The sequence below is a fragment of the Prionailurus bengalensis genome, chromosome E2 (genome assembly GCF_016509475.1).
Source record: "Prionailurus bengalensis isolate Pbe53 chromosome E2, Fcat_Pben_1.1_paternal_pri, whole genome shotgun sequence".
Lineage (NCBI taxonomy): Eukaryota > Metazoa > Chordata > Mammalia > Carnivora > Felidae > Prionailurus > Prionailurus bengalensis.
Genome location: NC_057352.1, coordinates 3,653,020 through 3,791,733, shown reverse-complemented (window position 1 = coordinate 3,791,733; position 138,714 = coordinate 3,653,020). Strand labels below are relative to the sequence as shown.

The window sequence follows — 138,714 nt, the reverse complement described above, 5'->3', positions numbered from 1 at the left end:
TGGAAAAAGTAAAAATCAAATAAAGCTGCAGTTTAGTTAACAGTAACGTGCCAATGTTGGTTTCTTGGTTTCGCAAATATACTACAATAATGCGAGATAACAGCATTAAGGGAAAACGGGTGTAGGATACACAGAACTCTGAATTATCTTTGCAACTTTTTGTACACCCCAAATTAACCTAAAACAAAGTTTTCCTTTTAAAGAGAGAAGACAGAAAAAGATCAACTGTGCTAATTAAAATGATACGCAGTCATCAACAGAAAAGTTTCTAATAGTAAAACACGGGAAGGAAACGGCTTCTGAAATAATTATTCTATTGCCTACTATGCGTACATTGAGCGGCCCCTGAGCCGGACTGGATCGTGCCACCGGTCAGGATCCAGGATGGAAACAAAGGGCACCCTGCTACCTGCCAGGTCCACATTTCCCAGCGTGGCACCACTGCCCTTCCAGGGTGTGCCACCTGCCCGCCTGTACAGACCCATCAGCTTAGTCCAGGACCCCGCACGCGTTTACTCCGCCGCGGCCACCTGCTCCCCCCGTGCTCCCGCGGTGGTCCCCAGGCCTTTCCCGTCGCCCGCCTCCGTGCGTTTGCACGGCGTTCTCGGCCGGGGGCGCCTGGCAGTTTCATGCAGTAGGGAAGCTCCCTTTCCCGGAGGCTGTTCTCACCCCCTTTCTTCGACTTCACCATTCTCTGCCCCGGGCTTCCACAGCTGTACGGCAGGTAGTCTCACATCCCTCCTCACGCTACTCTGTGTCTGGAAACAACGGCGGCTACCACTCACTGAGCCAAGACCCGGTTGCGTGTGCCGGCACAACGCCGGCCGACCCCGCCGGGCGTGTCCCCTCGGGGCCACCGTCCCCACCCTAGTCTTCCGGCTTGCCTTAAACGCCCACGCGTCCTTGCGCAAGCGGGGGGCGGGCTCAAGTCAAGCTCGAGGCGCCCATTGGCTGTGCTGTGTCGAGGGAGGTGGGGCGAGGCCTCCGTGTGACGTCAGGACGCTGCGGTCAGAACGTCGAAGCCCAAGGAAGACAAGAACCAGCCGGGTCGCGAGCAGTTCTGCGGCCGTGTCGCTGTCGCCTTGGGCCGCTGCTGACGATTCTGGGGGACAAACTGCTGAGGTGGGTGTGGGGAGCGGTGGGCGGTCGGGCGGGGACGGCGTTTCCTTCCGGCCCTCCACCCAGCGGGTCCTGAGGCCTAGGTCGGCCGTCGCACCAACGGACGCCGCGCGCGAGCGACGACAGGGTGTGGCGGGCCCGGGAGGCCACTGCGCTTGCGCACCCTGGCGCTTGCGCGGTCGGCCTCGGCTCCCCGCCCCCGCCCTCGGAATTTCTGGGCCCCGAGCGCCCCCCTCCCTCAATCCCCATTGACCGGGCGGTTCCACCGGGAGGATGGCGTTGCCCCGGGCGACGCGCGGTCCCGGCACCTTCTCCCCCCCCCCCCCCCCCGGAGACGCGGTGCGCACGCGCGGCACGGCCGGGGCAGTGGCTCTGGAGCCGGTCGCCGGGATCTGGACGGGCTCTTTCTTCACCTGACGCCTTAGCCCCCTCCGGGCCTGCGGGATGGCCAGGTGCCCCTCGTGGCCGGTGCCGCTCAGACCAGCCCAGGACCCTCCGAGCCTCCCTCCCCAACCCCAGGGCTTAGTTCCACCCTCCTTTCTGTCTCGGGCCCCCCTCATTCGCTGTGCCCGCTCACTGTCCCCACTCATCACCTCCTGCCACTCCCCCCGCCGCCCAATCTCTTTCCTCTTTCAGATTTTTCTTAGGGCTTCTTCCAACTCCCGATTGCTGTTCCTGTCCCCTCCCTTCTTGTGGGACTGTGGGGTTCTCCAGCGGAGACTCGCCTTTGAGCCCCCTATACTCCTCAGCCCCTCGAGTTTTGCCCCCAAGGCACCCCCTTCACTTTCTTGCAGTCTTTTCTACTCCAGTCTTAGTTTCCTGAAGACGTTCTGGACGTTTTCAGGCATCTCCAAAGCTTTCTCTCCAGACCGCAACAGGGGATCGCCTCTTCTGGCCGCTGTTAGGAACAGCTTATATAGGCTTGTCCTCTGACCTTGGGGACTTCTCTGACTTCAGGCTCCCTGAAAGCCTTCTGAGAACACGTTCCTTCGTTTTAGCGCCCCCTCCCCACCCCCCACCATCGTGGGCATCCTCCACTTCTCCCTGTTTCTTGGAGTAACCTACAGAAGCCCCCTTTCTCTCAGATATTTTTCTTCCATCTGTTCTCTGGAGTTCTCTCTAGGTTCCCATAGATGCTTCCCTGTTTGCAGCCTGCAGAGTTATGTAGACTTTGTTTTTCCAAGCATCCTTTTTCTTCTACTGCTTCTCAGAAGCTGTCTTCCTCTCTGGATTTCTTTTCAGCCTTTACCCGAGGCCCCCCACCCCGCCCGCTGGACCTTTCTTCCGTCTCACGGTTTCCCTCGAATCTTCCCTTTTCCCATGTGGGTTTCAGCCACTCCTCTTTCCCTTTGGGAAATTTCTTCAGACTTCCCTGTTTTCAAATCCTTCATTTTCCAGCCAGAACACTGCAGGGTGGTGGAGATCTTCCCCTCACACAGAAGCCCTTTGATTCCACACCCAGAATTCTCTCCTAACTTCTCAGACACTCCTTTTGTGCCGGGCTCCTTGTGAGCCCGGCTCCTCCAGTCCCCCACTTTGTGACTTGTTTCTTGCGTCTTCGCAAGTCTCTCTAACTCCTCTTTTTCTCATAGACGGTGAAAAAGCAGTCTGGCTCCTGAGGTCCACCCCTTATGCCCCAAGGTCCAGATGGCGGCCAACGTGGGTGATCAACGTAGCACGGATTGGTTAGTGTGGCTGGAGGGGCGGAGACCAGAGGGGAGGGCGAGAGGAAGCAAGAGCCAGTGTTGTCCTCAGGGACGGCAGCGCACACAGTGTGGTGGAGTGGGGATGAGGGCCTCTTCTGGCCACCAGGGTCAGGGAAGCATTGGGTTGCAGGGTGGAGAGGGTCGGGTCTTCACCTCTCTGAGCACTGTTTTAAATTCACAGTACGGTGCTTATTTCATAAAACTGCAAGAATTCATTCAGTGAGCTGTGATTAAGGGGCAGACTCCAACGCCTCAAATACTTGTGTGTTTCCGCTAATACCTGGTCTTTTCCAAAACAGCATGATCATGACTTGCTGGCTGGGGAGGTGTCAGCCAGAACTGACCAATGAAACATTTATGCCTACTAGGCACCAGATGCTATGTTAACTTTTGTGGGTACTGGTAATCTTTTTGTTTGATTTGTAAGAACTGTTGTGTGGTAGGCACCTGTAGCGCCTCGGGTCTCTAATCTATCTCTCACAGAAAGGTGTGACGCAGAAACTAGGTGTTGGCGTATTACGATGAAAGTATATTCTGGATTAAAAAAAACCTTGGCTCCAGTAGGTGGTGCGAGGGAGATCTAGGACTCAAGCCCGGGTATGTGCCTGCCTCCACCTTGCCCACCGTGCACAGGGAAAAGAGAGACGACCAGTGTCCCTTCTCTTGCAGGTCCTCTCAGTACAGCATGGTGGCCGGGGCAGGCAGAGAGAATGGCATGGAGACTCCTATGCATGAGAACCCGGAGTGGGAGAAGGCCCGCCAGGCTCTGGCCAGCATCAGCAAAGCAGGAGCTGCCGGCAGCTCCACCAAGGCCAGCAGCAACGGGCCCGTGGCCAGCGCACAAGTGAGGAGGCACACAGTGCCTGGGTAGCCTGTGGGGGGGTTGCTAGGGGAGGGACACGCTTGGTATTCTCTGGTATCACGAGGACAGGGTGCCCCGAAGATGTCCTGGGAGCCTTCAGGTGAGGGGGGCAAAGTGTGTTCTGCTTGGAGAGCTTAGGGCACCTCACGGTCCTCGTCCCAGGGGATCCAGCCTGAAGAGGGGAATGTGTCCGGGGTCTCCGAGGTGACCCACGATCATTGGCAGGGGCCGTGGCTCTCTGGAGAGAGGCGGACCCGGTGTCGCTCCTTCGCTCTTAACCGCTGTCGTCCGGGCTCCTTTTGGGGGGCCGCAGGGCCTGTGGGCCCTTGCTGCCGATGCTCACGGCGTGTGTCCCTCTCCCCAGTACGTGTCACAGGCAGAAGCCTCGGCTCTGCAGCAGCAGCAGTACTACCAGTGGTACCAGCAGTATAACTACGCCTACCCTTACAGCTACTACTACCCCATGGTGAGTGCCCGGCCCGGCAGGGCAGGTGCCGCGCTGGGGTGCGGGAGAGGTGTCGGGACGGGGGCCGGGGCCAGCCGGCGGCCCGAAGCCAGCAACGACAAATTCTGGAAAATCTTCCGCTGGCGCGTTGCCCACAAGATCAAGTTCAGGGTGCCTCCTGGGACCTGGCTCCCCTGCTCCTGGCCGCTTCCGTCCCACGCTCATTCCACCGCTGCGCAGAGACCTCCTAGGTCTTTCACGCTCGACGTGCACCTGTGCTCTGTTTTCGCTCTCTTCCCCCGTTCCCGTGCCTGTCTGCGTCCTCGCCTTGCCGAGGGCTGCCCAGGTCGTGCCTCGCAGAGCCCCGTCCTCTGGCAGACTTGAGTAGTTAGAGCAGTTCCACCCACCCCTGCCCCACATCTTCCCTGGGCCTTTTTTTCTTTCATGGTGCTTCCTGCTGGACACGCTACGTATTTGCCTATGATGACTGCACCTGTTTTGAGCGCGGGCTTCGTTAGAGCATGGTTATTTATTTATTTACTCTTTTGAGGGGGCTCTGTTGTGCTTAGAAAAGTTGGTGCTCAGTAAATATTTTCTATAATGGAATGGGATCGATCGAGGCTCCCATTTTATTTTAGTTTTCTTTAAGAGAATTGGGTGCATTTATGCAGCGGAAAGGAAGAAATAGAAAGGGGGAGTGGGGCATCACAGATTGCGTGTGGCTCCCCAGCGGGCAGGATGACAGGGACGGCACCGCGCCTGTGCTGACCCTTCTTTCCGTGCCTTTGCAGAGCATGTACCAGAGCTACGGCTCCCCCTCCCAGTACGGCGTGGCCAGCTCCTATGGCTCCGCCACCCCCCAGCAGCCATCGGCACCCCAGCACCAGGGGACTCTGAACCAGGTAATGCCCGTACCCGGCTCCTCGGAATGTTGAGGAAGGGGAGTACAGTTTTTCTGAGCGGGCGAGCAGTGGGCACACCTGCATCATTTAAGCCACCCGCCCCCTGCCTTCTCTCCTGCCGGGCAACTCCTCATCTGATAACGAGGAGGGCAGAGTGTAGCTTTTGAAAGGGAGGGTCTAGGGCTTGGGCACGGCCTGGGGCCTGGGGCCGGGTGCTGGGGCGGTGGCGGGAGCAGTGTGCAGCGTGGCGGCCCGTCTTCCCGATTTCCGCCCAGCGCGTGCACACATACCTGCACAGCCACATCCGCAGTCTGGCCTTGGCGTTTAGCGTGCGGTGGGGAGTGTGGAGCTGGTGCCGGGGAGGTGCGTGGGCCTGGCCCAGAACCCCAGCTCCCCCTCCGGTGGTGTCGTCACGAGCCACATGATACCTCTGCATCTCTGCCAGGCCTGTCATTTCCTCACAGAGCTCCCATGAGTGTGTGTAATCACTTCTGTGCTTTGACTGGCATGCGGGATATGCTCAGACAGGAACCACCGGGTGATGCGCTGTTGGGCCAGTGCTCACGTGGCGGTGGGCTGCAGGGTGTAATGCCTACTGCTGCCGTTCAATAGCTGGGGGCCGGAGGAGAGCAGCTCCGGGTCTGAGCCTGAGCCTTGTCAGCTGTCTGCGGGCTCGGGACAGCGAGGTGCGGGAGGGTCGTGGCACAGGGTTGAGGGCTGAGTGGTGCTGTGATCGTGCAGGGCAGTGTGAGGGCCGGCACAGAGGCCTCTGCTCCCGCCCTCAGTGCCTGCTTCCTCCGCCAGCCCCCAGTCCCCGGCATGGAAGAAAGCATGTCCTACCAGGCACCCCCTCAGCAGCTGCCGGCAGCCCAGCCCCCTCAGCCCTCCAACACCCCGCACGGGGCTCATACTCTGAACAGCGGCCCCCAGCCTGGAACAGCCCCTGCCACACAGCACAACCAGGCAGGGCCCGCCTCCGGCCAGGCCTATGGGCCACACACCTACTCTGAGCCTGCCAAGCCCAAGAAGGGCCAACAGCTGTGGAACCGGATGAAGCGTAAGTCGGCGGTAGACTTAGGAGAGCCCGCGGGGTCCAGAAGTAGGCGTGGGGTGCATGGTGTGCTGGTCCGTCCTGGGCTGTTGGGCACCCCTAGGCTTTGGGTGCAGGTGACCCGGAGCTGGGCGCCTCCCGTTCCGGGGGCTGGGGCGGTCTGAGGTGGGCCGGGGTGAGGCCTAACTCCGCTTTTGCGGTCCCCACAGCAGCCCCTGGGACTGGCGGTCTCAAATTCAACATTCAGAAACGGCCCTTTGCGGTCACCAGCCAGAGCTTCAGCTCCACCTCAGAGGGTCAGCACGGCAGCTTCGGCCCCCAGCCGAACCCGGAAAAAGCCCAGAACCACCGGTGAGGGCCGCCTCCTCGCTGCTGTCCCCGCTCCCTCGCCTCTGGTCCGCCGGTGCGCTCTGCACCCAGACTCCGTCAGCCCCTCCAGAAATGGGGTGGGGTCCTCCTTCCCTCTTGGCTGCTGCGAGCGGGAAATGAGAGGGGAGAGAAGGCACTCGAACCGTGTCTGGCACGTGTCAGCTCTGCAAGCGGCGGCGATGACGGAGTCTGTCGCGCTGTGGGGTGCTGCCTGGCTGAGCCCCACGTGTGCCCCTTCCCAGGGGGAGCCTGTCCGGGAAGCCTGACGATTGGCCGCAGGACATGAAGGAGTATGTGGAGCGCTGCTTCACTGCCTGCGAGTCGGAGGAGGACAAGGACCGGACCGAGAAGCTGCTCAAGGAGCTGCTGCAGGCCCGGCTGCAGGACGGCTCCGCCTACACCATCGACTGGAGCCGGGAGCCCCTGCCCGGGTCAGTCCGGGCAGGGGGTGCGGCTAAGGGCGGTTCTGGGTGCTGGAGCGGAGACCCGCAGACCTGGGTCCCCGGAGCCCTGAGAATGAGCCGGGAGGTCGGACCCCGGGGTGGAAGTCCAGGAGGGGAGAGCTGAGGCGCAGGCGCTGCTGGGGATGAGATCCTGGGCGGGAGGGAGGTCCTGCGGGCTCCCGGGCGCCTGGTACTCAGCAGCGGAGAGCACTCTCTAGACAGAGGAAGCCTGGGGTTTGCCTCCTGGTTTTGCAGTGTGTTAGCTGAGTCGCCTGGGTAAGTTCCTTTCCCGCCTGAGCTGGTGTGTCCCTGGGGTGGCCGGCAGATGCTGGGGACGGTGGGGGCACTGGGTTGGTGATGCCCTGCCCTGCTATATCCTCAGGCTGACCCGGGAGCCTGTGGCTGAGAGTCCCAAGAAGAAGCGGTGGGAGGCCCCTAGCAGCCTACATCCTCCCAGGGGGGCAGGCTCAGCGACAAGGGGCGGGGGTGCCCAGTCCCAGCGAGGGACACCGGGGGCTGGGGGTGCTGGCCGAGCCCGGGGCAGCAGCTTCGCCAAGTTTGGCAACCGCAATGTCTTCATGAAGGACAACAGCTCCTCCTCCAGCACGGACTCGCGCTCCCGTTCCTCCTCCCGGTCCCCCACCCGCCACTTCCGCAGAAGGTGCGAGGACTTGGGGATGGGGGGCGGGGCTCGGGGCTTGGGGGGAAGCAGCCGTTTCAGGCCTCACCTTCTTGCTGCTTCTGTGCAGTGACTCCCACTCGGATTCAGACAGTTCTTACTCAGGGAATGAGTGTCACCCTGTGGGTCGCCGGAACCCGCCCCCTAAGGGCCGAGGAGGTCGGGGGGCCCACATGGATCGAGGCCGAGGCAGGGCGCAGCGTGGGAAGAGGTGAGACTTGGGTCAGGTGGCGGGCGGGGGGGGCGGGGGTGCGGCGCCAAGATCCGGGTTCCTGGGAGGAAGAGGGCTGTGTTCTTGGGGAGTATCGGGCGAGGCAGCCGGTGACCTCGGCCGCATTCACTCGTGACCTCTCTCCCAGGCATGACCTGGCTCCCACCAAGCGCAGCCGGAAAAAGATGGCTGCGCTGGAGTGCGAGGACCCTGAGCGTGAGCTGAAGAAGCAGAAGCGGGCTGCCCGCTTCCAGCACGGACACTCCCGCCGCCTGCGCCTCGAGCCCCTGGTGCTGCACATGGGCAGCCTGGAGAGCAGCGGCGCGGACCCCGACTGGCAGGAGCTACAGATCGTGGGCACCTGCCCTGACATCACCAAGCACTACCTGCGCCTCACCTGTGCTCCTGACCCGTCCACTGTGCGCCCTGTGGCGGTAAGTGCCTGGGAAGGGGCCTGTGGGTGGCGGCAGGAGCCTGTGGCTGCGCAGGGACGTGCTCTGGAGCCTGGGTCCTGGTCACGTGGCCTCCTCGGGAGACTTCCTCGGCTCTGAGCAGCCGTCTCCTGTTGAGGAGGCAGGGGGAGGGAAGCCGCCTCCCCAGGCCAGCGCTTTGGGAGACGGGTGATCGTGCCACTGTGCTCTCTGCTGGGCAGCGGCAGCGTGGCTGACCCTGTGCCCAGGGTACACGCTGATGTGGGCGGCTGGGGCTCGCGAGCTGGCACTCTTGCCGAGTGTTTTGGGTTCCTTATGAAGTTGGTAGCAAGATGCTAAGTGGCTTTGATGTTGCACTTTTTTTCTTATACACGGAGTTTAAGAAATTGTAATGGGTGGGGCGCCTGGGTGGCCCAGTCGGTTGAGCGTCTGAATTTGGCTTGGGTCACGATCTCGCGGTTTGTGAGTTCAAGCCCCGCATCGGGCTCTGGTGCTGACAGCCTGGAGCCTGCTCTGGGTTCTGTGTCCCCCTTTCTCTCCACCCCACCCCTGCTTGTGCTTTGCCTCTCTCTGTCTTTCAAAAATGAATAAACTTTAAAAAAAAAAAAAAGAAGTAACGGGTGTTAGTTATAGCCTTGCTCACCTTGCTAAAAGCACACTGAGCCTTAATTTGGATCCCTTCCCAGGTTTTGAAAAAGTCACTGTGCATGGTCAAGTCCCACTGGAAAGAGAAACAGGACTACGCCTTTGCCTGCGAGCAGATGAAGTCGATTCGGCAGGACCTGACGGTGAGGGGGGTGCTGGGAGGGCCTTGCCGTGGTGAGTCCTGGCCTGCCCTGGCCTCACCGCTCCCCGCTGCTGTTCTAGGTGCAAGGCGTGCGGACAGAGTTCACGGTGGAGGTGTATGAGACGCACGCCCGCATCGCCTTGGAGAAGGTGAGTGGGGTGCCGGGGCCCTCTCGGGCTCTTTGGGGCTCCCTGTCCTGGCCTCACTCTCTTTCTCGTTCTCCGCGCACGGGGCTCCAGGGCGATCACGAGGAGTTCAACCAGTGCCAGACGCAGCTCAAGTCGCTGTACGCCGAGAACCTACCTGGCAACGTGGGCGAGTTCACTGCCTACCGGGTCCTCTACTACATCTTCACCAAGAACTCAGGAGGTGGGAGGCGCCGCCTGCAGGTCGGGCTGGCCCCAGGCCCCCAGGGTTGGGTGCTGCTGACCCCGTTTGTCTCGGGCCCCAGACATCACCACGGAGCTGGCGTACCTGACTCGGGAACTGAAGGCAGACCCTTGCGTGGCCCACGCCTTGGCACTGAGGGCAGCCTGGGCTCTGGGCAACTACCACCGCTTCTTCCGGCTCTACTCTCACGCACCCTGCATGTCCGGGTACCTGGTGGACAAGTTTGCAGACCGGGAGCGCAGAGCTGCCCTCAAGGCGATGATCAAAACGTATGTGAAGCTGGGTTCCCTCCCTGCCCCCTCTTCTCTGCCGGCCCCGCCGCCGCCCACCCCTTCTCCCCTCTGCCCTCCGCACCCTCCTGGGCTCCCATCCCCGGGCCTGTGGTCCTCTCTGCCCGTCTCTTCTTTCCACATACGCTCTGCTCCCCAGTCCCTCCTGCTTCCCTTCACTCAGTTCGCCCTCTGCGTCTCCTGTGTCCCCACTCTGTCTCACTGCTCCAGGGCGCCCTCTGCACCCCTCTGAGTCTCTGTTTCTCCTGCTCACGTCACCCCGGACCCTGGTTTGTCTTCTTGCTCTGGGCTCTTGGTTTCTTTCCTCCGAGGTCTCTGTTCACCTTTGAAGGCTCTCCGGTCACTGAGCTCCCACTCGGTAGAGACAGACTAGGAAGGACGGCCCTGCTCTTGGTAGCCTCTGATCTAATGGGACGAGACCCCGTTTGTTTCTGAGCTCCTTAAAGAGTGCAGAGCGTTTAGGGAGACCCGTGTGATTCGGGGGCAAGCCAGGTCAGGGCGGTTCTCTGTTCAATAGATGTCACTGGTGCCGTGTGTGTGCGCGTGCGTGCTCGTGCTGGGGAACCTGTGGTCAGGGCGCGGAGATGCCTCTGGGCGACATGGGGCCAGATCAGGAGACACTTGTTGTTGTCACAACTAGGGGGTGCTACTGGTGTCTAGTGGGTAGAGCCTCTTGTAGTGCCCAGGATGCCCCATGACGGAGAATTACCCGGCCCCAGTGTCAGTCTTGCCAGGGTTGAAAACCCTTGGTCAGAGGTTGGTAGGTCCAAGGGGCCACATCCATTAGCGTAGCCACAGGGATGGTGTGGAGATGAGGAGACACAGTCACCCTGAAATTAGGAGATGCACACATTCCGGGATCCAGTTCGGGTCCAGAAGATTTGAGGCAGAGCGGAGCCAGGGCAGAGGCCACAGAAGGAGAGACAAGGACGTGGGGCAGAGACACGGAGGCGGCAGGAAACACAGGACACGGTTGCGTACCCAGGGGTGATGGGGAGGTGGTACGTCTGGAGGCCCCGGGGGCTGTCCCTCCGTCTGCTCTCTGCAGCGGGACAGCCGTTCCCAGGGTGTCATGCGGGCAGGCTGGGCCTGGGAGCAGGGGTCCTGGCCTCTCACTGGCCAGACGCTCTCTCTCACCCCTTCCTTACTCCCTGGCAGACACGTCCCTCCCTCCCAGAGCCTCCAGAACCAAGTCCTGGCAGGGCGTGCGGGAGGCCAGCTCAGATGTGGGGAGAAATAGGCCGTCTCATGCCCCCCGTGGCTATCAAGGGCCACCATGCGGCATGGGCGTGAGGCATCTGTCCTCTCTGCCGCTTGCTCCCTGTGCGATTTGGAGCTCCGGGTTCGTTCGTGTGTGTTTGTAAAGGGTAGGGGTGACACGGTTTCTGGGAGCGAGCACAGCCAGTTCACAGCCGTTTTCTGGAACGTGCCAAGTCTCTTGTGCGCAACTGCAAGTGACTGTTGCCAGTGTGCAAGGGTGTAGTGGGGCTGACCCTGTGCCCAGGGTTCCCGAGGCACTTAGACCCAGGCAGGGCGGGTTCCCCAGAATAGCTGTCAGACCTCCCACCCGTGCCCATGCCCGTGCCCTCGGGTCACTCCCTCTGCCTGGCCCCTGCCCTTGGGCCAAAGTGGGCCCTCTTCTGAGGGCCTGCTCAGGCCCTTGAGCAGCGGAGGAGCCAGCTGGGCCCTTCCCTCCCATCCCCTCTCCTGGGTCCCCCCATACAGGTAAGTGAGGGTGAAGGGGGGCACAACTGGGGCTGGGGCCACCACCCCTGCCCCGGGCCCCCCCAAGCCCCTGGAGGTGGGGAGGTCGGGCGGGGGTGGTGATGAGAGGTCAGCAGCTAATGTGCCGAGGAAGCCCTTTGGGTGCCCGAAGGGGGGGCGCCCACTCCCTGCTCGTGGGGCCCTCCCCTGCCCGCCGCCCGCCTCATCACATTCTCCTCTTGTCTCCGTAGCTTCCGCCCTGCGCTGCCAGTCTCCTACCTGCAGGCCGAGCTGGCCTTCGAGGGCGAGGCCGCCTGCCGGGCCTTCCTAGAGCCCCTGGGCCTGGCCTACACGGGCCCGGACAACGCCAGCATCGACTGCCGCCTCAGCCTGGCGCAGCTATCAGCCTTCTGAGCACCAGCGCGGATGGGGGCGGGGTGGGGGCAGGGCTGTGGCTCCCCAGCGCCGCCTTTGCCGTTTTGTTTTTGAGCCATGGACTTGGGTTGTAAATTAATTCACGGGGAGCGGGCTCCAGGAAGAGCCGTCATCCCTGTCCCCGTTTTCCCACCGGGGAGTCTGTACAGAGATTTTTTTCTACATTTTTATTTTTTGTCTCAGAGGGACGGGACTGGGGGAGGAGGGGGTGGGACAGCGGAGGGCTGGGGGCATGGTCTGTAGGCTGCTCTGTGTCCACCTGCACCTCTACTAATGCTGTCTCAGTGTTTTCTCTCTCTCTCTCTCGAGCTTGTACTCCGGTACCGACCTGGCACCCTGGCCCATCCCATGCCGGGGGGGCCGGAAGAAGACAGGCCGCTCCGCCCGTGCCCGCCTGTGGCGGGGGCACCAGCACACCAGCCCGCCTCCTGCCCCCCGCCCGCCTCACCACAGACTCTTGTTGCCCAGCCCTCCGGGGCCTCAGTGTTTGGGGCTAGGGGAGCCGCGTAGAGACTGTGCCCCACCCTCAGCCCCCCACGCCAGAAATGCCGCCGCCAAGCCGCCGCCACGTCCACGCCGCCACTGCACACTGAGGACTCCGGAGGCCATCATCGCGGGACCTCGGCCGGGCCGCCTCGTCTGCAGTTGTATTAAGTTGTCTCCGTGTCCCTCCTCCCTCCACCCCAGTGTTTCTTCTGGTTTTTTTTTCCTTCCCTCCCTCCTCCTCCTGCTCCCCACCCTTCTTTGGTTCAGCACAGGTAAAACGGTTACCCTCCCTCCCTCCCTCCCTGCCTTCATGGATCACCAGCTCACGTCATGTTTCCTTCTCTTTTCTTTTTGTGTGTGTTTATTTAAGTTATTTTTCTTCCTCCCCTTTTTCTTTTTGGCCCTCCCCCCTCTTCTGCCATGTAACTGGAGGATGTGCAATGAGTTTGCAAACAGCTGGACTGTCAGGCTGCTTTTTTTTCCAGATGTTCCTCCTCTGCCTCCCCTCCCTTCCCTCTCCCCTCCCTTCTCCTTCCTTCATTCTTTTCCTTGGATCACTGAGCACCATTTGGAAGCTTGAGAGAAACCAAAATTAAAGAGAGAGAGAGAGAGAGAGAGCACTTTGTCCCTTCCTGCGTGGACTGGGTCTTCTGTTCTTTAGGGTGGAGATCTGCCTCCCCCAGAGGTCTGAGCAGGGGCGGTCACCCCAGGGGCATCTCAGCCAGAGGCTGGTAGGTATCTCCTGCCCTGCCCACACGGCACAACCAGAGCTTCCCCAGGGGCTGGCTCCCTAGCTCCTGTCCAGGGATGAACTTGGGCTCGGGGAGGCAGACTTGAGAACCTTGGGGCACCTTGGCCAAGGTGAGGTGGGGGTGTAGCCCGCCTAGGGGCTGAACTACTCTGAGCCCCTCTGCCTCTAGCCTCTGTCTCAGCACTTGGGCCATATTTTCCAGGGAGGGGTAGGGAGGGGCACAGAGTACATGGTGCCTCAGGAGAAGCAGGCGCCTAAACCTCACCTGCGGGGGTGCCTGAAGCCCTGGAGCCGAGAGCGCACGTCTCAGTGCACCGAGGGCCGCGGCTACCTCCCCAGGGCCTGCTAGCCTCAGGAGGGCCATTGTCAGGTGCAGCGCGCCCGCGGGTACCATGAACGCGGCGCACGAGGGCGTGGCTCGGACCAGCTCCTCTTGGGCCCTGGCTACGCTCGCCTGCAGCCCAGGGTCAGTCACCATGAGAGCCACAAAATGCGTGGGGCGGGGCTGGCGAGGCCCCGCAGCCCTGGCCCCAGCGGCCTCTCCGCAGTCCGAGGGCCAGGCGCCAGGACCCCACTCTGCTTCGGTTTCCAGGAAATCTCCCGCGGGCCTTCCCGGGGCAGCCTGGGCCTGCTCCTTCCCGCCCCGTGGCTCCGTGGTCCTGGCTGCGGTGGCTGGCCTCCGCCCCACTTCTAGTTCTGTCCAGTGGGGTGCTCTGTGCTCTTCCACTCGGATGTTGGCAGGGGCGGCACCTACGCCGCCGAGCGCATCCTTTTCGCTGTGTGCGTCCTGGGCCCCGTGGGTGTCTTCGCCGACGTGGGCATCCTCGCTGTCACGCGCGTCCTCGCCATCATACGCGTCCTGGGGCCCGTGGGCATCCTCGCTGTCACTCGCGTCTCGGGCCCCGTGGGCATCTTCGCAGACATGGGCATCCTCACCTTCATGCGCGTCCTGGGGCCCATGGGCGTTGTCTTCGGCGACATGGGCATCCTCGCTGTCACGCGTATCCCCAGCCTCAGGGGCGTCTTCGCGGGCACGGGCGTCTTCGCGGGCACGCGCGTCCTCGCCATCGTGCACGTCCTGGGGCCCGTGGGCGTCTTCGCCGACATGGGCATCCTCACCGTCGTGCGCGCCCCCGCTGTCGAGCGCGTCCAGGATGGTGGGCCCGCGACCGGCCGCCAAGCCCGAGCCGAAGACGTGGTCGGTACGCGAGGCGCGGTCCCACACGAGGCGGCCCCGGAAGCGGAAGTAGCGCACCCGGTGCTGCGGCACAGCCAGCACGCCGGGTCCCAGCGCCGCCAGCGGCTCGTCCCAGCAGAAGGCGCAGAAGGGCTCCTCGCGCACGCCCAGGAAGCGGTCGGCGTAGCCCACAGAGAAGTCGGCCGGATCGAGGCGCGGGTCCCAGCGGATGCGCTGGATGACGGCCGCGGCCGTGCGCAGTGGCGGTTTTTTGGCCCCGGCCTCGGCCTCGCGGCTAGGCTGTGCCGAGGCCGGCGCCCCGGGGTGGGGCTGGCGGCAGCGGGCACCGAAGCGGCAGCGGCCCTCCAGGAAGAAGCGGCAGGCTGACGGCGGCGACTCGGGCTCGGCCGCCATGGGAGCGGAGTGCGCCGAGAGCGTCTGCGGGCCGCCGCAGGCCCGGCCGTGACGTCACCCGCCCCCGCCGCCCCGGGAACGGCGCACGCTCGCTCGCGGAGCCTCCGATCCCGGGCCTGGCGGACAGTTCTCCACGGAGGTGCCCTCAGGCAGTCTGGCCCCCGCCTCCTCCGCGGACCAGCGATTCACGTGTGTGGCCCGCTCCCCGCTCCAAAGGGTTTCACGCTCGGCACCGCCTCCTGGGTGCCGGCCTCCGTCAGTGCCCTCAAGGAATCCGATCCTCCTCCCTCTGCGGTCTCAGCCCAAAAGATTTACCGGTGCGACCCCGCCCCCTCTGGGGCCCCAGGGTGCCCGGCTTCGCCCTCCGCAGCGTCTGCGTGTACAGCCCCGCCTCTTCTAAGTTCTTAGAGAGTCTGGCTCCGCCCCCGCCTGGTGATTTGTATGCAGGTCCCGCCCCCTCAGGGGCCCTCGGGGAGGAGGGGGGTTGCCTAGGTTCCACCCTTCGCCTAAGAGTTTCAGGTGTTGCCCCGACCAGCTCTGGCCACTCCCGCCTGCAGCGGGACAACTGGACCCCGGCAGGCTCAAACTAGGTAGCTGTGACATGGGACGCCGCTGTCGCCCTCGAACCGACGCATCTGGGGCTGGGAGGGTCTCTCCTCCACCAGGACCCAGCCTCTTCCCGGACACTTACCTGTGCGGTCACTCACAGGATAAAGGGCAGCTTCCCCAGGGGGTTCACTGGAGACGCGGGACTGCACTTGGTCCTCTGGAGCGAGTCAGGTGGCCCCCCGGGAGCGACTCAGCAGCCTCCCGGGCAGCGAGTCACGCCGGCCCGGCCGCAAGTCAGGTGCCCCATCCCCCCTCCGGGAGCGAGTCAGCGGCCCCCTCCTGGAGTGAATCAGGTTGCTCCCCGGAGCAAGTCAGGCCAGGCCCTCCGTCAAAATTGATGAATGAATGAGGCTGTGAAAGCCCACACGTGGGGACACCGCCCCTAAAAGGGGCACCGTCTAACCACGCCTCTCCTCTGTTAAAGGGGCCACATCTCACCAGGGCAATCATCCGACCTCGACTTCGGCCCAGTCTTTGCGGGAATAGAGGTCGAGGTGACACACTTGGCCTTTAAAGGCGCCGGGACCCCATCGCGGACACCCCTGCTTCCCCGCCATGTTCCCTTCCTACGTGCAAAATAAACAGGCAGAACCCGGGGCAGAGACCTTAGCCATTTATGTATAAAGAAGTGGGGTGCCAGATGGTAAAAGCATCAGGAACAGGGGTGCCTACAGGCCGATGACGTCGTCCCTCTCGAGGTCCGCGTTGGGGTGGCAGCGGGCCCTGGGGTGCTGTGCCCCGGAGCTGGGGTCCAAGTCGGGCTTGGCGGCAGCGGCCCCCGGGCGCTCCGCGTCCATGACGCCCAGCACCGCGTCCAGCATGGAGGGGCCTAAATCCAGGTGGAAGGACAGCAGCGGGTCGGCGGGCGCGGGCGTGCGGAGGACCGGCGGCGGGGGCTGCGGCACCGCGGGCGGCGGCGCGGAGCGCGGGGCCCCGGCGGGCGGCGCCCGGGGCTCGGGCGGCGGCCCGCCGCCGTGACGGCTCAGGAACGAAGTGTCCCCGAAGGCGTCGCCACCGCGCCCCACGTGCAGCGTGTGCCGGAAGTCGCCGAGCGGCGCGGAGATGGAGAGGGCGCCGCGCTCCGGCCGCTTCTTGGGCTGCGCGGGGCCCAGCTGCTTCAGCACCGGCATCTGCGGGGTAGGGCCGGGTCAGCGCTGCCTCCTCCGGGAGCGAGTGAGCGAGCGAGGCCGCGTTCCCACCCTGGGCCTAAGGCAGCGAGCGGTTCAAAGGAGGGATTACTTCCGTTTGACAGGTGGGGAAACAGCGGCTCCCGGAGGCCCGAGGTCGCAGACCCCAATGGAGGTTGGCCCGCGACCACCACGCCATGCTAATTCCACTAATTACTAATATTCGAGTCTCCCTACAGGCCAGGCAACGGTGCTTCACCGACTCTTCCGAGTGTTTCCTAAACTTGACGGAGAAACTCCGGCTTCTGCCCGACAGAGATTCCCAGGCCCCTTCCCTGAAGGCGGGATGACTTTGTCCATGGAGGGGAGGGACGCAGGCACAGTGCCTGGGACCCACCACACTTGGAGAGGCCTAAGAGAATGTTAAAATGTTTTAATATATTTTAAAACGTGTGGGAAAGATTTGCCTTTACACCAACACAGCTATAAAATATAAATTAATATATGCCCACGAGACCTTTGCCTAGGGCACAAGCAAGTCCCAATGCAGGCCTGCCTGGAAACTCAAATTTAGGTCTAAGGTGGGCCTGGGAATCTGTATACTTGCACAGCATTTTATCATGAGTATTTGATTCCGAAAGAGACAATACAATGTCTTACTTTTTGCAAATTTCTCTAAAAATGAGCAAGAACAGCGCAAATCTGAAGCTGGCTGCTTGTGCACTACAGGAATAGCTGTGTTACTACCTCGTGGCTCCCCTGGGCTCTATGGTACCTGGAAATGCCTGCCAACCTTTGCCCACATCCTGGAACCTGGCTGTTTTTATGGAACTTTTGGGAGGGGCTTTGATGACCTTGTACTTTTGTTTTAACAGTCACTGTTATCATCATCATAAAAAATCGCCTTTCTGTTTGAATTGAAGCACCACCCTTTGCCAGCTGTATGAGTGGGATAAATTATGTGATTTCTCTATGTCTGTTTCCTCTCTATGAAATGGATAAGGGGTGCCTGGGTGGCTCAGTCAGTTAAGCGTCCGACTTCAGCTCAGGTCATGATCTCACAGTTCGTGAGTTTGAGCCCCGCATCAGGCTCTGTGCTGACAGCTCAGAGCCTGGAGCCTGCTTCAAATTCTATGTCTCCCTCTGTCTCTGCTCCTCCCCCGCTCATGCTCTGTCTGTCTCTCCTTCAAAAATAAATAAAAAACACTAAAAAAATGGATAAAATAACACCACCTTCCTTGAAGGCCATGTAGAAAAACCTCAATTAAAGAAAACTGTACTTGTAATAGTGCCAGCCAATTGGTGGTGCCAGTTGTTGGGGGGGGTGGGGTGGGGTGGGGAGGAGGATGTGTCCCCCCAAGTAACTAGAACACAATTTAGATTTGATAAAAACCCTATGAAGAAGGTAAAGCAGTCAGCACTATTCTTTCAGTAACTAGCACTCTGGGAAACATCAGTGAAAATGCAGAGAAAATTAAAGCTAAAAGGATTTAAAATAACCATGGCTGGATGTGTTCTGAGGATTGTCCTTTACCCCACCCGAACACACGCACGTGCGCGCGCACGCACACACACACACACACACACACTTTACGTTTATTTCCCTGGAAAAACCAGTCTTGATTTTATCACCTCTGCAGTGTTTCTCAAACTCCTCTGACCTCACCTAGATGAGTAAATATATTCTAATTATAACGCAGCACGTAATGGCCTTTCCTCCCCACCACTCCCCCAATAAAAGGGAACAAACATTGGATGAAACAAGACTTACAAGCTAAGGCACTCAGATGTTTTCAATCCTAATCTATTTTATTTGTTTTAAACGCTGACTTTTTCTCATTAATGAATTTCAACCCACAGTGTAAAATTAAAAAAATCTGCTCCCAGAGCTAGTAGGTGCCCATCATTACTGTGGAGTGAGCTGCAGGTGAAAAGAACACCGAATGGGGGCGCCTGGGTGGCTCCGTCAGTTGAGCGTCCGACTTCGGCTGGGGTCATGATCTCGTGGTTGGTGGGTTCAAGCCCTGTGTCGGGCTCTGAGCTGACAGTTCGGAGCCTGGGGCCTGCTTCAGATTCTCTGTCTCCCTCTCTTTCTGCCTCTCTCCCACTCAGGCTCTCTGTCTCTGTCTCTGTCTCAAAAATTAAAAAAAAAAAAAAAAAAAAAAAAGATCACAGCTCAGCCAACCGCCCAGGTTTCGGTCTGGGTGTGTGGTGTGTGTGGCCTTGGGCAGGTTACTTAACCTTTCTGACCTCATTTCCTCCTGGAAAAAAAAAAAAAGGAACCTAGGGACATAGGGTGATCCCATAACACGTCACAGTCCCTTTGCAAGAACTGGTGAGATGTTGCCAATAAAGTCTGGGCACAGGACCCAGCACACACAGCCAAAGCAGAAGTTCAACAAATGTTCAGTGGCCACCTTAGATCATTCTCCCAAGTCCCAGAGAAGGACACACTTGCCCAAGGTCACAAAACCAGCTCTGTGGGACTCCGGAGCCCAGACTTACCACTTCCACTGCCTGCTGCCTCTTGAACTGACCCCTCCCTGGGCAGCTCTCAGCCGCTGGCTCTTCGCCCTGCCCACGCCCTAGCTTGTCCCTCATGCCACCCTTCTGTGGCTCTCCCAGGCCACGTTACCACCATTTTCCCAGTGCCTGGCCAAACACACCTTTCCGTGGGACCCTGAACTACCTTCCTCAACCTTAAATCTCAGTTTACTCCACTGAAAAATGGGAGTCAGAAAGCCTGTTTGCTAGGCGTACTTGAAAAGTATATTCATGATGCTGATATTGTATTTCCTAAGTCCTTATTCTGGGCCAGGTGGGGGCCTAAATGGTTTACTCAAATAAACAAACTCATTCAATCCTCAGAACAACCCAGTGGGGGGGGGGGGGACCCTTATTTTACAGATGTGGTGGCTGAGGCACAGAGAGAGGGAGTAACTTGCCCGGAGTCACAGGGCAACAAATGTGGGGGGCTCGGTTTGGACACCAGGCAGAGTCTAAACTTGAGAGTCTAAAGCTGGCCACCCTGTTGCCCACAGACCCCTTTGGATGGGGCGGGTGGGTGTGTTATCCCCATGGAAAAAACAACGTCCGGAGATGCTCCAAAGTCCCGGGATTTCCTGCACCCTTGACCATATCTGTTTGCTTTGCTTTTTTTTTTTTTTTTTTTTTTTTTTTTCCATTCCAGACTGAGCGCAATGAATTAGAAACCGTTTTCGAGCGCGGCCTCTTGGTGCTAGCTCTGAGGGCCTCGGGTAAGTGGCTCCAGCCTCGGTGTCCTCTTAAATAGAAGGCTCTAGTCTCCTTCTAGCAGAGCTGAGTGCTCGACACAATGAGATCATGCTCGGAAAAACTCCGTCAGCCGGCCAAGGCTCGTACAGAGCGCTGTTGTTTGGCGGAGTGCTGGCGCAAGGGTGGGAGCCCGGGGGCCCTGGCCCCGCGACTCGGCCGGGCCGCCCTCCTCCCGCCTCCCTGCGCCCCTGCAGGCCCGCAGCTGCAGCTGCAGGAGAGGAGGGCACAGCTGGTTCACCTCCGTCCCCTCCAGCCCCAGCCCCGCCAAGACGGAAATAACCGCCCGCTCCAGACCCGGCCCGACCGGTTCTCGGCTCTGGGGGAGAGGTGGCCAGGCGGGTGGGGCCGAGGCGGGGCCGGGTCCGCGGGTGGGAGACCCCCCCCCCCCCCCCCCCCCCCCCCGCCTTGGCTCGCCGCGCTTGCTGGGGCCACGTGGCTGCCGCCTGCGGTCCCTTCGCGCGTCTCGTCCCGCGTGCCCCCCGGACCTGAGCCGGGGCCCCGGGACCCCGGCTCCCCGCTGCCCCTTACCTCGTGGCCCTCGCGGAGTGGGGCAGGCGCGCTCTCGGGCTCCGACTGGGACGCCCCTCTCCTTGGTTCGGAGCCCGCCTCTGCCTCCGAGTCCCAAGTCCGCTCCTTCTTCCTTTTTCCTCCGGGCGGATCACACCTGGCAAAGTGTCATGCAGGACCTGGAGGGGGGGTCCAGGACCCAGGCGTCCTCCTCCTCAGGACCCCTCCCCTCTCAGGTTCCAGGGGTCCTGCCTCCTACCTCTCACACTCCTCAGACCCAGGAGTCCCAGGTGCCCCCCCCCCCCCCCCCCCCCCCCGCTCGGACCCTGGGGTCCAGGCCGCCGACCCTCCCTGCCTCAGACCCAAGGAGTCCGGGCCCCCACCCCTGGCAGGCCCTGGCCTCGGGTCCCTTCTTACCTGCACCGGGGACCGAAGTGTCAGCCCCTCTCGGGGGGCCATGGTAGGAGCCCAAACGGGCCGCGAAGTCACTGCCCAGTCCAGCCCAGTCCCTCCGGGGCAGAGAGGGTTAAGGCCCAGGCCCCTCCCCGCCTTCCTTATCCCCCGAAAGTTTTGCCTCTAGGATTTAAAGGACTGGAAAGCGGTGGTGGAAGAGCAGAAGCCTCCGGGCTGAGTGTGGGGGCGGGCCTGGGCCGGACCGGGTGCGCACAGAGGACACGCAGAAGGGGTGGGGGGATGGACAGGGCGCGCCCCCCTCCCAGCCCAGCCCCTCCTCCTGCCCAGCTTGGAATTTCCTGAAACTGGGGAAGTCTGGCTGTTTAGAAGAGTAATTTCTTCCAGATTGCAGCTGTTGGAGGAGTGTCTGTGGTGTGTGTGTGTGTGTGTGTGTGTGTGTGTGTGTGTGTAGAGGGAGGACAGGAGAGAGGGAGGGAGAGGGAGGGAGAGGGAAAGAGAATGTGAGAGAATGAAACAGACAAGGTCCCTGAGGCCGCAGGAGCAGCTCTGACCCTGCTTTGGAGAGTTTCCTGGGCGAATGTCCCTGCCTGACACTGCTCATGGAAAGATCATTCCATGACTCTGAGCATTTGCACCTTTTGGTGACAAGAGGAGACTCAGATTTGAATGTTGGGAAGATCCCCCCCAGGAGGCACACGAGTGAGGGCCTTCCCAGGAGAGTGGAGTCCCCAGAGAGGAGGCTGGTTGGGAGGAGGCCCAGGGAGGAGGCTGTCTTAGTTGTGAGCTGGGGCTGGCGAGGAGAGTCAATCTCACAGGTAACAAGGAAGTGAAGCTTGAACAAAGCCTCCAAGGAGGGGCCGGTTGTAGAGCCGAGGAGAAGAGGAAGAACACTCAGAGCAGGCTGGGAGCCCCAGGTGAGCAGAGGAGGACCACAGGCAAAAAGCACTCTCTAAAATGCAGAGATCAGCTCAAAAGCCACTGGGATCTTAGATTTTTGTCCTGGAGCCTGGGGTACTGAAGGGGTACCCCAGGATAGGATAGCAGGGTCGGATCCAGGGATTAGAAAGTTCCTGGAGGGGGGTGCCTGGGTGGCTCAGTTGGTTAAGCGGCCGACTTCGGTTCAGGTCATGATCTCGCGGTCCGTGAGTTCGAGCCCCGCGTCGGGCTCTGTGCTGACAGCTCAGAGCCTGGAGCCTGTTTCAGATTCTGTGTCTCCCTCTCTCTGACCCTCCCCTGTTCATGCTTTGTCTCTCTCTGTCTCAAAAAAAAATAAATAAACGTTAAAAAAATTAAAAAAAAAAAAAAAGAAAGTTCCTGGAGGGTGGGCGCCGGGTGGCTCAGTCCGTTAAGCATCCCTCTTTGGCTCAGGTCATGATCTCACAGTTTGTGAGTTTGAGCCCGGCGGCGTGTGGCTCTGTGCTGACAGCTCAGAGCCTGCTTGGGATTCTCTCTCCCTCTCTCTCTGTCTTTCCCAATTTTTATGCTCTCTCTCTCAAAAGAAATAAACTTAAAAATAAATAAAATAAAATTGCAGTCCTTAAAGCTCCCCGTCCCTTTGCCCTGCTTAAAAAAAATGAATGAAAGAAAGAAAGAAAGAAAGAAAGAAGAAAGTTCCCTCTGGGATTCACAAGAGGAATGCTGCATTTCAAATCCAGCATTTTAGGGTGGATTTAGGGTGGATGGGGGGGGGGGGGTTTACACAAAACTCAGTAACCAAGATAAATAATATAATTAAATATAGATTTTTAGCAAACACTTTTATTGGCGTTAAATCCACACCACATTAAAGGAACTATTTAAAAGTGATGTCTGGTACATCCCCAGTGTTACACAACCACCACCTCTGTCCAGCTCCAAACCATTTTCATCACCCTCTAAAGGAAGCCCCTTGTCCCTAAGCCAGTCCCTCCCTATTTCCCCACCTGCAGCTCCTACAGCCACCAGTGTGCTTTCTGTCTCTCTGGATTTGCTTGTTCAGGACGTCTCACAGACACTGAATCCTATGCTATGTGGCCTTCTGTGTTCCACTTCTCTCACTGAGCATAGTGTCCTCAAGGTTCATCCACGCTGTAGCATGTGTTGGTGCTTAATTCATTTTATGGCTGAATGATATTCCATGGCACAGATAGACCACATTTTGTCTAACATAAAAGAACATTTTAATGCCCTATTTTGAAAATGGATGTATAAAATGAACAAAAAAAAAAGTCAAAACTTCAAGGAAAGACAGGATCAGGCTGGTGGAAAGCTTTTTGGGGTCCCGGGACAAAAGGAAAAAAATCAGTCACTCTGATCCCATCTTCATTTAAGTTTTTGATATTTTGTTCATCACGGATGTGTTATTGATCCTTTTTGTCGCATTTATTCGTTTGTTGTGTTACAGCGTTGTCAACCTTGGTTACTGAATCTTTGATGTTTCCTTAATTTTTTTTTTTTTTTGGCAGTGTCCTTTTCCCGGCCCTGGCCAGGAAGCTGTGAGGCTGGGTGCAGGGACCCTGGAGAGGGACCTGAGTTGGAGCCAGGGCCACAAGAATGGAGAGGAAATTACAACGCAAAGGGATTCAGGCAGGTTCACTTGGACTTGAGAACCAAAAGGGATTTGCAGGAGAGAGAGAAGCAAGGATGAGAGTATTGTTTTTCCATTGATGGTGGAAAGAATCTCCACAACCTATATGGTTGACAACCACCGCATTTTTTAAATTTTTTTAATTTTTCCAATATATGAAATTTATTGTCAAATTGGTTTCCATACAACACCCAGTGCTCATCCCAAAAGGTGCCCTCCTCAATACCCATCCCCCACCCTCCCCTCCCTCCCACCCCCCATCAACCCTCAGTTTGTTCTCAGTTTTTAAGAGTCTCTTATGCTTTGGCTCTCTCCCACTCTAACCTTTTTTTTTTTTTCCTTCCCCTCCCCCATGGGTTTCTGTTAAGTTTCTCAGGATCCACGTTAGAGTGAAAACATATGGTGTCTGTCTTTCTCTGTATGGCTTATTTCACTTAGCATCACACTCTCCAGTTCCATCCACGTTGCTACAAAGGGCCATATTTCATTCTTTCTCATTGCCACGTAGTACTCCATTGTGTATATAAACCACAATTTCTTTTTTTTTTTTTTTCTGAAATTTATTGACAAATTGGTTTCCATACAACACCCAGTGCTCATCCCAAAAGGTGCCCTCCTCAATACCCATCACCCACCCTCTCCTCCCTCCCACCCCCCATCAACCCTCAGTTTGTTCTCAGTTTTTAACAGTCTCTTATGCTTTGGCTCTCTCCCATTCTAACCTCTTTTTTTTTTTTTTCCTTCCCCTCCCCCATGGGTTCCTGTTAAGTTTCTCAGGATCCACATAAGAGTGAGACCATATGGTATCTGTCTTTCTCTGTATGGCTTATTTCACTTAGCATCACACTCTCCAGTTCCATCCACGTTGCTACAAAAGGCCATATTTCATTTTTTCTCATTGCCACGTAATATTCCATTGTGTATATAAACCACAATTTCTTTATCCATTCATCAGTTGATGGACATTTAGGCTCTTTCCACAATTTGGCTATTGTTGAGAGTGCTGCTATAAACATTGGGGTACAAGTGCCCCTATGCATCAGTACTCCTGTATCCTTTGGGTAAATTCCTAGCAGTGCTATTGCTGGGTCATAGGGTAGGTCTATTTTTAATTTTTTGAGGAACCTCCACACTGTTTTCCAGAGCGGCTGCACCGGTTTGCATTCCCACCAACAGTGCAAGAGGGTTCCCGTTTCTCCACATCCTCTCCAGCATCTATAGTCTCCTGATTTGTTCATTTTGGCCACTCTGACTGGCGTGAGGTGATACCTGAGTGTGGTTTTGATTTGTATTTCCCTGATAAGGAGCGACGTTGAGCATCTTTTCATGTGCCTGTTGGCCATCCGGATGTCTTCTTTAGAGAAGTGTCTATTCATGTTTTCTGCCCATTTCTTCACTGGGTTATTTGTTTTTCGGGTGTGGAGTTTGGTGAGCTCTTTATAGATTTTGGATACTAGCCCTTTGTCCGATATGTCATTTGCAAATATCTTTTCCCATTCCGTTGGTTGCCTTTTAGTTTTGTTGGTTGTTTCCTTTGCTGTGCAGAAGCTTTTTATCTTCATAAGGTCCCAGTAATTCATTTTTGCTTTTAATTCCCTTGCCTTTGGGGATGTGTCGAGTAAGAGATTGCTACGGCTGAGGTCAGAGAGGTCTTTTCCTGCTTTCTCCTCTAGGGTTTTGATGGTTTCCTGTCTCACATTCAGGTCCTTTATCCATTTTGAGTTTATTTTTGTGAATGGTGTGAGAAAGTGGTCTAGTTTCAACCTTCTGCATGTTGCTGTCCAGTTCTCCCAGCACCATTTGTTAAAGAGACTGTCTTTTTTCCTTTGGATGTTCTTTCCTGCTTTGTCAAAGATGAGTTGGCCATACGTTTGTGGGTCTAGTTCTGGGGTTTCTATTCTATTCCATTGGTCTATGTGTCTGTTTTTGTGCCAACCACCACATTTTTTTTATTCCACGGTGTCTGTAGGTCAGAGTCCGGGTGGGTCCTTAGGCCTCTCAGGGCTGAAATCAAGATGTCGATATGGCGATCTTCTTCCAAGCTCTTTCAAGGTATTGGCTGAATTCAGTTTCTTGTGGCCATAGGACTGAGGTTCCTGGCTCTGACTAGCTGTCAGCTGGGGCCTGGTCTGCTCCTAGAAGCTGTCTGCCTCCTCATGCTTTCCATGAAGCTCCCCTCTAGCGGCAGTGAGTTGAATCCCTCTTAGGCTTCAAATCTCTTGGATTCCCCATTCTCTTCATCTCTCTCCTGCCTCTGGCCACAGAAAGTTCTCTGCTTCTAAGGGCTCATGTGATTAGATGGGCCTACCTGGGTAACACAGGTGTATCAGTCAGGGTTCTCCAGGGAACCAGGACATAACCTACGTGTATGTACATACACACACGTACTAAGATATACAGGGATACGTGAGATGGAGATTGGATTGGAGAAGGTCATCAAAACCTTACTAGTCAAAGTTTACTTCTCTCTCTACAAATAGGATGTGTTCATGTATTGTTGTGTAACTAAAAATTACATTGAAAACAAAATAGTAGCAAATGTATCCAAACCAAACAAAGAAGATATATAATTAAGATACCTACATAGTTAAGATATATATAAAATATTAATTTCTACTGATTACTAGGGAATACGGTTAACAAATCATATATATATGATTAGTTGCTATATATATATATATATATATTAGTTGCATATATATATATGATTAGTTGCAATATATATATGATTAGTTTCAATATATATATATATTAGTTGCATATATATATGATTAGTTACAATATATATATGATTATTTACTATATATATATATATATATATACACCATATATATATGATTTGTTGCAAGGAATTGGGTTTTGTGCTTGTAGGGCTGGCAGGACACAAATCCACAGGACTGACTGGAAGCTCTGTCGGTCAGGAGAAGATGGAGCAGAATTCCTTTTCCCTCAGAGAAACCTTTATTTTGCTCAACTGATTGGAAGAGACCCCTCCCCCCGCCATGTTCTCTCCTTTACTTAGAGTAAAGTGACTGTAGACATTTAACCACATCTACAAAATGTTTCCATAGCAACACCTGGGTTAGTGCTTGACTAAATAACCAGGTGCTGTGGACTGGCCAAGTGGACACAAGATTCACCATCACACCAGGATAATCTATTTTAAGGTCTGTAAGTTACTTTTATCGTATCTGCAAAGTCCCTTTGCTCTGTGATCAACATATTCGTGAGTTTCGGGCATTCATGCCTGGACATCTTGAGAAGTGCATTTTGTCTACCTCAACAATCCTCAGAAAGCAGGTCCTGGGGGATGATGAGGCCATCATCAAGGTGGAGAAAAGGGGGTGGGAGTGAGACAGGCTGGGGGTTGTACCCAGGAAAGCAGGAAGCAAGGTGAGTTTATGGGCCACTGACCTGCACACTCGCTTGGGGCCCTGTGCTCAGAAGTGCTGTGCACTTGGTTTAATAATCTCCTGTGACTATCTTGAAATTATTAACAATTTTGAACAAGGGACCCCACATTTTCATTTGCAATGCACACCCCACCCCGATTGTGTAGCTGGTTCTGGGGTGAAGTGCAGGAAGAGCAGAGGCTTGGGACAAAGCATCCGAGAAGTGTGACATTGGAGGGCTAGCAAGAAGGAAAGAAACTTGCTTGGACAAGGTCCTGGCAGCAGCCAGAGGAAGAGGGGGAGAGAGATGGGATCCAGAAGCTCAGGGAAGTCAGACAGTCTCTCACCGCAGTCTCAAAAGCAGGCCAACGTGATAAGAAGATTCACTGGATTCAGTAACAACCCAGAGACCTGATAATGGCCTGGGTGAGCAGCTGGGGGGCTGGCAATGGAAGCCAGATTGCCCTGGGTGGGGGAGGAGGCAGAGAGGAGGTGCAGACCCCAGGAGTCTGGCAGTGACAGGAACGGAGGAGAGATAAGAGTCAGATAGGGGTCAGAAAAAGAGTATTGTTTCTTTGGTTGCTTTGGATACATTTGCTACTATTTTGTTTTGTTGTTAATGTAATTTTTAGTTACATGAACAATACATGAACACATCTTGTTTGTAAAGATCGAGAAATAGACCTCAACTAATAAGGTTTCGATGGCATTCTCCAATCCAGTCTCCATCTTGTGTATCCCCTGAAATTAATTTGGGGTGTACACTTCCCAAATGGTCTGGGTTCTTGCAAACACATAGACCACCATTTTCCACCTTCGTCCTATGCCATTTGGAGCCAGATCATTCTTTGTCACGGGTGGGCTGTCCTGTGCATGTGGGATGTGCAGCCCCATCCTCTGGCCCCCACCCACTAGATACCAGTAACACCCCTGCCTCCCCTCAAATGTCCCCTGTAGGGGGGATATTGTCTCTTGTTGAGTACTGCTGATCGAGATGGTGCTCAAAGAAAACACTGAAAAGAATTTTTTTGACGTTTATTTATTTTTGAGAGACAGAGGATGAGCAGGGGAGGGGGAGAGAGAGAGAGACAGACAGACAGACAGAATATGAAGCAGGCTCCAGGTTCTGAGCTGTCAGTACAGAGCCTGACGTGGGGCTCGAACTCATGAACTGCAAGATCATGACCTGAGCTGAAATCATGAGTCAGAGGCTTAACCGGCTGAACAACCAGGCGCCTCTATTTTACTTTGTTTTTAAAAGTAATCTCTATGCCCAATGTGGGGCTTGAACTCATGACCTGGAGATTAAGCATCTCATGCTTTACTGACTGAGCCAGGCAAGTGCCCCTACATACATATTTCAAAAGGAGGCTTGAGCTTATTTCTGCATTTTGAAAATGATGTACAACAACAACAACGATAATAATAATAACAGCAGCTAACATCTATCGAGTGCTTAGAATCTTCTGGAAACTGCTCTAAGCCCTCTCTGTATGTAACCTCATTTAATTCTTGCAATAGCATTGTGTGTTTGGTGGGTGGTGGAGGTTGATATTATTATCCTCATATTACAAATAAGGAAATTGAGGCACACAACAGAAAGGTGTTTTAAAATTCATTTTAAAATTAATTTTAATTTTTAGGTAACTTAGCTAATGTAGCTGTTAAGGTGTGCAGGTGGGATTTTAATTCAGGCAGGCTGACCCTGACAGGGAAGGAGTGATGGAAAATACAAGAGAGGGTATGTTCTACGATGGAGAGGACCCCCAGGAGCAAGGAAGACAGGGATCTGTCCAACAGAACTTTCTGGAATGATGGGAATGTCCTATTATCTGCATTATACAATATGGTAGCCATGTGTGGCTGCTGAGCTCTTGAAATGTGGCTAGTGGAACTGAAGAACTGAAATTTAAAATTTACTTAATTTTACTTAATGAAAAAAAAATTTAATGTCTATTTTTGAGAGGGGGGAGGGGCAGAGAGAGAGGGAGATGCAGAATTTGAAAGCAGGCTCCAGGCTCTGAGCAGCACATGAGGAAATGGAGGCCAGGGGAGTCAGAGGCCATAAGGGTGCAGTGGCCAATGCACGAGCTATGGGGGTTTCTCCACCGGCTCAGGGATGTGAACAGGGGAGGTTGAGGTGCAGGGTAGCCCAAGGTCGGGTTTTGCCACCAGAAGGGATTTCCAGCACCCAAAAGGACTTTGAAACACCCCTATCTAGGTTCAGAGGGAGAGGAGAGAGGCCCAGAGAGGAGAGACAGAGAGAGAATGAGAGAGAGACAGAGACAGAGACAGAAAGACAGAAACACACATAAAGAGAAAGAGAGAAATCTATATCAGAGAGAAGAGGCCCCAGAAAGATGGAGACAGAAAGGGAGGCAGAAGAGACGGGGTGAGGACCATGCCAGCAGAGGGAGCCCCAGGAGAAACCATGGCACCAGGAGTGGTCTGCAACCAGTCTGCCTGCTTCCCAGGACAGCCTTGTTCTGTCTCTGGAGTGCCCTGTCATGAGTCTCAGCTCCTTCCTCCTTCCCACTGAGCCATCTCCCAGTGCCTGTATCTCCCATGCAGCTAAGACCATGTACAATTCCTTACTCCTCTGCCCCACCCAGGGAAAGGTCCTGGGATTCCACTGCAGGAGCAACTCTTCTGGTACCAGTGGAACATCTGAGGCAGGAGGGAAGGGCCAAACTCCTGGCCAAGTACTCTGAGCCTCTGGAGTGGTAGAGGGGATTCCTCAGATCCTTCCTGCCTTGGTGAGCAGGTGGGATTGTGGTAAAAGCCCATTCACTGGCATCATACAGGCTTGGCTTCGGGCCCCATTTCCACCAACTCTTGCCCATGTGACCCCAGGCTGGTCACTTTCAGCTCTTGGCCTCAGTGTCTTTACCTGTATCAGTTGTCAGCGGTTCTAACAGTAATCTATCAAAGAGCATCCGTCATTCCTGAACACAGGCAGTTTATCAGGCTGTGTCTTGGCACATAATGACTAGGGTGATGATGATGATGATGATGATGCTGATGATAACAACTCTCATTCCTGCATGAGAGCTAACTCTATGTCAGGCACCTTACTCCACACACCACATATAAAACTGTTTAGTTTCTTACCAAAACCCTGTGAAATAGATCCTAGCATTATCCTCATTGTATACATGACAACACAGAGGCATGGGGGTGACCCTCCCTAAGTCATGTAGTTAATGAGACAGACCTACGGTCAAATCCCAGGCTACCCGGCTCCAGATCTTTCCCACTTAGCTGAACTTCTTGTCTCCTGTGAAAGGCAGAGTATAACAATCTCTGACCATCAATCAATCTTCTGAACATTCCTGCGAAGCAGGCACCCATCTTACAGAAAAGCAGAGGGAGCCTCAGAGAGGTGAAATGATATTCCCAAGGACACAGCTAGCAAGAGGCAGCTCTACGTTTTGAAACCAGTTTGCCGTACCCCCAAGTCTGTTATCCTTTGGCCATGCTCAAAAGTCGGTACCCTGAACTTGGTCTGGTAAGGGATCTTATGCGGTAATGAGCTTGAGGTAACATTAATGCTGAGTGTGGGGCTAACATTCTGAGCTTCTGAATTCTGTCTCTGTTCAGGATGCACGGATTGCCAAGGGGGTCTGAGTTAATGTCAAATACTGACATCCCCCTGTATTTTTGCAACTTACTCTTAAGTTATGACTGAATATTTTTATTTGACTCCTTCGTGGAGACTATATAGGAGGACCAAAGATAAGGGCTCAGTAAGCCAAGCTTGCCAACCGAGGTATCAGAATATGGCAAATTTGTGCACCGCCCCCCCATAGATTCTGGCCATGGTGCTGAAACGTACCGAATAGGGAAGTCCCGATCAGCACCATGGACAGCAAAGACAGAACCCACCCACGGGAGGTTGGGTCCTGATGGGTGAAATAGGGAGGGTGCTTATACACAGGTCCAGGGTGCTGGGGACACCCAAAGAAGGAGACAGAATTTTGCAGGAGAGAGGAAAGCTCAACATGTAGATGCGGATCACATTGACCACAGAATGCTGTCGTCTGGGGAACATAATTTCTAGTCTACACTGGGGCAGGCAGAGAGACAGCAATAAAGAAAGTACTCTGGACTTTGGTCGCAATGTTGTCTTTTCTGGATACGTGTACAATCTGAGTACACGCACCCATAAAGTGTCAAGGCTGTTCTGCCTGCTTTACAAACAAACATTAATTACATCATAGCTGTTTCTTCCTGTTGCAAGAAAGTTCATATAGTATAGAATTGACCATTAACCATTTAAAAGTGTACAGTTCGGTGGCATTTGGTACATTCACAATCTTGTGCAGCCGTCACTTCTAATTAGTTTCAGGGTGTTTTCATCATCTCAAAAGGAAGCCCTGTTCCCACTGTTATCAGTCAGAGTTTGTCCCAGAAACAGAACCAAATAAGATGTGTGTATATATATAAACAGCTTTATTATAAGGAATTGGCTTATGCCATTATGGAGGCTAGTAAGTCCACAATGTGAAGGGTGGGCTGGTGGGCTGGAGACTCAGGAAGGCTGATGTTCAGGTCCAAAGGCTGTCCACTGGCAAAATTCCTTCTTGCTCAGAGGAGATCAGTTTTTGTTCTATTAACTGATTGGATGAGACCCACTCACATTATGGAGAGCAACCTGCTTTACTCAAAGTTCATCAAATAAAATTTTTTTTAATTTTAAGTTTTTATTTAAATTTTAGTTAGATAACATATATGGTAAAATTGGTTTCAGGAGTGGAATTCAGTGACTCATCACTTCCATACAACACCCAGAGCTCATCAAAAGTACCCTCCTTAATCCCCATCACTCATCCAGCCCATCTCCCACCCACCTCCATCTATTAACCCTCAGTTTCTTCTCTACTGTTAAGAGTCTCTTATGGTCTGCTTCCCTCTCTCATTGCCCCCCTTCCCCTATGTTCATCTGTTTTGTTTCTTGAATTCCACATATGAGTGAAATCATATGGTATTTGTCTCTTTCTCACTGACATATTTTACTTAGCATAATGCTTTCTAGCTCCACCCATGTTGTTGCAAATGGCAAGATTTCATTCTTTTTTTTTTTTTTAAAAATTTTTTTTTCAAGGTTTATTTATTTTTGGGACAGAGAGAGACAGAGCATGAATGGGGGAGGGGCAGAGAGAGAGGGAGACACAGAATCAGAAACAGGCTCCAGGCTCCGAGCCATCAGTCCAGAGCCTGACGCGGGGCTCGAACTCACAGACCGCGAGATCATGACCTGGCTGAAGTCGGACGCTTAACCGACTGCGCCACCCAGGCGCCCCAAGATTTCATTCTTTTTGATGGCTGAGTAATATTCCATTGGGTATATACACCACATTTTCTTTATCCATTCATCATTCGATGGAAACTTACCAAATAAATGTTAAAGCATCCAAAAACACCCTCACAGAAACATCCAGAATAATGTTTTACTACACATCCGACCATGGGCCCAGCTAAGTTGACACACAAAATTAACTATCACAAAGCCCTTTGTCAACTTGCCACCCATATGCATCTCAAACTATAATTAATCTCCAGATAAACATGATGATGAGGTCATACTTACACCCGATATGATGCAACCACCCTTCATACAGCTGGAAACACACCAATCCTTTCCTCAGAATAGGATCAAAGTCCTTGGGTGATATTCACTCTTTTCCTTGTATCTCATAGCTCATTAGTATGGCGTAAAGTTGATAGTACTTAAATAAATACAATGATATAAACTAATACATTTTATGTTAGATGCTAAGAGACAGGAGAGGGAAGAAAACAGAAAACAAAGATACGTATAAAGATATAATATAATATAATAATATAATTTAAAATAAAATTAGGAGGAAATGCTAATGACAATTGCAGGCTTCATGTCTGTAACTGGTCACGTGGTCATAGCTGGTATCTATAACTACCTTTTCCACCACCCATTCCATATTTTCTTTGTCCTGGGTAAACACTTCAGCTGGTTGTGGTTCTTTGCCTGGTATGATGATTCAAATCTACCCTGCTGAAGGGACTGGGCTGTTTAGTAGTCCTGTCTGGATTAAATTGTTGTGATTTCTCATTGATCTTATTCACAGGGCAGGTGGTACTAAGAGACACCCTAAGGATCTGCTGTGTTCTAGACATACTCTTTCTCACCTCTGTCACAACAGAGCAGCAATCCAGTCTCCGTTGGTAATCAATAAGTCCTTTCTGTGCCTGTGGATTCAGAGGCAGGAGGAGCCCAAAGTGGCCTGGAGGCATTCTTCGCTTCCAGGTCAATAGAATCATGGTTGCATCTCCTAGTGGACGCATTTGGAATAAGAGCTCTAGGCCAGCAAAGCGTAAGGTCACAGGAAGGAAAGCATAAGGCAGGAAGGAACAGTTTAGCTAGTGTGTCACTAAGAATAATAGTGTCATTCCCATTTGTAGCCCTCGATTGCTGGAGTCTTGAATCCTGGCTACTGGAGAAACAGAACCATACATTAGACACTGATTCAGAGCATGTACAGCGTCCTGGAAAACAATGTCTCAGCCCTGTGATGTATTGCCATTTAGCTGATGCCGTAGCTGAATCTTCAAAGGCCTTTCCAGCATTCTATCAAGCCAGGTGCTTCAGGATGGTGGGGAACATGGTAAGACCAGTGAATTCCTTTTTTTCGTCCTTATTGCACAGCTTTTTACTATTGCTGGAGTTAATAGTCTTTTTTTTTTTTTTTTTTTTAGTAATTTATTGTCATGTTAGCTAACATACAGTGTACACAATGTAGTCTTGGCTTTGGGAGTAGATTCCCGTGATTCATCACATACATACAACACCCACTGCTCATCCCAACAAGCGCCCTCCTCAATGCCCATCTCCCATTTTCTCCACCCCAAGCCCCCACCCTCATAAACCCTCAGTTTGTTCTCTGTACTTAAGAGTCTCTTATGGTTTCCCTCCCTCTCTGTTTTTATCTTATTTTTCCTTCCCTTCTCCTATGGTCCTCGAGCATGAGGCCATTGCCACACCTCTTTGACTGTGAAGTGAGTTCCTTGGTCAGATGCAAGGATAGCATGATAGCAGTCAAGACATTCTGTAAGCCCACCAATGGTAGTTTCGACAGAAGCATTGTGTGCATTGAAGGTAAATTTGAATCCAGAGTAAGGGTCTACTGAAGTAAGGACAAAATACAGCCCCTTCCATGATGGGAGAGTCTCAGTGCAATCATCTTGCCACCAGGTGGCTGGCTGATCACCCTGAGGAATGATTCCCTATCAGTGTTGGTCTCTGCTGCTGGCAGATTGGGCACTCAGCAATGACCAAAACCAGGTCAGCTTTATTGAGTGTCAGTCCCTGTTCCTGAGCCCATGCACAACCCTCATTCCTGCCACTGTGGCCACTTTGTTCATGCACCCAATGACAGGGGTGGCTGGGGAAAGAGGCTGACTGGTATCCACAGAACGGGGCATCCCATCCACGTGATTATCAAAATTCTCCTCCACTGAGGTCACTCTTTTGTGAGCATTCAGATGGGACACAATTATCTTCATGGTCTTTTTTCTTTGCCCCTACTTCTTCCCTAGGCTTCTTTGTCACCAATTTCCTAATTGTGTTGCTTCCAAGTGCCCGACCATCCAGCCAAACCATTGGCCACAGCCCACGAATTGGTATATAATCCTATTTCTGGTCATTTCCCTTTCCAAGCACAGTGGACAACCACATGCACTGCTCAAAATTCTGTCCACTGGGAGGATTTCCTTCACCATGTCCTTCAGGGGTGTCCCAGGGAGGGGCTACAGTGGCGCAACATCCACTTTCAGGTGCTGCACGCATATTGTGCAAGACCATCGTTAAACATGTCCAAGCTTTCCCGTCCTCTGTAAGCTGATCATACGGAGCACCCCACGAGCATAAGTGCAGGCTGTGAGACAGATAGTGTAGCAGGAGTGGAGACCGTGTGCATCTGGGCCACTTCTTCATGTAACTTGCTCTGCCTGTGGGGCCGCTGGACCTCTCTCTCTCTTCATCTTTCTCTCAATTGATCCATCACTGCCAATAGCTATGAATAGCCTTCAGTAATCTGAACATCCCACACATGTTTTTCTGAGATCATGTCGAACCCCCATGCAGACACTGTCTCTGTATTTACAGTTGAAATGATAATCACTTCCCAGCAAGGAGGTGACCTTGCTAAGTGTCCCAAGCTTAAAAAAATTTTCTTTTAAATGTTTATTTATTTTTGAAAGAGAGAGAGAGACAGAGTGTGACTGGGAGAGGGGCAGAGAGAGAGAGACATACACAGAATCCAAATTGGGCTCCAGGCTTTCAGCTGTCAACACAGACCCCAATGGGGGGCTCAAACTTGTGAACTGTGAGATCATGACCTGAGCCGAAGTTGGATGCTTAACCAACTGAGCCACCCAGGCACCCCTCTCGTTGTGGTTTGATTTGTATTTCCCGGATGATGAGTGATGTTGAGCATTTTTTTCATATGTTGGTTGGTCATCTGGATGTCTTCTTTGGAGAAGTGTCTATTCATGTCTTTTGCCCATTTCTTCAGTGGACTATTTGTTTTTTGGGTGTTGAGTTTGGTAAGTTCTCTATAGATTTTGGATACTAACCCTTTATCTGATATGTCATTTGCAAATATCTCCTCCCATTCTGTCGGTTGCCTTTCAGTTTTGCTGATTGTTTCCTTTGCTCTGCAGAAGCTTTATTTTGACGAGGTCCCAGTAGTTCCTTTTTGCTTTTGTTTCCCTTGCCTCTGGAGACGTGTTGAGTAAGAAGTTGCTGCGGCCAAGATCAAAGGCCATTTGAGTTTATTTTTGTGTATGGTGTAAGAAAGTGGTCCAGGTTCATTCTTCTGCATGTCGCTGTCCAGTTTTCCCAGCACTACTTGCTGAAGAGACTGTCTTTTTCCATTGGATATTCTTTCCTGCTTTGTCAAAATTAGTTGGCCATATACTTGTGGGTCCATTTCTGGGCTCTCCATTCCATTCCATTGATCTATGTGTCTGTTTTTTGTGCCAGTACCATACTGTCTTTGATGATTACAGCTTTGTAATACATCTTGAAGTCCAGAATTGTGATGCCTCCAGGTTTGGTTTTCTTTTTCAACATTCCTTTGGCCATTCAGAGTCTTTTCTAGTTCCATACAAATTTTAGGATTGTTTGTTCTAGCTCTGTGAAGAATGATGGTGTTATTTTGATAGGGATTGCATTGAATATGTAGATTGCTTGGGATAGTATTGGCATTTTAACAATATTTGTTCTTCCTATCCAGGAGCATGGAAACTTTTTCCATTTTTTTGTGTCTTCTTCAATTTCTTTCATTACCTTTCTATAGTTTTCAGTGTATAGATTTTTCACTCTTTGGTTGGATTTATTCCTAGGTATCTTATGGTTTTTGGTGCAATTGTAAATGGTATCGATGCCTTGATTTCTCTTTCTGTTAATTCATTACTGGTGTATAGGAATGCAACCAATTTCTGTGCATTGATTTTATATCCTGCAACATTGCTGAATTCATGGATCCATTCTAGCAGGGTTTTGTGTGTGTGTGTGTGTGTGTGTGTGTGTAATCTTTTGGCTTTTCCATAAAGAGTATCATGTCATCTGCAAAGAGTGAAAGTTTGACTTCCTCCTGGTTGATTTGGATGCCCTTTATTTCTTTGTGTTGTCTGATTGCAGAGGCTAAGATTTCCAATACTATGCTGAATAACAGTGGTGAGAGCGGACATCCCTGTCTTGTTCCTGATCCCAGGGGGGAAAGCTCTCAGTTTTTCCCCATTGAGGAAGATATTAGCAGTGGGTCTTTCCTATATGGCTTTTATGATCTTGAGGTATGATCCTTCTTTCTTGAGGGTTTTTTTTTTTTTTTTATCAAGAAAGGATGCTGTATTTTGTCAAATGCTTTCTCTGCATCTATTGAGAGGATCATATGGTTCTTGTCCTTTCTTTTATTGATGTGATGAATCACATTGATTGTTTTGCGGATATTGAACCAGTCCTGCATCTGACATATAAATCCCACTTGGTTGTGGTGAATAATTTTTTTAATGTATTGTTGGACCCAGTTGGCTAATATCTTGTTGAGGATTTTTGCATCCATGTTTATCAGGGAAACTGGTCTATAGTTCTCCTTTTTAGTGGGGTCTCTGTCTGGTTTTGGAATCAAGATAATTCTGGCTTCATAGAAAGACTTTGGAAGTTTTCCTTCCATTTCTATTTTTTTGAACAGCTTCTAGAGAATAGGTGTTAACTCTTCCTTAAATGTTTGGTAGAATTACCCTGGAAAGCCATCTGGCTCTGGACTCTTGTGTTTTGGGAGATTTTTGATTACTAATTCAATTTCTTTCCTGGTTATGGGTCTGTTCAAATTTTCTGTTTCTTCCTGTTTCAGTTTTGGTAGTTTATATGTTTCTAGGAATTTGTCCATTTTTTTCCAGATTGCCCATTTTATTGGCATATAATTGCTCATAATATTCTCTCATTACTGTTTTTATTTCTGCTGTGTTGGTTGTGATCTCTCCTCTTTCATTCTTGATTTTATTTATTTGGGTCCTTCCTTTTTTCTTTTTGATCAAACTAGCTAGGGATTTATCAATTTTCTTAATTCTTTCAAAGAACTAGCTTCTGGTTTCATTGATCTGTTCTACTGTTGTTGATTTTTTTAATAGCATTGATCTCTGCTCTGATCTTTATTATTTCCTGTCTTCTGCCTGTGTTGGGCTTTATTTTCTGTTCTTTCTCCAGCTCTTTAAGGTGTAAGGTTAGGTTGTGTACCTGAGACCTTTCTTCCTTCTTTAGGAAGGCCTGGATTGCTATATATTTCACTCATGACTGCCTTTGCTGCATCTCAGAGGTTTTGGGCTGCAGTGTTATCATTTTCATTGGCGTCTATGTGCTTTTTAATTTCCTCTTTAACTTCTTGGTTATCCCATTCATTCTTTAGTAAGATGGTCATTAGTCTCCAAGTATTTGTTATCTTTCCACATTTTTTCTTGTGGTTGATTTCGAGTTTCATAGCGTTGTGGTCTGAAAATATGCATGGTATAATCTCGATCTTTTTGTACTTGTTGAGGGCTTATTTGTATATGATCAATTTGGAGACTGTTCCATATGCACTGGAGAAGAATGTGTATTCCGTTGCTTTAGGATGAAATGTTCTGAATATATCTGTTAAGTCCATCCAGTCCAGTGTGTCTTTCAAAGCCATTGTTTCCTTGTTGATTTTCTGTTTAGATGATCTGTCCATTTCTGTAAGTGGGATATTGAAGCCCCCTACCATTATGGTATTATTATCAATGAGTTTCTTTACGTTTGTGATCAATTGATTTATATATTTGGGTGCTGTCACATTTGGAGCATAAATGTTTAAAATTGATAGATCTTCTTGGTGGACAGACCCCTGAATTATAATATAAAAAATATAATTTTTTGTCAAATTGGTTTCCAGTGCTTACCCAACAGGTGCTCTCCTCAATGCCCATCACCCACTTTCCCCTCTCCCTCACCCCGCATCAACCCTCAGTTTTTTCTCAGTATTTTTTTAATGTTTATTTTTGAGAGAGAGAGAGAGAGAGAGAGAGAGAGAGAGAGAGAGAGACCATGAGCAGGGGAGGAACAGAGAGAGAGGGAGACACAGAATCTGAAGCAGGCTCCAGGCTCTGAGCTGTTAGCACAGAGCCCTATGCGGGGCTCAAACTCACAGACCGCGAGATCATGGCCTGAGCTTAAGTTGGATGCTTAACCGACTGAGCCACCCAGGTGCCCCTGTTCCCAGTATTTAAGAGTCTCTTATGGTTTGCGTCCCTCCCTGTCTGTAACTTTTTTCCCCTACCCCCTTCCCCTTCCCCATGGTCTTCTGTTAAGTTTCTCAGGATCCACACATGAGTGAAAACATATGGTATCTGTCTTTCTCTGCCTGACTTATTTCACTTAGCATAATACCCCCCAGTTCCATCCACGTTGCTGCAAATGGCCAGATTTCATTCTTTCTCATTGCAAAGTAGTATTCCACTGTATATATAAACCACATCTTCTTTATCCATTTGTCAGTTGATGGGCATTTAGGTTCTTTCCATAATTTGGCTATTGTTGAAAGTGCTGCTATAAACATTGGGGTACAGTGGAGGTTCTTCAAAACAAATTTTTTCTTGGCAACGAGAAAGAATGAAATCTGGCCATTTGCAGCAACGTGGATGGAACTGGGGGGTATTATGCTAAGTGAAATAAGTCAGGCAGAGGAAGGCAGATACCATATGTTTTCACTCATATGTGGATCCTGAGAAAGGAAGATCCTTAAAGGAAGACCATGGTGGAGGGGAAGAGGAAAAAAAAGTTACAGGGAGGGAGGGAGGCATAAGAGACTCTTAAGTACTGAGGACAAACTGAGGGTTGATGGGGGGTGAGGGAGAGGGGAAAGTGGGTGATGGGCACTGAGGAGGGCACCTATTGGGATGAGCACTGGGTGTTGTATGGAAACCAATTTGACAATAAATTATATTTAATATTAAAAAAGGAAAAGAAAAAAGGAAAATGTTTGAAAATTTAAAAAAATGAATACAATGAAAGAGAATAAAATGAAATGATGGAAGTAAAAAAATAGAATTTGAAAAATTTACAAAAGAGTAAAAAACATAGTAGAAAAAAATTAAAGAAAAATATTTTTAGTAGAAGTGGAAAATAAAAATAAATTTTTTCTCTTTCTGTATTGAAGAATAAGAAAAGAAAAAAATTGAATAGATGGACCAGCAAACAGACTGAAATACGATTGAAATTACATCAGTTTCCCCTAGACGTTGAACTATGAAGCACTTTGTAGTCCATAAACTAAGCAGATGGAAAGACTCGTGTTGTTCCTGAAGAGCACGGTTGGCAGTTGGGCGGGGCTTCGTGTAACGGCTCGGTTCTCCACTAGATGGCGCTGCTTAGCTTACTGGGGGTAGATGTTGCGGCGCACCTAGGCGTGTGTGCGCATGGGCGGAGGGGCAAAAATGGCGTCACCCAGGTAGCGGGTCTCTTGTATCAGAACTCTGTTCTCTCCGGCCAGCCATCGCGCACTCATCCTCTGTGTCCGGCTTCCCTCCACTCCCTGCTTCCACACTGTCCGTGAGCAAGCTGTCAGGTTGCCAGGCAGCTCCTCCCTCCTGAATTTTATCTCAGACGCGGCTGTTTCCCGCCGGTCACTTCTGAGGGACTGCGGCTTTGTCCCCGCTCAGACCTTCTGCGGGAGGGTCTCACCTGCCGGCCGCCCCGGGAACGTTCTCGAGACTGTGCTGCTGCCAACGCCCAGAGACCGCAGCCCGGTGCCAGCCCGCCCCAGAAAAAGTTCATGCGGGCGTGTAGCAGCAGCATTTCGGGGATTCTGGAAAATCACAACTCACATCTGGCGCCAGGCTTCACCCCCCAACGCCTTGTTCCAGCACCAGCGAATGTGGTTGTTTTCCAGGATCCGCTGGGACCTTAGCCCCTGGGGATTCCTCCCAGAAGGGGAACGGCCTCCCATGTGGCCTGAGGACCTCGCTCTCTGCTCCTGGGGATTCACCCCTCCCACCAGAGCTCCACCAGGTATGCAGCTACGAGCTTTGGACTCTGCGCTCCCCCTGTTTACAGAGTTTAATGGAATTTAAACCCTCTCCTTCTCCTTTCTCCCTTTTTTGTTCAGTCCCTTGCATACACTTTCTTTTCTCTCCAGCCGCTTTCGGGCGTTGGGGGTGGGGGGAAGCGTCCTGTACTCTCCCCCGACTCCGTCCTCTCTCCGGAAGCACAAACAGCTCCCTGCCCTCGGTGACTTTCTCCCCCAGTTCAGCTCTCCGTGCCATGTACCTGCTGAATTCTGTGATTCAGGCTGTGCAGATGGTTGTGTTAATCCTCAGATCAGTTTTCTAGGTGTGCAGGATGGTTCAGCGTTGATCTGGCTGTATTTCAGGGTTGCACAAAAACCTTCCATGCTGTTCCGCCATCTTGCCGTCCTCCCCCCCCCCCCCCCCTCCAACTTCACAAGAGACACTTCAGGATAGAGAACAAACAGAGTTGATGGAGGGAAGTGGGTGGGGGATGGGCTAGGTGGGTAATGGGTACTGAGGAGGGCACTTGTGATGAGCTTTCTTCTTCCTCTTAACGTCACTTAATTCCTATAATATCAATTCATGCTTGGCATTTAGCTGTAACTTAAATAATTTTCCCTCGTCACCTTCAATCTGGAATCCATAAAACAGGTTATCTCTTTACCTTATGTTGTCCTGTTGCTTTAAAACTTTCCACCATGGGACTAATCCTGGTTCCTACATTAGACTTATTTGTGTAATTGTTTTATTAATTGGGCTTTCTCAGTGACGCCAGATCTTCCATGAGGGCAGAGAATATGTCCATTTTGCTCAACATTATCTCTTCATTTGGTGGCTGTGGGTTGACATGTTTCGCTATTTCTTTTTTTTTTTTAATTTTTTTTTTTTACGTTTATTTATTTTTGAGACAGAGAGAGACAGAACATGAATGGGGGAGGGTTAGAGAGAGAGGGAGACACAGAATCGGAAACAGGCTCCAGGCTCTGAGCCATCAGCCCTGAGCCTGACGCGGGGCTCGAACTCACGGACCGCGAGATCGTGACCTGGCTGAAGTCGGACGCTTAACCGACTGCACCACCCAGGCACCCCATGTTTCGCTATTTCTGAAATGAACAGGAGTAAGACTTACTGAATGGAGAATGGGTGAATAAATCAGTAAGAAGACGTCTTGGGCTAGTTATGGTGAGGAATCTTGAGCAATTAGAGAAGCAGTCATGTCACTGGGGGGAGAAACCTCATGGAATTTTCTAGTTCTTGAATTAGTGTTAGTGATTCTAAAAGCAGCGCCTAAGGCAAATACGTTAGTGCAGGTAGTTTCTTTGGCATCAAGGATGATGGGGCACCTGAATGGCTTAGTCAGTTAAACGTACAACTTCAGCTCAGGTCATGATCTCATGGTTCGTGGGTTCGAGCCCCATGTCAGGCCCTGTGCTGATAGCTCAGAGCCTGGAACCTGCTTCAGGTTCTGTGTCTCCCTCTCACACACACTCTCTTTCTCTCTCTCAAAAAAATAAACAAACATTTAAAAATAAGTAAATAAGAAAGAAAGAAAGAATGAGATGGGGAGAGGGGTTCCTGAATTAGGGATTCTTTCCTAAGGTGGCTACAGTAGGTCATGTGGACCAGACTTTATCAGCATCTCCAAGAGAGAACAGAATACCATCCAGAGTTTTCCTTCCAAATGATGAGACACTGGGAATATATTTATGGGCTCCCAGCCCCTATTGCTTTAAGGTTCTCCCCAGCTAGGGATTGGGGTTGACATTGCTTCAGAGGAAGTCCCCACACCAAATGTGAAGATTCATGAGTATCCTTGGGATGGGGTACCCATGGACATGCTTCTAAAACCTGCAGATCTAATATGAAGTCAGCAGTCAAGCAGAGGGAAATGAAATAGGGCTGCTTTAACATGTAAATTCAGGGGATTTCATGCAGTGTCTGCTCATTGGACTCCTGGACCTTCTACAAATTTCCTTTTTTTATTGATACATTTGTATCTTATTATTATTGTATAAATAGTTCGTTCATCACAGAACACTCAGGAATCACAGAAAAGTAGGAAGAAGAAATAAAAACCTGATAATCCTACAATTCAAACCGACCTGTGTTAATCCTGGTATTTGTTGCTAGTCTTTTCTCTCCATGGGAGTAATGCAAAATTGAGACGACCCATAGATATACATCCCTTTCTGTTCCCTCACTTCTTTGCTCAGTATGGTGTGTTTCTTCCCAGATGCTTAAATGTCCTTAATTCTGGTTTTAACTGGCTGGAGGTTGTCTCTAACCAGAGCTGTCTTGACCATATCTTCACTGAAAGATGAGTATTGAGGGCATTTCCACTTTTCGGGGTTCATAAACAGTCACCTCAGGCTGCACTGAGCTCACTGGTCAATTGTTCCCTTTACTTTGAATGTCTTCAGAGACCCAGTCATTTCACCAAAGACGTTGGAATTTGCTCCCATAATCCTAGAAAGCCAAACCCTCGATTTCCACAGCCTTCTGAACCCAAAGATAGAATTTATTTCATTTTTGTTTTGAGCTCTGCTTCCTCTTTCCCCTCCAACTTCTGTTTCGGTTCTGAAATGGGAAATTCCCATCATCCTTTAGGGAGAATAGAGCTGAACGGTAGCCTGGAACAGACCACAATACCACATCATTTGAGGCTATCCCCGTTGGAACCCATGTTCATCTGGCTAAGAATTTTCTGGAAGGCCAAGGTAAAGAAAGGGTCATACCCAAAGGGCCTCCTGCCTCAGCATGTTATTGGGTTCTGTCAGCTCTTAAAGAAACTTTCACAGGGCACCTGGCTGGCTCAGGTGGAGGAGCATGTGACTCTCAATCTTGAGGTCATAAGTTTGAGCCCCACGTTGGGTGTAGAGATTACTTAAAAAAAAAGAAAGAGAGAGAAAGAAAGCACATATTCCTATCATTTCTTACTATTTTGTACTTTTGGATTCCTATTTTGCAACATCACTGTCCAGATTAGACATATATTTACGATTCTTGCATTTCCACAAATTTTTCATTGCATTCTATGAGCCTGGAAACCAGGCTGGTTGCCAACAAAAACCAAGGGGGTGGGTATTAAAACACTTAGAATGGACTCTAGCCATTTTTTCTTGTTTTTTGTTTTTTTTTTTTTTTTACTGAAATTTTTTGCATTGCAAGACCTTGCCCTCACATGAATTATGGTGGTTCTACTCTGGTGGGGATATCAGGTGGAAAACAGAGTTGGAAAGGTGGGATGAGCCAGTTCTTTGAAGAATTTGAGGAGCAGGGAGAATTTGAGTGCGTAATTCTCAGGGAATTGGACAGCAAGGATGTGGGTGAGGAGGGCAAGATATTGAGCGAGAGTGCACAGCTAGAAGTGAAGTGACCTGGAAAGCCCTAGAGACCCAATGGTGAAAGTCACCCAGCAGTAAAAAATATCAAATGTGTTAGCTGTTATGAAATTAATTTGTAGGAACCAACAGCTTTCATACACACAAATAAATCCCAACTTTACCCTAAAGACCAATGACAGCAAGATAAGAAAATTCTAAGGAATGGATGTTTTACGCCATGTGCATAACTTGAAGCACACACAAATATGTACCTTTCAGACATTTCTGAATGGTACCAAAAATTGACTTGCACAAAAAGAGAGACGTGTCTTTATCACTGGATGGAATGACTGGGCGTGGTAAGGGTGTGAGTTCTCTGTAAGCGAATTTATAAATGTGACTGAGTCCCCAAAATATACCCAGGAGCTCTCCTCAAACAAAGCAAGTTGATACGAAAGTTCACACAGATAAACGAAAACGGAAGAAGAGCTAGGAAAAAAAGCAAAGTGCAGGTATGGACGTAGGAGTGGGCTGGCTCAACCAAAGTGACCACGTGATTAAAACAAGTTGCTGTCGACACAGTAATAGACAGAAAAAAGCAACGTGATATAAAGTTCAGATGTAGACTCCAGGGCATATGGAAATTTAGTATGTGATAGATACTAACGAGATGGTATATCAACTCACTGGGGCAAAGATGGGATTGGGCAGAAAGGAATGAAATTAGACCCATAGGTCTGCACGGTACACAGATTAAACTCCAGATAAAACAGAGATCTAAATGCAAACTAGGGGGCGCCTGGGTGTCTCAGTCGATGAAGCATCAGACTCTTGATTTCTGTTCCGGTCATGATTCCAGGGTCGTGTGGGCTGCACGCTGACAGCACAGAGCCTGCTTGGGATTCTCTCTCTCCCTCTCTGCCTCTCCCGTGCTCACGTACTTTCTCTCACTCTCTTTCTCTTTTTTTTTTTTTTTTTAATTTTTTTTTTTTAATTTTTTTTTCAACGTTTATTTATTTTTGGGACAGAGAGAGACAGAGCATGAACGGGGGAGGGGCAGAGAGAGAGAGGGAGACACAGAATCGGAAACAGGCTCCAGGCTCTGAGCCATCAGCCCAGAGCCCGAGGCGGGGCTCGAACTCACGGACCGCGAGATCGTGACCTGGCTGAAGTCAGACGCTCAACCGACTGCGCCACCCAGGCAACCCCTCTTTCTCTCTTTCAAAATAAATAACAAACATAAAAAAAAACCCTAAACATAAAATAGGTGAACAAATGACCCACAAAGGCATGTGAAGTAAACATGACTTTCGAGATGTAATTCAGTTATATGCCAATTCTCAATAAAGCTGAGAAAAATAAAAAAGAAATATTAAAAAAAATATATAACTCAAAATGCAGATGTAGTGCCAAGAAAATAATGGAAATACAGCTACATAAAAATGAACATATCTTAGGGCGCCTGGGTGGCTCAGTCGGTTAAGCGTCTGACTTCGGCTCAGGTCATGATCTCACGGCTTGTGGGTTCGAGCCCCGCATCGGGCTGTGTGCTGACAGCTCGGAGCCTGGAGCCTGCTTCCGATTCTGTGTCTCCCTCTCTCTCTTCCCCTCCCCTGCTTGTGCTCCGTCTCTGTCTCTCTCAAAAATAAATAAACATTAAAAAAACTTTTAAATTAAAATAAACTTCTTTTCATGACACAAAAAATAAGAAAAAGTCAAAACATAGGTGGAAAATCAAATATCTGTAACATATATCAAAGATGCTGCATATATTTATATGTATATGCATACACATGTATATGAACATTATAGATATAGATGTCAATTATTGAAGAAAAATAGACACATGGCAAACTATGTGAATAGGAAATTAATAAAAAAGATTAAAATGACACTTACTATGATGAGCACTGGGTAATGTATAGTAGTGTTGAATCACTATATTGTATACCTGAGACTAGTATAACACTGTATGTTAACTATTATGGAATTTTTAAAAATACCAGAATAAAAATAAAAATAACTTAAAAATAATAAATAATAAAAATAAATATTCAGAATATTTCACAACAACAAAAGGAATAATCCAATGCCTGTGCTCTATTCTTTTCCAAATTAATTTTAATATTTTCCATGAAAATGAACACTCTTTTACAGCACAAAAATTAAAAAAAAAGAAAATGGCACTTTAACACAAAAGTCTGTTCAGATTTACTTCTATAAAAAATGCAAATTTAAACTAAGCCGAAATGTTATTTTTTTCTATTTGGCAAAAAATAGAAACTTGCCAACTTGGTTTTACAAATCTGAGAATGAACAGAAATGCTTTCATATTGTTGGTAGGAATGCAAAATTGAACCCAGATTCTATAGGTTCATATCTTTGGGAAAAGTTCTATATCTTTGGGAAATACCAATTTCCTTAAAATAAAGGGATTGCCTTTTTGTGGAAAAAGAAATTGGACAGTTCACATTTAGGGGAAATTGTCATTATTTACCAAAACACCATATGCAAATTACGCTTTTGCCCAGGAAATGCCCTCCAAAATATGAGAAGATATATCCCAAGGTTACTAATTAAAGCATTATTTGTACTGGTGAACTAGTGGGAAATCGAGCTAGATAAACTGAAAAGGTAAAAGACAACAGAAAATTATCTTCTTTTTTTTTTTTAGAGTATAGTTGACCCAGAACGTTACATTAGTGTCAGGTGCACAGGAGAGTGATTCAACTCCTCTGTATGACAGGCTGTGTTCATCACAAGTGTAGCTGCCCTCTGTCACCACATGATGCCATCACAACATCATTGACCAGATTCCCTACGTGGTACCTTTTATTCTATGACTTACTCGTTCCACAGCTGGAAGCCTGTGCCTCCCTCTCCCCTTCACCCCTTTTACCCACCCCCCACCCCCATTCCCTTCCCCTCTGGCAACCACCAGTTTGTTTTCTGTATTTATAGATCTGATTCTGCTTTTTGTCTGTTTGCTTATTCATTTCTTTTGGGTTTTTTTTTTTTTGATTCTGCATATACGTGAAAGCATATGGCATTTGGCTTTCTCTATTTTACTTTGCACAATACACTCTAGGTCCAACCATGTTGTGGCAAATGGTAAGATTTCATCCTTTTCATGGCTAACATCCCATTGTGTGTATCTGTCTATGTACACATCACAGCTTCCTTATCCATGATTGGGTTGTTTCCATATCTTGGCCTTTGTAGATAATGCTGCAGTAAACATAAGGATGAATATGTCTTTTCAAATTAGTGTTTTTATTTTCTTTGGGCAGGTACCCAGGAGCGGAATCACTGGATCATATGGTAATTGTATTTTAACTTTTTGAGGAACCTCCATACTGTTTTTCACGTGACTGCACGAGTTTGCCTTCCCACCAACAGTGCGTGAGGATTCCTTTTTCTCTGCATCGTCGCCAACGTTTGTTGTTTCTTGTGTTGTTGATTTTAGCCGTGTGAGGTGGTATCTCATTGTGGTTTGGATCTGTGTTTCCCTGATGATGAGTGACGTGGAGCATTTTCATGTGTCGGTTGGCCATCTGGATGTCGTCTTTGGAAAAGTGTCTACCCATGTCTTCTGCCCATTTTAATCAGATTATTTGTGTTTTTGGTGTTGAATTGTGTAAATTCTTTTTTTTTCCCAATATATGAAATTTATTGTCAAATTGGTTTCCATACAACACCCAGTGCTCATCCCAAAAGGTGCCCTCCTCAATACCTAACCCCCCCCCTCCCACCCCCCATCAGCCCTCAGTTTGTTTATATAGCTTGGATATTAACCCTTTATCAGATACATTATTTGCAAATATCTTTTCCCATTCAGTAGGTTGCCTTTTTATTTTGTTGATGGTTTCTTTTGCTATGAGAGCTTGTTACTGTGATGTGGTCCCAATGATTTAATTTTCCTCTTGCCTGAGGAGACATAGCTAGAAAAATGTTGTTATGGCCAATTTTAGAGAAATGACTGCTTGCATTCTCTTCTAGGATTTTTATGGTTTCAGGTCTCACAATGAGGTCTTTAATCCATTTTGAGTGTATTTTTGTGCATGGTGTTAAGAAAGTGGTCCAATTTCACCCTTTTGCAAGAAAGTTATCTTTACATAAAGCGGATTTTAGGGTGAACTGTTAAATGAAAAGAACATACTAGTAAAGAGAAGAAAAAATGGTGCTGTAAGAACATCAGATATCAATATGAAGATATGGGGGAATCAGAAAGCCCAGATGCCGCTGCTTATTGTGGAATATTAGGAGCGGCCCCTGGGTGGCTCAGTCCATTAAGTGGCCGACTCTTGATTTTGACTCAGGTCATGATCTCATGCATGGTTCATGAGTTCAAGCCCCACATCAGGCTCTGTGCTGACAGTGTAGAACCTGCTTGGGTTCCCCTCTCTCCCTCTCTCTCTCTCTCTCTCTCACTGCCCCTACCCTGCTTGGGGTCTCTCTCAAAAATAAATAAATACACATTGTTAAAAAGAAAGAAATACCAGGAGCTCCAGCTATGTTTCATAGGCATTTAAAAACAGTGAAAGCCACAATATTATTTATATAAAAATGAATACCCCTGGGAGAAGAGAAGGCATTTGCTTCAGCATGATGGTCAGTGGCTGACAGAATCAGCTGGTGGAAATTTCATGGGGGAATATGATATGTACCTAGTCTCAAACTAGCTCCCCACAAATCAGTGACTGATTACAAAGGGCTAATGGCAGCGTCACTGTGGACAAACCTGGGGGGTGCCAAAGTTAAGCAAGTTCCGAAAGCAAAAATCCCCACTAAGAAAAAATGAGGACAATGTCGCTGGAGTGGTACTCCACCCCAAAATGTACAGCCCGAATCTAAATGCGAGGTGCCGTCGGACAAACTAATTCTTTTGTATGCACCATGGTTTCTTCCTCTGCAGAGCCTACCCCTTCTCATCAGCCCTCAGTCTTCTCCACTCACCACCCCAGCCATGACCAGCAGCTGCGAGGAAAGGTACTCAATGTCTGCCACCAAAGTGCGGGGGAGCCGGTCACCTGGGCAGGAACCACAAACCTTCTGACTGTCCAGCTCCGAACCTGGCTCCGGGCACTCTTCACTTGGTGGCACATTTGGACAGCGCCTGCAATGCACAACTGTGTGCTTATGACAGGTAGAAATGGTTACCCGAGAAAGGAGAAGTCCACATCACATTTGGGACCACTGTAGGGACTGACAAATGGGGAAATAGCTGTTCTGCTTCCTGTAAAATTTCAGTGTCAAAATGTGGACAGAGGCGGAGGGTAATGATGCCTACTCACGCACCCTCTTGCTCAGTGTGGCCTTCCAGGCTCTGTCCCCTGGCCCCTCCACACAGCCCGGGGCGGCAGGAAAGTCACTGAGGTTGTGAAACTCACTGCTGTACTCTGTGGGGAAGGAAAGTGAGTCATATTTATGATATCACTTTGTACTTTTAGAATGAGCCTTGAATTCCACTTTATTTTTTTTTTTAACATTTTTATTTATTTTTAAGAGACCCAGAGAGACAGAGCATGAACAGGGGGAGTGCAGACAGAGAGGGAGACATAGAATCCAAAGCAGGCTCCAGGCTCCGAGCTGTCAGCACAGAGCCTGATGTGGGGCTCGAACCCACAAACCGTGAGATTGTGACCTGAGCCGAAGTCAGACGCTTAACTGACTGAGCCACCCAGGCGCCCCCTTGAATTCTACTTTAAAATTCCCCTCAAATTTATCTTCTTGGTGGTGTGTTACCAATTTACTATTCATTCACAAATAGTCTTAAACTAAGCATTGGCGATCAACTAAGCAAATATTATCCAAGCATTAATAGTGTGTTTGTTTGCTATATAAACGTTCACGTATTATCTTTCACGTGCTGGAGCACAGTGTGAGGTCTGCTGATGATTCAGCACTGAGAAGATGTGGCTTAGAATTCCGTGGCGGGGGTGGGGTGGGGCACCTGCGTGGCTCAGTCGGTTAAGCATCCGACTTCGGCTCAGGTCACAATCTCACAGTCCACAGTCTGTGGGTTCGAGCTTTGCGTCAGGCTCTGTGCTGACAGCTCGGAGCCTGGACCCTGCTTCGGCTTCTGTGACTCCCTCTCTCTGACTCTCCTCTACTCGTGCTCTGTCTCTCTCTCTCTCTCAAAAATAAATAAAGATTACCAAAAATTTAAAAACCAAGATTTCCACGGGGCAATTTGTTGCTGAATTCCTTTTGTTTGTCTACAGAGTCATTATAACAAATTTTGAAATGCACCCCCTACCCTGTCAGGGACAATTATTTACGAGGCAGAGAGAGACAATCTATGTGTGAATAGCATAAAACCGGTTTGAAGTGCAAAATTAGTCACTTCCATGAAAGTCCTAGACACCAGGTGAGATTATATTGGATCTGTAGGTGAAGGGGAGCCTAGCGGGGAGGGATTCAGGAGACGGTTAGGCCGAGATAGGAGTGGAGACTCACCAAGAGAGGCAGATTCAGATCTGGTATCTACCCTGAAATGGGAAGTAACAGAGTAAGAATTTCTGCGTAGGAGAAATGGGGATGAAGAGCTCTTTCCAGGAGAATCTGTTTCTCCAGAGAGGAGGAAGTTAGGACCCGCGCCTCATGCACATTCACGTTTTGGAACGTGTGTTGGAAGTTGAGAGCGGATGGTATCGTCATGCCCTGTGTGCAGGCTTTTCGGTTTCTGAGCATTTTGTCTCCCCTCACTTAAGAACAATGCCATTGCTTTCTTTACTAGTAAAATAGTAACCTCTAGTCTCCTGCGGATTTTTTTTTTCCTAAAAATGCATTGTTGACCTTACCATTTGGTTATAAATATTCAGTTACTTCTGGAGACCCCCAAACTACTGATGTCTGAGTGGGCCAGTGAGAGTAAAGGCATAAAGAGGAGGTGTGATTAGTGGGTCCCTGAACCCACCCTTGTAGTTAGTTTTCTAGTTCTGGAATCTTTAGGTGGCACAGATATCCTCAACAACGGGTAGTGGTTTTCTGACACGTGGAGTAAGAGATTTGGCAAAGGAAAGGCCACGTGGAAGGCTCTGGAAACACGTCTCCCTACCGAAATAGTGGAACGAAGGTAATTCTGCACTCTTTTAAAAAAAGTACTTATTTATTTTTGGGGGGAAAGCACAAGCAGGGGAGGGGCAGAGGATCTGAAGCGGGCTCTGTGCTGACAGGCTGACAGCAGTGAGCCCAACGTGGGGCTCGAACTCATGAACTGCGAGATCATGACCTGAGCTGAAAGCAGACACTCAACCACCTGAGCCACCCAGGGACCCCAGGAATTCTGCACTCTTGAGGAGATTGCACAGATTTGCACCGCTATCGAGGACTCAAAAAGATACAGAGGTAGGTGTCTCAGACATCCCCACTCGACTTGCCTACTTGGTTTTCAGGGAAGGCATAGACGGGCCTTGGAGAAGCAGGCTCTTGTGTGTCAGGTCACTCCAGTTTCCACTTCTACTCCATCTGAAGACCCATAGAAAAAACCCACCAATCCCCTTGGCACCTGCTGTGCAGCTCCTGATTGGTGGGTTTATTTTCTTGGCTCTTTCTGTAAAAGCCATCAGGTTCAGTATGCGGTTAGCTGTCAGGGCCAGTTATATGCTGTCACTGTCCACATTCGGGGCCACGTTATGTCTCCAGCCCTGTGTTATCAACGCTGTGGGGACCGTGACTGCCCCTCCATTACACAAGACATCACACAGGAACGCACCATGCTGATTGGATATGTGAAACAGGGAGTTGCAACTCTTCTAGGTGCTTTGTAAGAGTGTGGGAAAGAAATCTCCTCAAATCTCAGGTTCCTGCTGCCTCGGTGAAATCTCTAGGAGCACAGCTGCCTGAGGCATGTTGAGATACCCCACCCAAGGTGAAGACTCATTGCTCTGTCTCATCCTCCTGCTAAGGAGACAAAAATTCACTCCCTAGTGGGCCAACTTGGGAACGTGGAGACAACATACAGCTCCCTGGGCTTGCGACCTCCACCCACTTACTGAGTGTCTTGAGAGGCCGTTGGCTTTGAGTGGTGAGAAACAAGAGAAACCCTTGCAGTGGGCCCTGGCCTGAGTTGCATGACTCAAGACATGCAGTGGGGTTTGGAGCACCTGTGGCAGATGAGGTCAACATCCTTCAGCAGAGAACTATATGGATGAAGGAGGGCATAGATATTAGAGATTTTGGAACCACACTATGCCATTTCTGTAGAGAACTAGTCTCCTTTGTGAAAGACCTTCTGGGGTGCTCCTGGACTCCAGTAGACACAGAATGTCTGGACATGGGTCGTCATAAAGGTCCTAATGAGTAGAAGGAGGCAGGGGGTCAGAGCCAAAGAAGTGACCCCAGAGCAGGTGGAGTGATGTGATGTCCTGAAGATGGCAGGGAAGATGTGAATGGATTAACTCCTGGGGCCTCTAGAAGGAACACAGTCGGTTGGGCGTCCGACTTTGGCTCAGGTCATGATCTTGCAGTCCGTGGGTTCGAGCCCCGCGTCGGGTTCTGTGCTGACAGCTCAGAGCCTGGAGCCTGCTTCCAATTCTGTGTCTCCCTCTTTCTCTGCCCCTCCTCTGCTCTCTCTCTCTCTCAAAAATATACATTAAAAAAATTAGGAGCACAGCCTGAGGACCCCCAGATTTTAGCTCAGGTGTGTCCATTTTGGACTTCAACCCTCCAAAACTGTACCATTGTAAATCTTCACAGTTTTACCCACTAGCTTGTAGTGACTGGTTATGGTAACAACACAACAGGAAAATAATACACCAGATACTCCGTTTTAAATTATGTTTCTTTTTTAGTCTGGGGGTTTTGTTTTGGTAGTCTGAGCTCTGCAAACTAGTTTGAATCAGTCCTGTCCACTGATGTATTTCTGGGCCAGATACATTGCAAATACTTAACAAATACGTGTTGAAGCTTGGGTCACGAGGGGGTAGCAGGCCAGGCAGACAACAGTTTATGGATCAGGTGAGGCCTCGGATGTGGTCAAAATATCTGCAAAGCCGGCTGCCTTCTCCAGCCTCAACCCTGGGGAAATGACAGCCAGGCTGTTCCCCTTCCTGCCTGGCTGCTGATGTGACAACCCCATGACCAGGCAGACCAGCCTCCGAGTGGCCACACCCTGTGCTTCTGTCTGTCCTCCAAGCACCAAGGTCCCTCCATCTGCACAACAGGGACAGAGGCAGGAGACATCATGACCCCCACCCTAACGACCCTGCTTCTCCTCGGTGAGATCTCAGGAGGGGAGAGGACGCCCTAGTCTGGGAGGAACCTGCATCACAGCCAGGCCCTGGGCTGTTAGAGACCCCAAGCACAGGAAGCTCGTGGGAAGGAGGGGTTCTGCTCAGGATTTGGGGCAACCCTCTCACAGGAACTCTTTTCCAGGGCTGAGTGTGGGACCCAGGACCCGAGCTCAGGCAGGTGAGTGTGTCCCCACGTGTTCCATCCCACCTCCTCACTGGGGACAGGGGTCACCCACCAGGCAGCTGGGAATGGAGGACAGCAGTTCTGGGCAGATGGAGAGGGGACGTCTGGGGGTTTGGGGCTGAGCTAAGAACTGAGGGTGGGGAAGGTCTTGTGATACAGCCTCTGTTTCCTTACAGGGACCCTCCCCACACCCTCCATCTGGGCTGAGCCAGGCTCTGTGGTCCCTTGGGATAGTGCTGTGACCATTTGGTGTCAGGGGACCCTGGAGGCCGTGGAGTTCTATCTGAATAAAGACGGACACCCAGTGCCCTGGGACAGACAGAAGCCACTGGAGCCTGGGAACAAAGCCAAGTTCTCCATCATACACATGACAGAGCAGTATGCAGGCCGATATCACTGTTCCTATCGGAGCCCTGCTGGCTTGTCAGAGCGCAGTGACCCCCTGGAGCTGGTGGTGATAGGTGCGAGCCCCCTCAGGGTCCCCGCCCCAGGCTCTGCCCTCAGGGAGGGGGTCTGCTCCCAGAGCATCTCCCTCTCACAGTCCAGCCCTGGGGATACTGTGGGGGGATCTGGGTCCTATTTAACGTGTCCCTTCCTCCTCTCCTAGGTTTCCAGGCCAAACCCACTCTCTCAGCCCTGCCCAACCCCATGGTGACCTCAGGAGGGAAGGTGACCCTCCAGTGCACCTCATGGACGGGATTCCATAGGTTCGTCCTGATGAAGGAAGGAGAACCCAGACCCGCCTGGACACTGGACTCCCAGCAACCCACCAGTGGACGGTTCCAGGCCCTGTTTCCTGTGGGCCCTGTGACCCCCAGTGCCAGGTGGACGTTCAGATGCCATGGCTATTTCAACAACACTCCCCAGGTGTGGTCACACCCCAGTGACTCCCTAGAACTGCTGGTCTCAGGTGAGGGAGTCTGATTTTTGTTGCATCCGTGTTTTGACCACCAGACAGGTTATGGAGGCTCTGCTCCCAGGGGAGCCCCAGATCAGAGGGTGGGGTGAGGGGATCATAGGGATCTCACAGGTCAGAGACACAGAATGTGAGAGACACTGAGACCTGGGGGTCAGGACAGGAGAAGAGAGGTTTGGGGAGAATCTGATCCTCAATCCACGACTGGTTGTCTCCCAGGTATGTCCAGGAAGCCCTCCCTTCTGACCCAGCAGAGCCCCGTTGTGACCCCTGGACAGAGGCTGACCCTCCAGTGTCGCTCTGACGTCGGCTATGACAGATTTGCTCTGTACAAGGAGGCGGCACGTGACCTTCCCCAGCACCTTAGCCTGCAGCCCCAGGCTGGGCTCTCGGGGGCCGACTTCCCCCTGGGCCCAGTGAGCGGCTCCCACGGGGGCCGGTACACATGCTATGGTGGACACAACCTCTCCTCCGAGTGGTCGGCCCCCAGTGACCCCCTGGACATCCTGGTCACAGGTGAGGGGACACGGGTTCAGTCAGGGCCCCCGACTCTGCACAGGCCCTGCTGGGGGTGTCCCAGGTGGTGGTGGCTGGGATCAGGGGTGTGGGGTCCCCAGGGAGGGACAGAGACAGAGAGACAGACGGGACGGGGAAGGGGAGAGACTCAGAGGACAGACAGGCAGACTCAGTTCAGAGCAAGGATGGACAGCCCCTCACCTGCCTTCCTCTCTCCAGGACAGCTCCCCTCCACACCCTCCCTCTCAGTGCAGCCAGGACCCATGGTGGCCTCAGGAGAGAATGTGACCCTGCTGTGTCAGTCCTGGAGCTCTGTGGACACTTTCCTTCTGTCCAAGGAGGGGGCAGCCGACCCTCCCCTGCGTCTTAGATCAAAGTACCGAGCTGGGCATTACCAGGCCAAATTCTCCATGAATCCTGTGACCTCAGCCCAGGGGGGCACCTACAGGTGCTATGGCTCATATAGCACCTCCCCCCACCTGTTGTCACACCCCAGTGACCCCCTGGAGCTCCAGGTCTCAGGTGAGGGGCCCCAGCCCTGTCCCCTCTGTGTCCCAATGTTGTCTTCAGGGCCCTGCGCCCAAGAGAGCCCTGGGCTGAGACAGAATGGAAGGGGCTCAGGGGAAGTATCACCCGAGGGGTCTGCCCCTCAGAGCACAGGAGGGAAACACGCCCCTCCCTCCCTGCCCTTTTCCTTGTCCCCGTCACCACAATTCTCCAGGTGGAGGAGGAGGGCCCTGGGGGCCGCAGGGCACATGAGGGAGAGGACTGTAAGCAGAGACAGGGTCTTGAAGGGAAACTCCAGCCCCCTCCTCTACTACTGTCTTTCCCCCCAGGATCCTCTGGAGAGTCCAGCCCCCCAGCCACAGATCCCAGCTCAACAGCTGGTGAGTCACAGTGGCTTCTGTCCAGGGCTTTCCTTCCCGTGTTTCAGAGATGCCAGGGCGGCCACCAGGCTCCAGGGGCTCTGAGGCCAGGGGGAGGAGGGCTGGGGTGGTCATGGCAGAGGGAGAGGGTGGGGGCCCAGCTGGGGAAGAGGCAGCCCCCTCTGCCCACCCCCCACCCTCCCCGACCCCAGGAGCCTCTGCGGGCAAGTGAAGGTCTCTGTCAGGAGGAGGCGGGTGGGTCCATGGGAGCAGGGGTTGGTTACACCGTCAGTTCAGGCACCTCTGGAGACACTGGCTTGGACACGCCCCTCCCCTGCCTGGGCCTCAGTTTCCCCAGGTGTAAAGGAGAGAGTCGTGGCCCAGATTAGATTTCCCCTCAGTTCTGGCCGTGGCTCCGGCCCCCTCCGGGGGGAGAGGAGGGCTCACAGGGAAGCCCCTCCGGGTCGGGATTCTATGGGGACCTGGCCCTCTGCAGCGGTGAGGATGACCCTGGAGGGGGAGGGGCGGGGGGACAATGGCTGGGGGCCTTCAGGTAGTGAGGGGAATCTGGAAGGACCCTCGGCCCCAGACGAAGACGCTGGGACAGACCCGCCTGCAGATGAGGAGCCCAGAGCCCCAAGCTGGTGCCGGCCTGGGGGGGCAGCATGAGGAGAGCGCAGGGAACCCACAGCCCGGGTTCCAGTCCCAGCCCTGCCGCCTCCACGCTGGGCCACCTGGGACACGTGATCAGCCTCCCTGTGCCTCACTTTCCTGTCTGTGGGGGGGGGGGGGGCGGCAGTCCCCTGCTGCGTGACCCTTGACAGGGTCAGAGGTGAATGCCCAGAGCCCAGCACGTGCCTGGCACACAGCAGGCGCCCAGTTAAATGGCATCACTGGCTCCTTCACGGTGTGGCTCTGCCCAAGGTCCCAACCGGTACCTGTACGTCCTCATCGGGGCCGCGGGGGCCTTCGTCCTGCTGCTCTGCCTCCTCGTCGTCCTCCTCGTCCGTCGCCGGCGTCAGGGCAAAGGCAGGAAGCCGGGTGAGAAGGGACGGGGGTGACCAGCCCCAGGGGGTGGTGCCTCTCCCGCGGGTGGATGGAGAGTGGCTCAGGGCGCCAGCCAGAGGGAAACCAGACGCGGGAAAGGCCAGCGTGGAAAGACACTTCTGCAGAGTCTCACGTCGGAGAGGCTAGAAAGAAAACACCGAAGGTCGGCACCCATGTGCCAGTTGAAGGTGTTTTCTTCTCTTCCGTCTCGGGAGATGTTGAAACACGGGCAATATGTGTGAAGGGTTCCTTTCCTCTGGGATCACGTGGTGGGGGTCGTAACCTCCCAGCCCAGGGGGAGGCTGATTCCCAACTTCCTGCAGGGGCCGCAGACCCAGAGCCCCAGGACAGAGGCCTGCAGGACAGGTAACTCGTGCCCGCAGACCCCCGGGTCCCCACCCGCCTGCCCGTCTATGCCCCCTAACACCCCATCTCCTCCCCAGCTCCGGGCCAGCTGCCGCCACCCAGGAGGAGACCCTCTGTGAGAGGAGTGGGGCCGCCCCGGAGGGTGGGGGCTGGGAGGGGCTGGTGGCTGGGATTGAGGACGGCATTCCTGCACGTGTGGCCTCGGCCCCTCACCCGCCACTGGAGCCCCTGGACGGCGGGGTGGGGTGTGAGCCCAGGGGACCTTGCCAAGAGACACGCCCCCCTTTCTGCCCCAGCAGATGCCTCCGTACAAGACGCACAGCCCGAGGAGGGGGTGGAGCTGGACCAGCGGGTGAGACCCCTGCTCCCATGTAGACCCCGAGGGCCCTCCTGGTGCCAAACGTAAACCAACGGACACTCCTGTGTCCTCACACCACCCGGTCGTGGCGGTGTCCCACGGGTGCCCTCTCCCTCCTTGGGCACCCCGGGGCCTCTTGCCGTGACCTCGCGGGACCTCCCACATGCCCCCCTTGACTGGTCCTCACCCGCCGTCGGACTTCCGGTTGTTGGGGTGCTCGCCCAGGTCTCAAGAGGGTGCGTGAAGAAAGGAATCACCCGCAGGTCTCTAGGCCCCATTCGTTCATTTGCCCGGCAAATGTGCACGGAGAGCCCACCGTTTACCAGGCCCCACCTAGTGCTGCAGGCACGACAGTGAGCAAACCTGACCCACGCTCGGCGAGCTCACCTTGTGGGCGACAGACCGTATACGAGGAAGTGGGCAGTGTCCTGGAGTGCAAAGTGTGGCTGGGGAAAATAAGGCAGGAGGTGGGGGTAGCAGGCGCCAAGGTCCTTAGGCAGCAACATGCGTTTTCAGGAAGGTGGGGGTGACGGCCATGTGGTTGGAGCCAAATGAGCAAGAAACAGTGTCAGGAACAGATTCAGAGCCGTAGGAAGCACCCAGATGCCCTAAGGCTCAGGAAGTCCCTGAGGAGTCCACCAGGAGATTGACCTAAGCTGCCTAAAAGTTCGAAAGCATCACTCTGGCAACAGTGTGGAAAACTCACCGAGGCTGTCGAGTGGAATCAAGGAGACGAATCTCCCCCTCACTGTCTGTCTCCAGCAGGACGCGGAGGATGGAGACCCCCAAGGAACGACGTATGCCCAGGTGAGCCACTCAAGATCAAGACTCAGTCGGGGACCGGCCACTTCTCCTTCCCCCCTGTGGGGGGGATTGCCGGACACAGAAGACAAACAAGCAGAGCAAGACAGGCAGATGGACAGTCAGGTGGGTCCTCTCTTCTCCAGGCTCCCAGGCTCGCCCCACCCCAACCACACACCTCCCCTCTCCCTCCACCCACTGCAGGCTGCCGCATCTGACGCCCCCCCAGATGTGACCTACGCCCAGCTGAACCGCTTGACGCTCAGACGGGAGACGAGTGCACCCCATTCCTCCCAAGCCGGGGAGACTCCAGCAGAGCCCAGCGTGTATGCTGCTCTGGCCATCCGCTAGCCCAGGAAGGACCCACAGCCCACACTCCAGGGAGGGGACCGCGGGGGCCCCAGGAGGCGCAGGAGCTGCCCACAGAGGCCGCCTAATGGCCCCAGCCAGCTTGGACTCCTAACATAGACCAGTAAGAACTCCTGGGACCCTCTGGGAGTGACCGGATTCTGCCATCAAAGATAGCTAGAGCCCCTACATTTTGGAAAAAAAGCAACAGACTTCTCGATAATCCGTGAGCGAAATGAGAAACCCAAAATGGAAATGGGAAAATGCTTACGCTGAATGATAATGCAAACGTTACACATCAGACCTATGGCGCAGGAAAGTTAACAACCAGGAATGAATATATTAGAAAAAAAAAAGCCTAAAATTAACAACTCAGGCAACAAGAGATGTTGGCGAGGATGCAGAGAAAAAGGATCTCTTTTGCACTGCTGGTGGGAATGCAAACTGGTGCAGCCACTCTGGAAAACAGTATGGTGGTTCCTCAAAAAACTAAAAATAGAACTAACCTAGGACTCAGCAATTGTACTAGTTAGGTATTTAGCCAAGGGACAGGGGTATGCTGTTTCAAAGGGACACATGCACCCCAATGTTTACAGCAGCACTATCAACAATAGCCAAAGTATGTAAAGAACCCAAACGTCCATTGATAGATGAATGGATAAAGAAGATGTAGGGTGTGTGTGTGTGTGTGTGTGTGTGTGTGTATAAAATGGAGTATTACTTGGAAATCAAAAAAGAATGAAATCTTGCCATTTGCAACTATGTGGATGGAACTGGTGGGTATTATGCTAAGCGACCTAAGTCAGTCAGAGAAAGACAAATATATTATTTCACTGATGTGGAATTTTAAGATACAAAACAGATGAACATAAAGGAAGGGAAGCAAAAATAATAATAAACAGGGAGGGGGACAAACCATAAGAGACTCTTAAATACTGAGGGTTGCTGGAGGGGAGGAGGTGGGGGGCTAAATGGGCAAGGGACATTAAAGAGGACACTTGTTGGGATGAGCACTGGGTGTTATATGTAAGTGATGAATCACTAAATTCTATTCCCGAAATCATTTTTACACTATATGTTAACTAACTTGGGTGTAATTTTTTAAGAAGAAGAAGAAAGGAAAAGAAAAAAGCCTAAAAAGTCAATGATCCAAGTTATCATACCAAGAATTTAGAGGAGGAAAGAAGCAAATTATTCCAAATGAAGGTAGAAGGAAGGAAATTATAGCGATAAGAGTAGCTACTAATGAGGACGAACAAAAAATAAAGAAGAATCAATAAAGCCCAAAATGTTCATTTTTTTTTAATTTTTTTTTCAACGTTTTTATTTATTTTTGGGACAGAAAGAGACAGAGCATGAACGGGGGAGGGGCAGAGAGAGAGGGAGACACAGAATCGGAAACAGGCTCCAGGCTCTGAGCCATCAGCACAGAGCCTGACGCGGGGCTCGAACTCACGGACCGCGAGATCGTGACCTGAGCCGAAGTCAGACGCTTAACCGACTGCACCACCCAGGCGCCCCAAAATGTTCATTTTTTAAAACATTAATCACATTTATAAATCCTAGTCAAAATGGCCAAGAGTGGGGGGCACCCATTATCATTTTCAGGAGGGCATCACATCCTACAGACTTTAAATCAGTAATAGAACATGATGACCGATTGTATGCCAATATATTAGAAAATGTAGATGAAATGAACACAATCCCCAAAAATACAAGTTTCCAAAATGATGAAGGATAAGTAGAAAATATGTATCACCTTATGTATACATTAAATGCATTGACTCTGTGATCAAAAATCACCCCCCAACTGAAGTGTGAGGAAACTGACAGAAAAGGAGAGCAGAATGGTGGCTGTCAGGTCTCGGGGTGCAGAAATGGTGAAGTGTTGGTCAAGGTTATAGGTATAAGATTAAGAGATATATAGTTAGTTCTAAGATTATACATTCTGGGGATCTAATGTACAGCATGGTGACCATAGCTATACTGTATCATCTTGAATGTGGCAAAGAGAGTATATCTAAGATGTTCTCATCATATAAAAAAGGCAGCTATGTTATGGGATGGAAGTGTTAGCTAATGCCATAGTGATAATCATCTTGTAATATATACATGTGTCTGTTGAGGAGGCTTCATTGGCAATTTCCTCCAAACACTTACAAAACACACACACACACACCAGAATTACACAAGCATTTCTTGAGAATAATAATAAAAAAGGAAGTAATATTTTATCAGGCTAGGAAAATATTGACACCAAAGCCTGGAAAGGAATTTATAGAATGGGAAAGGCACGGAACGATGTCTCTCATAAACTTAGATGTAAATCTCTAAACAAAACATTCACAAATAAGATTCAGCAGTATATAAAAAGGACAATACATCATGACCATACTGGATTTTGCAGGGGAGAGGAAGAACAGAGTAGCTTAAAGTATTAAAAATCAATCAATATAATACAATACATTAACAGAATAAGTTAAAAAAAAAGACCATCTCACAAACTAGTGGTTGCCAGAGGGGAAGAGGGTGGGGATGGGTGAAGCAAATGAAAGAGCTTAAAAGGCATAAACTTCGAGCTATAAAATAAACGAGCCACAGGGATTAAAAATACAGCATAGGGAATATAGTCAATAATATTGTAATAATTTTGTTTCTGACACTAAATAACTACACTTCATATAGTGAGCATTTCATAATGCATGTAATTGTTGAATCACTGTACTGTTCACCTGAACCTAATATGTCAATGTAGATGATTGTACTTTAGTTAAAAATTAAAAAATGAAATCTCAACAGGTGCAGACAAAGCTTTTGATAAAATACACCAACAATTCATCATGAAAATAAAAACTAATCAGATATAAAAGGTTGTTTCTTAGAACTTACAGAGGCATATTTAGCAATCACCACTTAGCCAATCATTTTTAAAGGTGAGAACTTGAAGTCCTCTCTCTGATTGGAAATGATGCAAGTATGTTTCCTATGACCATTTGTATTCAGCATGGCATTGAATTTATTTAATTGGAGGTACCAACCAATTAAATGAAGCAAAACAAAGTGATAAGCACTGAAATGGATAAGAATAATAATTGTATTGCTTCAGGATTATACAGGTGTGTGCACAGAAGATAAAAAATAATATAAAGATGTATTATCCAAATTAAAAAGTTTCCTTGCCATTTGCAGTGACATGGATGGAGTTAGAATGCATTATGCTAAGTGAAATAAGGCAATCAGAGAAGACAAATATCATATGATTTCCCTCATATGTGAAATTTAAGAAAGAAAACAGATGAACATATAGGAAGTAGAGGGGGGAGAGAGAAGAGAGGGAAACAAACCATAAAGACTCTTTAGAGAACAAACAGGGTTGATGGAGGGAGGTGGGTGGGGGATGGGCTAGATGGGTGATGGGTATTAAGGAGGACACTTGTTGGGATGACCACTGGGTGTTGTACGTAGGTGATGAATCACTAAATTCTACTCCTGAAAACAAGATTGCACTGTATGTTAACTAAGTTTTTTTTTTAATTCCAGATTTACTGGATACATGGTCAATATTTAGAAATCAGTTGCATTCAGAGTTCCAGTTCTGGATGAAGATAGAGTAGGTGGATGCCCCCCTATTTCTTTATACCGGTGAGACTGATTATTTACTTCTGACCTCCAGAATTATAATAGATCTATGTTATCTTAAGATACCAAGTTTGTGGTCATTTATGACAACAGCAATTAGAAACTAATACAACCACTTAAATTTTCTTTTGATTGTTTGCATAGTACATTTTTCATTCTTCTACTTTTTTATGTTTTTATTTATTTTTTGAGAGAGAGAAATAGTGTGTGAGTGGGGGAGGGACAGAGAGAGAGAGAAGGAAACACAGAATCTGAAGCAGGCTCCAGGCTCTGCACTGTCAGCACAGACCACGATGTGGGACTTGAACTCACTTGAACTGTGAAATCATGACCTGAGCTAAAGTTAGATGCTCAACTAATTGAGCCACCCAGGCACCCCTCTTCTACCTTTTCATGTGGTTAAATTACATAAAATTCACCATTTTAACCATCACTAAAGCATATAATTCAGTGGCATGAAGTATATTTACCATCTTAGATAATCATCACCACTATCCATTTCTAGAACACTGTTATTATACCAAATGGAAACTCCCTACACATTAAATAATTACTCCCATGTCCCTTTGCCACCAGCCCTTGTCAATCTCTGTTCCAATTCCTATGTCTGTGACTTTGTCTACTTAGTACATCTAAGTGGAATCATACAATATGCGACTTTTTGTGTCTGGATTTTTTACTTAGCACAATGTTTTCAAGATTGATCCACATTGTTCATTCTTTTGCTTTTCACCCATTTACACCATTATATTTGAAGTGAATTTATTATAGACTGCAATAGAGTTTTGCTTATAGTTGTTTTTCTTTTTTTCATCTTTAATTAATTTTTTTTAATTTACATCCAAGTTAGTTAGCATATAGCGGAACAATGATTTCAGGAGTAGATTCCTTAATGCCTCTTATTCATTTAACCCATCCCCCCATCCCACAACCCCTCCAGTAACCCTCTGTTTGTTCTCCATATCTAAGAGTCTCTTATGTTTTGTCCCTCTCCCAGTGTTTATATTGGGAAGCAAAACTAATATAGTTGTTTTTCTTAAGCCCATCTTAAAATCTTTGTCTTTTAAGTGTTGTATTTAGATCATTTACATATAGTGTAATTCCTGATAAGATTGTTATTAGATTTCCCATTTTATTTTTGTTTGTCCCCTCTTTTGTTTGTTCTTCTATTTTTCCTCTTCTGCCTTTAAAAATATTTTATTGACATTTTAATAATATTTATTCTTCTAATCCATGATCATGGAGTGTTTGTCCATTTCTTTGTATTTTCTTCAATTTCCTTCATAAGCTTTCTATAGTTTTCAGCATACAGATCTTTTACATCTTTGTTTAGGTTTATTCCTAGGTATTTTATGGTTCTTAATGCAATTGTGAATGGGATCGGTTTCTTTATTTCTCTTTCCGTTGCTTTATTATTGGTGTATAAAAATGCAACTGATTTATTTACATTAATTTTCTACCCTACGACTTTGCTCAATTCATGTATCAGTTCTAGCAGACTTTTGGTGGAGTCTGTCAGGTTTCCCATGTGCAGTATCATGTCGTCTGCAAAAGGTGAAAGTTTGACTTCATCTTTGCCAATTTTGATGCCTTTGATTTCCTTTTCTTGTCTGTTTGCTGATGCTAGCACTTCCAACAGTATGTTAAGCAACAGCAGTGACAGTGGACATCCCTGTTGTGTTCCTGATCTCAGGGGGAAAGCTCTCAGTTTTTCCCCATTGAGGATGATATTAGCTGTGGGCTTTTCATAAATGGCTTTTATGATGTTCCTTCTATCTCAACTTTCTCGAGGGTTTTTATTAAGAAAGGATGCTGTATTTTGTCAAATGCTTTTTCTGCATCAATTGACAGGATCATATGGTTCTTATCTTTTCTTTTATTAATGTGATGTATCACATTGATTGATGTGAGAATATTGAAGCAACCCTGCAGCCCAGAAATGAATCCCGCTTGATCATGGTGAATAATTCCTTTTATATGGTGTTGAATTCGATTTGCTAGTATCTTGTTGAAAATTTTTGCATCTGTATTCATCAGGGATATTGGTCTGTAGTTCTCTTTCTTTGCTGGATCTCTGTCTGGTTTGGGAATCAAAGTAATGCTGGCCTCATAGTATGAGTCTGGAAGCTTTCCTTCCCTTTCTATTTTTTGGAACAGCCTGAGAAGGATAGGTATTATCTCTGCTTTAAATGTCTGGTAGAATTCCCCAGGGAAGCCATCTGGTCCAGGACTTATTTGTTGGGAGATTTTTGATAACTGATTCCATTTCTTCACTGGTTATGCATCTGTTCAAATTTTCTATTTCTTCCCTTTGAGTTTTGGAAGTGTGTGGCATTCAATGCAATAGCAATCAAAATTGCACCAGCATTCTTCTCAAAGCTAGAACAAGCGATCCTAAAATTTGTATGGAATTACAAAAGACCCCGAATAGCTAAAGTATTATTAAATTTAAAAAGTTTTTAATGTTTATTTATTTTTGCAGAGAGACAGACAGAGCATGAGTGGGGGAGGGGCAGAGAGAGAGGGAGACACAGAATCTGAAACAGGCCCCAGGCTCTGAGCTGTCAGCACAGAGCCTGATGCTCGAACTCACAGACAGAGAGATCATGACCTGAGCCGAAGTCAGATCCTCGACCAACTGAGCCACACAGGTGCCCCACCAAAGTAATATTGAAGAAGAAAACCAAAGTGGGAGAAATCACAATCCCAGACTTTAGCCTCTACTACAAAGCTGTAATCATCAAGACAGTATGGTGTTGGCACAAAAACAGACACATAGACCAATGGAATAGAATAGAGACCCCAGAATTGGACCCACAAATATATGGCCAACTAATCTTTGACAAAGCAGGAAAGAGTATCCAATGGAAAAAAGACAGTCTCTCTAACAAATGGTGTTGGGAGAACTGGACAGCAACATGCAGAAGGTTGAAACTAGACCACTTTCTTACACCATTCACAAAAATAAACTCAAAATGGATGAAAGACCTGAATGTGAAACAGGAAACCATTAAAACCATAGACGAGAAAGCAGGAAAAAACCTCTTTGACCTCAGCCGCAGCAATTTCTTACTCGACACATCTCCAAAGGCAAGGGAATTAAAAGCAAAAATGAACTATTGGGACCTCATCAAGATAAAAAGTTTCTGCACTGCAAAGGAAACAATCAACAAAACTAAAAGGCAACGGACAGAATGGGAAAAGATATTTGCCAATGACAGATAAGGGGCTAGTATCCAAAATCTATAAGGAACTCACCAAACTCCACACCTTAAAAACAAAAAATCCAGTGAAGAAATGGACAGAAGGCATGAATAGACACTTTTCTAAAGAAGACATCCAGATGGCCAACAGACACATGAAAAGAAGCTCAACGTCACTCCTCATCAGGGAAATACAAATCAAAACCACACTGAGATAACACCTTACGCTGGTCAGAGTGGCTAAAATGAACAAATCAGGAGACCATAGATGTTGGCGAGGATGTGGAGAAACAGGAACCCTCTTCCACAGTTGGTGGGAATGCAAACTGGTGCAGCTCCTCTGGAAAACAGTGTGGAGGTTCCTCAAAAAATTAAAAATAGATCTACCCTATGACCTAGCAATAGCACTGCTAGGAATTTACCCAAGGGATATAGGAGTGCTGATGCATAGGGGCACTTCTACCCCAATGTTTATAGCAGCACTTTCAACAATAGCCAAATTATGGGAAGAGCCCAAATGCCCATCAACTGACAAATGGATAAAGAAGATGTGGTTTATGTATACAATGGAATACTACTTGGCAATGAGAAAGAATGAAATCCGGCCATTTGCGGCAATGTGGATGGAACTGGGGGGTATTATGCTAAGTGAAATAAGTCAGGCAGAGAAAGATAACGTATGTTTTCACTCATATGTGGATCCTGAGAAACTTAACAGAAGAGGGGGGAAAATGTTACAGAGAGGGAAGGAGGCAAACCATAAGAGACTCTTAAATACTGAGAACAAAGCGAGAGTTGATGGAGGGTGGGGGAGAGGGGAAAATGGGTGATGGGCATTGAGGAGGGCACCTATTGGGATGAGCACTGGGTGTTGTATGGAAACCAATTTGACAATAAATTATATTTAATATATAAAAAAGAAAGTAGGGGTAGAAGGAACATACCTCAAGATCATAAAGGCCATATGCAAAAGACACGCAACTAATATCATCCTCAATGAGGAAAAACTGAGAAATTTCACTATGAACTCCACCACGAAATATCAAGACACAGATGTCATGGATATACTGTGCACACCAGCAGTCTCCTGTCTCCATCTCTGCAAAATTCCCAGCCAGTGACCCCTTGGATGGCTGCCCAATATCCTCCCCACTGCTCTCCTTCCAGAACTCACCATATCCACCAGACTCCCTGTTCCCCAAGTACTTCAGTCTGTGCATTGCATCTGACAAAGTGGCCTCAACATTGTTTTCCAATTTTATATTCTGCTCTTCATCTGTGTCTTCTCAATGATGGTAAAAATAGTTTGAGACTGTTCCATCTAGTCTTTTTTTTTTAAGTTAAATTCAAGTTAATTAACATACAGTGCCGTTTTGGTTTCAGGAGAGGAGCCCAGTGGTTCATCTCTTACATATGACACCCAGTGCTCATCCGAAAAGTGCCCTTATTAATACCCATCACCCACTCAGCCCATTACCCCACCCACCTCCCCTCCAGCAACCTTCAGTTTGTTCTTGGTTTTTAACAGTCTCATGGTTTGCCTCCCTCTGTTTTTATCTTGTTTTTCCTTCCCTTTTGCCATTTTCATCTGTTGTCTTTTTAAAATTTCACATATGAGTGAAATTATTTGATATCTGTCTTTCTCGGACTGACATAATTCACTTCGCATAATGGTCTCTAGTTCCATCCACATTGTGGCAAATGGCAAGATTTAATTTTTTTTGTTCCCTGAGTAGTATTCCATTGAGTACATCTTTATCCATTCTTCTGTCAGTGGATATTTGGAGTCTTTCCATACTTTGGCTATTGTTGATAGTACTGCTAGAAACATTGGGGTACATGTGCCCCTTTGAATCAGCATTTTTGTATCCTTTGATTAAATACCTATTAATGCAATTGCTGGGTTGTAGGGTAGTGATATTTTTAATTTTTTGAGGAACCTCTACACTGTTCTCCAGAGTGGCCACACTGGTTTGCATTCCCACCAGCAGTGCACCAGGGTTCCCTTTTCTCCACATCCTCTACAACATTTGTTATTTCCTGAGTTGTTAATTTTAGGCATTCAGACAGGTGTGAGATGGTATCTCATTGTGGTTTTGATTTGTATTTTCTTGATGATGAGTGATGTTGAGCATCTTTTCATGTGTCTGTTGGCCATCTGGATGTCTTCTTTGGAGAAGTGTCTATTCATGTCTTCTGCCCATTTCTTCACTGGAGTATTTGTTTTTTGGGTGTTGAGTTTGAGAAGTTCTTTACAGATTTTGGATATGAGCCATTTATCCAATATGTCATTTGAGAATTTCTTCTTCCATTCTGTCGGTTGCCTTTTAGTTTTGTTGATTGTTTGCTTTGCTGTGCAGAAGCTTTTTATATTGATGAGGTCCCAATAGTTCATTTTTGCTTTTATTTCCCTTGCCTCTGGAGAAATGTTCAATAAGAAGTGGCTGTATCCTAGGTCAAAGAAGTTGCTGTCTATTTTCTCCTGTAGAATTTTGATGGTTTCCTGTCTCACATTTAGGTCTTTCATCCATTTTCAATCTATTTTTGTGTATGGGGTAAGAAAGGGTCCAGGTTCATTCTTCTGTACATCGCTGTCCAGTTGTCCTAACACCATTTGCTGAAGAAACTGTCTTTTTCCATTGGATATTCTTTCCTGCTTTGTCAAAATTAGTTGGCCATATACTTGTGGGTCCATTTCTGAGCTCTCCATTACATTCCATTGATCTATGTGTCTGTTTTTTTGTGCCAGTACCATACTGTCTTGATGATTACAGCTTTGTAATACATCTTGAAGTCCAGAATTGTGATGCCTCCAGGTTTGGTTTTCTTTTTCAACATTCCTTTGGCCATTCAGAGTTTTTTCTGTTTCCACACAAATTTTAGAACTCTTTATTCTAGCTCTGTGAAGAATGCTGGTATTATTTTGATAGGGTTGTATTAAATGAGTAGATTGCTTTGGGCAGTATGAACATTTTAACAATATTTGTTCTTCCAATCCATGAACATGGAATAATTTTCTATTTCTTTGTTTCCTCTTCAATTTTTTCATAAGCTTTCTATAGTTAAGCAAACAGATCTTTTTATCTCTTTGCTTAGGTTCATTTCTAGATATCTTAAGGGTTTTGGTGCAATTTCTAAATGGGATCAATTCCTTGATATCTCTTTTTGCTGCTTCATTATTGGTGTAAAGAAATGCAGCTGATTTCTGTAGATTGATTTTATATCCTGCACTTTGCAGATGACATGATAGTCTTCATGGAAAACCTGAAAGTCTCCACCAAAAACAGCTAGAGCTGATCTATAGGTTTTTACCTCCAACGTATTCACTAATGCATTTCTAAATTTATGTATCTTCTATAATATAATCTCTGTTATGGCTTCAAAACTTCAGTTTTCTTCTCTACTCTTTCAGATGTGTAACATGGATAACATAATGAGTTTCCTATATTCTTACCGTTCTATAATCTCGGCTATGATAAATGACTTATAGAGAGTCTGACGTCCATTCATATTGTACACTCACCTCCACACACCTATTTCCAGAGACAGTTGCTCCCAGGGTTGTCTTGAAGCTGTAAGGGGTGGATAGTCATGGAAACCTTGTCCTGTGGCCTCCACTCTCCCAACATAGCATCTGATGAGGGAAATTTGGGCAGTGATGGCTCCCATGGGAGCCACACATTCACACATGCACTGACACCCATGTGGGGCTCCAACGGAAGGAAGCACTTTACACACAGACAGAGGGAACATGGCTCAGTGCTGACCTTGGGCTGGATCAGTGGGCAGAGACATGTCAGGTCCCACTCCACACATGGTGGAAGGTCATGAAGCTTCCACAGTCACCCAGAAAGCACATGCCCTTCCTGCCTGTGAACACCTGGCTGCCCCTCCTGGCCACACAGAGGCAGAAATCAAATTGGATGACCCCCACCTGGATCCCAGGGACTGGTGGTCACTTGGCTTTGGCCTCTTTTTCTCTTGTGGTCCTGTCAATTCTAGAAACGTTTGCTTCCCCTTTCTTGCAGTTGACGGATGCCAGCTACATCAGAAACATCATAAATAGCATTTCTCCATGTTAGAAGCAGATGGGTTCTCTAGAGAGGGTGTATCCCTGGTCCAACCTGACTGTGGGGCCCAACACCTGGTCCTCTCCTGTCCCAACCACACCCCTCTTATTCAGGTTGGGAAACTAACAATGATTGATTCTGCCATGTTCCGGGTACCCCTGACCCCACACCCATTGTGAGGAGTGGGGTTCAGGACAAAGTGCTACAGACCAGGTCCCTCTGCTAAGGTCACATGAGCAGCAGATGATGGAGTAATATTTACATTAGAATTAGCTTTGTCCCCCAGATCAGGGCACTCACCCATGCATTGTCCCCTACATCTTGCATGCAGGGCCCCAGAATGGGAAGGAGGACTCTGCCCCAGACACAAGGGGCACTGAGAGACAGGAGGGACTCATGGGCATGTTCCCAGGAAGTGGAGGTGGATGATGACACAGGAAAATAGAGAAGTCCATGAAGGCTGTGACAGAAAGAAAGCCCACACTCTAAGGCCAGGAGAGGGCTGTGTTTCCTTCCCTATTTCCCTGTATTTCTCCTCTGTGTTCATTGCCATGGTGACCTTGACCTGAATCATGCAGAAATGCCACAGGTATGTCTGCACTGACACGAGGCCACAGAAGATCTAGAACCCTCGTCACCTACAGCATCTCCGGAGCCTGGGAACCCCATGTGTGGTGGCACCCCCAGGATGTGGTGAGAATGACGGAGAACCCATAGGGGAGTCTCTGGGAGGGAAGGACGTGCCCTGGTCTCCTCACCTAGACAGGGCATCTCAGGAAAACTCGGGGTCCACTTACTGCACCTTCATGGACACCAGAGCCACCCCCTGGGGACAGGCTGTTCTCCTTCCTGTGGGGCTGCTGACGTGACAACCCCATGACCAGGCGGACCAGCCCCCAAGTGGCCACACCCTGTGCTTCTGTCTGTCCTGCGGGCACTGAGATCCCTCCATCTGCACAACCAGAGACAGAGGCAGGAGACGCCATGACCCCCACCCTCACAGCCCTGCTTCTCCTCGGTGAGATCTCAGGAGGGGAGGGGACGCCCTAGTCTGGGAGGGACCCACAGTCTCAGCCAGGCCCTGGGGTTTCAGAGACCCCAGGCACAGGAGGCTCATGGGGAGGAGGGGTTCTGCTCAGGATTTGGGGCCATCCTCTCACAGGAACTCTCTTCCAGGGATGAGTGTAGGCCCCAGGACCCAAGGGCAGGCAGGTAAGTGTGTCCCTAGGGGTCCCTAGGAGCATGTCTCCTCCTCACTGGAGACAGGGGTCACCCACCAGGCAGCTGCAAATGGAGAACAGCAGTTCTGGGCGGATGGAGAGGGGACGTCTGGGGGATTGGGTCTGAGCTGAGAACTGGGGGTGGGGAAGGTCTTGTGATTTTGCCCTGTTTCCTTCCAGAGACCCTCCCCAAACCCACCATCTGGGCTGAGCCAGGCCTTGTGGTCCCCTGGGGGGCACCTGTGACCATCTGCTGTCAGGGGACTCAGGAGTCCCAAGTGTTCCTTCTGGATGAAGAGGGAAGATCAGGGCTTCGGGATGTTCATTTCCCAAAGAAGCCTGGGAACACGGCCAAGTTCTCCATCACACACATGACAGATAGACATGCAGGACGGTATCACTGTTCCTATCGGAGCCCCGCTGGCTTGTCAGAGCGCAGTGACCCCCTGGAGCTGGTGGTGACAGGTGCGAGCCCCCTCAGGGTCCCCGCCCCAGGCTCTGCCCTCAGGGAGGGGGTCTGCTCCCAGAGCGTCTCCCTCTCACAGTCCAGCCCTGGGGGTATTGTGGGGGGTGGAATCTGAGCCCCATTTAACACGCCCCCTCCTCTCCTAGGATTCCATGGCAAACCCCGTCTCTCAGCCCTGCCCAGCCCCGTCGTGACCTCAGGAGGGAAGGTGACCCTCCAGTGTGCCTCATGGATGGGATTCCATAGGTTCGTCCTGATGAAGGAAGGAGAACCCAGACCCGCCTGGACCCTGGACTCCCAGCAACCCACCAGTGGACGGTTCCAGGCCCTGTTTCCTGTGGGCCCTGTGACCCCCAGCGCCAGGTGGACGTTCAGATGCCATGGCTATTTCAACAACACTCCCCAGGTGTGGTCACACCCCAGTGACCCCCTAGAACTGCTGGTCTCAGGTGAGGGAGTCTGATTTTTGTTGCATCTGTGTTTTGACCACCAGACAGGTTATGGAGGCTCTGCTCCCAGGGGAGCCCCAGATCAGAGGGTGAGGTGAGGGGATCATAGGGATCTCACAGGTCAGAGACACAGAATGTGAGAGACACTGAGACCTGGGGGTCAGGACAGGAGAAGAGAGTTTTGGGGAGAATCTGCTCCTCAATCCACGACTGGTTGTCTCCCAGGTATGTCCAGGAAGCCCTCCCTCCTGACCCAGCGGAGCCCCGTTGTGACCCCTGGACAGAGGCTGACCCTCCAGTGTCGCTCTGACGTCGGCTATGACAGATTCGCTCTATACAAGGAGGCGGCACGTGACCTTCCCCAGCACCTTAGCCTGCAGCCCCAGGCTGGGCTCTCGGGGGCCGACTTCCCCCTGGGCCCAGTGAGCGGCTCCCACGGGGGCCGGTACACATGCTATGGTGGACACAACCTCTCCTCCGAGTGGTCGGCCCCCAGTGACCCCCTGGACATCCTGGTCACAGGTGAGGGGACACGGGTTCAGTCAGGGCCCCCGACTCTGCACAGGCCCTGCTGGGGGTGTCCCAGGTGGTGGTGGCTGGGATCAGGGGTGTGGGGTCCCCAGGGAGGGACAGAGACAGAGAGACAGACGGGACGGGGAAGGGGAGAGACTCAGAGGACAGACAGACAGACTCAGTTCAGAGCAAGGATGGATAGCCCCTCACCTGCCTTCCTCTCTCTAGGACAGCTCTCCTACACACCCTCCCTCTCAGTGCAGCCAGGACCCATGGTGGCCTCAGGAGAGAATGTGACCCTGCTGTGTCAGTCCTGGAGCTCTGTGAATACTTTCTTTCTGTCCAAGGAGGGAGCAGCCGACCCTCCCCTGCGTCTTAGATCAAAGTACCGAGCTGGACATTACCAGGCCAAATTCTCCATGAGTCCTGTGACCTCAGCCCAGGGGGGGACCTACAGGTGCTACGGCTCATATAGCAACTTCCCCTACCTGTTGTCACACCCCAGTGACGCCCTGGAGCTCCTGGTCTCAGGTGAGGGAGTCTGATTTTTGTTGCATCCGTGTTTTGACCACCAGACAGGTTATGGAGGCTCTGCTCCCAGGGGGGCCCCAGATCAGAGGGTGGGGGGAGGAGACATGGGGATCTCACAGGTCAGAGAGACAGAATGTGAGAGATACTGAGACCTGGGGGCCAGGATAGGAGAAGAGACGTTTGGGGAGAATCTGCTCCTCAGTCCACGACTGGTTGTCTCCCGAGTGTGTCCAGGAAGCCCTCCCTCCTGACCCAGCAGAGCCCTTTCTTGACCCCTGGACAGAGGCTGACCTTCCAGTGTCGCTCTGATGTCGGCTATGACAGATTCTCTCTATACAAGGAGGCGGCACGTGACCTTCCCCAGCACCTTAGCCTGCAGCCCCAGGCTGGGCTCTCGGGGGCCGACTTCCCCCTGGGCCCAGTGAGCGGCTCCCACGGGGGCCGGTACACATGCTATGGTGGACACAACCTCTCCTCCGAGTGGTCGGCCCCCAGGGACCCCCTGGACATCCTGGTCACAGGTGAGGGGACACGGGTTCAGTCAGGGCCCCCGACTCTGCACAGGCCCTGCTGGGGGTGTCCCAGGTGGTGGTGGCTGGGATCAGGGGTGTGGGGTCCCCAGGGAGGGACAGAGACAGAGAGATAGGGGATGGGGAAGGGGAGAGACTCAGAGGACAGACAGGCAGACTCAGTTCAGAGCAAGGATGGACAGCCCCTCACCTGCCTTCCTCTCTCCAGGACAGCTCCCCTCCACACCCTCCCTCTCAGTGCAGCCAGGACCCATGGTGGCCTCAGGAGAGAATGTGACCCTGCTGTGTCAGTCCTGGAGCTCTGTGGACACTTTCCTTCTGTCCAAGGAGGGGGCACCCGATCCCCCCCTGTGTCTTAGATCAGAGTACCGAGCTGGGCATTACCAGGCCAAATTCTCCATGAATCCTGTGACCTCAGCCCAGGGGGGGACCTACAGGTGCTACGGCTCATACAGCACCTCCCCCTACCTGTTGTCACACCCAGTGACCCTGGAGCTCCAGGTCTCAGGTGAGGGGTCCCCAACCCTGTCCTTACTGACTCCATCAGCTCAGGGCCCAACCCTCAGGAAAACCTGACAGTGACAAATAAAGGGTTCAGGGGACTCTGTAAAGTAGGGTCCAGCCCAGGAGAGGTTGGAAAGAGCAGGGATCTCCACCCAGGCTCCCCCATCCTTCAGTCTCAGCAGAGATGAGAGGTAGGGTGTGGGTGAGGGGTGGGTGAAGGATCCCGAGTAGACAGAGGCCTCCTACTCTCTTCCTGATGCCTCCATATCAGAATCTGAACTGTGGTGTCAGGCCCCATGGACTCTCCCCTAGAGGGAAGTCTCTATACCTGTGGGCTCTGCTCTGCTGCCCCTTATGCTTACCTGGGGGCCTCACTGCCACTGGGTGCACACCTGATACCAGGTTCAAAGCTTTTCAACCTTATTCGTAAAAATGGTGTCAATTCATAGCTTGTTTTAAGAATTGGTTAACTACTTTAATACCACAAAGTAAGTTGTCTGAATAATAGTTAAGTATACCTAAGGGAGCTATTGGTTTGGGCATATTTTTATGTGCCGTTAACTCATTATGCACTCTCTGACTTCCCATTGCTGTTTTTTTTTTCTAATTAATTTATTTATTGGGGCACCTGGGTGGCTCATTCAGTTGAGTGTCCAAATTCAGCAGAGGTCATGATCTCGTGGTTCGTGGGTGTGAGCCCCACATTGGGCTCTGTGCTGATGGCTCAGAGCCTGGAACGTGCTCTGGATTCTGTCTCTCCCCCTCTCTCTGCCCCTCCCCTGCTTGCACTCTGTCTCTCCTTCTCTCTCAAAAATAAATAAACATTAAAAATATTTTTTAATTCAAGTTAGTTAACACACTATGTAGTATTGGCTTCAGTAGCAGAACCCAGTGATGTATCACTTAAAATCATTCTCTATTTTTATCTTATTTTCCTTCCCTTCCCCTCTGTTCATCTGTTGTCTGTCTTAAGTTTCACATGTGAGTGAAATTATATGATATTTGTTTTTCTCTGACTGACGTATTTAGCCTTAGCATAATACACTCTAGCTCCATCCACATTGTTGCAAATGGCAAGATTTTATTCTTTTCCATCACAGAGTAGTATTCCGTGTGTGTGTGTGTGTGTGTGTGTGTGTGTGTGTGTGTATCCTACACACACACACATACACACCACATCTTCTTTATCCATTCATCAGAAAATGGACATTGGGCTTTTTGCATAATTTGGCTATTGTTGATAGTGCTGCTATAAACCTTGGAGTGCATGTGCCCCTTTGAATCAACATTTTTCTATTCTTTGGATAACACCTACAATTACAATTTCTGGGTCTAACATACTTATATTTTTAGTTTTTTGAGGACCCTCCATACTGTTTTCCAGAGTGGGTACAACAGTTTGCATTCCCACCAGCAGTGTAAAGGGTTCCCCCTTCTCCCCATCCTGGCCAACATCTGTTGTTTCCTGAGGTGTTAACATTAGCAATTCTGACAGATGTGAGGTGGTTATCATTCTGGTTTTGATTTATATTTCTCTGAAATGAGAGATGTTGAGGATCTTTTCATGTGTCTGTTAGCCATCTGGATATCTTCTTTGGAAAATTGCCTATTCATGGTTTCTGCCCATTTCTTCACTGGATTATTTGGTTTCGTGGGATTGAGTGTGATGCATTCTTTATAGATTTTAGATACTATTCTTTATATGATATATCATTTGAAAATACTTCTCCCAGTCCATTGGTTGCCTTTTAGTTTTGTTGACTGCTTCCTTCATTGTGCAGAAGCTTTTCATCTTGATGAGGTCCTTACAGTTCATTTTTGTTTTTGTTTCCCTTGCCTCCAGACATGTCTAGTAAGAAGTTGCTGTGGTGAAGGTCAAAGAGGCTACTTCCTGTGTTTTCCTCTGGGATTTTGATGGTTTCCTGTCTTATCTTTAGGTCTTTTATTCATTTTGAATTTATTTATCTGTATGGTGTAAGAAAGTGGTCCAGTTTCATTCTTCTGCATGTAGCTGTCCAGTTTTCCCAGCACCATTTGCTGAAAAGACTGTCTCTTTTGCATTGGATACTCTTTCCTATATTGTTGAAGATTAGTTGGCCATAAATGTGTCAGTCCATTACTGGGTTCAACTGATCTATGTGTCTGTTTCTGTGCCAGTACCATACGGTCTTGTTGATTATAGCTTTGTAGTACAGCAAGAAGTCCAGAATTGTGATGCCTCCTACTTTGGTTTCTTTTTCAACATTACTTTCAGTATTTGGGGTCTGTAATTTTTGTCTCTCTCTCTTTATTTATTTATTTTTTTTGCTATTTTGATTTTCATATTAAAATGAGGTAATAGCTTTTCATGATTTCCTTGTCTTTGTGTTCACTTGATATTATAATTCCACTGAACTTTTCTGTTCCTTGAAGTTGAAAACCATACATAGGGACTTCCTCAGTTTAACCCTGTGAGATAGTGGGAGCAAAGTTTGTCTTTGACAATGTAAATAAAATGATTAGCTATCCTTACTGGAAACATCACCAGATTTCTAGAGTTTGTCCCAAAACACCAAGATGATGATGGAGCCTCCCATTATGGGCATGCCTCCCTGAATTGTCTCCATTCACCAAACCTGAGACCAGGTGTTCCTGTCAGTCTTCCTGCCCCAGGCCACAGACATGACTGAAGTTCTGTTGAGGAACAGACAGACCACACCTCTCTGTCTCTCCCTTTCTCTAGACAGGAAGATCTATATATCCATACAAATACACGTGATTATGTATTCATATATCTATTTCTGTTAATATAAATATATATGGTTATATATGTATATACAAATGATCTATGAATATATAACATATATATATCTATATATATATCTATATATATATATATCTACAGATATTCATCCTCATGGCCATACTCTTCATTCAATAGCTTTTCACAATAGGATCTCCCTGCCTAGACCCACACACAAGCAAGGAATAATGGTGTTTATGTGACCCAGTAAATGAACATCACCTTTAGGAAATACATACTAATGTGTTTTGTATAGATGTGTGCACCTATTTATGTGTATATCTATCAACCAGTGTGGGCATTTCTAATTATATGAAAAATGAATTAATGGAAGCACATGAGGATGTAAAGTTCCAGGTACAGATTAAAATGCAGTCCCAGAAAGATGGGAGCTGGCTGAGATGGAGGGAAGGAGACCCTGCCCCGGAATATCCGGTCCCTCTGTGCTCCTAACCTTCAGGAGCCCCTGATACCAACCCCTCATCCATGGATGCTGGATCCTTGGCTGTTGAATAAATGGGAACTCTCAGCTGTGGGGACATGAGCACAGGGGGTTTTGTATCCCAGACTGAACAGGGGACATATAAGGACACAATTATTTCCGTGTTGGGAGGATATTTTTCTCCCCAACCCTGAGCTCCTAGGGCACAGGTAGCATCTACTCCAGAGTGACTCATAAGCAAAGTCTGAATTCAAAGAAGACATGGAGATGGAAGAAATCCAATGAGTATGCCAAAGGAAACCCCATTACTGCAGAGAAGGGGTTGTTCAGGAACTGTATAAAAACTATGTAATGAGGAAATGAGGGATATAGAACACAGAGTCAGAAGACAGGCTGGACAGTGGTCTCAGGCTCCTGAGCATCTGCTTCTATTTTCCCCACAGTAGCAGCTGACACCATCAGCCCACCCCAAAACAAGTCAGACCCCCACATTGGTGAGTAGAAGAAAATCTCAGTTTTGGGACTGGCATGGAGGGTAAAGTCCTATCAAGGGGAGGTGGGTGACTTTGGTGGGCATCCAGGATCCGGGGTGATTTGGCTCTCCCCTGACCTCTGTAACCTCTTGGTCCTCATTCCTAGCCTCCAACCCCAAAGATTACACGCTGGAGAATCTCATCCGCATGGGTGTGGCAGGCTTGGTCCTGGTGGTCCTCGGGATTCTGCTATTTCAGCCTCGACACAGCCACAGAAGAACCCCAGATGCAACCAGGAGACAAACACAATGAGAAAATGGAGACAACCCACCATTCCGTGTGGCAGAGCTCTAGGAATGAACCTAATGGTCCAGGGGGTTCTGGAAGAAAATCTGCAGCTTTGCCAGCAGAACTGTCTGCTGAGAAACTGTCTGGGCTGTTGCCTGGCCAGGACTCTTCGTCCATGAACTGTGGTACTTTCCCTCCTGCCACTGATGGATTCCCTTCACTGCCACCCTGTCTTTTTTCATCCCTGTGACAGGAGGGTACATCTCACACTGGTTTAGGTTCATACCTTCCTACAGTGTCATGTTCTGGTCCACTTTACTGGGATACATTTTCCTTTATTTTCAATTTTCACATTCCCTAATGTGTGCTGTCCACTTCCATTCCTTCAGCACCAAACAAAATATCTGTTTTAATAAGTGAGTAAGTGGGTGAAAATCAGATCCACTTTGTGACAGAGAAATCCAAAACCAATGCCTTAACTCCCTCTGGACTCATAAAGCTCTTTGCTCCTCATCCAATGATTCCTGGGGTATTTTCCAGAAATACCCATAGTTGGACTGAGCACAGGGTTGTCTGAAGTGACAGCCTGGTGCTGTGCTGCTACACTGGTTCACGAAATAATCGTTTTTTAGAAAGCTGCTTCCCACGGCGTTTGCCCATTTCTTCGGTGTAAACACGCCCTTCATGGCCAACATCAAGATGTCATGTGAATGCACTGTGTGCCCAGCATGGACACAGTCATCCTTCACAGGTGAGTGTGATCCAGATGTGGGACACCTCACTGGTAACCCCAGCATGTACGTATGCTTCCTTCTATTTGTAAGATCCTTGGATTTACCACTTCAGTGTAATGCCACAGTTTCAGTGAATTGTAATCTCCACTCCTAGTACATTCACATGAGAGGCAAGAGAACACAATTGCAAAATCAATTGTTGGAGAAAATACCGTGTACTTAGAATTTCAGTACATTACTGGTAGGAGTATAAATTGTTCCATTCAATTTGGGGAGTAGATCAGATTCACCTGGTCAAAGGAAGAGACACAGCTCTGTCCCACAACTCTATGCCCTAGAGGAAACCGTGTGCATATGCATGCTGATATATGCATGAGAATATTGACAAGGGTGTCATTTAGTGTAGATAAAACCATACAAACAAATCAACAGTTTCAAACACCACATTAAATAAATGAAAGAAAACATCAAGAAGCCTGTATGTAAGATTATTCTATCACATACTTAATGTCAAGAAGAGACCACAGTTATTATTTAAGCAGGCATGACTAACTTCAGCCATATAAAGAATGGAAGGAAAAACTTCCTATGCAATCCATTATGGTGGTAACCATATAAATGCCTGAGCTTCATATAGGTCTGTCCTTAAGAGTCTGCCTGTTCCACCTCACTACCTCCCCCTCTGACCTATCCAAGCACTTTCCTGAGCAGCTGGCTCAGCTGAACCATCACTTCCAGCTCATTTGTGGACTGTCTTTCCCTCAGTCTCAGTAATTTTAGGGCAGGCAGCTGTGTTCAGGGATGCTGGCATATGGGGACAGGGTCTCTGCACTCCATTCCCAGGAGAAACTTACTGGAGGCTTGACCTTGAAAACAGAGGTAGATTCCCTCAGCCTTAGTGTTGTCATGAAAAGTGGAAATGATATTTTGGTGGTGGAGAGTTTCTGACACAAGGAAATCTCCGATGACAGGCTTTTGAAATAATTTATGCTCCACAGACAGTAGTCCTTCCTTTATTGACCTTCCTTGTGGAGAAGAGAAAAAAATTAGGGCCCCTTGAAGAGAGGCTCCCATTCCTTCCTGGGCTTTCCTTGCAGCAGGGTCCCAGATGTGCTGGTCCCTTTCTATGGCAGTGATCATGTGACCCTCCACACCTATGGAAAGAGGGATGCTCTGAGCTCCAGAATAACCAGGTTCTCTGAGGTCCCAGAACAAGACAGTAGACCCCAATCAATAACTGTGGGCATTGTAAATGCCGTGAACAAAACAGCTCTGGGAGACTGTAGAGTCCACTTAGGAAGTTTTAGTGACACAGCAGAACAGAAAGACTGAGAATAGTCTTATAAGAAAGGAAGGACAATATCATCATCAAATGTAGTTGCTTTGATTCAGTGAGCCACAATAGTTGGAAACAAGGATTATCAGAAAATTTTTGGATGATATCTATGTTTCTGAAAAAGGAACAGTTCAGCAGGCTGATGAACAATATCTAAGTTGTCCAGCTACAGAAACAGCAAGATACCAGATTGTTTTTCAGACTTTTTTTGTGATATTTTAAAGATTCAATAAAAGCTGTACTGATGAGAGGAAAAAAAAGAAAATAATTACATTTACAATGACATAAAAATAATAAAATAGTTGGGAATAAATTTAACCCAAAAGGTGAAAGAGCTGTACTCTGGAAACTGTGAGACTTTGATGAAAAAAAATGAAGATGAAAACACATGGAAAGATATCCCATGTTCATGGACTGGAAGAATATTATTGTTCAGATACCTATATATCACCCATATTACCCAGATGTCCATGTTAGCCAGATGTCTATAATAATGAGAATGGATAAATACATGTTGATATATTTATGCAAGAAATCTTATATTGCAATCCAATGAAATAGAGCTAAAAAAATCATTATGTGTATATCATAGCAATATAAACTGAAGTACAAAAAAGATAGATGCGAAGCTGGTAATTTAAAAAATTTGAAAGAATTATGTATTTGGGTGCATATATGTATGTATGTGTGTGAAAATATATATGTTTACATTTATTACAATTACATATTTTACAAAGAGAGACAAGTGCCTTAAAACCATATTCACAATTACATATTTTACAAGGAGAGGTAAGTGCCTTAAAACTGTATTTCCAACAAATATCAAGATATGAAGTTAAAGGAGGAGATGGCATAAGGGAAAATATGTAGATGGATTAGGTTATGTGGTCATTGCAACCTTCTTGTTTTAAGTTGGAGAGTGTTGCTGTTTTGGGTTTTTGATCATAAAATGTTTTAGGGTGAGTTTTTTGACATTCTTAATTGGCTATTAGAAAGTGAATTTCCTATAGCATCATGTTAATGGATATTTATATATTTATATAAAATTTACAGAGAGATACAGATAGATGAATCTCTGAGTTTGGATTTCTGGGTCATAAGATGAATTTCAGATAAAACCATAAGATCCAGAATTTACATGCATTATTCTTTGCTAATAAAGTGAAACTCTATGACTCTAAATAACTGCAGGGGCGCCTGGGTGGCTCAGTCGGTTAAGTGTCCGACTTCGGCTCAGGTCATGATCTCACAGTCCATGAGTTCAAGCCCCACGTCGGGCTCTGTGCTGATGGCTCAGAGCCTGGAGCCTGTTTCGGATTCTGTGTCTCCCTCTCTCTCTGACCCTCCCCCATTCATGCTCTGTCTCTCTCTGTCTCAAAAATAAATAAACGTTAAAAAAAATTTTTTTAAAAAATAAATAAATAACTGCATATTCCTTCTACAGGGAAATTAAATAATTTTTGACAAGTATTAGCTCAATACTAAAAATATCATCTTAGAACATCATTTTGATTTATACAGTGTAATTCTTTTTTAAATTTTTTTATTTTAATGTTTATTTATTTTTGAGACAGTGTGAGAGACAGAGTGCAAGCAGGGGAGGGACAGACAGAGGGAGACACAGAATCTGAAGCATGTTCCAGGCTCTGAACTGTCAGCACAGAGCCCAACGCGGAGCTAGAACTCACGAACCGTGAGATCATGACCTGAGCCAAAGTCGGACACTTAACCGACTGAGCCACCCAGGGGCCCTAATTCTTTTTATGATAGTATCTACTACAAATGTTGCACATTACATATGAAGGTTTTGTAGCTTAGACTTTAAAAAAAAAAAAAAACTATCATTTCATCATTCTGAGTATGAGGGATTGTGTCTGTGTTTCAAGTCTGACCACAGTAAATGATGCGACACAACAGCTCTGAACAATTTCCAGGAAGCCTGGCTTTACCCTAAGCTGAACCACCCCACCCCATCCCCCCCCCCCCCCCGCCCTGCACCACCCATAAGCAAAGCAAAAAGAGCCTGTATGCATCACCTTTCCTTATTGCAGTCAACTTATAAACATGAGCTGGGCCCCATTTCATGGCATCCTGTGTACTTCTCAACTTTGCTGGGTCACCGCTCAGCAGAAGCAGTGCCATACCACCCATAGTCATCAGCCTGGCATGTCTTGGTAAGTCCTGGAAGGGGAGGAAGGGAGGGGACGCTATGTTGGAAATATTGGCCTGGAAGGCTGGGCATCCCCACAGAAGACTGCTCCCTTGGAGGCAAGGTGGACCTTGATGGTAAGGCTCAGGCCAGGCAGGGGAATGAGTGGGAGGCCAAGTCTTCTATGGAGATGGACCACCTATCATGAGTCTTTCTTTCCAGAGTTCTTCATCCAAAGGATTTGGGCACAAGTGGGTGAGTCTTTCCCTCCAAAACTTGGGTTGCCATGCACTCAGGATAAGAGTATACCTATAACAGGAGGGCAGATGGCACACGAGGTTGGGTGATGGGTTGACTGCAGGAGGCCTTATGGGAGAATCTCTTGTGAAATAGAAAGTGGGGGCCCCGGGAAACCTTAGTCTTAGTTCTGGTCCAGAGACCCTTCCTAGACTCTGTTCTCCTTGGCTGAGCCATGCTCTAAAGCCATCTGGAAGACACTGCTGCTCAGAGCTGAGATGTCTGGGAGAAGCCATCTGTAGAGCAGGGGATGCAAAAGGTGACAGGAATAACAGAATGTCTGAGGACAAGACAGCCACTAAAGCTCCTCAGCACGCCCATGAGAGTAGGAGCCCCATGCTGCTGCTGACATTGTTCCATGGCAGAGGTACAAAATCCACATGCCAGAACCCCTGGAATTCCAGCATGTTCTGACATGGCTCTGTCGTGTAACATGCCTCATGTGTTCGCTGACGTGGCATTCACATAGGTCATTACTCTCCTCTTCAGTGTCTACTTTGTCTTCTTTTATGTAACAAACTTCACACTATCAACACCTACTAAGAGCCCACTATTCAGTGCTCACTCAGAATTCTCGGTCAACAGGTTACTTGTAAGAGATGCCGTGTCTCTGTGGTGTGGGGAGTCTTTGTGTGGCATGGGCACCCTTGGATTGGAAAGGAGCCTTAGAGACATGGAAGGAGGGGGATCCTCTGAGCTTAGGGAGAGGAGACCAATGCTGTGCTTCCTTCTCCCCCAGGTGGTCCTCCTGTGCTGTGCTCCTCCCTGTCTGCCTGGCCAAGCCCAGTGGTTCCTCAAGGACAATGTGTGACTCTTCAGTGTCACTCTCATTGCAGGTTTGGCACGTTCAGACTATACAAGGTTACTGGTGCCCTCATTCCTGAACTCCACAGCATAATGTTGCAGGACAGCTTCCTCGCTGGCTCTGTAACCCCAGCACATGCAGGAACTTAAAGATGTCATGGATCCTACCTTGGCTCCTCCTCTGTGTGGTCACCACCCAGTGACCCCCTGTTGATTGTGGTCACAGGTCAGAGAGTGCTTCTCTAGAGGAACTATTTCCTGTCCTGATCTTCCTAATCTCAGAGTTTCCTGGTGGGAGTGTCAGTCAGGTCCAATTATAACAATAGGAGCTGCTCCAAGGGCGTTTAATGTATGTGGGCAGAATAATGGCCCCCAATTATGTCTACACCATAATACTCCAAATCAATGAATAGTCCAAGGCCAATTAAGGTTGAATATGGAATGAAGGTCATTAAGCCGATGACCTGGAGATGGAGAGATTATCCTGGATTATCCAGGCGGACTTACTGTAATTATAAGGGTAGAAGGAAGCAGGAGAATGAGCTTCAGAGTCATGCAGCATGAAAAAGACTCCACCAGCCATTGCTAGCTCTGACGTTGGAGGAAGGGGTCATAAGACAAGGAATACAGGCAGCTCCTAGGAGCTGGAAAAGACAGGAGCAGATTCTCCCCTTGAGCCTTCAGAAGGAAACAGTCCTGTCCACGCTGTCCTTGATCCCAGCCCATAAGACCCATGTTGGACTTCTGACATCCAGAACTATAAGACAACAGATTGGTGCTCTTTTGAGCCATTATGTTTGTAGCAATTTATTACAGCAACAACAGGTAATCAATAAAGATACCTAGGTGAGGAACAAATTAGGACGCCAAACAGGGAAAGTGAAGCTACTCCCAGCGATAGGTAAGGGCAGGATGTTGATGCCACCACTAGACTGCAGTGACATACTGGGGGGAGTGTTCCCAAACTGCTCTGTGGAAGCTGGGGCCTTGGAGAAGTCACAGACATGGTAGAAGATGTGCCCATCCCCACTAGGCACAGGCTTGGTAGGCACTGGGAGTTACTGTGGTACCTGCTTTACTGCTTAATTCCTGTCTCCTACCAGGGATTCCAACTCATCAAACAGAGCAGGAACTGGTCTGATAAAAGAGCCTGGAAATGCAGGCTGCAGTGTCATTCTCCCACCCCCACCATACAAAGCAGAAAAGGGGTCTATGGGAAACAGGGGCAACAGTTAATGTGTCAAGGATGAGAACAATGGTAATGGAATCTGGTGCTGTTTCTTCTGATGGAGAAACAGAGCAAAGGAGGGGCAGAGACAGAGGGGGACATGCAGACAGAAAAAGACACAGAGACACAAAGAAGGAGGCGAAATACAGACACGGGGCACCCTCACTCATTTAGGGTCCCAGGGAATGGGGTGAGGCAGGGTCGCTCTTTGTAAACTTACAATGTCCATGTTCTTAGGAGTCTGCAGAAAACTTTCCTTCTCAGCTCAGCCAGGTCCCCTGGTGAAATCAGAAGGGAACATGACCTTGCATTGTTGCTCAGAGATCCAGTTTGAAAGCTTTGTTCTTCACAGTGAGGAGCTATCCAAGGCCCCTTGGCACCTTCCTGGGCAGTCCCATCGTGAGGGTTCCCATGCTAGCTTCATCATGGGTCCTGTGACAGCTGCCCATGCAGGGACCTACAGGTGCTTCGGTTTTCTGAATCACTCCTTCTATGAGTGGTCTACCCCCAGCGACCTCCTGGACATCATGATCACAGGTGAGAATGTCCTGCTCCCATCCTCTTTGGGATACAGACAGGGTGTTCTAAGACTTGGAAGCCCCGGGTGGTGATGAGGGACACGCACATGGGTTTTTATGCAGAGAGATAGCCTTGGCAAGAGCTACACCTAGAGAGACAATGACAGAAGGGTGACAGTACAAACCATTAGTTATAACATAAAGGACAGATAAGGGGCAGAAATAGGGAGTCAGTAGTGGAGACAAAGAGTGAAGGAAGGGACACAGATGGGTACATTCACATCAGAGACAGGTGCCCTTCCACTCTGACTTTGTTCAGAAACCTGGGACAGTTTAGAACGTGGTTTCCAGTTATTCTCCACACCCTCTTCTCTACCAGGAGAACCTAAAGACACACCACGTATATGACCAAGTTTTGAGGCCAGGTTGGCCTTTCTCAGGCTGATTCCCCATGGGCCCTGGGTCCTCTCTTCATGTGGCACCCACAGGTGTGGTATTCCCTCCTACATGACTTCATCCCATGTAGTTGAACCACAATGTGACCCTGGATACTATGGTCCCAGGTGGAGGAGACAGTCACTAGCTCCTATATGTGGTATGTTTTATGGGTTCCCAAAGCTGTTTCTTGGGCCAATGTTCAAGGTTGCTCGAGATGCTACAGGATTACTGAGGTCAAAGCCCACAGAAAGATGCAATCAGAGAGAAAGCAGAGTCAATGTACATCAATGGCCATATAAAGTCTTTCATATAAAGAGACACAGAAATGCAATGTGTACATGTGCACACACACACACACACACACACACAGAATGGAGGGGAGACAGAGAGAGACAGACAGATTGATAGACACTGGTTCAGTGACACATAAAACAGAAGAAAGAAAAAGGGATAGAGAAGTAGACATAAAGATGGAGGGGACAGATAAAAGCCCTAAAAGAGACCTGAGCGGGAGCACAAAGATAGAGAAAGACGGTAATGTGGGGTAGATAACAGAGATCCCAAAAGAGAACCAGGGATATAGAAGCAGAGAAAGTCACCAAGATGGTGGTAATAGAGACAGACAGGTAGATAGATGATAGATAGATAGATAGATAGATAGATAATAGATAATAAACAGATGGTAGATAGATGATAGATAGATAGATAGATAATGCAGAAAGAGACAAGATGAAATAAGAGACTCATGAAAGAAAAAGACAGATCAAACCGACAGATCCCACAGAGGCAGAGAGAGTAAACCAACACAAAAAGGGGAAAGATGGAGGAAGGCAAGAACAGGAAATAGAGAGGTGGACACGAGGGGACAAAGTGGACATTAGGCTCTGGGAACAGGGAAAGAGAATTCACAGTCCAGGTGTGAAGTACACTGTGAGCAAGGAAAAGCCTCTCTAACTGAACTGCCTCCGTTTCCTCCAGGTCTACATAAGAAACTTTCTCTCTGGGCCCAGCTGGGTGCTGTGCTGAGTTCAGGAGAGAACATGACCCTGTCCCGCTGCTCAGAGAGCAACTTTGATGTGTACCATCTACCCAGGGACGGGCAGCTCCGTGGGCACCAGCTGGCTGAGGGGCAGAGGCACGATGGTGCATCCTGGGCCCACTTCCTTCTGGGTCCCGCAAAACCAGCCCTGGGTGGGACCTACATATGCCATGGCTCTTTCAACTCCTCTCCCTGTGAATGGTCAGGCCCAAGTGACCCACTGTACCTTTCTGTCACAGGTGAGGAAGCACACAACCTGCTCTGTGCCCAGTGATTCAGGATATATCTGAGGGCTATATGTGAAGGGTGTCCTACTGATAATGGGAGGATGCTTAGGAGTTCTGGAGAGAGAGAAACATAGATAAAGAAACAGGGAAGGAGAGACTGAGGACTCACCTCCAGCCTCCTCCTGTGCATCTTGCACAGAGACCCACACTGGGGGGTCTGTGTACAGAGGAAGATGGAAAGGGGTCAAGGCGGGCCCAGGAGGGGGAGAAAAGGGGCTCAGTTTGGGGATATCATAGCTTGCATTGGCCCCTCACCACTACTCATTTCCCAGGAGCCCCTCCTGACCTCCCACCCACAGAGAGATCTCCAAGGTGGTACAGGTGCCTTTGGGGAAAGATCAAGAAACCTCCTCTTGGGGCGCCTGGGTGGCGCAGTCGGTTAAGCGTCCGACTTCAGCCAGGTCACGATCTCGCGGTCCGTGAGTTCGAGCCCCGCGTCGGGCTCTGGGCTGATGACTCGGAGCCTGGAGCCTGTTTCCGATTCTGTGTCTCCCTCTCTCTCTGACCCTCCCCCGTTCATGCTCTGTCTCTCTCTGTCCCAAAAATAAATTAAAAACAAACAAACAAAAAAAAACGTTGAAGAAACCTCCTCTTAAGTAGAGGCCCCTTTCATCCCCAACCTCTTCTGTTTTCTCTCTGCATCTTGAAGTCTCAGGGATTCAGTCCCCAGGGATTGTGGGGAGGGGTCCCAAGAGCTCCCAGGAACTCAGCGTCAGATGGCAATGAGCTTCGGTGGGTAGAATATGGGCAACTCCACATCCCCACCTCTCTCCTGACTTGTCTTCTAGGAAACCTGTCAAGTAGTTGCCTTCCATACAGAGAGCCAAACTCCAAAACTGGTAAGTGAAGGATCTCTTTTATCCTTGTTTGTAGACAAAGAGAAGCCTTGGGTTTGAGTGTTGGCTCAGCCACCTTCCAGCTCTGTGATCTTGGGCCCATTACCATGCCTTTCTGATCCCCAGACTACAATGGCAGAAGGGGTTGGGGTCAGCATGAGGCCAGTGAGGACTCTTAAACTCTAATTTTCTGCAGCAGAGACCTCCTCCAAAAGAAGAGAGTGAAAATAAACCTGATCTACTTGCCAGGAATAACACCATACCTGCTCTTTCCCCATTCCTAAGTAGAGATGAGAATCTGTTGCGACCGGCACAACAAACACCGATATCAGGGTCCTGAGGGTAGAGGAATGTAAGAAAAAAAGAGAGAAGAGAAAGTTTGGGAACAGGAGGGTCCCCTGGGCTGACGGCCCAAGTGATGGCTGTATTGTTGCTATACATAATCTTTTATAATATTAGACTCTTATGGATCAGGTCATTCTAAGAATAATCAGGTTTCACATAATCGCTGCCAACCAAAACATTTAGTTCTGTGTTTCTTGTGAATTTTCTAGACTGGTCACAACAAGACCTTGTTGATAAGATTGCTAGCAAAACACAATTCCCATGTTTGTTTCTATCTGACTCAGGGTAGAAAAAGGGAGGTAGCATTACTGCCAACACCTGCAGACCACAGGCTTCAGGAATTAACTTTCTCAGCCTTGACAAGGCTTTCATATGCCCTTGAAAGTGGGGGAATGGGAGGGGGAACCACCGGGTTGGCTGAGTCAACAAGGAACCGTTGCTCGACCCGGTCTCAGCCTGGCACTGGGGCCCGGCCTCCCACATGAATGGCAGGGGGAACCACCAGGTTGGCTGAGTCGACAGGGAGCCTTTGCTCGACCCGGTCTCAGCCTGGCACTGGGGCCCGGCCCCCCACAAGATTCATGGGATCTTGGAGGAGAGAAAGGAAGAGAACAGCTGGTGGGGGTAGGTAGTGCTTAGAGAAGTTCCATTTGCCAAGAAATGAGCTCCTGTCTGTCAGAATGCAACACGGATATGCTTAGTAGAGTGAGGGAGAACTCAGAACCCAGTCTCTCACCCATACATGTGATTCCTTCATTTATTTGTTCATGCACTGTTCCAGTGCACATGTATGTCCATGTGCTGGATATGCCATAGGTAGTCATTTCCTATTGGTGCTATAACAAATTTCCACAAGCTCAGTACATTAAAACAACACAGTTTTGTTTTTTTTTAGAAAGAGAGAGAGAGGGAGAGAGAGAGAGAGTGAGAGAGTGAGTGAGCACGAACAGGGGAGGGGCAGAGAGAGGGACACAGAGGGACCAAAGCGGGCTCTGCACTGAAAGCAGAGAGACCAATGTGGGGCTTGAACTCACAAACCGTGAGATCATGACCTGAGCCCAAATCAAGAGTTGGACGCTTAACCAACTGAGCCACCCAGGCGCCCCAAAACAACACAGTTGATAAAATGATCTCATAGTTCTATAGTTCATAGTTCTGAAATGGGTCTCATGAGGCTGAAACCAAGATGGCAGCAGGCTGTGTGCCTTCTGGAGGCTCTGGGGGACAATCCATTTCCTTGCCTTTCCAGCTTTTAGAGCCTGCCCATGTTCCTCTGCTCATGGTCCCTTTCCTCCATCTTCAAAGCCAACAATGATTGGTCAAGTCTAACTCACATTGAACCACTTAGACCCCCCCCTTCCTTCATCACATCTCCTTCTCTATTAAGGACTCTTGTGATTACATTGGGGCCATCCAGATAATCTGGGATAACCTCTCAATTTTAAAGCCAGTGGATTAGCAACCTTAATTACATCTGCAACCATAGTTCCTCCTTGTCATGTAACATGACATAATTGCAAGTTATGGGAATTAGCACATGGAACTTTTGAGGGATGCATTCTTCTGCCTACTGCCAATAGTAAACAGGATGCCTTGGGAATGCATCTTGGTAAGCTGGTATTGCAGCTTAAGTGGAAGGGCAGAAAATGAGAGCATGAATGGATGAATGATCAGTTGTGAGGAAACTATACATGAAAATTTAAATAAAGTGATAGATAGTGCTTTGTGGATGGTTTAGAGTGAGTGGCAGAGACTCTCTCAATTTTGGGCAGTATTAGGTCATGACCTTAATGACAAGAAGTGTTTAATTCTTTGAAGATTGTTGGAAAGATATCCCAGAGCTATCACCCAAGAAGACACTAAGGTGAGAATAATCTTATGCTCAAGGAAGAGTCTAAATGCTGCAGGGGAGGTGGAGAGAATGACAAGATCAATGGAAGGAGACAGAGAGGAACAAGATTGTATAAAGGAGCTGAGTAGGAACAAGGAATGTGTGCTACATGTTCGGTCCCATTGCAAATCGTCTAAGCATCTACTGGGAATCCATATATGATTAATAGTAACTTATATGAAAATGGGTTGTAAGGCGTATAACTGGGAGCCAAGAGACCACAGAAAATGCAATTGCCACCCTCCTGGTGAAATGTGGTGCCAAGTTAGACACCAAATGAATGAAGTAGATAAATACAAGACATGTTCTTGAGGTAGAACCATTTGGAGGAGGTTCTGTTGGATCTGGTTTTTCCTAGTTGCTTGCTTTTGGACTCATTCATTTCTTTGTGCAATTAATTTTCACTGCAACTAAACCTATACTTGTCAGGAGAGAGGAATCATGCGGGGGGAAGTGTGTACAAATGAGGATGCTTAGTGTAACAGTATAGTATACCAGAAAGACAAAGGCACTTGGCTTCAAATAGTCATTTTTCCACTTCTGTATGATAAGCTCATTTATCTTCTATTTTATCCACAATAAAATGAGGTTAAATCTCCCCGTTTTAGGTTCTCTGTGTGGATGAGGTCAGGACAAAAACGTGAAAGCATTTCACATGCTTCTGCAACAGAGAAAGTGCTGTATACATGATTTAAATTGCCCCACTCCATTCCGCTCACCTCAAACCTCTACCTCACCCCTGCGTCCAGTCATCTGTGAACATATGATAGATCCCTTGGAGGTGAATACCAATACCCTTTTGAGTCAGTTCAAATCTTAGAGACAGGAACAAGCACTATTTAATTAAGAGTGCTTAATTAAGAGTCAACTTTCCTCTTAATTCCCAAAAGGACTGGTTTTGTTGGGACAGTGAATGGACAACAACAAAATATGTTCAGGAATAGCTGGTAGAGAGGATCAGACGAGCAGTAACCTAATATATGACTCATGAGACCACGCAAAGCAAACACATCGCACTGTGCAGCCCTTGCTCACCCATTTTGTTATCATTTCCTGCCTGTACAACATAAAATAACTCTACTTACTTTGACTTTGGTTTCAACTTTTTCTTTTGTTAAAGAATTTAGTCTTTCTTTTGTTAAAGAACGTTGTTCGATTCAGGGTTGAGGTAGAGATACTGTAGGCATTTATCCAACAATCAATAAATGGGAGGCAATCAATAAAGGAGAGCTACTGTGATTTTCTCCTTAGATTCACATCTTCCTGCAGGTAACCCCAGACACTTGCATGTTCTGGCTGGGCCCTTTAGTGGCCATCATCTTCCTCACCATCCTTCTTTTTTTCCTCACTCATCACTGGTGCCATGCCACAAAGAGTGAGTCTTGGGAAGAAGAGGCCAGTTTCCATCTAAGCAGAGCAGGGAGCTAGGATGAGAGTGCTCAGGTGTGAGTTCTCTGTTTGCAGGCTGATGTCTGGTTCAAGGCAGGAGCCACAGAGGTCAGGTTTTCTAGAGAGAACACCAGTGCCCTCCGTCCTTATCAATGGAATGGAAATAGGGAGATATTAATGGGATGGGTCTGTGAACCTTTCGAGAGGTAGAATTTCTTTTTTTTTTTTTTTAACGTTTATTGATCTTTGAGAGACAGAGAGAGATAGAGCATGAGCGGGGGAGGGGCAGAGACAGAGGGAGACATAGAATCTGAAGCAGGCTCCAGGCTCTGAGCTGTCAGCACAGAGCCCGATGCTGGGTTCAAAGTCATGAAATGTGAGACCATGACCTGAGCTGAAGTTGGACGCTCAACTGACTGAGCCACCCAGGCGCCCCTAGAGAGGTAGAATTTCTGACTCTACTTTTTGGTAGTAATTCCAGGCAATACTGCACCTCTCTGGTTCCATCCATGTTGCTGCAAATGGCATGATTTCATTCTTTCTCATTGCCAGGTAGTATTCCATTGTGTATGCTGAGTGAAATAAGTCAGTCAGAGAAGGACAGATATCATATGTTTTCACTCATATGTGGATCTTGAGAAACTTAACAGAAGTCCATGGGGGAAGGGAAGGGGAAAAAATAGTTACAAACAGAGAGAGAGGGAAGCAAACCACAAGAGACTCTTAAATACAGAGAACAAACTGAGGGTGGATGGGGGAGTGGAGGAGAGGAGAAAATGGGTGATGGGCATTGAGGACGGCACTTGTTGGGATGAACACTGGGTATTTTTTGTAAGCCAATTTGACAATAAATTATATTTTAAAAAATACTGCACCTCTGTGCATGGGTATCTGTATCTATTAAATGAGGACCCAGAAATGCCCTTCCATGTGTTTTTGATGACTTCTATTCCCTACAGATGCTGCTATAATGAACAGAGAGCCTGAGGTGGACAGAATGGTGAGTAGGGAGGTAGGTCCTCCTCAGCTCACCCTCTTCAGTACAGTCTCACTTCCTCCTACTGCCCACAAATGTGTGCACACCGTCCTTCCCATTTCCCATTATGCAGGATCCTCCAGCAGAAGACGCACAGGAGGTGACATACACAGAGTTGGGTCATTGCATTTTCACACAGCAAAAAACCACCCCCACTTCCCAGGGGCCCAAGGAACACTCGAGTGATGCCAGTGTATACATGGAATTTGTAAGGCCAATCAAGGCTTGAATCCTATGCCTGAGCACACCCAGAAAGACCCTGAGGAGGCTTTAGACCCATGGACACCATAGCTCTTTCTGAAACCTCGCTTGACAACTCCGTCCTAACAACAAATTATGTCTTCAGATTCATCTCACCCTAAGATGAGATAAAAACCTCAGGACTCCCTAGAAAACATGCGTAGGATTGTTGTCCTTGTTATTCTCATCTCTACCATCTATTCCCTAAGTTCTCTGCCCTGCTCTGTGCTATGGTTTGCTATGGTAAAGGGTAGGAGCTGATCCCTACTGATTTTGACTTTGGCTTCCTTGCTGTCTGGCTCCATTGGACCCTGTCAATAGAGACCTCCCTGTAATTATGCTGAGTCAACTTCTTACTTAGTGCTATCTTTAACTGCTACCATTTATATAACTCCACCTTAAAGTGAATTATCTACATACTGCCAAAATCAAGAATTATGATATTAAGAATTCTCCAAGACCATTTGCCTGTGACAGGACCAAATATCTTACCCATGAATTAAGACACGATGTATAGTGTGAAGTAATGTGTCCCCAGGCTAAGACTGTAAATAATTTTGTTCTTCATTGTTTACAGGGTAAACAACTGTATTGCTCTCACAGGCTAAAATGTGAAACACACTAGGGGGTCAGAGATGTTTTTTTTTTTTTTTTAATGTTGATGGTCTTTTCTCATTACAGAAAAGACATTCATTTTTTGTATAAAAGTTGGAAAATAGATACAGAAAAAAGAAAAATCACCAATAAATTTATCATCAGATAATCATTTTAAACACTTGTTGCTTTAATTTTGGCTTAAAGTACTCACGTGTGTGGTTCGACAGAATTTTACGCATTTGCACCTTTGCAACCACCACCTGTGCCAAAATGTAGAATATTCTTAACACCCCAGAAAACTTTCTTGCCCCTTTTTGTGGGTAAGTTCTGACTTCCGTTACTATGCTACTATAAACAAATAAAGCTACCATCTATCTACTATTAATCATCTTTCTTCCTAGCTATTACTGAATTTCACCTACATGGAACCATATACTATGTATTTTTGTGGCTGGCACCTTTCGTTCAACATTATATGTTTGATATTTCATCACATCTTTGCATGTGAAAAATTATTTTCCATCCTGTGTAAGAATCCATTGTGTGACTATGTCACAATTATGTATCTAGTTGTGGTGAGTGTCCCAAACTCTGATGCCTTAATTTCTCACATTCTTATGTCCTTCCAGAACCATCCAGGTAGATTTACCCAATCTTACTGGAATCTGGGAAGCCATGCTGGGGCAGGCCCAGGCATCCTCAAGTGAGAGATACTGGAAGCTCTGGTGGCCAGAGAGCACCTGGCTGGTGTCCCCAGCATGGAGTCTGGCTCTCGCCCATCACCTTTGCAGCTAACTCCTTCAGGGCACATTAGGGAGTCCCACGTACCCCATGTCTCAATTTAGTATAGACGATTGCCCCCAAGGCTCAATCAAGGAAATCCAGTAGCAGGATGTGGATCTATCAGGATAATTCTGGAAAAAACAAAACAGTGCAAGAAATTAAGACATCAGAGTTTGGGAGACTCAGCAATATTTTGGATTCAGAACTAGCATCAAAGTTAACCTTGTTAGAGAACAACAGTGAAAATGACAGGTTTCTGTGCAGCAATGACAGGAATTCACATTTTTGAGCACCTCTTCAACAAAATCTGTTTCACATATATTTCTTCAATGAATCTTTCTGTAAAATTTATCAGGGCTCCATGTTATCTGCACTTTCCTAAGTAGGGAAATTCAAAGAGATTAAGTACCTTGTCAAAGGTCACAAAACATGGCGTGTTTGTTGACCATGATGGGGCCCCAAAAAGAAGACCCCTGAACCCAACCACTGTCTGGTGAAACCACCTCCTTAAACATATATCATACCTTGGATTTAGGGGATTGGTCCAGGTATGGGCTTTAAGACACACTTGGGTTTTGGAACCAGGGGAGACTTTGGGCTTGGCTCAAAAATATTTCCAGGAAGTCAGATATTTTTGTTCAGCACATGTTGCGGGGAAACCAAAGCTATTATTGAGAAAGGAAGTCGTTCATCTTTCTCTATCATCAAAAGTTTGTAGAGGGACCTGAACAAGGATGAGAGGACCTAACAGACAGTACCCGTGCATGGGTCTGTTCTGTGGGGCTCCTGGTTTCTGCACAACAGAGGTGTACAATAGCCAAGGAAGGAAAGTAAGTGTATTAGGTCCTACTGAGATTTACAAGGGGAGGCATGGGGGAGTTACCTGGAACTCCCCAGAGACTGGGGCATGGACCCATAGCAATCACATGGACAACTGAGGTTTTCCACAACCTCAGTTTGAACACAAGGTTTCAGCTTGGATGCTAGGGTTAAGGCAAGAATTTGGAAAAGAGTTTAAGTCTCCATGTGACTTCTCTTACAGTGTTATGAATGAATATGAGAAGGCGAATCCTTCTCCCAGACCACAATGTCCTCTTTCTCAGTAGAGAAGTAAGAAGCTCCTTCCAGGGCACCTGGGAGGCAAAAAAAAAAAAAAAAAAAAAAGGTGTTTAGGGATAAGTTTGATTCTGAGAACAAGTTGGCTGTTGAGATCCCAGGGAAGAGAAGATTAAAGAAAGGTTTTGGGGATTTGTGCCTAGAAAGATGTTCTAGAGGCCTTCCCACTGGAATGATCTAGGTTCTGTGACCCTAAGTGGGGTCTACATTCTGTAGAACCTGAATTCCTCAAGGAAAGGATGCTGTGGAATGCATGAAGTTCAGTAATGTCCCAAAGCAAGTTCTGGTTCCTCAGCCCATACATGCCAGCAGACAACACAGGACACTGGTTCTCAGCTGGGGCAACGTGGCTGTGTCCACACATGGACCGTTATAATAGTGTCTGGAGACATTTTTAGTTGTCACGACTGTGGAGGGGGTTCTACTGGCATCTAGTGGACAGAAGCCAGGGATGGTTGTCAACATCCTGCAATGCCCAGGATGGTGCTCCCTGCCCCCCCCCCCCCACACACACACAGCAGAGAATCACTATCTAACCCTGTCAATAATGTTAAAGTTGAAAAAAAAAAAAAAAAAGCAAAACCTTGTCTAGGATGCAATGCTGGTCACCATTTCCAAAAACTAGCTGAAAAATGTGCCATGAACCCCTGGAAAATGTGTTATACCCTGAGATAAACTCATTTTTTACAGCAACAAAGCCATGTTTTATTAGACAGTGACTCTGTGTGTGTGTGTGTGTGTGTGTGTGTGTGTGTATAGTAACATTTCCATGTACCCTCTGATATACAATATCAAATATTTCACATATCAGAATATACTAAGAAAAGTAGGTTTTGCCATTTCTCAAAACATATCCCTCATCTCTTTTCAGTCCCGCATTTCCCTCAAGAGTAAGTTCTATTGCGGAGGGCACCTGTTGGGATGAACTCTGGGTGTTGTATGGAAACCAATTTGACAATAAATTTCATATTAAAAAATAAAATAATTTTTTTAAAAAGAGTAAGTTCTGACTTCTGTCGCTCTGTTACTACAGACAAATAAGCAAATTCACTATCTGTCTATCACTGGAATATAACGTGTTTGTCATGTTCATTTTGTCCCAGGATGAAGTGACCAAGTAACCCTAGCATCTCCCCTGAAGGGTCCAAAATATGCTTCAGAGATGGATATTTTTTGGAGGTTTAGCATTTAGATTTTGCTTTATGCTTTCTTAGGTGCAGTGTCTTTGGCAAAGTCACTTCTCTTAAAGACTCATTTTCACTATTTTTAAAATCTGTCAGTGGTGTCTTCCAAAAGATGGGAGAGGCCCAGGATACTTGGTGTATTGAAAGGCAAGAGTGATGTATTACAGTTAAAATGAAGTGTACATGGTAGAGAATTTGATTTGGAATATTTGGCTTCCCATCCTTGAAGAATTAGTGATGCCAGGAGTCTACAGCTAACTACAGCTAGTCTACATCTAACTATCTATATACCCCACAATCTGTATCTAGATATATAGATAGATGGAGATATGGATATACAGATAAGTATAGGCATAGGAGTTTCTTTCTTTACAGATGATGAATAGCTCCTGAAAAGATTCCCCTACATGCTAGCATTGAGAAAATCCCAGTGCAAGAGTATACTCTCTTGCTAGTCAAGCCCAAGTGGATAAACTCAGTCCCTGAATTCCAGAGAAGGTACATGGGTCCATAACAGGCAAGGCCACATGGCTGTTGACTAATGGTCCAATGGAGAAGAACCTCTGTCTCTATGGCACCATCTTACATTCTGCCCCAGAGCCTTCCACTTGGTTGTGGGATCTGGTTTGAATAAGGATTTGAGCCCATTAGACATTGGTCAAGGAAAACACTCACTTCTCATGGGAAACTTAAACAGGACGTTTGGTCTCCTTCAGACCCCACCCAAGAGCTATCCAGAGCTAAGTTCTTTAGGAAGGAACCATTACTTGTGAGGCAATAGATGTAGAAATTCTCTGACAAGGAACTCTTACCTCATACTTCCTGCTGATTTATCTTACTGTTTTATGAGGATCTGTCATTCTGCTAATGTGCCCCAACAAGAGACTAACTGGGCTGAGGTTCTGACAGAATCATGGCCCCCAGAGACACCATCCATCTCTGTCTCGGTGAGTCCTGTAATGCAACTGGATCAGGGGGGAAGATGTCCCAAAACTGTCCATGTCCTCTTACTATGAGGACTCAGTGACTTTAGTGGCTGCCAAGGAGATTCTGGCCTCCTTAGTAGAGAGTTGGGCCTTGTTCAGATGTCTGTAACTGTGTCTGCTCAAGTCCAAGTGGCTTGTGGGGCCTGTTCAACCCACATCATGCTGTCTAGAGATCCATGGTGGGTCCAGAGTTCCTATAGATGAGAGCCTTGTGGCCTGGAATCTAGGAGGTAAAACTAAAAGATGAACCTTAAAACTATCCTTTCTGTGGGGGGAAAAAATTGACACCCTGCATGTCATTAGTCAGCATGAATTGGAACAAGGACTACTGTTGAAACTGGAAAACTGATCTTTTGTGAATCTTTCTCTTCCAGTGCTCTGTCTGAGCCAGAAGCTTTGGGCACAGGAAGGTAAGTGTTCCCCTAAATCTTTCCCAGACACCTTCTACTTTGGAACAGAAGGGTTGAAAAGACAGTCAAAAGCCCAAATGAATTCCAATTTTATTCCCCATTTAAGCCATCTCTGCTGTGCCCCCCTCTCCAGACCCCTCAAAAGCATCATACTCAGCCCTGGGTTTAGTGATTGCTTCCATGAGGCTGTCTGTTCCATATCTAAGACATGTATTTCACTGAATGTTCACAACTGCAAGGGTGAGGAAGTTGGGAGCCATCAGTGATTGCCCAATATCTGTTCCTATGTCAGACCTACTTGTTTTCACAACCTGATTCTCTCCACTCTCTCCACTTTGCTTCACTCAGCAAGATGTTGCCTTAGTCCTTCCCTCCTGTGCAGTCTGTGTACTAGTATGAAGTAGCTCTCAATTACAACTGTATATTCAGTCACCTCTGTTACTGCCTTGGATGGAATCCCATGTCTATCCATGTCTTTTCTCTTCCAGTTCCTTCTAAAGACTGTAGTCTGAATTACTTGTGTGTTTAAAACACAAGTATGTTTACCACCTTCATAGAACCCATCAGGGGTCTAACTTCAGATAAACCTACTGACATGGCCATGGCCGTGGCTCCCTAGCTGTGCTGGGCTGCTTCTGCTCCCCCAAGCCCATTTTCCATTCTCCCACCGAGTCTCTGCTCCTCAGTCACTCTGACCTTGTTTTCATGTGTCCCATACTTATTTGTACTTTATTATCCAGGACCTTCTCCTGTTGTTCCTGTGATCCACAATGCTCCTAACCTGTCTGTCCACATCGCCTAGGCTACTCATCCTCATGTATCAGCTGAACTCTCACATCTGTTATCAGATTTCCAAGATCTGTGTCTCTGTACTGCAGACTGTATGTCATGACCTGTGATTATATACTTGCCTATTTTTTTAATGTTTATTTTTGAGAGAGAAACAGAGCACAATGGGATAGGAACAGAGAGACAGGGAGACACAGAATCAGAAGCCTCCAGGCTCTGGGCTGTCAGCACAGAGCCCGACACAGGGCTTGAACTCACAGACTGCGAGATCGTGACCTGAGCTGAAGTCGGAGGCTCAACCAACTGAACCACCCAGGTGGCCCTACACTTGTCTATTTTTAAAAAAAATTTTTTTCAACGTTTATTTATTTTTGGCACAGAGAGAGACAGAGCATGAACGGGGGAGGGGCAGAGAGAGAGGGAGACACAGAATCGGAAACAGGCTCCAGGCTCTGAGCCATCAGCCCAGAGCCCGACGCGGGGGTCGAACCCACGGACCGCGAGATCGTGACCTGGCTGAAGTCGGATGCTTAACCAACTGCGCCACCCAGGCGCCCCGAACACTTGTCTATTTTTAAAAGTAGTACCTGACACTTCCCATATTATCATTCCCCTAAAGGTCTTAACCAGGTTGTTTAGGTCAGGGTTTCCCAACCTCAGTCCTATTGACAGTTGGGAGCAGGTGTTGTTTGGAGGGAAGTCCTGTGCATTGTAAGATCCCTGGCCTTTACCCAGAAGATGCCAACAGTCCTTCTGCCCCCATGTGACAACCAAAAATGTCCCTAGGCATTACTGAATTGTCCCCTGGGAGGCAAAATTGCCTCCTGTTGAGAACCACTGGTTTAGGTCATTATATTAAATAAACATTGTATCTGCATTAATGGAGATATCCATGATCTCTTCATCTGTTTTGGAAGAACAAAAGCATGGAGGTATTGGTGAGTGAATACTATTAAATAAAAGGAAGTCCTGCAATTTTTGGTAAATACAGTCAACACCTTCCACAGCCACCTGTAGCAAGTTGGTCTTCCTTCACAGCAATCTTCATGAGAATGGCAAATCCCCTTTCTACCCTCCACCCCCCACACCTCCTCACAGAGCTGCAGTTGAGCACACCACTATCAGATCTAAAAGAGATGACACATCTTGATAAAGGAACCAGCAGGGTTGGAGTTGTTCATGAGGGTTGCCATGGCAACGGAACACCAAACAGACTTTGTGGCAGACTAGTGGTTGCTAAGGGCTGTGGGAAGGTAGAGTGGGGAGTGACCTCTTGGTGTATACAGGGTCTCCTTTGGGGTGATAACAATGCAAGAAGATGGAGGTGATGATTGGACAACATTGTGAATGCGCCAAATGCCACAGAATCATACACTTTAAAAATGGTTAATTGTATGTTATGTGAACTTCACCTCAAAAAGAAAATGAACATGTGAAAAGGAAGGGGTTCAGTTCCTCAAAAGGCTAAACAGAATTATCATGTGATCTAGCAATTCCACTCCTACATATACAACCAAAGGAATTGAAAACAGGAACTTGAACAGAGATTTGTACACCAATGGTCACAGCAGCATTATTCACAATAGCAAAAGATAGAAACAATCCAAATCTTCATTGGCATGAGTGGATAATCAAAATGTGGTCTACACATAAAAGGGAATATGACTTAGCCATCAAAAAGAAGGGTATTCTGACACGTGGTACACATGCATGAACCTCGAAGATATTATGATAAGTGCAATACACCAGACATGGAAAAACAAATACTGTATTTGATACGGGGTACCTTAAATGGGCAAATTCATAGACAGGAAGTAGATCAGATGTGGAAAGAGGAATGGGGAGTTATTGCCTAATAGTTACAGAGTTTCTGTTTGGAGTCATGAAAAAATTCTGAAAATAGAGGTCATGGTTGTGCAATATGATGAATGTAATTAATTCCATTGAACTGTACACTTAAAAAATGGTCGAGGGGCACCTGGGTGGCCCAGTGCATTGAACAGCTGACTCGATTTCAGCTCAGGTCATGATCCAAGGGTCATGGGATTGAGCCCCGGGTTGGGCTCTATGATGAGCATGAAGCCTCCTTGAGATTCTCTTTCTCTCTGCTCTGCCCCTCTGCCCCACTCGTGCTCTCACTTTCTCTAAAATAAAAAAAAATTAATTATTGAAATGGTGAATTTTATGTTATATATATTTTACTACAATTGAAATATGCCAAAAAAAAAAAAAAAAGAAAAGATTTTAAAAAGGAAGGAATCCTGGGTCTTTCAGACCTTAACTTATTTGCATTTCCCCCACAGAGAAGAAAAGCACTATAGTTTCTCCATGGCCGGCACCTAACTCTGGGCTCTATTTTCTTCCAGGGTATTTTCCCATTCCTATTATATCTGCCACACCTGGTTCTGTGATTCCCTGGAATGAGTCTGTGAAGATCCTGTGTTGGGGGACTCCTGAGTCTTACTTGTACCAACTGGAAATCCTGAGAAACTCCACATTTGAGGTGGTAGAGAAGAAATTGGGATTTCAGGAGAAGGCTGAATTCCTCATTAGCCACATGAATACCAACACTGCAGGGCATTATCAGTGCCAATATAGAAAAGAGTACAAATTATCGGAGCACAGCAAAACCCTGGAGCTGGTGGTGACAGGTGAGGACACATCCAGCGTCTCCAGCCCTTGGGTGTTGTTTCTTTCTTATTCTTTCAAAGGCTTTACTTTTAGAACAGTTTGGGTTTACAGAAAAGTTGAGAAGATAAGACAAAGGCATTCCCATAGACCTGTCACCCACTCTCCCCTGCTGTTAACATCTTCCATTAGTACGGACTTTTCTTCCTATTAATGAACCAATATGGATAACGTAGCATGCACTGAAGTCCGCAGTTTATTTAGATTTCCTTAGCTTTTATCCAGAGTCCATCTGTCCCAGGATCCTATCCCACGCTGCATAGAGTTATCAGGTCTGCTTAGGTTCCCCTTGGATGTGGAAGTTTTAAGGAGTGCCGGTCAGGTATTTTGCAGAATGTCCCAATATTGGAAGTTGTCTGGAAGTTGCTGGGGTCATTGGATCACTGTGAGGGAGACCACAGAAGCACAGTGACATTTTCACCACATCACACTGAGGGTACATACCATGCAAATGAATATGGCTGTCGATGCTGAGATTGAGCACCTGGCTGAGGTGGCATAGGCAGGTTTCTCTCCCAACCCTTTCCATATGGAAGGAAATCACTATATGCAGCCTGTACCTGAGGCAGGTGAGATAGTTATGCTCCCTATGCTCCCTGCATGAATCCAGCCCTTGGTTTTAAGCCCTCTCTCTCTTCAAGGTGGCTTGACCCTGTGCTTCTAGAAGCATCTTTTTTCTAGAAGAGTCCACCCTGAATTTCTACCTGCTGACATTCTTTTTACATAATGTCGACTCTCTCTGTCCCTGACATAGCTCCTCAAACTCTTTGGATACTATCCGCCCTTTTCCTTAACATGTGGCTTGTGATATTGTGATTTATAGTAAGAACTATATATATGGTCTTCATTCCTGTTCCTGGCACACAGCTCCTAAATCCCTTGGAATTTCCTGAGTTATATGAATGACAAAGATGTTTTGATATTCCTAACAACCCCCTTTTGACCACTCCTGAGGTTATGTCAAAGAGATAACTTTTGGACTACCTCCAAGGAGAGGAGAGGGGTTGGAGATTGAATCAATCACCAATGGCCAAAGGTTCAATCAATCATGCCTATGTAATGAAGCCTCCATAAGAACCCAAAAGGAGAGAATCCAGGTTGGGAAGCACAAGGAGGTACTGGTAGAGCAGGGCACAAGGATATGGCACCTGGGCCTTATTTATCTCTCCCATTTGGCTGTCCCTGATTTCATCCTTTAGAATAAACCAGTGATCTAGTGGGTAAACTGATTTCCTGAGTCCTATAAGCCATTCCAGCAAATTAAGCGAACCCAAGGAAGGAGTTCTGGGAACTTCTGATTTATAGCCATTCCGTCAGAAGCACAGGTGACAGCAAGGGCTTGTGATTGGCATCTGAAGTGGGGGTGGTCGCATAGGACTGAGCTCCTAACCTATGGGATCTGACATTATCTCCAGGGAGATAATGTCAGAATTAAGTTGAATTATGGGATGCCCAGTGGGTGTCTCAGAATTTCCTGTGGTGTGGGGGAAAGCCCCACAGGTTGTAATTGGGAACAGAATCATGTGGGTCTTGTGGCTTTAGAAACAAGATCTCTATCTCTTGAAAATGGTATCTCACCCAAGTCTCACAGGCTGCTTGTTTGCTCAGCCCCATCTGCAATAATTTGGGACAGAGTATATGTCCTGGGGTAGGAAAATGGGAAGTTCCCACCTCCCATTCCTTTGAATCAAGGAATATCAGCATCTTGCCTTCCCTTAGGATGGACCCAACATGAGTGTTGAGATTAAAGGGAAAAGGATGAAAAATCTTGCTAATAGCTCACTCTCTTTTCTTTAAGGCTTGTACGACAAACCCTCCCTCTCAGCAGTGCAGGGCATGGTGGTGATGCTGGGAGAGAGTATTTCCCTGCAGTGCAGCTCAACAGACATCCCATTTGATAGATTTTCACTGACCAAAGAAGGAGGAGCCACCCTGTCACAGCACCAAAATGGGGTACACCAAGGCAACTTTATTCTAGGCCCTGTGAACCACAACTTCTCAGGGAACTACAGGTGCTATGGTTGGTACAGTGGCAGCCCTTATGTGTGGTCAGCTCCCAGTGATGCCCTGGGGCTTGTGGTCACAGGTAGGTGCACCCCAGTCCAGCCCTGAATCCTCCTCTTGGGGCCTTGGCATTAGGCAGGAATATGGAAGGTACACTGAGAAAAAAACAGTGGGGTAGTAGAGGGCCATTAAGCAGAGGACTGTGAAGAGAAAAAGACTTTCATCCACACCCCATTCAACATTCACATCCTCTCCAAGAGTTCTGTAGACAGTGCCCTTTAAAAACGTGGTCTGGGGGCACTTGGGTGGCTCAGTCAGTTGAGCATCTGACTTCGGCTCAGGTCATGATCTCACAGTTCATGAGTTTGAGCTCCGAGTCTGGCTCTGTGCTGACATCTCAGAGCCTGGAGCCTGCTAAGGATTCTGTGTCTCCCTCTCTCTCTTTCTGCCCCTCTCCCGCTCATGCCCTGTCTCTCTCTCTCTCTCTCTCCCTCTCAAAAATAAATAAACATTAAAGAACAATTAAAAAAAAACATGTGGTCTGTTGAGAATGGAGAGTCCAACGTTTAGAATCATGTTAAGGGTGTGGTTGAGACATAGATCCCAGACACCACCTTAGACTGACCCACTTCTCTTTTTTAATATGCTTAGCTGCATCTGGGAACCCTTAAACTGACCTTCAGTACTAGACTCCACTCTGAGTGATTGGCTAGAGACTCTAGCATAAGCCCAATTATTATACTGTTTGCATCACTCAGCTCAGCGAGAGAAGACAAGTTCGAGCAAAAGAAAGTAACTGCTGACCACTGAGTGAGGTGACCGCTGAGTGAGCTGACCGCATTCATCTCCTGTGGCCACTTTGTCCGATCACTCCACAAGCTGAGCAGATACAGTAGTCATGGCTCTGTAAGATCATACAGGCTAGAGTGCTCTTTTCATTTAACAGTGCATGGATAGTTGGGCATCGATGGAGGAGGAGTGAATCTATTAGTCTTTTTCTTTAGAGTAGATAGTCACCTTGTCTTGTTTTAAAAACCATCTGTCCCAGTGTTGGGATGATACTATCTTGTATTATCTTCTAATCTGAAAATCCAAATCCGTTTGAAATTAATTTCTGTATTTATTAATGTCTATTTATTTTTGAGAGAGGGAGAGGGAGAGCACGAGAGGGGGAGGGGCAGAGAGAGAAGGGGCAGAGGATTTGAAGCAGACCCTGCTCTGACAGCGGGGCTTGAACTCACGAACCATGAAATCATGACCTGAGCTAAAGTCGGACTTAACCGACTGAGCCACCCAGGTGCCCCTAATTTCTGTATTTTAACCAGAGAGAGTTACTACAATTTATGAGCATTGTAATCTCACAGTACTTTATTAATTCCTGGCACATAGGCCTATGAAGCCCATATAACAAATGAAGAAATTTTTTTTAAAGTTTCAGAGAACAGCAATGTCTAGTGAACAGTCACACAAGAGTGGAGATAAATTTTACCAAAGATTATCTGAAGACTTTCTCCTAGCTACTTCCCAGATACCAACCATACCATATCCTTTGTCACGCATGGAAGAGGAACACAAATTGTTATGTGGGGTGAGGAAAGTGTAGAGAAAATGTACTATTCTGAATACATGAATGTGTTGCAAGGCTGTGGGTTTTTAAATTTAATGTATTTATTTAAATTCAAGGTAGTTAACATACATTGTAGTCTTGGCTTCAGGAGTAGAACCCAATGATTCATCACTTACATATGATACCCAATACTCATCCCAACAAGCGTTCTCCTTAATGTCTATCACCCATTTGGTTCACCACCCCACCCCACAACCTCCTCTCCAGCAACACTCAGGTTGTTCTCTGTATCTAAGAGTCTCTTATAGTTTGCCTCCTCTCTGTTTTTATCTTATTTTTCCTTTCCTTCCTATATGTTCATCTTTTGTGTTTCTTAAATTCCATATATGAATGAAATCATACGATATTTGTCTTTCTCTGATGGACTCATTCGCTTAGCATAATACACTTTGGTTGGATCTATGTTGTTGCAAATGGCAAGATTTCATTCTTTTTTATCACTGAGTAATATTCTATTGTATATATGTACCACATCTTTGTATCCATTCACCAGTCAATGGGCATTTGGGCTCTTCCATACTTTGGCTATTATTGATTGTGCTTCTATAAACATTGGGGTGCATGTAGAGGATATAGCTCAGGAGCAGAACATTTGACTGCAAGGCTTTGACTAGACTTTGAGGGAAATTACTACATGAAGAGGGATTCAAGAGCCAACACAACATCCCCATAATCACCTCCTTTCCTGTTCACAAGATGCCCCTTGGATCCAGGCTCACAGACTAAGTATGGCACTCGTGAATGCATGAGCTTATTGAGGGTGGGGGTTTAGTGGAAGCACAAACAGGGAAATGAGCTCCTTTTCAGGGCTCTGTGTTGGGATGAAATGGAACATGACCAATGATTGCTCATCTCCTTTGAATTATGTCCACAGATATAATGAACCAAGATTACACAATGGAGAATTTGATCCGAGTGGGCGTGGCAGGACTGGTCCTTGTGGCTCTCTTGGCCATAGTCATTGGAAATTGGCACAGCCATAATGTTCCAAACAAGGAAGACTGGCCAGATTTTCCTGAACTGAGCCGGAGTAAACACAAATGTCAGACTGGACCTTTGGACAAAGCCTTAAGAGACACCAGGTAGCCACCTGTCACTGAAAGAGAAATGAGTCAGCACTTGTGGAGCCCTGGGAGAACATAAGGGAGAAAGAGGCACTGACAATTTTGGATCCATTTTCAAACCAATCCAATCGTATTTTCTTATATGTATCTAATACAGTTGTACACCACTTTTCTAGATTTGGTGATAAAATCCTCGGTACAGTCTTGTCTGTGATAAAAATTATTCAAAGTATTCCTAGTTCTCAATCCTGACTTTTTTTCCAGCCTCTACAGAAGGTCTGGCTCAAGACTTTAATCTGTCTTGAATTTATCAGCCAAACCAGGTACCCTTACATCCTCCTAGGTAAGACCTTAACATTCAGAATGACATTAATTATTAATACCACCAATTAATTATTAATACTGTCCATTCAACATACCATATTTCCCATGACATGAGTGCTTCTAGTTTTCCCTACGATGACATTTGTGTATTAACACATGCTTTCCCTGTTGTTAAAAAGACTTTCCTGTTCTTATGAAACTAACATTTCAAGATGTCTCATGCCTCCAATGCAAAGTTGATAGACTTGTGAAAACAGCCCCAACAAGCATCTCCTCTGGGTTATCTCAGTCCTTTGAGCTGCCTAGTCTATCGAATCATCTCTTTGTAGTATCTATCGTGAGGTATGCAAAACATAAAATACTGGAAATATTTATTCAGATTATGAACAAATAAGTTGATGAAGGACATGTTAGATATTGGGCCAGATAAAACCACGAGGAAGTGCCACAGTTTCAGAGGAAGGCTAATCAGAGACTTTACATCAGAGCCAGGATTTGGACCTGAGAGATGCAATGAGATTTGATTCCACAGAGAGATAGGATCAACTTCACACACTTGGTTGTGTCCACACCAGGGCCTTGTGTGGAAAAGCATACTGTAAACCGGGGAATAAAAAGACCCTCCCCTCCTAGAAAAAGACTACGTTGTCTGGTAGCCATGATGACAAAAAGCCGCCGGAACCAGTTTTTCACCCATCAGCAATGACCACTCCCCTCAATGAAAAACGCCCTAGTGGTTCAACCAATCAGCTCCTTGCTTCTAAATGTCAGCCAATCAGAAACGGATTTACTTCAGTAACTGCACCTGTGAGTGACAGCCAACCCTTCAGAAGGGAAACAAAAATAATATAAAAACAGGGAGGGGGACAAAACATAAGAGACTCTTAAATACAGAGAACGAAGAGTTACTGGAGGGATTGTGGGAGCAGGGATGGGCTAAATAAGTAAGGGGCATTAAGGAATCTACTCCTGAAATCATTGTTTCACTACGTGCTAACTAATTTGGATGTAAATTTTAAAAAATAAAAAATAAAATAAAATAAAGTCCCCCTTCAATAAACATCTTTTACAGATGATGCCAATCCACAAGAGGCCCTGAGAATCCATATTTCCCAAAAACCCTGTAGGCTCTGCTCAGAGACTCAGAAGCTTCATGTCTAGCCAGCATAACTCCCTTAACAGAGTAAAAATAAATTCTGCTTTGCCTTTTTTATTCCAGGCACTGAATGGTGGGTGCATTTACCTTTGATACTTCATATATTGGGCTGATTTAGCTTAAATGGAAGGCATGGCTTGGGGAAAAGAGTGTGAGGACTTATATTCCATGACCTTCACCTCTATGTTGGGCTTTTTGTTAGTCATTTCATTTACAAAAGCTTACTACAGCCCTGTGAATTTTATTTTAATCAATCCATGTGTCACGTGAACAAACAGAGGCTTAGAAATGATATGATTTGAAGGGCGCCTGGCCGGCTCAGCAGTGGAGTGTGCGACACTTGATCTCAGGGTTGTGAGTTTGAGCCCCATATTGGGTGTAGAGATTACTTAAAAATGAAACGTACTGTACACTACCGAACTGTATACTTAGACTTGGTGAAGATGGTGAATTTCATGTTATGTATTTTTTTTTGCTACAATAAAAAAGTAGTTAAAATGGTAAAATTTGGTTATGTATATCTTACCACAATTTGCAAAAAGTTGACCCATAAATGACCAGCAATAAAATATTGCAAACTTCGTGAAGAAACAAAGAACCCTCAACATATAAGGGGAGAACTAGCACACCAAAACACTTGAGATATAGAACTGTCATTATGCATGTGTAAATTATTAAAATAGTAAGTAGAGAGGAAACCCATCAGGAAACTGAGGCTAGACCCATTCTCTAAAGTCCAGATCCCACCCCAACTAGGGCCATGCCATGGAGATGTTAGCCTGATCCTCTCTGGTGCCAGCAGGTTGACTTCAATCCCAGGGAGTTCCCGCCAACTTTGAAAATAATTTCAAAGGAACATGTTATCAGAAAACCAGCCTCTTGAAGAGAATCTAGAAATCTCTGAAGCAAGGGGTAGCAGAACTTTCACAATTCCAAGAGAACTACTTCTCTACCCCTGGTCACTTTGTCCCCAAAGGATGACCACCTCTTTCCTGACGCAGGGACCCATTCATCAGGAGCCTTACCTTCATGCTATGGATGGACTTTAGGCTGACAATGATGAGCAAATTAAGGTGTATCGTGGAAGAGAGGTGAGACAAGATGCCCTCTTGGCCTAGAGACATCTTTGTCATCTACAGATGAGCCTGCCTCATTGTCTCCTGTGGGCTAGCAACCACTGCCCTCCCTCTCCCATGCTTTGGTATCTAAACGTTTCCACAAGCCAAGAGTGACGTAAAAACAAAAAACCCATAGCACATAGCCAGGTTTCTCACATGCATAGGCTGTGTCCTCTCTCTAGAAATGTGGTCAATGTAAACATTCCGGTAGGTGGCCCTTGGTCCCCACCCACTGCTTCTTCTGCACTCATTCTTCCTGTAAGTCTATCGAGGCTAAGTTCCCTAAATGATGCAACACAGGAAGTCAGCTGGAAGAAGCCCCCAACTGTGTCCTTGGTGAATCCTCTATGGGAAGACAAGACAGTGGCAATCCAGTACATGACCTTTTCACAGGGAGAGGAGAGCTACCGATTGTAGGTCAGAATCTGCCCAAGAATGGATGTGGGAGCTACCATCTCAATCAACAGTGATCATCTCGCTTGATCTTTTCTTTACCCAAGATAAAGATGTTATAGGCACATGAGGACAGTGCCTTTCCTCCAAACGTTATAAGGATATTTTGGTGGAGACCATCTAGACAGGGGAGCATGGGTGAACGTTGGCTGGCTAGAGAAGAGGGGTCCTGGAATTTGGAGCTGAGGACTGGAGGCCACAGAAAAGAATGGAATAGAAATCCTGTCATTTGCAACCACAGGAATGAACCCAGAGGACAGCATGCTAAGTGAGATAAGTCAGACACACAAGGACAAACACTACTGACACCACTTATATGAGGGTGAAACTGTCCTACATTTTGACTTAGGTGTCGGTTACATGACCATATACATTTATCACAACTCATACAGAACTGAACAGGAAAAGAGTGGATTTTGCTATATATAAATAAGAAAGTGAATGGAATATGTTCAACCACAAAATCAAGAAATAAGAACAAAAGATACCATATTGAGAGAGATCTCCTCATAGAATGTAAGGCATGACATAAATTGGCATAACATTTCATTTTCGAACATCGTTTAGACCTTTGGAGGGAAAAATATGAACACATTTTGAATTTCAAAATATGTTAAAATGTTAAATATTTTAATATTTAATTTCTGCTTTATAACAGACTAAAGGAATATACTTATGTAAAAAACAGGACATTTTCATTTAAAAAACAGCATTTTGTTGAAACATTGTAATGAAACTTTGGAGAAGATAGTGTTATCATTCCATTCTGATGACACCAATGAACTTTCCCAAGCACATGCACAACAAACAGAGGGGAGCCAAGGCTAAGCACATATTTAAAAAAACTTTCTTTTAATGTTGATTTATTTTTGAGAGAGAGAGAGACAGACAGACAGACAGACAGAGCATGAGCGGGGGCAGAGCAGAGAGAGAGGGAGACACAGAATCTGAAGCAGGCTCCAGGCTCTGAGCTGTCAGCACAGAGCCCGACGTGGGTCTAGAACCCACGGACTGTGACATCATGACCTGAGCCAAAGTTGGACACTCAACTGACTGAGCCACCCAGGTGCCCCTAAACACATATTTTTTAAATGATTCTAAGGTTTCTTCTCTGTACATTGTCTTCTGCCTTCCCTGGGTGTAATGTCCACATTTCAGATTTTAGAAGTGGGCCCTGAAATGAATGAGTTTCAGGTGGGGCACACAACTGTCAGAGGATCTGGTTAGACCACAGATATGATCAGATGTGTCTTTATACCTCATGGTCAGAGGTAGAGGGAAAACCGTGAACCTTCTCTTGTTAAAAAAAAAAAAAGGCACAAAAACAGACACATAGACCAATGGAATAGAATAGAAACCCCAGAACTAGACCCACAAACATATGGCCAACTCATCTTTGACAAAGCAGGAAAGAACATCCAATGGAAAAAAGACAGTCTCTTTAACAAATGGTGCTGGGAGAACTGGACAGCAACATGCAGAAGGTTGAAACTAGACCACTTTCTCACACCATTCACAAAAATAAACTCAAAATGGATAAAGGACCTGAATGTGAGACAGGAAACCATCAAAACCTTAGAGGAGAAAGCAGGAAAAGACCTCTCTGACCCCAGCCGTAGCAATCTCTTACTCGACACATCCCCGAAGGCAAGGGAATTAAAAGCAAAAGTGAATTACTGGGACCTTATGAAGATAAAAAGCTTCTGCACAGCAAAGGAAACAACCAACAAAACTAAAAGGCAACCAACGGAATGGAAAAAGATATTTGCGAATGACATATCGGACAAAGGGCTAGTATCCAAAATCTATAAAGAGCTCACCAAACTCCACACCCGAAAAACAAATAACCCAGTGAAGAAATGGGTGGAAAACATGAATAGACACTTCTCTAAAGAAGACATCCGGATGGCCAACAGGCACATGAAAAGATGCTCAACGTCACTCCTTATCAGGGAAATACAAATCAAAACCACACTCAGGTATCACCTCACGCCAGTCAGAGTGGCCAAAATGAACAAATCAGGAGACTATAGATGCTGGAGAGGATGTGGAGAAACGGGAACCCTCTTGCACTGTTGGTGGGAATGCAAACTGGTGCAGCTGCTCTGGAAAAGTGTGGAGGTTCCTCAGAAAATTAAAAATAGACCTACCCTATGACCCAGCAATAGCACTGCTAGGAATTTATCCAAGGGATACAGGAGTACTGATGCATAGGGGCACTTGTACCCCAATGTTCATAGCAGCACTCTCAACAATAGCCAAATTATGGAAAGAGCCTAAATGTCCATCAAATGATGAATGGATAAAGAAATTGTGGTTTATATACACAATGGAGTACTACGTGGCAATGAGAAAAAATGAAATATGGCCTTTTGTAGCAACGTGGATGGAACTGGAGAGTGTGATGCTAAGTGAAATAAGCCATACAGAGAAAGACAGATACCATATGGTTTCACTCTTATGTGGATCCTGAGAAACTTAACAGGAACCCATGGGGGAGGGGAAGGAAAAAAAAAAAAGAGGTTAGAGTGGGAGACAGCCAAAGCATAAGAGACTGTTAAAAACAGAACAAACTGGCCTGGGTGGCGCAGTCGGTTAAGCATCCAACTTCAGCCAGGTCACGATCTCGCGGTCTGGGAGTTCGAGCCCCGCGTCAGGCTCTGGGCGGATGGCTCGGAGCCTGGAGCCTGTTTCCGATTCTGTGTCTCCCTCTCTCTCTGCCCCTCCCCCGTTCATGCTCTGTCTCTCTCTGTCCCAAAAATAAATAAACGTTAAAAAAAAAAAAATTAAAAAAAAAAAAAAAAAAACAGAACAAACTGAGGGTTGATGGGGGGTGGGAGGGAAGAGAGGGTGGGTGATGGGTATTGAGGAGGGCACCTTTTGGGATGAGCACTGGGTGTTGTATGGAAACCAATTTGACAATAAATTTCATATATAAAAAAAATAAAATAAAAATAAAGAAAGTTACGTAAGCTTAAAAAAAAAAAAACAAAAAAAACAACTTTTGTGCCTGGCTTTCAAATACCAGCAAAGCATAGTAATAAAATGACTTGTGCCAAAAAAAAAAAAAAAAAAAAAAAAAAAAAAAAAAGTCAGGTGAAAGCCCCATGGCAATTAGTGCTAGGCTTTACCCACCACATCCTGTAGCATCTTCCTGGCCTGCTGGCCTGCTGTCCTCCATCTCCACATTCGCCTGGAAGAATCTAGGCTATGACCTCCACATTCACTGCCTTGCTCTGCCTTGGTGAGTTCTCTCCTGAGAGGGAGACACAATCCTGGGGTCTGGACATGGGTGGGGTGGCATGGCTCACTGTTCCTGTCTTCCAGGGCTGTATCTGAGCCAGACCATCGGCGCCCAGACACGTGAGTCCCTCCGTCAGAGCCCCAGGGTCTCTTTTCTGGGCTCAGGCTAAGTATCCACCTACAAGCAACCGGAAGAGGGTACAGGGGCTCTGGTTTGCTAGGAAGGCTTGAGGCCAGCAACCGGGTGGAAATGTGGGTGGGAAGGGGCTTTATGTAGAACTCCTGCCTCTGATTCTCTTACAGAGATTCTCTCAAAACCCATCATCTGGGCCAAGCCCAATTTCATGATTCCAAAGGGAAGGCCAGCAAAGATCTTATGCCGGGGGTTTCCTGAGGCCACTGAGTACCAGCTGTATTTCGAGGGACGCCTCTCTGCCCGGCAGAGCCCAAGACAGCCTGGAATAAGGAACATAGTCTCATTCCCCATCTCAGCCATGACCCTGCTCACTGCAGGGCAATACAGGTGCATTTACCGAAGCGGGGAGCTCTGGTCAAATCCTAGTGACCCTCTGGACCTGGTGGTAACAGGTAAATGTCCCATCCTCTATCTATGGTCATCCCCCAAGCCTGAATCCCGGGGAGGGTCATCATTTATTAATCTCCTTTAGTGTCATCCAAACCTCACTCCTTGGTTATCTGTGGTCTAGGAGCGGATTTGTCATAGGTCAGCCTCTCCAGGTAAGATGTTCTGAGATGGATGTTTGCATGTATCTGGGGAGTATCCTCAAAAGTGACCCCTGTGATGAAAAGTGAGGGAAACAGGCTGGACAGGAGGCGAAGGTGGACCCTGGGGTGGTTTCACCCGACATCTCAGCCAAACCAGTGTGGAACTCCGGACCTGGGATGGCCCTTCCTAGCAGTCTCGAACTGAGGCTAGGGGCTCTGTACCCACCAGGGTCAACCAGGGAGTGGACGAGAACCCCTCCTATGGGGGTTCCATGCAAACATCTGCTTTTGTGGCACTTGATTTCTAGCGGGAGAAGACAGACCATGAGTCAAGTTTAGGGTAAATCTATCAATCATAAGCACATGAGGAGGAAATAACGGTATGGAAAAAGACCAGATAGAACGGAGTTGGGAGGGAAGGCTGTCTCAGTTAAGGAAGCTGAGGGATGCCATTCTCCCACTTAAGCAGGTATCAGAATCACTTGGAGGGTTCGTGACAACACAGACGGCTTTAGTGCACCCATGTGCACCAAAGCCCTATTCACAGTGGCCAAAAGGTAGCAACAACCCCAGTGTCTATTGACCAAGAAACAGATAAACAAAATGTGGTCTATACACACAACGGAATATTGTTTGGCCTTAAAAAGGAAGGAAATTCTGACACCTGCTACAATATGGATGAACCTTGAGGATATTACACTCGGTGAGATAAGACAGTCACACACAGACAAATACTGTCTGGTTCCACTTCCGTATAGGACCCAGGATGGTCAAATACATAGAGACAGAAAGCAGAATGGTGGCTGTCAGGGGCTGGGGGGCGGGGATGGGGAGATGGTATTTAATAACGGGGACAGAGTTTCAGATTTCCAAGATGAAAAGATTTCTGAAGACCGATGGTGAGGATGCCTACACAAAGCAATGTGAATGTGCTTAGTGCCACTGAACTGTACCCTTAAAAATGGTTAAGATGTGGGAGGGGCGCCTAGGTGGCTCAATCGGTCAAGTGTCCGACTTCGACTCAGGTCATGATCTCATGGTTCGTGGGTTCTAAGCCCTGCACGGAGCTCTGTGCTGACAGCTCAGAGCCTGGAGCCTGTTTCGGATTCTGTGTCTCTCTTGCTCTCTGTCCCTCCTCTGCTTGCACTCTGCCACTTTGTCTCTCAAAAATAAATAAGTATCAAAGAAAAATTTTTTAATGGTTAAGGTGGTAAATGCTATGTTATGTGTATTTTATAACAATTGAAAACAATAATAGTTTTTAAAAACAAAGATGGCTGCCCTACCCCTGAGTTTCTGATGCAGCGGGTCTGGGGTGGAGCCTGGTAATCTGCATTTCCAAAAAAAAAAAAAAAAAGCTTCCAGGCGATGCTGATGTCACTGGACCCAAGGATCTCTAACTCAGAACCACTGATGTGGGGCAATTTCCAGAGAGAGATTCATATTAATGCTCCTGAAAGCTGGAGGAGGGAGTCTCTCAGTCTTGAAGGGAGACATCGGGGAGGGTGTGTCCATGACCAAAACAGAAGAGAGAGAGATTGCAGCGAGTGATGTCCCAGTCTTAAGGCGAAGGGGGGATGGGAGATATGGGAAGCGGGATAATGACTTTTAACCTACCTGTCTCCTTCTCCCACAGAAATGTATGACACACCCACCCTCTCTGTTCATCCCAGGCCTGAGGTGAGCTCAGGAGATAATGTGACCTTCTATTGCCGTCTAGAGACTGCAACAAACATGTTCTTTCTGCTCAAGGAGGGAAGATCCAGCCGCCCACAGCCCAGATACGGGAACACCCAGGTGGGGTTCCCCGTGGGCCCTGTGAGCACAGCCCACAGAGGGACATACAGATGCTTTGGCTCTTATAACAACCACGCCTGGTCTTTCCCCAGTGAGCCTGTGAAGCTCCTGGTCACAGGTGAGGAAGCTTTCAAATTTCCCCCACGTGCTCTTTGGAACCCCAAGTGAACCCCAACCAGAGACGAGGAAGGCAGCTAAGGGACAGGTGGGAAGATTGAGTGTCCTCCCACCAATGCCCTCATCCACATGCATTTTCCGGAGCCTCTGTCGATTGTTCCTGAGGAAGAAGGCCAGAGGGATGGGGGGAGGGTACAGAGACCAGGTGGGAAGGCCAGAGGAAACCCCAAACCCTTACTTGCTTTCTTCATTTCCGTTACCAGAAGATGCTGGGGACACCAGCCTTGCACCCACAGAACACACCTCTTTTTCTGGTAAGTAACAAGTACTTGTAAACTTGGAGGAGGGGGGCGCCTGAGTGGCTCAGTCGGTTGAGCGTCTGACTTCGGCTCAGGTCATGATCTCACGGTCCGTGAGTTGGAGCCCCGAGTTGGGCTCTGTGCTGACAGCTCGGAGTCTGGAGCCTGCTTCAGATTCTGTGTCTCCCTCTCTCTGCCCCTTTCCCATTCATGCTCTGTCTCTCTCTGTCTCTCAAAAAATGAATGAACGTTAAAAAAAAAATGTAAACTTGGAGGAGGGATCAAAGCCTCCCATTGACAGCACAAACATGGCGTTCACCCAAAATATCCATTGACTGCATAGCACTTGCCGTGACCTGCAGCACCAGCGGTCGAGCAGACGAGCATCCTTGCTTTCATCCCAGTGGGAGACAGACCATAAGTCAAAGTCAGATAAAGAAGCCAATCACATAGCACATGAGGAGCAAACAGTGGTGTGGACGACAAAGAACAAATGGGGTTATAGTGACTTGGGGGGGGGGGGCGTGGGCAGATGGCAATATTGAATAGAGTTGTCTGAATCAGACTCACAGAGCAAATATCTGAGAGAGCTGAGGGCATTGGTCCTGTGGCTATGCAGAGAAAGAACATTCCAGAGAGAGGGATCAGCCACTGTGTTTACCCCAAGACAGTGAGATGGCCAGTGGGATGAGGAACGAGAAGCCACGTTGATCGACTTAATGAGGGAACTGAGGCTCAGACATAAGACATGCCTCGCTCAAAGTCCGGGGGCTGAATTCCCCCCTCAGGGTTCACCTGCCCCTTGGCTCTTCCTCTCTACCTGCCAGATGAATCCACGAGGACCAGAAGCATGGGGTGGGGACCTAGAAAGGCTGCAGAGGGCCATGGGGTCCTTCTGAGGGCAGGAGAGGCTGGGACTGAAGGGGTCAGTACCATCTCTATCTTGCCCCCCTTCTTCACTCTCCTTGTCATCCGCAGACTCTTGGGACCCCCACCTGCTAACCACGAACACAGCAGTCCAGCAAGGTAGGCAAGCAGAGGGGGGCTGCAGGCTGTGAAAGAGTGTGATCTGGAAAGGACATGAGGGACAGAGATGAGGTGAGGCGGTGTTTGACAGTGTCCACTCTGTTTTTCTGCCCCCAGACCCTGCCCTCTGGAATCACACTGCCCAGAATCTCCTTCGGATGGGTCTGGCTTTCCTGGTCCTGGTGGTTATTGGGTACCTCCTGACTGAAGGCTGGCTTTGCAGGAAGAGAATACAACAGGAACTTCAAGGAACAGGGCTTCAAGTCAGGAACACAGGAGAAGGTTCAGAACACAGTGACTGCTGGGCAAATGACCAAGGGATGGGCTGGCCACAGGTAGAGCTGAAAGCTGACCTTGACCTTGGGCTGTGTGAGCTCTGTGTTATGCCCGGGGAGGGGGGTTCACCGCAAGACAGCTGTGTTGGGTTCGGAGAAACTTCCTGGGAGAGGCGGGAGGCAGATGTCAAATTTCTCCCGCAGACAGATTGCACTGTCTCTTCTGGGCTCTAAGCATTTTTGTGCCTGCCTAATGCAAAGCAAAGTTTTAACCTCGCTGGCCTTCCCCAAAAATATCTCCTTCATTAACAGCATGGCCACGGAGTATTTCTTTCCTACTTTGGTCTTTATCCATATTTCTTCTTTCCTTTGCTGCAACATGTCATTGAAGACATTTAACAACCAGTACAGAATAAGCATTTATGAGCTGGACCAGGAGCCAGAGAGGCAACCGCTGGCCGACAAAGATGTGGGCTGTGAACAAATGGTCCAGCCATCTGAGTGTGTATCCTGGCTGGGTTTCAGCCTTGCCCCAACTCCTCTGCCCCTATGCCACCACAAGGTTCTGTCTTCTTCACTTCTTTATCCATACTTTGCCTTGTTCCTCAGGTTTCCTCCAGAAAAGTCCCCCAAACCCTCCAGTTTGACTTAAGATATCTCTCCCATGCCCCAAAGCACCTATTTTTATCTAGAACAGCACTGAGACTGTCACACTGCATACATATCCATTTTCCTGTCTCTACACTCAACATGCATGAATTAAGTCCGTGTCAGGTTTGACGGCTGTGCTCACAGCTCCCGCACAAAGAGAGTTCTCAGGAAATACACGTCAGATCAATGGATATATAAGTGAGGCTATGGCACAAGCTCAGAACTTGAGATTCCTGATTACGGTCCTTGAAATGCTGTCCAGACCCTTTGTTCCTTGAGAATTTCTACTTGACCAACCCATTAATATAAACATTTTATGGGTCCCTGTCCCCCCTCAAGATTCTGACACCTCACATGGGTCAAATCAATTCTCTAAATCTTGAGTTTTCTGTTATATATCAGAGAACTTTATTTCCAACCTCAAAAGGGTAACATGCATATTTAATGAGATAAAGAATATCAAGAAACCCAGCATAGGCTCTGAAATATGTAAGTTAACTCAACATGTGGTAACCCTTATCATTCCCAACTACAGGAGTTGAAAATAGCACCAACTGCTATCTCACTACCAGTGGACAAATATTGAACGTTCTTTATTTTTGTTGTTGTTCCTCATCTGCTGGGTGTGAAGGTCCAAGAATTTCTGTTGATGCTGAATCATAGACTTCATCCCAAGACGTGATGGAGTTGAGTGGAGTATGTTTGTGATAGTCCAAATATTTCATATTCTGATGGCAGGAAACCTACAATTTCAGGGGGGGGGGGTGTCATGTGTCAGGTGGAAGAATTTTGGGTCTCCAGATATAAATGCAGGGGCTTGAGAGCCTCCTTAGAGGAATGGAGGGCTTTCTTCCACACAAGGCTGTTCTCCCCACTGCTCCAAGGCGAAATCTTCCAAAACTGGTGAACAGCACAAAGCCAAATGGCTAAGTAGAGCATTACTCTTTTTGAAATGTTAAACCTGGTTTGTGCTCCAGACAGAAAAACGAAGCACAAGGAGGAAGGGACAGAGGGAAAGGGGATGTAGTACTGGTGAATTGTGTGTTATGAGGTTTATTGGAAACACTCAAAAACATTTCCATTTATTTCTCAATGGTTAGAGCCTAATAGCTTGCATCCACTTGGGTGCAAGGGAGGTTGGGAAAGATAACCTTTATTCCAGGTGTCTCTGTGACAAGATGAATGCTGCTATTTCTGTGGAGTGAGGAGGCATGTGACAGAGCTGTGACAGGCACCTACAGTCTCTACTGTAGACCCTACTGTGTGCCAGGCACCAATGAAGGGACCACACATCAAAGCAAACATCCTTGTGAGAAGAGAATTGATTGTCCACAGGTGCTAGATCTTTTTTTTTTTTAATTTTTTTTTCAACGTTTATTTATTTTTGGGACAGAGAGAGACAGAGCATGAACGGGGTAGGGGCACAAAGAGAGGGAGACACAGAATCGGAAGCAGGCTCCAGGCTCCGAGCCATCAGCCCAGAGCCTGACGCGGGGCTCGAACTCACGGACCGCGAGATCGTGACCTGAGCTGAAGTCGGACGCTTAACCGACTGCGCCACCCAGGCACCCCCACAGGTGCTAGATCTTAAAGAAAGTGAGTAAATGCAGTGAAAGGGGATATGAAGAAATACGGGATGCCAATGGTGCCTCTTTCTGTGCAGAATTCCAAGACCTAGAGGGGTCCCTGGGTGGCTCAGATGGTTAAGCATCTGACTTCAGCTCAGGTCATGATCTCACGGTTCATGGATTCAAGCCCCATATCAGGCTCCATGCTGGCAGTGTAGAGCCTGCTTGGGATTCTCTCTCTCTCTCTCTCTCTCTCTCTCTCCCCCTTTGTTTCTGGCCCTCAGCCAGTCACACTTTCAATCAATCAATCCATCAATCAATAAGTAAATAAATTCAATGACATAGAGACATTGAACAAGGTGTATAGATGAGGAAAGGATTATGCAGGAGAAAACAAAACCACGGAGAAACAGACAACAGAAAAGTTGAGAATATCACCTCTTTCTGGGCTTGACAACCAGGAAGATGACTAAAACAAATCCTGGTAACCCAGAGGGAGGCCCAGCGATGGGTGATGGGTACTGGTCCTAAGATGGTTAATATTCAGCACTTGTGGTATTTCTTGGGATGGCCTAGGTTATTCTGGGCCCTTTAGGTTCCAATATTAACTTTAGGATGCCAGCTTTCACAAAAGACCAGCCCGGGGTTGTGCATGAGATTGTACTAAAGCTACAGATCAATTTTGGGAGAATTATCATCTCTTCAGTCTTCCAATCCGGGCAAGCCCGAGCCCTAAATGTGTTATATTTTGCCCTGTACTTACAGGTTCCCTGATTTCTCTGAATAATATCGTGTAGTCCTCTAGGTACAGAATGCGCACATCTTCTGTTAGATATCCACCAGATTATGTCCTTGGCTATATCACCCCCAGATCCCCTGGTTACATGACTTTTATTTTGTAAGCGGTATAATTCTTTTTTTTTTTAACGTTAATTTATTTTTGAGACAGAGAGAGATAGAGCATGAACGGGGGAGGGTCAGAGAGAGAGGGAGACACAGAATCTGAAACAGGCTCCAGGCTCTGAGCCATCAGCCCAGAGCCTGACGCGGGGCTCGAACTCACGGACCGCGAGATCGTGACCTGGCTGAAGTCGGACGCTTAACCGACTGAGCCACCCAGGCGCCCCTGTAAGCGGTATAATTCTTTAAATAATCTTGCCAACATTGCTGCTGGTACTATAATATTTCATGAAAACACAGGTGTTTCTTCCTTTTTCTTGTCTTTCATATGTATCATATTTTACTATAGAATGTTTTAGTGTTGCTATCTTTAATATCTGGAAGAAAACATATTTAAAGGATGATATGATGAGTAAACGTGTTAAAAGCTTAAATAAATAAATAAATAGCAATAGCACTGCTAGGAATTTACCCAAGGAATACAGGAGTGCTGATGCATAGGGGCACTTGTACCCCAATGTTTACAGCAGCACTTTGAACAATAGCCAAATTATGGAAAGAGCCTAAATGTCCATCAACTGATGAATGGATAAAGATGTGGTTTATATATACAATGGGATACTACTTGGCAATGAGAAGAATGAAATATGGCCATTTGCAGCAATGTGGATGGAACTGGAGAGTGTGATACTAAGTGAAATAAGTCATACAGAGAAATACAGATACCATATGTTTTCTCTCTTTTGTGGATCCTGAGAAACTTAACAGAAGACCATGGGGGAGGGGAAGGAGGGAAGAAACAGTTACAGAGAGGGAAGGAGGCAAACCATAAGAGACCCTTAAATACTGAGAACGAGATGAGGGTTGATGGAGGGCGGGGGAGAGGGGAAAGTGGGTGATGGGCATTGAGGAGGGCACCTGTTGGCATGAGCACTGGGTGTTGTATGGAAACCAATATGACAACAAATTACATTTTAAAAGATGGGGAATGATGAAAAAAAATTAATACACTTGATCTTAGCCAAAAGGCCGAGAAGCGATGAAAAAAAAATTAATAAAGCCTGTGTTCCTAAGCCAAGCTATGTCCTCTCTGTTTCCACCTTCCATTTGCCAAAAGGAAAAACAGTATCTCCTTGTTAGCAATGTCATCAGGACGTGGTGCCACCCCAGGGATATGTCAGTCCCCCCAGGGCCCAACTATTCCAACCCTGAGTTAGGAATGAGAGCTCAAGCTTCAGAGCACAGACGGTTATGTGGGGAAGCGTCCACCCCCTCCACTCTTACTGGCCCGTGGCTCTAAAGACCAGCGCTCTGCTTAGCCTCTCGCACTCAGGTGTCAACCCTCTGAGATCTGGTTTCTCCACCGCCACGCTTCCGCTGAAGCTGTTGTTGTGAAGAAAAAACCAAAAACGCTCTTGGGCCTGCTGGAACTTGGGGTGGATGCCTCTCAGCTCACCTTTGCTCCTCTGCCAGTTGTACGACCACTTCCTCCTTGAAACAGTCACTTCACTGACCTCTTCTGCTCATTTTTCTGACCGTCCGACACCATCGTGTTTACAGGATCTCCACCCCCAGGGCTTGTGGGTTCCACGGTAGACCCGCCTTTCTCTGGACACAAGTATGGGTGAATCTCACTTAAGGCCACGGTTTCAGTTTGTCTAAGACAGATGCCCAAATCGAACCCGTCTCTCTGAACCCCACTTTTTTTTTGCGCGGTGGGGGGGGGGGACTTTGGGTTATTTTATCGGCATCTTCTAACCAACCTGGACTCATCATTTTCCTACCACCAAAGTTGTTCTAATTTGGAAAAATCCCAGCTCTGTTCACAGTAGCTTTTCTTTCTTTTTTTTTTTTAATTTTTATTTATTTTGATAAAGAGAGCACGAGCGGGGGAGCAGCAGAGAGAGAGGGAGACATAGAATCGGAAGCAGGCTGGAGGCTCTGAGCTGTCAGCACAGAGCCCGACGCGGGGCTCAAACCCGCGGACCGCGAGCTCATGACCTGAGCTGAAGTCAGACGCTCAACCGACTGAGCCACCCAGGTGTCCCAGTTCACAGTCGCTTTTCTATACCTATGCTTGTGCCCTGCTCGCTGCCGAAAGAAGTGCTACACAAATCAGCAGGTAATGATACATTTATGATTCATGAGTTTATTGGTGGAGATATATAGACTTTTATTATTTCTCCTAACAACTGTCCTTTCTGACAGTCAGTTTGCCTTTTGGAATTCTGATCAGGTAAAGAGCTCTTACCCATAAATTAAAAAAAAAATTTTTTTTTCAACGTTTATTTATTTTTGGGCACCTCTCAACCTCTGCACCCCTCTAATCCGGGGCCAGATGATCCTGTACTGTGGGGGGATTCCCTAAATCAGCTCAGCTGCCATAACAAAATACCACAGATTGGGTGGCTTAAGAACAGAAACTTATTTCCTTGTAGTCCTGAGACTGGGAAGTCCCAGATTGAGGTGCTGGCCAACATAAGGGCCTCTTCCTGCTGGGGAGATGGCCTTTTCTTGGTGTGGGCACAGGGAGACAGAGATCTCTCCCTTCCCGTTCTGATAAGACCGGCACTCCTGTCAGATTAGAAGCCCATCATTATGGTCTCATTTCACCTTCATGATCTCCTAAAAACCCTAGCCCCAAATGCAGTCCCATGGGGATTAGGGCTTCAACTTATACCTCTGGGGGAGAGGGGGCACAGTTCAGTCCATAGCAGTGACTGTCCTGAGCATTATGTTTAGCTGGATCCATGGCCTCTATCCACTAGATGCCAGGGGCAGCCCCCTACCCATGACTCTGGATAATGCCAATGTCCCTTTGGGGACAAAACTATCCCTAGTTAAGAAACTCAAGCCCAGAAGGATATAAACAGGGTGGTGGGAGGACCTGGGGGGGGGGGAGCTGCATGAGCTCCGGCCAGGGGACAGCTGGTAACCGCCCCCCCCCACCTCCAGGCAGAGGGAACAGTGCATGTGGAATGAAGGAAGCATGCTTGGGAAAATAGTGGGCGCCCAGCGTGGCTGCAGGAAGTGAGCTTGGGGAAGGGGGTGATGAAGTCAGCAGGGCCAGATAGAGGACTTTTAAACTTCCTTCTTTGTAAAAATCTCAATCTATGCATCGTTTCCAGCTTTGATTTATCTCTTCTCATTGACATGAGACCTATGGCTAGTCTTCTACAATACAGAGATGTCTGACTCAGCTGAGTCTGGAGAATTGCCTTGGAGTGCAACCCTGCATCTGTTCCAGATTGAATGGTCCAAGGTGGTTCTTACTTTCTGGCAGAGAATCATCTAAGCCAGTGTTTCTCAACCTCAACACTACTGATATTTGGGGCCAGATCATTCTTTGTTATGGGGTAGGGAGTACTGACCCTGTGCATGACAGAATGTTTAACAGCATCTTAGCCTCTACTCGCCAGACACCAGTAGAACCCTCTTCCCCAAGGGTGACAGCCAGAAAGTGTCTCTGGACATTGATGGGGTGGGAGAAGAATCACCCCAAGGTGAGAACCACGGGGGCTAGAGAGAGATCCGGGAGGTTAGCCTGGGCGTCAGAGCAGGACTTTGGCAAGCTCTGAGAGAGTCTGAGTGAGAACCCCAGTGGGCAGAGATGTAGGGAGGGATATTGGGTAGTGGATCTGATGGAGAGAGCCCAGCCCAGCTCTGTCCCAGTGAGTTCCACTCACCCATCACCATAGCTGTCTGCTCCTGGGGTCCTGAGCTATGTACAGGGGCCTCTGCCTCTTCAGGAAGAAGGGCATTTCCCTAGTCTGTCTGCATCCATCCTGAAGGGGTGCATTGTACCTGTGCTCTGCATACTGCGGGTTTCTCCCTACCCAAGTGTGAGGGCTACAACTTTCGTTTAGGTTGCAGTGTCCCACCTCTGGCTCCTCCCTGGGTCTGTGATGGAATGCTCCAACTCTGGCTCCCCCTTGGGTCTATGATGGAATGATCTACTTCTGACTCACCCCCTTGGCCCATGGTGGAATGTTCCACCTCTGGCTCCCTCCTGGGTCTGTGATGGAACGTTCCACTTTTGGTTTCCTCCCTTCATCTATGATGGGATGATCCACTTCTGGCTCCTCGCCTTATTCGAACGTTCTACTTCTGGCTCCCCGCCCTGGTCTGTTGTGGAACATTCCACTTCTGGCTCCCCCCGCCTTGTCTGTCGTAGAACATTCCACTTCTGGCTTCCCCCCTTGTCCGTTGTGGAACATTCCGCTACTGGCTCCTCCCCCCCCCCCCCCCGTCTGTTGTGGAATGTTCCACTTCTGGCTCCCCCCCCTGTATGTCGTGGAACATTCCATTTCTGGCTTTCCCCCCCTTGTCCTAAGATAGACTGTTGCACTTCTGGCTCTCCCTCCCCATTCTGTTTATGGTGGAAGGTTCCATTTCTGCCTCCTTCCTCTGTCCATGATGGAATGTTCCACTTCTAGCTCCCCACTTAACCTATGGTGGAATGTTCCACTTCTGGCCCCCCCCTTGGTCTATGATGGAATGTTCCACCTCTAGCTGCCCCTAGGTCTGTGATGGAATGTTCCACTTTTAGCTCCTCCCCTTGGCCCATGATGGAATGTTCCACTGGCTCTTCCCTTGTCCAAAGATAGACTGTTCCACTTCGGGCTGTCCCTCCCCACCCTGTCTATGGTGGAATGTGCCACCTCTGGCTCCCCCCTGGGTCTGTGATGGAATGATCCACTTCTGGCTCCCCCCCTTAGCTAGTGATGGAATGTTCCACTTTGGGTCTCTCTCTCTCTCTCTCTCTCCCCCCTCCCACCCCCCAGTCTATGATGGATTGTTCCACTTCTGTCTCCCCCTGCCCAGGTCTATGATGGGTTGTTCCACTTTTGGCTCCACCCTGGTCTGTCATAGAACATTCTACTTCTGGTTATCCCCCTTGTCTGTTGTGTAACATTCCACTTCTGGCTCCACCAGCACCCCCTCCCCATCTATCATGGAATGTTCCACTGGCTGTCCTAAGATAGACTGTTCCACTTCTGGCTCTCCCTCCCCACACTGTCTATGGTGGAATGTTCCATTTCTAGCTCCCCCATGGGTATGTGATGGAATAATCCACTTCTGGCTACCCCCCCAGGTCTGTGATGGAATGTTCCACTTCTGACAACCCCTCCCCAGGTCTGTGATGGAATGTCCCACTTTTAGCTCCTCCCCTTGGCCCATAATGGAATGTTCCACTAGCTCTTCCCTTGTCCAAAGACAGACTGTTCCACTTCTGAATGTCTCTCCCTACCCTGTCTATGGTGGAATGTTCCATTTCTAGCTCCCCCCTGGGTCTGTGATGGAATGATCCACTTCTGGCTCACCCCCTTTGCCCATGGTGGAATGTTCCACCTCTGGCTCCCTCCTGGGTTTGTGATGGAATATTCCACTTCGGGTTCTCCCCTACCCCTTGTGTCTATGATGGATTGTTCCACTTCTGGATTCCCCCCCCCTTAGCTCATGATGGAATGTTCCACTTCTGGCTACCCTCCCCCCGAGTCTGTGATGGATTGTCCCACTTTTAGCTCCTCCCCTTGGCCCATTATGGAATGTTCCACTTCTGGCTCCCCCCCTTAGCTCATGAAGGAATGTTCCACTTCTTGCTCCCCTGGGTCTATGATGGAATGTTCCAGCTCTAGCTGCCCGTGGGTGTATGGTTGAATGTTCCACCTCTTGCTGTCCCCTGGGTCTGCGATGGAATGTTCCACCTCTTGCTGTCCCCTGGCTGGGTCTGTGATGGAATGTTCCACTTCTGCCCCCCCCTTGATGCATGATGGAATGTTCCACCTCTGCCCCCTCCCAGGGTCTATCATGGATTGACCCAGACACGTGGCATTCTCAGACAACCTGTTTGCAATCATGAAATTGGGATGAGCTGAAAGAGAAGGTCTAGCAAGTGTCTGGGAAGGAGGATCAAACCCTGAATCTTCCTGAGGATTCAGCTTTCCACGCCAAATTCTGCACTGAGTCTTTTTATAGGAGAAGTGAGCTTCTAACCCACATCTGTCTTTCCCAGCCACTCCGTGCTAAGCAAGAAGAGGGTCAACAAAGCGTGCAGTTGGGGACGGGACTGACCCTCCGACGCCGGGATCCTCCGCTGGGACTCAGCGCTGGAAGAGAAGCCCAGGTGAGATCACCCCACACCTGCAGGGTGTCTGTCCTTTCCCGGGCACAGGATGGTCCTGCACTTTCTGTCTGGATTCCCCAGGCTCTGCAGGCTTGGAGGGTAGGAGGTGCAAGGCTCAGCCCAGAGGCCCGCTGGCGCCTGCAGAGCTGAGCTAGTGAGGGGTTGAGGCTGGGGGCGGGGGTCTGCTGGAGGCACAGGTGTGGGCAGTGCCCCCCCCCCCCCCACCTGCTGTCTGGAAGATAGAGAAGGAAGAGTAGAGTCCTCCTCCTTGGTGTTTTTACGCAGCGTGGTGCAGTGCCCTGAGGACCTCGGATCAGCCAGGAGGCCTGGCGGGCTGTCCTCTGCTGCGGGGGTTTGAACCTCAGAAAGATGGAGTGAGTTTTTCTATCGTTATTATTGAAGAATCATTGACGACGTTTGATTAGCTTCAGGTGTGCAACACTGGGCTTCAATTCTATGCGCTTCGATGCCCACTGCGAGTGTAGCTACCATCTGTCAATTTCTATTACTGCAATATTGTTGATCATATTCCCTCTGCTGGACTTTTCATCCCTGTGACTTATTTTGTGACTCTAAGTTTGTACCTCTTAAACCCCTTCACCTATGCTGATCATCCCCCCTCCCCCACCTCTCCTCTGGCAACCACCTGTTTATTCTCTGTGTTTATGGGTGTTTCTGGTTTTTTGGGGTTTTTTTGGTTTTGTTTTGGGGGGCTCTCGTGTGTGTCGTAGGATGGTTAGCAGAACTCCAACTGCTGCTAAATTGTACACTTTTGGTTTTTTTGTTTTTTTAATGTTTATTTTTGAGAGAGAGCACGAGGAGAGAGAGAGAAGGAGAAGGAGACACAGAATCCAAAGCAGACTCCAGGCTCTGAGCTGCACAGAGCCCGATGTGGGGCTCGATCCCATGAACTCTGAGACCATGACCTGAGCCGAAGTTGGACGCATAAGCTGAGCCACCCAGGTGCCCCTAAATTGCACACTTTTAAGCGATGACAGTGGTAAATTTGATATGTGTATTTTATCACCAAAAGTCTACAGACATTGCGAAGTATCCCTTGGTTGAGGACACTTAGTCTGTAGTAATGAATGCAGAGCCTGTAGAAGGTCTCAATTTTAGCACAACTGAAATTTTGAGCGGCTCATTCTTTGTTGCAGGGGCTGTCCCGTGCCTTGTAAATGTCCAGCAGCATCCCCAGGCTCTGCCCACTAGATGCCAGGAGCACCCTCTAGTTGTGACAATAAAAATATCTGCAAACGTTGCCCAATGACCCATGGGTGGCAAAGTCACTCCTGAGAACCACTAAAATTTTATGCTGTTTGACCCCCAAATCCTTAAGACTTTTAAATTTCTGCACAAAGGAAGCTAAACTTTACAATGTAGCGAACATTGGTTTCAAGTCTGTCCGCTTCTTAGATGCTATGTCATGGTGGACCGTTGAATCCACCGTGTTTATTTACAAATAGGTAAGATAATAGGACCTTTTGGGGGGCGTTTGGAGGGCTGCAGCAACGTCTCAGCAAAAATGTATTTTAAATACCCAATATCCAACACAGGGTCTGAGCCAGACCTGTTCAGTCGGGCCAGCCGCCACAATGTATCTTTTTTTTTTTTTTTTAAGGCCCTGTATCCACGTGGAAACTTGGGTTCTGACTCAGCACTGCCTCCAATAACTTGATCACTTCTCCTGAGCCCAACGCAAATCCTCCACGGCCTCTTTCCCTGAAATCCTTGTCTCTCCACACCCCAGTAAACACAGTTATGCAGAAGCCTTGTAAACTGGTATCTGCTGGGTGGAACACCCAATACTACGCAACCTTGAGCACTGGAGCAGATTTATCTTGATAAGATGGTCATGCCAAATAGTTAAAACAACAAAAACAAAAAAACCCAGGTCCTTCCTGGTACCACTGACTTGCTAAATTAAGCCACACTGTTTCCACCCTTGAGATAGTAAGAAGAATCCTGTGTTAATTTGTGGACTTTAACTTCTGGCTGACTAGTTCTCTTTCAACGAACTGCTGTGATGCTTAACCCACAACACAGCCCAGAGAAAAATGCACAAGAGAGGTTAAAAGATGAAACGAGGAGACGACCTAGAACTTGGAAGGGGGACAATACACAAAGAGATCAAGGGGCTGAGCTGAGGTTTTTTTCCCCCCCAAAGTCTGAATCCCTACAGCATAAAACAAATAAAAAGTAGGAAATGAAATCCCTATCAAAAACATCAGTGTGCATGGGGCGCCTGGGAGACTCCGTCGGTGAAGCGTCTGACTTCAGCTCGGGTCATGATCTCACAGCTTGTGGGTGCAAACCCTGCGTCGGACTCTGTGCTGTCATCACGGAGCCTGCTTGGTATTCTCTCTCTCTCTCTCTCTCTCTCTCTCTCTCTCTCTCTCTCCCTCCCTCCCTCCCTCCCTCCCTCCCTCCCTCTCTTTCTTCCCCTTCCTGCTTGTGCTTTGTCTCAAGAATAAATAAATATTTTTTAAAGTTTTTAAAAAGAAATCAGTGTGCAGACAGGAGATCATCTCGACAACAGCCAGGATGAGAGGAATAATCACCTACAAAGTAGCGGCAATTAGCAGAAATCCCAACACCCACAATAAAGGACAAAGCATTGAATGGTACCTCCAAAATGCTGAGCGACAACACCTGTCAGCTTTCAATTATATGGCAGGCAATCATTCTTCAAGAATGAGGCTTTAGAAAGACCTTTTTGTCTCCCCTAAAAATTTGGGATTTTTTAATAGATCCATCACGTGAAAATGTCAGGGAAGAAAACTTCACCAAAATGTTATCCTAAATCTAAAGGAAGCAGTTCTGTGTTATTTAAGCTCTCCGCTTAAGTCACCAACTGTAGGTCACTGTTTTTGTAACATCCCCATATCAGTGTTGTCATTCCTCAGAGATACGTGATTGGACTACTTTAAGTTTGGTAGAAAAATCAAATGAGGATATAGATCACCCACTTTTGTCAGTGCCTGGGGATTAGTGCTAAATGGTGATTCTGCATTTTTTTTTTTTCAAGAAAGTTCGAAAGTGGCCTTTGCACCCTCTCTGTGAGTTATCAGCAATAGGGATGTGGTAACAGGGAAAGCTGTGGTTTCTAATGCAATGGAGCACACACAGACACACACAATCACTGAAAGGTTAAAAACAATGATGCGGTCAGATCTGTACTTCATTAGTATAGATTAGAACAGGGGTTGGCAAACTATGGCCCATAGGCCAAATCTGGCCCCTTGCCTATTTTTATAAATAAAGTTTTATTGGAACACAGCCATGCCCATTTATTTATGAATTGTCTATGGCTGTTTTCACCCTACAATAGCAAAGTGGAATCATTGTGAGAGTGACCTAACATTTTAGCTACCTGGCTTTTTACAGAAAAAGTTCTGGCTTAGAATATCCTAAAACTGACTAAGGAGGGTACACACCACACCGATCATGTAGACCCATCAGGCACCTATTAAATTTGGCCAAGAGCGGAGCCTGGGTGGCTCAGTTCGTTAAGCATCTGACTCTAATAAAAATATTCTTCCAATTAAAAAAAAAAAAAGCATCTGACTCTTGGTTTCAGGTCAGGTCATGATCTCGCGGTTCATGAGTTCCAGCCCTGCATCAGTCTGTGTGCTGGCACAGAGCCTGCTTGGGATTCTCTCTCTCCCTCCCTCCCTCCCTCCCTCCCTCTCTCTGCCCCTCCCCTGCTCGTGCTCTCTCTCTCTCTCTCTCAAGATAAACATTAAAAATTTTTTAATTTGGCCAAGAAATACCTGAGCGAGGGCAGAAAAATGAAAGAAACCAACATAACCATCGGTGAACTAAGTAATATTTCTTCCTAGACAAAGTATACCAAGTATAAAGCTAAGTCTAAGTTAGGTCTCAGGCGTACAAGCACAACCTCAAAGTTCTTTGCCTTTTATTATGCTTGTGTCCTTGTGAGACAGACATTGTGACATAAAGTCGGTATGTGACTTGTGCAGAATTTACTGTGAAACCGGAGAGGGAAAGCCAGCACTAAATGGCATCTATTTGACCTGGTGATTAACATTTGACCCTCTGGTCTTCATTCATGGTGGGTCTTAGAGCTCTCAGATCACCCCCTTTAAGACACGTAGTCATAGGGGCACCTGGGTGGCGCAGTCGGTTAAGTGTCCGACTTCAGCCAGGTCACAATCTTGCGGTCCGGGAGTTCGAGCCCCGCGTCAGGCTCTGGGCTGATGGCTCAGAGCCTGGAGCCTGTTTCCGTTTCTGTGTCTCCCTCTCTCTCTGCCCCTCGCCCGTTCATGCTCTGTCTCTCTCTGTCCCAAAAATAAATAAACGTTGAAAAAAAAATTAAAATAAAAAAAAGACACGTAGTCATTAAGAAGGATCTCAGGGTATTAAAGACAAAGTCACACCATGGAGATCGGGCGGTTCTGGCATCGCTTCTTTCGATTGTCAGATTTGGATTGCTGTCTTTTACATCCTTCAGTAGCTTCTGGACTTCCATGCTAGATTCCTCCGTCTCCAACCTGAGTATCTTCCAGGGGCCGTTACTCTGTTTTAAAGCCTCAAAGAGCATCATTATTCCGCTCTGCCCCAAGGTATTCCAGCTCAGGTCCAGAGTTTCCAGCCTCTGGGCGCTGACTACCACCAGTGCAAGACCCTGACAACAGGAGGGGGTGATGGAGCAGCCACAGAGCCTGTGGGGAGAAAGCACAGAGACCCAGTCAGTACTCACCCAGAACCTACCGTGTTGCACTTGGTTTTGCTGGCTGGGGACCTAGTAGTGAAGGTAGGAAAGGAAAAAATTATTTTCTTCACGGAGCTTATTTTAGTGACATCAGACTTCCCTCAGAACGTGGAAGACAGTGGACGGCGGTAGAGAAGCCACGTTAGCAGGATGAGGGTCAACTAGGCCAGAGAAGCATTCGGTAGCTTTATGGTGGTTGGTGAATCCCTCATTGGGAAGATGATAGGAGAAAAAAAGGTAAAGGAGGAGACGGGGCCATTATGGTAAGTGGGGGACCTAAGCCACCGATACAGCTTCACTGTAGCTGAAATGCCAAGCTGGGGGAGGGTCTTGTAGACTCCTGGAAAAACCTTCAGATTTGACCTGCAGTGGCACAGGGAAGGAGCTTTTGGGCCTTTTGAAACAGCTGCCCGTGGCCTGGCTTGAAGCTTGACAGGTACTTCAGGGAGATGGGTTGAGAACAAACTTCAGGAAATCAAGGACCATCTCAGGGATCATGCCACACTTCACGGGAGAGTTGGTGGCCTCAATGCGAACGTTAAGCAGTGGAGGCGTCAGTGGTCATCTGCTAGGTGTCTGGAAGGAGGGGTCTCAAAATGAACGTGAGGTGCAAAAGGAAAGCAGATGAAGAAGAGGACAGAAGCCTTCTAGTTGGTGAAGAGATGGACTGTTTTCTCCTAGACTTTCCAGTGAGTCAGTTATACTCAGTAAGGCATGGTATGTGAACATCGCCTCCGTTCCTCGCCTCCTTGTTCTAGAGCTCTTCCTAGACTACAAGATGCGTTTGCCAGTGGGAAACAGAGGGTGGGACCCTTTATGGTTGATATGGTTCATGCTAGCTTATAAAGAGCCCAGTGGGCTGACTCAAGCCAGACTGCCCCCTCAGCCGCGTACCCTTGAGCTCTGTACCCTCTGCACGTCTATGCCCCACACCGCCAACCATCCTTTGCTGCCCCAGGTGCTGTAACAGGCACTGCAGATACAAGAAATAAATTGCATCCCCCTCGGAAATAAAACTCACAATGGATAAATGGATTAACACATTGTGGTTGATCCCTACAGTGGGATATTGTTCCGCCATATAAAGGAATGAAGGATTTATACCTGCTCCAGTGTAGATCAATCTTGAAAATATCATACTCACTGAAAGAAGCCCAACACGAAAAGCTGCTTACTGTATGCAGGACTCTGTTTACACGGAATATGCCGAATTGTATATGGATAGCAAGATAGGTATAGAATGGAGACAGAAAATAGATGTGTGGTCACCAGGGGCCAAGAGGTCTGGAGTCCCCATTTGGGGTGATAAAACAGATAATAAGTGTAGCAAAAGCCACCAAGTTATGCACTTTTAAATGGCGGATTTTATATTGTGTGAATTTTCAATTTAACAAATTAAAAAAATTTTTTTTTTCAACATTTATTTATTTTTTTGGGACAGAGAGAGACAGAGCATGAACGGGCGAGGGTCAGAGAGAGAGGGAGACACAGAATCGGAAACAGGCTCCAGGCTCTGAGCTATCAGCCCAGAGCCCGACGCGGGGCTCGAACTCACGGACCGCGAGATCGTGACCTGGCTGATGTCGGACACTTAACTGACTGCGCCACCCAGGCGCCCCTCAATTTAACAAATTATAAGGGCAGCTGGGTGGCTCAGTCAGTTAAGCATCCAATTCTTGATTTTGGCTCAGGCCACCATCTCACAGTTCATGAGTTCAAGCCCCATGTCAGGCTCTGAGCTAACGGCGCAAAGCCTGCTTGGGATTCTCTCTCTGCCCCTCCCCTGCTCACACATATGCACAAACTCCATGCCTGACAAAAATACACATTTTTTAAGAGACTTATAGACCCAGTGACTGGGTAGGAAAATGCCACAATTTATAGAGAACAGAGTGTACCATGGTGGGATAATCGGGAGATCTGGAATGATCGAAACTAGTTTGTTGCCCCCTATGACAGCCGAGCGAAGAAGTGAAATGTTAGCAGATATCTCTGCAAATTGAAGGGTCTGAGTGCACGACCCAGAACGAAGGAAACCAAAGAGTCAGAACAAAGACTTTGCACAGTGGGAAGGAGCTGGGTGCGTTCTGGGAACCGAAAAGTCAGTTGAAGATGCGCCCCGAGCTGGGGAGAAAAGCCTGAGGCGAAGGTAGACACAAAGAGCCTTGGTCACAGGGAACACCCTGAGATTCTGTAATAAATACGGATTCACGCGCCTGCTGCGTGAAACTTTATCGCGAGGTTGATGAGCCCACAAAGTAACTCCATAAATGCGTTAGGTGTGAAATCGTGAGGAGGAATCCTATAGAATCATGCATTCCATAAAGGGGAAATTGGAACATCGGACGTCACTGCCAATGAGTATCAGATGGCATCTGAACCCCAGTTTGAGGTCAGAGCCCCTGTTCAATACCTCGGCTAGGTTGCCAGGTCCTCGTTCCATGACCAAAAAAAAAGGTCAACCCTAACCTGTGGACACTGGATTTGCTTGTGCAGCGTCTTCCCCAACGTCTAATTCAAGGGAGCTCAAACTCCGTGGAAACTGGAATCGTCTGGAATACCTCTGAAGACTTGGATGCCGGGTTCCACTTGCCCTAAATTTCATCAGTTTTGGGAGGCAGCCTGACCATCAGGAATTTTAAGAGTTCTCCAGTACAGCCAAGACGTTAAACAGAATCACCCTGTGTTCTAGTGTACTTTCTCATCTCCGCAAGGGCAGGGAAGCTGTTACATGACCCAGATTCTCTTTCCAATAGGGTTCTAGTTGCAAAGTACTTTGCATCAGTGAGATGCAATTGACCAAGACGTGGGAGGGAGAAGGTGGTGTGGAGCCTACCGTCCCGTCGATGGAGTCACCGCCTTTCCTGGGGGCAGTATCCATCCATGGTCCCCTGGTCACTGAGTCGAGGCAGGCCCACTGTGTCCTGCTCACTGGATCCTGCTCACACAGAAGCTGTGTGCCCCTGAAGCCCACTCTACTGGGGGCTGTCCACACCTCTAGCCTACTCCTCCAGGCCCTCTGAATGACTGTCAATACAGGTAAACCGGGTGCTTAGGATTTCTGCAGGGATTTGCCTCCTAAATTGGAGGAGAGAGACTATTGCAGTCTGCATTCTCAAACACCTCAGGAAGATTACGCATCTCCACAGCACCTTAAAAAACGAGCCAGGGGCGCCTGGGTGGCGCAGTCGGTTAAGCGTCCAACTTCAGCCAGGTCACGATCTCGCGGTCCGGGAGTTCGAGCCCCGCATCGGGCTCTGGGCTGATGGCTCGGAGCCTGGAGCCTGTTTCAGATTCTGTGTCTCCCTCTCTCTCTGCCCCTCCCCCGTTCATGCTCTGTCTCTCTCTGTCCCAAAAATAAATAAACGTTGAAAAAAAAATAAAAAAAAAAAAAAACAAAACGAGCCAAAGTACCTACCCGCGACATCTTGGGTTACAATTTGGCTTCTTCAAGGCCTCGCAGAGATACCACGATCCCGTAGCTATGGGGTTGAACCCCAGATCCAAGTTTGTTAAGCTGGAGTCTTCCTGGAGCAGCTTTGAGAGGTGTGTACAGCCACGTCTGGTTATGTTGCAACGTGATAACCTGCAAAGACTGTTGGATTCTTCTGACTTACGCCCTGCAGAGTGGTTGCTCCTTCCAATAGCACACACCTTCCACTGTGAGCTACAGACTTTCAGGCAGACCTGTACGTGAAAACGTGCACGTGAAATCATTACATCATGCCCACCCTGCCTGAGTGTTAGAGGGTTCAACTGACCTTTGTCTGCCACCTTTTATTATGCAGACACAGACCTACGCTTAAGATACAGATGTTCCTAGAACAGCAGCATGTCCTATAGGTCGAGAGCTTGGGCTCTAGGGTCAGAGAGACCCAAGACTGAATCTGAGGTCCCATTCATTTTTTGCGTGGTTAGGCCACCAGGGTTCTACTCTTGCTGTAGAGAGACAGAGAGATTTTATTTCATGGCTTGTGTTGAAATCATCCCAACGGGACTGTGGCATACCAAAAGCTCAAGTTTCCGGAAAGCTAGTGACTGGGTTTGTCGTTTAAACTCTGTAGACTTTCCTACAAGCTTAGGCTTCTACAAAGCCCTCTGACTAGGAGGCCAGACCACACAGAAGGATGGCCACCTGGTACATTTAGACAGGTGGGTCTGTAATCAACCGTCCCAGCCCTGTGCCCCAACCATGGCATAATTGCAACCGCGGCCACAGACCCTGAAGTTCAGGGATGATAACTAGACCAACAGACCCCATGCTTTGTAGTATGCGAAATCCTAAAGTCATCGGTGAACCCGAGAAGTTTAGGCAGGGGAACTCAAACAAAATATAAGAGTGAGTTTTGTAGGCTAAGTGGAGGCTTGGTCCAACATCAACTCTACGTATTTAAAGCAATGATCTTTGCCATTTCAGTTTCTAGGGGGGGCTTTTTACCTACCACATAGATGTGACCACAGGCAAGCTAAGTGGCTAAGTGTTGGTTTTCCAATTAGTAAATCTGAAATAAAGGTAACTATCTCATGGGTTGTAATAATTTTTTTAAAATCTTTGTAAAATTTAGTAGTCCCTCGCACACAGTGGGTGTTTAACGAGCACTGGACATTTTTTATTTAAACTTTGGCATTTATTTATTTTTGAGAGACAGAGCACAAGCAGGAGAGGGGCAGAGAAGGAGACACAGACACACACACAGAATCCAAAGCAGGCTCCGGGCTCTGAGCTGTCAGCACAGAGCCCGACACGGGGCTCAAACTCACGAACCGCGAGATCATGACCTGAGCCAAAGTAGGATGCTTAACTGACTGTACCACCCAGGCGCCCCTGGACATTTTTTGTTTAGATGCCTAAGCCAACTCTAAAGACATGATGTCCGGGGCACCTGGGTGGCTCGGTCGGTTGAGTGTCCGACTTCAGCTCGGGTCATGATCTCACAGTCCGTGAGTTCGAGCCTCGCGTCAGGCTCTGTGCCTGGAGCCTGCTTCGGATTCTGTGTCTCCCTCTCTCTCTCTGCCCCTCCCCTGCTCGTGCTCTCTCTGTCTCTCAAAAATAAAGATTAAAAAAAATTTTTTTAAGTTAAAAAAAATAAAGACATGATGTCACTACACAGACAGCCTTGTAGAATTTTCTGTGCTTCCTATGTGCTACCTAAACAGTATTCATTAGATCTTTTCATTTTCTTTATATGCCACTATAAGCCGAAAACTTGTTTTCTCTTTTTAGTCTTAAATGACTGGAGCACATCTGGATTAAAGGAGAGCCTAGATTAATCCAGCTAGAAGCCATAAGGCTAATGGGCAGACAGAAGTGCCCCCAGGAAAATAAGCAGCTCAGGGAAATCAAAGCCAAGAAAAAAAAATCTGAACAGAAATAAGCCTCTAACTCTGCCCAGTCTGTTGAATGTTACCCTAACTATGCTTCTAATGGGAACAGGTATCCCATGCTGGGATTATTCCCATATAACAAGGGTCAGCAAATTACAGCCCATGGGTCCAATCCAGCCCACCACCTGTTTCTGGTGAATAAGGTTTTAGTGTGACACAACCACACTTCATTTCCTTACGTGTTCAACTCGGCAATGGCACAGTTGAATACTTGCAAGAGAGACCCTATGGCCCATAAAGTCTAAAATCTTTACCATCTAGCCATTTGCAGGAAATAAAGAAAGTATTGAACCCTACCACATAACTCAACCCCTTCACAGTTGTAGGAACACGTAGGTCATGTGGACTTTAAAAACATACACAGAACATCAGACCCGAGAACCAACTGTCTATCCCAAATTTCTGACATAGGAAGAGGTCAGAAGGTAAGCCCTGCTCTGAAAGGCATGTGAATATTCCTATCTGTTTCTACCTGTCCTTTCCCTAATGTGTACCAGGGTCTCGCCAATTTCATTCACGTAGCATCATCAAGTGCTCTCCTATCTGTCCTACCTGAATGCAGGTGCGCGCACACACAGACTTAAACCAGGTTCTGTAGTTGACAGGGTGACTCAGACCCCCACGTAAAAGTTTCACCCCACCATCCCCAAGGTTGTTGTTGGCCAAGCACAGGCGCGTCAGCGCCTGGTTGACGATCGAAGCAGAAGAGAGCTCCTCGCAACAGGCTTCTGTAAGATGACAGTTTTCTAACCTGCGAAAGCACCGCACACGTAGCAAGACCGTGAGAACATTTCCAAAGCCCAGCCTTCTTGGCTGACATCCCTTCTTGTTAATTCAGCACCCCCTATAACATGTGCTCATGATCAAAGCCCGAAGGACCAGGAATGGGAGAAGGGCAAGAAAGATGCTTGAATTATCCACCTGGAACCAAAACTGGGAGCTAGGGGGTCTATGTCAGGGGGAAGTCCCATATGGGTCGCCCAGGAAATCCAGGTGTTACCAGTGCTGTTCCCTATGTGGCCCCAGACCTAGTGTGGAGATGCTCCACGGGAACAGAGGCAGCACTTACGACAGCTTCTGCAGGAAGCACTTGGGGTGTCTCAGAGTCTTGCACAGCAACCTGGCACTCTCATCCAGGAGCTCATTTGCTGTGAGGTTCAGGCATGTGAGGGACTGGTTGACTTCAAGGGCTGAGAAGAAATAAGCCCACTGCTGAGTGGTGTCAGAACAGGATCCCAGCCTGTGGGATAAATGGGGGAAAGCCATTCTTCTGGGAGGACAGAGAGGTCACATCAGCTTACAGTGCTTCCCTGAAGACTATACTGGATTTCCATTTCATTCTTCTCCAATATGTGCCCAACCCTGACCTGAATTAGTACTGAGAATTGATCTCCTTTGCTTCTTCAAATGTCCCCATTGCAATTTGATCAACATCCAACCTCATGTAAGAGAAAAAAATCTACAATACAATTAGGCATGAAGTTTCACTAACGTGGCCTGTTACTGCTCAAACTCTGCCTTTTTTTTTTAAATATGAAATTTATTGTCAAATTGGTTTCCATGCAACACCCAGTGCTCATCCCAGAAGGTGAAACTGCCTTTAAAAAAAAAAAAATTTAACGTTTATTTTTGAGAGACAGAGCATGAGCGGGGGAGGGGCAGAGAGAGATGAGACACAGAATCGGAAGCAGGCTCCACTCTCCGAGCTGTCAGCACAGGGCCCGAGGCGGGGCTCCAACTCACAAACCGCAAGATCATGACCTGAGCCAAGGTCAGACGCTTAACCAACTGAGCCACCCAGGCGCCCCATTGGGAGTTCTTAAAATTAGTACCTTTCTGGCCTCAGAGATTAGCCTATAACGAAGAGGTTATAAATTTGCTTAAGTCATTGGAATACAGACAGGGTGGAATGTGAAGGGTCTCAAATCCTGTGAGCCTAAGTGGGAGATTCTGATTCAGACATTTGCCGAGGTTTAGTGTACCCACTTAGAAACATCACTTATCAAAACTTTAGAGTAACATTTTTTTTCTAATTAAATGAGGAACAACATCAAAAATCATCCATAGGCAAAGAGCTACCCTTTGTGTCTGCCCCCTGTGCAAAGCAGGTCATAGTCCTGCTTCATTCAATGCTCAAGAACCCGCTTTATGGATGAGGAAACAGCTCAGAATCCTAGAGGTAAAAAATGGTATTTGAGGGGCGCCTGGGTGGCGCAGTCGGTTAAGCGTCCGACTTCAGCCAGGTCACGATCTCGCGGTCCGTGAGTTCGAGCCCCGCGTCGGGCTCTGGGCTGATGGCTCAGAGCCTGGAGCCTGTTTCCAATTCTGTGTCTCCCTCTCTCTCTGCCCCTCCCCCGTTCATGCTCTGTCTCTCTCTGTCCCAAAAATAAATAAAAAACGTTGAAAAAAAAATGGTATTTGGAAGTGAGCTCAAATCTAAAAACAAAACAAACCTGTACTGATAACCTGTACCTCAGGCTGCCACCCAACTAAACCAAAGGAAGGAAACATGGTTCCCTAGGTGGGTGATGATCATCAGAGTGCTCATGGGGGGGGAGGGCGGTCTCTGAGGAATTGCTCAAATCAGTGAAATACCAGCGGCCAGGATACTTGATGCTTCTGTGGTATTGCTGAGTGGTCAGTTAGGGATGATGGTTGCTCTGAATCCTACCATGTAGGCAACCTGGAGTCTAAGATACCATGTCCCTGAGCCAGAGGACAGTGCAGAGTTCTGGGTGTTTCTTTGCCCTCGGGGCTCGTTATTCAATGCACAAGACGAGCTAGCTGGAGAAAAAAGAATGTGGATGGGGTTTCTGCCTCTGTCCAAGACTACGTCCCCTGTTTAACGTGGCATCCGATCCGAGTAGGTCTGTCTCCTTTCCAGTTCACCCAGAGGCACGGGGCAGCTAGCGCACGGCATCAGATGACTGCTGAGAAAAGCAAGGACCGGGAGATCTACCTCAGATACTGCAGGTTACATCTGGAGTGTTTCAGTGGCTCACACAACAGCAGCAGCAGCTTGTCACTGTGGCCACCACCTTCCAGGACCAGGTAGGTCAGAGTCCTCTTACCGATGACAGCTAGACACAAGTTCCGATAAGCATCGGCAGGGGAGACCTTTTTGATCCTAGGGAAAAACAAAAAGGGGTTCCGTCTTGAGTGCTGTGGATACAGAGAGGTGAGCAGTCTCGGGGTCAAGGTGGACGGGGGAAGATGGTCAGGAAAGCGGATGAGGAGAGCGAGTCAATAGAGTGATGGCTGGAAAGAAGAAAAGCCAGGACGGCTGAAGGGGTCAGTCACCGTTGTCTTAGTTCATGCTGATGAAATGCGCTCTCCTTGTGTTTTTGTGTCCTGCCATGTGTCTCCTTCAGCTCACAGCCTTCTTCCCCTCACCCTCAATGTCTACTGACCTTCCCTAGCCAGAATAAAGGATTTCTGACTGCCACTCCCGGTAGCTGTTTCCATTTCCACAAAGCTGTTTCCACCAAGGCTACAGCACGTTATGGTTTATGAGTTAGAAAACAAACCAGACGCCCTGAGGGTATGGGCCATGAAGAGTCACCCGATGCTTGCCACATCGGCTAAAGTTAACAAGTCGGGAGACAGCAGACATTGGCAAGGATGCCGAGAAAGGGGAACCCTCGTGCACTGCTGGTGGGAATGCAAACCGATGCAGCCACTCTGGAGAACAGTATGGAGGTTCCTCAAGAAGTTAAAAATAGAACCACCCTACGACCCAGCAATTGAACTATTAGTACTTATCCAAAGGATACAAACACGCGGATTCCAAGGGGCACCTGCACC

The 138,714-nt window shown here is 48.0% G+C and overlaps 9 protein-coding genes and 1 long non-coding RNA gene across 27 annotated transcripts in view; 7 read left to right on the top strand and 3 right to left on the bottom strand.

The window, feature by feature from the left end:
- The first annotated feature begins 986 nt into the window (after positions 1–986).
- On the top strand, positions 987–12,923 carry LENG8 (leukocyte receptor cluster member 8). Of its 5 annotated transcripts, none has more exons than XM_043598344.1 (16): positions 999–1,122; positions 2,712–2,804; positions 3,495–3,669; positions 4,052–4,153; positions 4,924–5,034; positions 5,839–6,091; positions 6,295–6,436; positions 6,697–6,885; positions 7,280–7,558; positions 7,647–7,787; positions 7,936–8,221; positions 8,905–9,006; positions 9,086–9,154; positions 9,245–9,374; positions 9,457–9,664; positions 11,641–12,923. In XM_043598344.1, the coding sequence occupies exons 2-16, from the start codon at positions 2,767–2,769 to the stop codon at positions 11,801–11,803; spliced, it is 2,388 nt and encodes a 795-aa protein (XP_043454279.1). In that variant the 5' UTR covers positions 999–1,122; positions 2,712–2,766; the 3' UTR covers positions 11,804–12,923. The 5 variants fall into 5 exon arrangements, with proteins under 5 accessions (XP_043454277.1, XP_043454279.1, XP_043454278.1 ...); XM_043598345.1 differs by lacking the exon at positions 999–1,122 and adding an exon at positions 1,487–1,571; XM_043598342.1 differs by having other exon boundaries at positions 987–1,122; positions 9,457–12,923.
- LENG9 (leukocyte receptor cluster member 9) lies at positions 12,483–28,276 on the bottom strand. The gene is made up of 3 exons (XM_043598348.1): positions 28,272–28,276; positions 25,128–25,132; positions 12,483–14,676 (listed from the first exon to the last, which is right to left on the bottom strand). The coding sequence occupies exon 3, from the start codon at positions 14,650–14,652 to the stop codon at positions 13,012–13,014; it is 1,641 nt and encodes a 546-aa protein (XP_043454283.1). The 5' UTR covers positions 14,653–14,676; positions 25,128–25,132; positions 28,272–28,276; the 3' UTR covers positions 12,483–13,011.
- Positions 15,862–20,966, bottom strand: CDC42EP5 (CDC42 effector protein 5). 4 transcript variants are annotated; one of them, XM_043598352.1, is made up of 3 exons: positions 20,607–20,966; positions 20,211–20,368; positions 15,862–16,391 (listed from the first exon to the last, which is right to left on the bottom strand). In XM_043598352.1, the coding sequence occupies exon 3, from the start codon at positions 16,389–16,391 to the stop codon at positions 15,930–15,932; it is 462 nt and encodes a 153-aa protein (XP_043454287.1). In that variant the 5' UTR covers positions 20,211–20,368; positions 20,607–20,966; the 3' UTR covers positions 15,862–15,929. The 4 variants fall into 4 exon arrangements, with proteins under 4 accessions (XP_043454287.1, XP_043454285.1, XP_043454286.1 ...); XM_043598350.1 differs by having other exon boundaries at positions 15,862–16,800; positions 20,211–20,346; positions 20,607–20,965; XM_043598351.1 differs by having other exon boundaries at positions 15,862–16,467; positions 20,211–20,346; positions 20,607–20,960.
- A 23,713-nt stretch (positions 28,277–51,989) lies between the features above and the next one.
- LOC122493755 (leukocyte immunoglobulin-like receptor subfamily B member 3) lies at positions 51,990–61,785 on the top strand. Of its 9 annotated transcripts, XR_006300035.1 has the most exons (14): positions 51,990–52,668; positions 52,826–52,861; positions 53,044–53,328; positions 53,475–53,777; positions 54,003–54,299; positions 54,519–54,821; positions 55,136–55,186; positions 56,090–56,206; positions 56,536–56,578; positions 56,656–56,693; positions 56,875–56,930; positions 57,699–57,863; positions 57,942–58,209; positions 61,626–61,785. XR_006300035.1 is itself a non-coding variant. In XM_043598340.1 (13 exons), exons 1-13 carry the CDS (start codon positions 52,635–52,637, stop codon positions 58,086–58,088), a joined length of 1,749 nt encoding a protein of 582 aa, XP_043454275.1. In that variant the 5' UTR covers positions 51,990–52,634; the 3' UTR covers positions 58,089–58,308. The 9 variants fall into 9 exon arrangements, 8 of the variants coding, with proteins under 8 accessions (XP_043454275.1, XP_043454271.1, XP_043454273.1 ...); XM_043598340.1 differs by lacking the exon at positions 61,626–61,785 and having other exon boundaries at positions 56,878–56,930; positions 57,702–57,743; positions 57,942–58,308; XM_043598336.1 differs by lacking the exon at positions 61,626–61,785 and having other exon boundaries at positions 56,878–56,930; positions 57,702–57,863; positions 57,942–58,308.
- An 8,679-nt stretch (positions 61,786–70,464) lies between these two features.
- Positions 70,465–79,885, top strand: LOC122493754 (leukocyte immunoglobulin-like receptor subfamily A member 4). 2 transcript variants are annotated; one of them, XM_043598331.1, is made up of 6 exons: positions 70,465–70,682; positions 70,830–71,132; positions 71,358–71,654; positions 71,874–72,176; positions 76,881–76,928; positions 77,074–79,885. In XM_043598331.1, exons 1-6 carry the CDS (start codon positions 70,589–70,591, stop codon positions 77,217–77,219), a joined length of 1,191 nt encoding a protein of 396 aa, XP_043454266.1. In that variant the 5' UTR covers positions 70,465–70,588; the 3' UTR covers positions 77,220–79,885. The 2 variants fall into 2 exon arrangements, with proteins under 2 accessions (XP_043454266.1, XP_043454267.1); XM_043598332.1 differs by lacking the exon at positions 77,074–79,885 and having other exon boundaries at positions 76,878–76,936.
- Positions 79,886–81,987: 2,102 nt separating this feature from the next.
- On the top strand, positions 81,988–95,261 carry LOC122495219 (killer cell immunoglobulin-like receptor 3DL3). The gene is given in 9 exon segments (XM_043600974.1): positions 81,988–82,078; positions 82,451–82,741; positions 83,981–84,280; positions 85,678–85,977; positions 86,814–86,864; positions 90,367–90,395; positions 90,397–90,472; positions 91,446–91,498; positions 91,596–95,261. Coding segments are annotated over 9 exon segments (1,347 nt in total). The 3' UTR covers positions 91,752–95,261.
- A 943-nt stretch (positions 95,262–96,204) lies between these two features.
- On the top strand, positions 96,205–106,184 carry FCAR (Fc fragment of IgA receptor). Of its 2 annotated transcripts, XM_043598329.1 has the most exons (6): positions 96,205–96,389; positions 96,803–96,838; positions 99,994–100,278; positions 102,114–102,401; positions 104,821–105,028; positions 105,910–106,184. In XM_043598329.1, the coding sequence occupies exons 1-6, from the start codon at positions 96,356–96,358 to the stop codon at positions 105,965–105,967; spliced, it is 909 nt and encodes a 302-aa protein (XP_043454264.1). In that variant the 5' UTR covers positions 96,205–96,355; the 3' UTR covers positions 105,968–106,184. The 2 variants fall into 2 exon arrangements, with proteins under 2 accessions (XP_043454264.1, XP_043454262.1); XM_043598327.1 differs by lacking the exon at positions 105,910–106,184 and having other exon boundaries at positions 104,821–105,242.
- A 4,974-nt stretch (positions 106,185–111,158) lies between these two features.
- On the top strand, positions 111,159–115,858 carry NCR1 (natural cytotoxicity triggering receptor 1). Its single transcript, XM_043598330.1, is given in 7 exon segments — positions 111,159–111,892; positions 113,667–113,945; positions 114,208–114,258; positions 115,222–115,269; positions 115,387–115,514; positions 115,517–115,562; positions 115,565–115,858. Coding segments are annotated over 7 exon segments (840 nt in total). The 5' UTR covers positions 111,159–111,648; the 3' UTR covers positions 115,609–115,858.
- An 8,600-nt stretch (positions 115,859–124,458) lies between these two features.
- Positions 124,459–138,714, top strand: part of LOC122493751 — a 15,452-nt gene continuing 1,196 nt past the window's right edge. The window contains exons 1-2 of the long non-coding RNA XR_006300034.1: positions 124,459–124,790; positions 137,804–137,961. This is a non-coding gene — a long non-coding RNA (uncharacterized LOC122493751). The remainder of the gene's footprint in view (positions 124,791–137,803; positions 137,962–138,714) is intronic.
- The window catches only part of LOC122493750 (NACHT, LRR and PYD domains-containing protein 7-like), a 9,708-nt gene continuing 6,260 nt past the window's right edge, over positions 135,267–138,714 (bottom strand). The window contains 3 exon segments of the mRNA XM_043598326.1: positions 135,267–135,661; positions 135,980–136,150; positions 137,870–138,037. Coding sequence (XP_043454261.1) covers positions 135,421–135,661; positions 135,980–136,150; positions 137,870–138,037 — 580 coding nt within the window. The 3' untranslated portion in view covers positions 135,267–135,420.

Excerpts from the sequence above, each read along its gene's own strand:
- LENG8 (XM_043598342.1), top strand. The coding sequence starts at position 2,767 with ATGGCGGCCAACGTGGGTGATCAACGTAGCACGGATTG. Across the intron at positions 4,154-4,923 it reads ACAGCTACTACTACCCCATG|AGCATGTACCAGAGCTACGG; the intron begins GTGAGTGCCCGG and ends GTGCCTTTGCAG. Across the intron at positions 9,375-9,456 it reads CTTCACCAAGAACTCAGGAG|ACATCACCACGGAGCTGGCG; the intron begins GTGGGAGGCGCC and ends CTCGGGCCCCAG.
- LENG9 (XM_043598348.1), bottom strand. The coding sequence starts at position 14,652 with ATGGCGGCCGAGCCCGAGTCGCCGCCGTCAGCCTGCCGCTTCTTCCTG.
- CDC42EP5 (XM_043598352.1), bottom strand. The coding sequence starts at position 16,391 with ATGCCGGTGCTGAAGCAGCTGGGCCCCGCGCAGCCCAAGAAGCGGCCG.
- LOC122493755 (XM_043598333.1), top strand. The coding sequence starts at position 52,635 with ATGACCCCCACCCTAACGACCCTGCTTCTCCTCG. Across the intron at positions 53,329-53,474 it reads CCTGGAGCTGGTGGTGATAG|GTTTCCAGGCCAAACCCACT; the intron begins GTGCGAGCCCCC and ends CTCCTCTCCTAG. Across the intron at positions 56,931-57,698 it reads GGGTGGAGCTGGACCAGCGG|CAGGACGCGGAGGATGGAGA; the intron begins GTGAGACCCCTG and ends GTCTGTCTCCAG.
- LOC122493754 (XM_043598331.1), top strand. The coding sequence starts at position 70,589 with ATGACAGATAGACATGCAGGACGGTATCACTGTTCCTATCGGAGCCCC. Across the intron at positions 71,133-71,357 it reads CCTAGAACTGCTGGTCTCAG|GTATGTCCAGGAAGCCCTCC; the intron begins GTGAGGGAGTCT and ends GTTGTCTCCCAG. Across the intron at positions 72,177-76,880 it reads CCTGGAGCTCCTGGTCTCAG|CAGCTGACACCATCAGCCCA; the intron begins GTGAGGGAGTCT and ends TCCCCACAGTAG.
- FCAR (XM_043598329.1), top strand. The coding sequence starts at position 96,356 with ATGGCCCCCAGAGACACCATCCATCTCTGTCTCG. Across the intron at positions 96,390-96,802 it reads CACCATCCATCTCTGTCTCG|TGCTCTGTCTGAGCCAGAAG; the intron begins GTGAGTCCTGTA and ends TTTCTCTTCCAG. Across the intron at positions 96,839-99,993 it reads GAAGCTTTGGGCACAGGAAG|GGTATTTTCCCATTCCTATT; the intron begins GTAAGTGTTCCC and ends ATTTTCTTCCAG.